Source organism: Brassica rapa, chromosome A04 (genome assembly GCF_000309985.2).
Source record: "Brassica rapa cultivar Chiifu-401-42 chromosome A04, CAAS_Brap_v3.01, whole genome shotgun sequence".
Classification (NCBI taxonomy): domain Eukaryota; kingdom Viridiplantae; phylum Streptophyta; class Magnoliopsida; order Brassicales; family Brassicaceae; genus Brassica; species Brassica rapa.
Genome location: NC_024798.2, coordinates 15,685,349 through 15,826,933, shown reverse-complemented (window position 1 = coordinate 15,826,933; position 141,585 = coordinate 15,685,349). Strand labels below are relative to the sequence as shown.

At 32.6% G+C, this 141,585-nt stretch overlaps 15 protein-coding genes, 2 long non-coding RNA genes and 2 pseudogenes across 29 annotated transcripts; 9 read left to right on the top strand and 10 right to left on the bottom strand.

Annotated features, from left to right (window-relative positions):
- Positions 1-252: 252 nt before the first annotated feature.
- LOC103864963 (3-hydroxyisobutyryl-CoA hydrolase 1) lies at positions 253-3,460 on the top strand. 2 transcript variants are annotated; one of them, XM_009142745.3, is made up of 12 exons: positions 290-562; positions 635-703; positions 792-935; positions 1,015-1,098; positions 1,201-1,285; positions 1,374-1,459; positions 2,021-2,145; positions 2,330-2,390; positions 2,561-2,659; positions 2,736-2,837; positions 2,900-2,941; positions 3,019-3,460. In XM_009142745.3, the coding sequence occupies exons 1-12, from the start codon at positions 458-460 to the stop codon at positions 3,157-3,159; spliced, it is 1,143 nt and encodes a 380-aa protein (XP_009140993.1). In that variant the 5' UTR covers positions 290-457; the 3' UTR covers positions 3,160-3,460. The 2 variants fall into 2 exon arrangements, with proteins under 2 accessions (XP_009140994.1, XP_009140993.1); XM_009142746.3 differs by lacking the exon at positions 2,900-2,941 and having other exon boundaries at positions 253-562.
- Positions 3,461-4,630: 1,170 nt separating this feature from the next.
- Positions 4,631-7,279, bottom strand: LOC103864962 (tropinone reductase homolog At2g30670). The gene is made up of 5 exons (XM_009142744.3): positions 6,326-7,279; positions 6,019-6,226; positions 5,706-5,922; positions 5,143-5,252; positions 4,631-5,051 (listed from the first exon to the last, which is right to left on the bottom strand). The coding sequence occupies exons 1-5, from the start codon at positions 6,439-6,441 to the stop codon at positions 4,860-4,862; spliced, it is 843 nt and encodes a 280-aa protein (XP_009140992.3). The 5' UTR covers positions 6,442-7,279; the 3' UTR covers positions 4,631-4,859.
- A 13,174-nt stretch (positions 7,280-20,453) lies between these two features.
- LOC103864961 (tropinone reductase homolog At2g29310) lies at positions 20,454-29,735 on the bottom strand. Of its 2 annotated transcripts, none has more exons than XM_009142742.3 (5): positions 25,740-29,735; positions 25,443-25,650; positions 25,137-25,353; positions 24,950-25,056; positions 20,454-24,853 (listed from the first exon to the last, which is right to left on the bottom strand). In XM_009142742.3, the coding sequence occupies exons 1-5, from the start codon at positions 25,802-25,804 to the stop codon at positions 24,662-24,664; spliced, it is 789 nt and encodes a 262-aa protein (XP_009140990.1). In that variant the 5' UTR covers positions 25,805-29,735; the 3' UTR covers positions 20,454-24,661. The 2 variants fall into 2 exon arrangements, with proteins under 2 accessions (XP_009140990.1, XP_009140991.1); XM_009142743.3 differs by having other exon boundaries at positions 25,711-25,793.
- A 5,025-nt stretch (positions 29,736-34,760) lies between these two features.
- Positions 34,761-36,158, bottom strand: LOC103864990 (annotated as a pseudogene).
- Positions 36,159-37,474: 1,316 nt separating this feature from the next.
- LOC117133368 lies at positions 37,475-40,929 on the top strand (annotated as a pseudogene).
- A 1,147-nt stretch (positions 40,930-42,076) lies between these two features.
- On the bottom strand, positions 42,077-44,515 carry LOC103864959 (tropinone reductase homolog At2g29310). 2 transcript variants are annotated; one of them, XM_009142740.2, is made up of 5 exons: positions 43,331-44,515; positions 43,032-43,239; positions 42,730-42,946; positions 42,548-42,654; positions 42,077-42,457 (listed from the first exon to the last, which is right to left on the bottom strand). In XM_009142740.2, exons 1-5 carry the CDS (start codon positions 43,393-43,395, stop codon positions 42,266-42,268), a joined length of 789 nt encoding a protein of 262 aa, XP_009140988.2. In that variant the 5' UTR covers positions 43,396-44,515; the 3' UTR covers positions 42,077-42,265. The 2 variants fall into 2 exon arrangements, with proteins under 2 accessions (XP_009140988.2, XP_009140989.2); XM_009142741.2 differs by having other exon boundaries at positions 43,032-43,243; positions 43,330-43,384.
- A 1,647-nt stretch (positions 44,516-46,162) lies between these two features.
- Positions 46,163-51,081, top strand: LOC103864958 (beta-glucosidase 15). Of its 3 annotated transcripts, XM_009142738.3 has the most exons (12): positions 46,163-46,437; positions 46,542-46,611; positions 47,742-47,800; positions 47,911-47,986; positions 48,069-48,146; positions 48,598-48,685; positions 49,090-49,345; positions 49,511-49,844; positions 49,926-49,957; positions 50,092-50,194; positions 50,436-50,532; positions 50,680-51,081. In XM_009142738.3, the coding sequence occupies exons 1-12, from the start codon at positions 46,291-46,293 to the stop codon at positions 50,858-50,860; spliced, it is 1,521 nt and encodes a 506-aa protein (XP_009140986.1). In that variant the 5' UTR covers positions 46,163-46,290; the 3' UTR covers positions 50,861-51,081. The 3 variants fall into 3 exon arrangements, with proteins under 3 accessions (XP_009140986.1, XP_033145142.1, XP_033145143.1); XM_033289251.1 differs by having other exon boundaries at positions 49,511-49,957; XM_033289252.1 differs by lacking the exon at positions 47,742-47,800 and having other exon boundaries at positions 46,391-46,437; positions 49,511-49,957.
- A 1,796-nt stretch (positions 51,082-52,877) lies between these two features.
- On the top strand, positions 52,878-58,611 carry LOC117133318. The gene is made up of 2 exons (XR_004457122.1): positions 52,878-56,426; positions 56,458-58,611. It is a non-coding gene; the product is annotated as an uncharacterized LOC117133318 (long non-coding RNA).
- A 1,939-nt stretch (positions 58,612-60,550) lies between these two features.
- Positions 60,551-62,534, top strand: LOC103864957 (tropinone reductase homolog At2g30670). Its single transcript, XM_009142737.3, has 5 exons — positions 60,551-60,834; positions 60,939-61,146; positions 61,241-61,457; positions 61,887-61,996; positions 62,095-62,534. The coding sequence occupies exons 1-5, from the start codon at positions 60,656-60,658 to the stop codon at positions 62,284-62,286; spliced, it is 906 nt and encodes a 301-aa protein (XP_009140985.1). The 5' UTR covers positions 60,551-60,655; the 3' UTR covers positions 62,287-62,534.
- Positions 62,535-63,965: 1,431 nt separating this feature from the next.
- Positions 63,966-68,304, bottom strand: LOC103864956 (3-hydroxyisobutyryl-CoA hydrolase 1). Of its 4 annotated transcripts, XR_004457115.1 has the most exons (14): positions 67,845-68,299; positions 67,689-67,769; positions 67,550-67,618; positions 67,322-67,465; positions 66,908-66,985; positions 66,720-66,804; positions 66,534-66,619; positions 66,289-66,413; positions 66,020-66,080; positions 65,723-65,821; positions 65,543-65,644; positions 65,412-65,453; positions 65,069-65,335; positions 63,966-64,531 (listed from the first exon to the last, which is right to left on the bottom strand). XR_004457115.1 is itself a non-coding variant. In XM_009142735.3 (13 exons), the coding sequence occupies exons 1-13, from the start codon at positions 67,866-67,868 to the stop codon at positions 65,195-65,197; spliced, it is 1,137 nt and encodes a 378-aa protein (XP_009140983.1). In that variant the 5' UTR covers positions 67,869-68,299; the 3' UTR covers positions 64,957-65,194. The 4 variants fall into 4 exon arrangements, 3 of the variants coding, with proteins under 3 accessions (XP_009140983.1, XP_033145159.1, XP_009140984.1); XM_009142735.3 differs by lacking the exon at positions 63,966-64,531 and having other exon boundaries at positions 64,957-65,335; XM_033289268.1 differs by lacking the exons at positions 63,966-64,531; positions 65,723-65,821 and having other exon boundaries at positions 64,957-65,335; positions 67,845-68,304.
- A 4,371-nt stretch (positions 68,305-72,675) lies between these two features.
- On the bottom strand, positions 72,676-74,160 carry LOC103864955 (tropinone reductase homolog At2g29310). 3 transcript variants are annotated; one of them, XM_009142732.3, is made up of 5 exons: positions 73,970-74,160; positions 73,663-73,870; positions 73,327-73,543; positions 73,141-73,247; positions 72,676-73,039 (listed from the first exon to the last, which is right to left on the bottom strand). In XM_009142732.3, the coding sequence occupies exons 1-5, from the start codon at positions 74,032-74,034 to the stop codon at positions 72,848-72,850; spliced, it is 789 nt and encodes a 262-aa protein (XP_009140980.1). In that variant the 5' UTR covers positions 74,035-74,160; the 3' UTR covers positions 72,676-72,847. The 3 variants fall into 3 exon arrangements, with proteins under 3 accessions (XP_009140980.1, XP_033145173.1, XP_009140982.1); XM_033289282.1 differs by having other exon boundaries at positions 73,663-73,886; positions 73,970-74,095; XM_009142734.3 differs by having other exon boundaries at positions 73,663-73,886; positions 73,966-74,023.
- Positions 74,161-74,203: 43 nt separating this feature from the next.
- LOC103864953 (tropinone reductase homolog At2g29330) lies at positions 74,204-76,007 on the bottom strand. Of its 2 annotated transcripts, none has more exons than XM_009142730.2 (5): positions 75,695-75,748; positions 75,401-75,613; positions 75,093-75,312; positions 74,732-74,838; positions 74,204-74,637 (listed from the first exon to the last, which is right to left on the bottom strand). In XM_009142730.2, the coding sequence occupies exons 1-5, from the start codon at positions 75,746-75,748 to the stop codon at positions 74,446-74,448; spliced, it is 786 nt and encodes a 261-aa protein (XP_009140978.1). In that variant the 3' UTR covers positions 74,204-74,445. The 2 variants fall into 2 exon arrangements, with proteins under 2 accessions (XP_009140978.1, XP_033145172.1); XM_033289281.1 differs by having other exon boundaries at positions 74,208-74,637; positions 75,401-75,608; positions 75,695-76,007.
- Positions 76,008-76,174: 167 nt separating this feature from the next.
- Positions 76,175-78,998, bottom strand: LOC103864954 (tropinone reductase homolog At2g29260, chloroplastic). Its single transcript, XM_009142731.3, has 5 exons — positions 77,358-78,998; positions 77,069-77,276; positions 76,770-76,986; positions 76,584-76,690; positions 76,175-76,507 (listed from the first exon to the last, which is right to left on the bottom strand). Exons 1-5 carry the CDS (start codon positions 77,537-77,539, stop codon positions 76,319-76,321), a joined length of 903 nt encoding a protein of 300 aa, XP_009140979.1. The 5' UTR covers positions 77,540-78,998; the 3' UTR covers positions 76,175-76,318.
- Positions 78,999-79,267: 269 nt separating this feature from the next.
- LOC103864952 (pumilio homolog 1) lies at positions 79,268-83,456 on the top strand. The gene is made up of 10 exons (XM_009142727.3): positions 79,268-79,502; positions 79,624-80,209; positions 80,279-81,486; positions 81,561-81,702; positions 81,780-81,887; positions 81,965-82,177; positions 82,261-82,371; positions 82,443-82,637; positions 82,719-82,893; positions 82,971-83,456. The coding sequence occupies exons 2-10, from the start codon at positions 79,631-79,633 to the stop codon at positions 83,015-83,017; spliced, it is 2,778 nt and encodes a 925-aa protein (XP_009140975.2). The 5' UTR covers positions 79,268-79,502; positions 79,624-79,630; the 3' UTR covers positions 83,018-83,456.
- Positions 83,457-86,901: 3,445 nt separating this feature from the next.
- On the bottom strand, positions 86,902-90,294 carry LOC103864951 (uncharacterized protein DDB_G0271670). The gene has a single exon (XM_033289293.1). The coding sequence runs from the start codon at positions 87,394-87,396 to the stop codon at positions 87,061-87,063; it is 336 nt and encodes a 111-aa protein (XP_033145184.1). The 5' UTR covers positions 87,397-90,294; the 3' UTR covers positions 86,902-87,060.
- A 9,557-nt stretch (positions 90,295-99,851) lies between these two features.
- Positions 99,852-114,051, top strand: LOC103864989 (glutamate receptor 2.7-like). Of its 2 annotated transcripts, none has more exons than XM_033289244.1 (5): positions 99,852-101,173; positions 110,852-112,143; positions 112,291-112,600; positions 112,716-113,164; positions 113,272-114,051. In XM_033289244.1, the coding sequence occupies exons 1-5, from the start codon at positions 100,903-100,905 to the stop codon at positions 113,827-113,829; spliced, it is 2,880 nt and encodes a 959-aa protein (XP_033145135.1). In that variant the 5' UTR covers positions 99,852-100,902; the 3' UTR covers positions 113,830-114,051. The 2 variants fall into 2 exon arrangements, with proteins under 2 accessions (XP_033145135.1, XP_033145136.1); XM_033289245.1 differs by having other exon boundaries at positions 100,903-101,173; positions 112,758-113,164; positions 113,272-113,829.
- Positions 114,052-116,336: 2,285 nt separating this feature from the next.
- On the bottom strand, positions 116,337-131,911 carry LOC117133317. Its single transcript, XR_004457121.1, has 2 exons — positions 131,752-131,911; positions 116,337-120,894 (listed from the first exon to the last, which is right to left on the bottom strand). It is a non-coding gene; the product is annotated as an uncharacterized LOC117133317 (long non-coding RNA).
- Positions 122,117-127,436, top strand: LOC103849375 (glutamate receptor 2.8). Its single transcript, XM_033289246.1, has 5 exons — positions 122,117-123,585; positions 124,283-125,529; positions 125,727-126,039; positions 126,190-126,623; positions 126,715-127,436. Exons 1-5 carry the CDS (start codon positions 123,282-123,284, stop codon positions 127,210-127,212), a joined length of 2,796 nt encoding a protein of 931 aa, XP_033145137.1. The 5' UTR covers positions 122,117-123,281; the 3' UTR covers positions 127,213-127,436.
- Positions 131,612-140,989, top strand: LOC103849376 (glutamate receptor 2.7). The gene is given in 5 exon segments (XM_018656039.2): positions 131,612-132,202; positions 134,090-135,384; positions 135,532-135,841; positions 135,954-136,360; positions 136,468-140,989. Coding segments are annotated over 5 exon segments (2,778 nt in total). The 5' UTR covers positions 131,612-131,994; the 3' UTR covers positions 137,026-140,989.
- The last annotated feature ends 596 nt before the right edge of the window (positions 140,990-141,585 follow it).

Here is a 141,585-nt window from a genome sequence, read left to right as displayed (position 1 = left end):
CTGAATCAAGAAATTCTTATGTTATTTTATATATTTTTTAATTATTATATATTTATATGTAAGTATAACATATTTTGCTAAGTATGCTAAATATTTTGTACATTAACTGTAACATTTAAATGTAAAATTTTAAACGAAAATTTTGAAACTATGTAAATCATAGGAGAAATTAAAAATATTTTGATATATGATTTTCTTATAGTAAAATGAAACAGTAAATTTATCAAGTTCATTCAAAAAACAAAAGAAGGCTTTAAAAACATAAACCACTCTCCAGAAACAACAGCAAGAAGTAGAACCTAAACCAACAGAATACTTTTTTTTAAAGATGAAATTAATACCTACAAAACAACAAAAGAAAAATACTAAAATATCCTCCTGGATCTGGATCCGGTCGCTGCTATGGTATATGTCCTGGAGGATAACGCAAGTTTGACCCGTATGAAAGAACAAGATAATGGCCTTAGAATCTCACTCTCAGATTTTAGTGGAAGAGAAACCTAGTGTTAGAATCTTGACACTAAACAGACCAAAGCAGCTGAATGCTCTGTCTTTGAACATGGTATTGAATCTTTCCCTTTGCTGTTTTTATCCTCCATACGTTACATATTTGTCTTAAATTTATCTTCTATAGGTCACTCGGTTGCTGCAACTGTTTCTTGCATTTGAGGTGGACTCTACTGTCAAACTTGTCATCCTAAAGGTAATTTCGTTATCCTTATCCATTTCCTGTTTGGCATACATATGAGGAGGACTCTTTGTGTCAAACAAGTGTATTAACTTTGGCACAGGGTCAGGGAAGAGCTTTTTGTGCCGGTGGTGATGTTTCAGCTGTTGTTCGTGACATCGTACTAGGCAAATGGAGACGCAGTGCTGATTTCATGTCACTTGAATATACTCTCAACTACGTTATGGCCACATATTGTAAAGCTCAGGTCTCACTTCTTCTCAGTATCTCTCTACTTTTAGAGAAGTGTACTATAAGCTCAGTAACTTGTTCTGAAAAAAATGTAGATTTCAATTTTAAATGGTATTGTCATGGGAGGTGGAGCTGGTGTCTGCGTCCACGGTCGATTTCGTATTGCAACAGAGAACACGGTATTCTTATTCTTAAAAAAACATGTCCATGTGGATGACAAATAGTTTGGTCTAAAACAGAACATAGTACGGTATTCCAATATCTTTTGAGTGTTCTGCAAGGTTTTTGCCATGCCTGAGACAGCTCTAGGGCTATTTCCAGATGTAGGCGCCTCCTACTTCTTGTCAAGGCTCTCTGGATTTTTTGGTAACAAAAGAAATATTCATTTGGTTTCTTATCTTCAAAAGTTTGAAGGCTATCTATCTATCTCATCATTCATGTTTTTCTTGCTCAGGAGAGTATGTTGGCCTCACAGGAGCTAGGTTAAATGGTGCTGAAATGCTTGCTTGTGGTCTTGCAACTCATTTTGTGCCTTCAACGGTATCAACTTCCTTTGCACTACAGTTACTATGTCTTTAGAACATTTTGGTTCTTTTTATTTAGAGAAACAACAAGAGATATGTTTATACTCTTTACTTCTTCATTGATGATATGGATCCCCTTTTGAAATGTCTTTTAGTAGATTTCTCTACTAAAACATACTTAAAATAGATTTCTCTAATAACACATACTTAAAGTAGATTTCTAAAACTACACACACACACTTGCAATCAAGGTTAAACAACTTGTTTTACATTCCAACAGCTATTGCCTACTCTTAACTATTCAAACTTAACTTAGCTTTTGACTAAATGTAACTAGTTACACTTATTTTTCTTGATGTGTAACTTCTTGTTACACAACTTTTAACTTCTCGTTTTCCTTCCTTGACTTGCATCTTCTTTTTTTAATCAAAGGATATAATTTCAACAACTTATAACTTATAAGTGTCGATAACCAGATGGTCAGTATATTTTCTTAATGTCTTTGTTTCCTCCTAGTCATTTCCATTTTTCTTATAGCTACTATTTACTTGGCTAAGCATTGTACTTATTGTCCCAGAGGTTGACTGCTTTACAAGCAGATCTTTGCAAAGTTGGCTCAAGTGATCCAGTTACCTTTGCCTCAACAATTCTCGATGCCTACACTCAACATACACATCCGGAACGTCAGAGTGCTTTCTGTAGGCAAGTGCTCTCTAGTTTTTTCTCGTTTACTCTTTCTACCAGTACTAATACATAACAAGTTTAATAAACTTCAACCTTGTATTGGTGTCACTTCACAAGCTAACACGATCCATATCTCAGTAGATATTCAAGGGAAATTTGTGTCACCAGTTTCTTATCTTGCCATTTACTTCTCTTTATGCAGGTTAGATGTTATTAATAGGTGCTTCTCCAGAAGAACAATCGAAGAAATTATGTCTGCACTTGTAAGTTTTTGCCCATCTTTGTTTCGGTAGATTTTTCCAGGGGCAGTCATTTTCCCTCATTACTTTAGAAAAAGTGAGCCATTATTTCCATAAATATATATAGGATATGTTGATGTTGTGATTATGAGTTACAATTTGACAATGCATTCTACCCTATATGTATTGGTTAGGAGATAGAGGCCACTCATAAACCAGATGACTGGATCTCAGCTACCATTGGAGCACTGAAGAAAGCTTCACCAGCAAGCCTTAAAATCACTCTTAGATCGGTTCGTTCCCAAGATGCATCACAAGCATGTAATGATGTGAAAGATAAGTTGACTTTGATTGTTGTATAAATTTCAGATAAGAGAAGGACGAGTGCAAGGTGTGGGGCAGTGTCTTATCCGTGAGAATAGAATGGTGTCTCATGTGATGAAGGGAGATATAAGCAAAGATTTTGTGGAGGTTTGTTTTTCAGTTTCCCCGGATTAAATTATTGTAGGTCATAATTACAATTCCTTGCGCAGGGGTGTAGAGCAATATTGATAGACAAAGATAGGAATCCAAAGGTTTAACAAATCTCTCTTTTTATGATTTGTGGTTATGTCATATTCTCTGTTTATGTAATGCCGTACTTTTATTTCAGTGGGAGCCAAGGAGACTAGAGGATATGAAGGATATCATGGTAGAGCAGTACTTCAAGAGAGTGGAAGAAGAGGATGGATGGGAGGATCTAAAGCTTCCTCCTAGGAAACACTTGCCTGCTTCAGCGATCGCAAAGCTGTAAAGTTGACAAGGTTATGGAGCTCATCTTGCATCGGATAGAGGGAAGCAACCCTCCAAATCCTTAATTACTTCTATGCTGCTAGCCATGCTTGACACCCAATATATAATAAATGCCTATTGACTCATCCAATTCCAAATGTCTTCGGTTTCATATTTTTGTTCGGTTCGGTGCTTTTCGGTTTGGCATAACCAGCGCATTAATTAGGAACGCTATGGATTAGGTCTGAAAAAGAGTAAAAATGTGACAAAGCTTGAACACGTAAGATAATTGAGAGATAGCACCAAAGCAGATATTAAGAGTTTGTTAATGGTGTTGGAGGCACGTCTTTTTTTTCATCATTGGTTCATGCCTGCGGTTTCCTCTTATATAGCAAACCTATTTGGTATGGGGCACATAAGTAGATAACCATTTGCTTATAACTCAAATTTTTTAGTGTAAATGTACTTGAATAAACTTAACACTAATTATTAATGAAAAGCAAAAATTAGGGTGGGGCACATGCCACACTCTCTCATGCTTTGGGTCTGCCCCTGGACATGCCTTTAAAATTCCATCTTCTCTGTTCTGTTATATAGCCATTGGTGTGAATGTTTAGAATTTTTCATTTATATATATCCACTGATTCAAATCAGAAATATAGTTTTCGTCTTGCATTTAACTCCTTAATATTTTTATACAGGTTTCTTCAAATTAAAAAGCTAAAAGCTAATATACGGGTATGACTAATGGTCATATAATTTGAGAAAATAACTAACAAAGTAACAAGTACAAGCAAATCAATCTTACCAAAAAAAAAGTACAAGCAAATCATACAGTTAAGAGCTAGAGATGAGTGGTACTATAGAATTATGGCTCTCGAGTTCATCCTAATTAGATTGATATGATTGTTTTATTTTTTATTACCATAGAAGTTCTCCCACTGTCCCGAAATCAGCTTTTGAAAATCCCAATTTAAAAATAGCATTTCATATCAAGGATGGTTTGAACCCTTGAACAACCAATAGGCTATGTCTTTAATTATGTTCCATGCATATATATCAGTTATTCAGTTGTATCCAATAATAGTAATACATAACAAAATTCATAAATATTTTTCATTATGAATATTCATAAGGTTAAAATGTCAGAAAACCGCACAAGAACATATCCAACATCTGTTCTATTTTATCTTCAATAGATCTTCCAATGTGTTCAATTCATCATCATAAATGCATTAGATTAGATCACGAATAATTATTCTGTATTTTTCTTATAGAATATTCAGTGGAAATATATTATAAAAATATTGACCTGCGTGGTAGCAACACCTAAATAACATGGAAAATACCCTTCCAAAAGAGTAAAAAGTCAGGTCGTAGGGATCTTGAGAGAAAAATACTTGAGAGGGATCTTGAAATGCTCATTCCGACCCAAGAAGGAAGGAATATGTATACGTTTTTGGGTCCAGAATTTCTTGATTAATAAACAAAACTTCAAAACACCAAATAATAGAGGGAAGATATTGATAACATTGATTTCAGAGGAGACGGTTAACCAACCATCACAAATCTATTGAATTCTCAAAGAGTGTCAACAGTAATGGAATTCTAGATTTTCTTATTTTTGGTTTTTATTAATGATAGAAAGGGAAGGCTTAAGCAAAACCCACCACCAATTTGAAATATACTTGTACTGCATCACCAACACACACAAGTCCCAGCTCATGCGTTTGGCTGATAGGAGAAACCATTGACAGTGAGACCTCCATCAACACAAATGGTCTGACCAGTAATATATGAAGCTGCAGGTAGACACAGGAAAGCCACAAGTGATGCAACCTCGTTTGGCTCTCCAGCCCGACCAAGTGGAGTTCTGTTTAACAAACTCTTCTCGTAACCGGTGTCTTTGAAAAACTGTTTATTCATAAGATTTTAAGACGCAAGAATGAGAAGTGCATGGCGTTAATTGAAAACGTAAAGTAAACTAAAGGGTGTCTTTGATTACAGGTTTAGCCATAGTAGTTTTGTTGACAAAATTAGGAGCAACAGAGTTGGTTCTTATGCCATCTCTTGCCCATTCACACGCCAAATTTTTTGCTAGTTGATTCAAAGCTCCTGCACATACACACACAAAGAAATGGATGATCACATCAACTAGTCGTTGGAAGTAATTTTTGGAGAAATTAAGTAGCTTTAAACGAATTCTGATCGTGTATCTATTACATATATGAATGTTATTGAATATATATGAATGAAAACCCTGAGATCAAATATATTTTGATAATAATATAATATAAATTATAAGAGCTGTTAAATTATAAGATCTATAATAATATAAAATACATGCGCCAATCTTAATTATTCCAACTATAAATTCTGACATACCACTTTAAAACAATTTATTAACGTTAACTCAAAATAAAACTCATTTTTACCAAACATCATTTGGGAATTATATACGTAAGAATCAAGTTCGTATTTTCGTAACGAAACATATATAAAGTCACAATAATACTGCGTCTAGTATAACTGAAAATTTCTCAACTGATTAGCAGTTAATATGTGTACCTTTCGCTAGACTATAGATAGATCCACAGCACATTGATACAACCCCTCCAACAGAGGAAATCATGACAATGCTTCCAATTCCAGAAGCCTTCAGGAGAGGATGTGAAAGCTGGCTAAGATGATAAGCAGATTCTAAGTTTGTTGATATATGGAACGAGAAATCATCTGCCTCATATTCAGTTGTTGGCTTAGTGTGAACCACGCCAACGTTGTTCACCTATATTGAACAAAAAGAGTTAACATAAATCTTACTGTATATTTCACAACTTAGTTAGAATTTTTCCTATGAGAATATACTTAATTAGTTTCTTACAAGTATATTCAGCTTGCCATCAAATATCCCTGAGATGGTTTGCATAAGTATTTCTCTCTCAGGACGAGAGGATACATCACATGTTGAACCACTCACTTGAAACCCTTTCTTTTCCCATTCGCTTAAACTCTGATTGAGCAGTGTTTCAGATATGTCGCACACATGGATTCTAGCTCTAAAACTGGCTAGCTCCTCTACTATGGCATGCCTATAACATTTCACAAAATAAAATAAAATTATATATCTTGATTAAAAGTCAGAACAATGGGTAAGAAATATGATGTAGCAATAGAATAGAAAGGCAAACCCGATTCCGCTGGCTCCACCGGTTACAAGAGCAGTCATACCTTCAAGACTCCATCTTTTATCCATCTTTTGTTTGGCTATGAGTAGGAATGACCATTGATGCTTCATAATATACATATATATAGGGGAAGTATATCTAACTTATGTAGCTAATGACGTTTCGGAGAGTGGAAACAATACGTATCGTTTAAAATAAAAATCTGTTAAATACATGTAAGAAAGTTGGAGAATAATGGAAATGGCAACTGGATTTCTAAGTAAATAAAAATGAAAAATATATTTTAATATTTTTGTTTTTATATTTCATTCAAATGTTACTGGACATGCGATTTTTTTTCATAACATATATTTTAATGAAGGTTGAATTTTGGAAGTCGGCTTAACAAACCATAAAGCCTATGTCATAACATGCCTTATAAAAGATAAGCATATTACAACATTTGAGGCATGACACATGTTATAACAAGAATAATTTTTTTTTTACAATCTTTAGAAAAAATAAGTTGGCACATCTAAATATAAACTATAGTTTTCATTAATCTAACCATAAAATTAATTATTAATTTAAAAAGTTATTCTTCATCCTTTCCTTAAATAAAATGTACAAAATTAACTAATGTGATTAAAATATATATGGAAATTAATGATTTTGAATAATAAAGTTTTGCTAACAATTTGTATATCCTATATCATTTTTATTTAATTCTTCATTAATAAAATAAATTACACAGTTACATTAACCATATAATAAAATTTAGATCGTTTCGTATATGTTGTATTTTGAATTTGTTAAAACGAGTATAAATTACTAAAACAGTTAAAAGTCTCACATAAACATTTGTGATCAATGGTTTAATTTTTTTTGTTATAATAAGATACAAATGATTATAAAACTATATGAGTAAGAAATCTTATTTAGGAGAATTTTCATGTTTACCACATTATTGGTACCATTATTCATGTTTACCAAATTATTGGTACCATTATTCATGTTTACCACATTATTGATACCAAAAATATTTTTTCATTAAAAAAAAACTCTTATACTCTTGCTCTATATATATAATAAATAATTATTTAAATAAATAAAAATTTGAAAAATAATTTTTTTAGGTTTTCATATTATACTTTTCAAATTCAATTTTTTTTTATAATTTGGTTTTTCGGAAAAAAATTTCCGAATTTTTCATTTTGAAATTCAAAAATTATTTTTGAAACCATTTTTTAAAATATATTTTTGTATTTTTTAAGTATTAATTTTTTAAGTATTTATTTATATAGATGACAAAAATAATATTTATTTCTATATTTATTAGAATCCTAAATTTCACATACCTAAAAACCTAACTCACCCTTCAATTCTAAAACCTAAATCTAGATTAGTTAACCTTAATGTTATAATTGTTGTTTTCCTCTTTAAAAATAAGGGTAAACGTGGTTAAGCTAAACATGAAAAGTGGTATTATATATTTAGTATTTTTGGCAATTTTTCTCTTATTTAATAGGTGTTTAATATATATAGTTTATATCATTTAAATCAAACTACATACCATATAAAAATAATACTCATATTTTATATTTGCATTGAAAATATATTGAGAACTTAATATAGTTTATCAGTGGTTACAATTTTGTTATAAAAAAAATGCAAATAATCATAAAACCATATGCGTAGGACTTCATTTAATAAATAGCCATATTGAAAATATACTATATATCTATGTTAATATCATTTAAATTTAATTATGTATTATATAAAATAGAAAAATTGATTCTTGTTATTTAATAATTATATAATGATCGTAACTAAATAAGAATGATTGTTTGATTTATAAGTGCGCGCCAATTTAATCATGTACTTAATAGTTACTGATTTTTCAATTATTCAATATATATTATTATTTTATTATTTTATACTATTCAGAAAAAATAAAATAAGTAATAATACATAAATATAATTTATATATAAAATGTTTATCGTGCCCTAGTAAATTATTTGTTTAAAGAGCATGAAGAAATATATCAAGCTGTCATGTGATTCTTAAATACATAGAATGTAAAATCATCCCAAAATAACCAAAAAACGTTTTGCTTACTTCCATGGCAAATGCAAAGCAAATATTTCAATCTTTTGGTTTTTACCGTTCAACCAAATCATAGACCTATGATTTTCATTCTGTAGTAAGTTACTTCTCTTATGTAAATATTAATTTTTCAAAATTATTGAAAGTTACTTCTCTTATGTAAATATTAATTTTTCAAAATTATTGATTTCATCATCACTTTTAACCAAGTTTATAAAAACCGGTCTGGGAAGCGCCAACTCAGTCTCATCCAAAACGATTTTCTTAAAATCTAATTTATACTGATTTATATGATTTTAATCGGTTAAAATTGGTTTGAATCGATCTAAATATGTTAAATTAAAAAATAATGTTAATATAAATCCACAAAAAATTAATTTTCTTTGTTTTGTTTATCTAATTTTGATAATTCATCACAATAATTTTATAACTAAACTCAAAACTAAAATATCTCATATAAATGTAATATATATATATATATATATATATATAATAAATCAATAATTTCTTAACGTTTAGGTTTTGTCTAGGTCCGAATAATCCGCCTAGTCGGTATGACTCTTCTAGCTACAGCTTAATAATTTCTTGAACATTGTTTTAACCAATGATATATTTAAACTTACATATTAACTGTCTCACTCTCACATATTCATCTTGTTTTACGCAAAGTTTTACTGGTAAACTTAGTTCATTTATAAAATTCTTCATGGTTTTCATATGTGATGCTAAATGTTGAATGTTTTTTTTCTCTGATATGGGTGTGAGCAAGTGTTGAGTCTCTTCTATTAATTTGGTTGGTTTGGGTGTGAACAGCCGTGGAGTATTTTCTATTAATTTGATTGTAGATCGAGTCTTTTCCTACTCTGATTGATGTCTACTATTGGAAATTTCTTACATTATTAAATGGGGGCACATGCGCATTGAAATCGTTGACTTTGATTTCTATAGCTATATTTTATTTCCAATAGTTTATTTTTCGTGTATTATACTCTCTTCATTTCTATTTACTATATCTTTTTTTGATCAAAAAGATCTTTTATTTTCTTAAATATGTTTATTATAGAAAGAGGTTCTTGATCGATGTTTGTATACCTCCAAACGAAAAAAACCACGACATGTAATATTAGTTTTGTCTCAGCGATCAATCAAACTGAAGCTCTTTGATACAATTGTCAAGATCATTTCTCGTTGAGTTAATGACCTCTAGTAACAACTTCTGATAATTTTGCATATTCACGTATATCAAGAATCTATTTGCTACTAGTTTTTTTTAAAAAGGAATCTATTTGCTACTGCATTTATATTTTCAAATAATTAATATGGTAAATGTAAATTAAGAAAACTTAATAAATGTACTTAAGACATAGAAAGCATTTACCTTTTACAATAATACTTAATTATATTTATATAAAGGCAGCATTCAATTTGTACGTAGATAATTAGTTTTGTGGTTATATATTGAATACACAAGTTTTCGTATCTAACAAATTACGTGTTAGATTCCACCAGTTGCAAGAGCTTTTTCCATTTTTGTTTGCATGAGAGTAGCAATAGAGAGGCCACACAACATTTGTAGAAGCAAAGTATATCAAACATGTTCCTAATGACGTTTCGGAAAGTCGAAACATTAAGCATCATTTAAGTAGTTATAAAAAAAATCATAAGTAAATGATAGAAGAATCGGAGATAAATTAGCTAATTGGCAACTGTGTATATATTAAGTAAATGGAAAATGCATCACATATGTTTTTTTTTTGTCTGAACGCATCACAAATGTTTTAATATCTGACTTTGGTCTTTTAATTAAATGTTTTTTTAGAAAGTCTTTTATTCAAATGTTACGGAACAATTTTTTTTTCCATGAGAAAAAATATTTTTATGAATGTTGAATTATCTAATAGATATCCTAAAATCATAAATTGAAAATCTTAAAAATATATTTTTCTCATGGAAAAAAAATCACCTGTTGAATTATCTAATAAATATCCTAAATTTAAATAATCCATTCAGTAAATTAAATAATAAATTTAATAGTTATATATCTAACAAAATAATATTGCCAGTTGTGACATAATACTTCATATTGATTATTGAGTTTCATCACCACAATGATTGTTAAACTGTTTTTTTTTAAATGATTAATTAAAATATGGACGTTTCAAAATGATTAATGAAAATTTTGGTTGAACAAAATAAAAAGAAATGTTTTCTACTAATAAAATATTTATTATTTATATATTTAATAAAATAATTTGAACTATTATTGATATAATACTTCACATTTAGGGTATCTCATCAATTCTTGTTACAATATTTTTTTTCCATCAAATAACATTTAATTACTGTATATTACTCATTATTTAGGAGATCCCAAAATTATTACAAAAATGTCTAGTTGGCGCCACATCACGTATCCCCTATATATTAAAAGAGAAACATTACAACATTTGAGATAGCCATGTGTCATCACCACAATGATTCTTAGAATCTCTAGAAAAATAGGTAGGTCCATCTAAATATATATATAAAAAATTTATTAAACAAACCATAAATTAATTATTAATGTTCTTCATTCTTTCTATAAATAAAAATTACTGAATTGTCTAATATAGCTAAAATATATATGACAATTAATGATTTTGAATAATAAAAATTTGATAAAACTGATGTATTCTCTATCACTTTTCAATTTGAACTTATTAAAATAAATTAACAACCATATTAACCATATAATATAAATTTAGATTTTTCAGTATATTTTCTAAAATAACTATAAATTTCTAAAACTGTTAAAAGTCTTACATCAAAAATTTTGTGAACCATGGCTTAAAATTTTTATTATGACAAGATACAAATGATTACAAAATCATATAAGTAAGAAGACTCTTTTAATAAATATTAAGATTAAATAGTTATATATATGTATGTATATATTAATATCATTTAAATTAACTATATACCATATAAAATACATAAAATATTTTGATTTTGAAATTTTCTTTGAACATTTTTTGATAAAATATTTGAACAAATATTGACAACTTAATAGTTAAATTTTAAACTTTGCAGTGATTTTTTTTTAAATTATAAATTACAAAAACTATTAAACATATCACACAATGAAATTTTTTGTTATCAGTTATTCAAAGTCTTTGATATAAAGAGATACAAATGATCAAAAAAACAATATGAGTAGAAAAATATTTAATAAATATCAATATTAAAAATATATATATCTATGTTAATATCATTTAAATTTAATTATAAACCATATAAAATAAAAAGTGTATGTTTAGATGAATAAAATTTATTTATGTGTTCACATCAATTTGATAATATACGTAATAGTTACAAAATTTTTATTATTTCATAATATGTAAAAGAATATATAGTATACAAAAATAATTTATATATAATGTTCATTCCGTGCAAGACGCGGATCTTAACGTAGTATTGAATTAAAATTGATTAAACTTTAAGTAGCTAATGACGTTTCGGGGATGAAGTCACTAAGAAGCAATTAAAATATGGTGTTTCAGAGAGCAGAGACGTAAAGCATCACATGCTGGAATCAAAATATCAAGTAAAGACTTTCTCTTTTCACACTAGCTTCTCTATTTTCCCTTATGTTTTGGTCAAATTTAATTTAGTTTCTCCTTGGCAGCCAGTGTCCTTCGCGTCGCTGCTTGACACTATGTATCTTTGTGTCATGAACAAACGCGAATCAAAACTTAAAAAAAACAAAGCAAGCAAAATGTATTGAGATAAATATCTGTTTAAAATTTATATATTATTACGTTAATCAATTATTTTACAATTTTTAGACCCATATTTATAATAATTTTAAAATCTGATATTTCTTTCTTTTTGGAATACATATTTATCTAATTTTGCTAATTCTAAGGGACGTACCATACCGTTGGAGTCGTCGGCCCTCACACCTCCATATATCAATTTTGATAGTGAGTTTATCTTCTTTGAACATACAACATCCACATTAAGCCCAACGAATGATGTGTTTTTATTAGTGTACTAAGATATAAGACACATACCATATGTAACACTCTGTATTTGCCATCGTCCAATAATTCAACGATAACTATTTTCAGTTAAAGCATTACTTTGATTTACCGAAGAAAAAAGAAGAAGAGATGAAGCTATTTATATAGAATAGAAAACTTTTAAACGAAAAAAATACATAGAATAGAAAATGGAGAGGAAATTGAGTTTTAGAAATTACCATTGTAAAATTTTGGTAATTTTTTTATATAATTTTCTTTGTTATTAGTTTAAATTAGACCAAATATAATTAAAAATAGTCTGGTTTATTGGATTAGACATGTTACAGAGCATTTTATCAAAAATGAAGACGGCATATGCTTTGTCAAAAATCAAGGCGTAAGAAACCATGAAGATAGACGTTGTTATATTGGATTGGTGTTGGTGGAAGATGTCATCGATTTTGACAATATCACTCTAATAAAATACGTAAAGAGATAGTTTCAAAAAAAAATACGTAAAGAGATTAGAATAACATGGCATAACTAGAGCTCCCTGCTAAAGAAGAAGACGTGCACTCGGGATCAGTTTGAATAATCATGTTGCCAATTGGGCTTTGAGAAGAGAAAGATATCTTTAGAGAAAAAAGAGAAGAGAGAGATACCAAAAAACTAAGGCTCTCAAAATATATCCCAGATCAACATACTTCTTCTAAAAAGATTTTCTTAGGAATACAATTTATGATCTAAAAAAAAACAATTTATGATCTCACTGCATTAAAAATCATGAAGTCAATTGAGACTCAACCACTTTGAACGGGCTCGAAATAGTAAAAAGAAAATCATGAACTCGAGAATGCCATCGTTGTCATGAGATAAAACGGATAAAACTTGACAATGTGATTTAGACAGATGTAAACAGTATAGTTGACAAGAGAAACAGTATATGAGACGTTAAACTGTATAGGCTTTGACAATTTCTACAGCCATGCATGCAGATGCAGTTAATATTCAATCATACTTTTTAAAATTAAATTAATTTCAAAGTTTCTTTGTTTATGTCTCCCTACGGCAACTTTTTATGTGAACTGCATTTTACATAATAGTTTGGTTTAAGCCTAGAAAAAAAATTGTAATCATACTTGTAGTTTAATTTTCAGTGTTTTTTTGAATCTTTGGTAGAATAAATTTGGGTGAGGATAATAATAGTGGAAGAAAAATTAAAAATAGTTATGCATTAATAAATATGATAATTTGGCATGAAAATAAACCAATATGTTTTTCTCCGTGCATGACTATTTGTGAATGCATTGTGTAATATTATGTTATGGGAGTAATTGGTTAGGCTATAACTGTAGAAATTTTATTTTAGAAATTAGTCAGTAGAATTTTTAGATTTAGCTTTAAGGGATGTAACTTTAAAGTTTCCTACAGCTAAAAAAATGGAGCTTTAGAAAATAAGATTTTTACAACTATTTTTTGTATGTTTTTGCTGTAGTTTTAATTTTTTGGTTGTAGCTTTAAAAACTAAGATAAAGCATGATTGGTAATATTTAAGGTTGTAGATAAAAATTAAAGCTAAAGTTACTTCTTACAATTCAACCAATCATCCCTAATATATTTTGCAAATAGATAGTACAGAACAATCAAATCACAACAATAACACATCAGAGGAAAAGAAAAGGAGAAGAAAGGGGGAGAAGGCGAAGAAGAAAAGAAGGAGGACATAAAAAAAATTGTTATCTTCCATGTAAAAAGGAGAAAAATGGAAAGAGAAAGAAATAAAGAAAAATAGATCATATTGTATATTATTGTTCTATTCTATGTTTTCTAAATAGAATATAACACAACAAAACTGTGTCGTTTTAGAAATAAAATCTGATAATTATAGATATAAAGTTGTGTTTATAGAATACTAGGGTCGGCCCGCCCTACTGGCGGGAAGTTAGAAAAAAACTATTTTACATGAATTTACATTCATTTTATAAAGCATTTTTTAAAAAAAATTGTAGATTGAAAGCGATATTATAAACAAAAATAAATAAATAAATAAAATTCAGAGATCATATTGTTATTTTTAATAAAAAAAAATTAGACTGAATTAAAATGACAGTAACTATCATTATTCTATGAAGAACAATCTAATATAGTAAGATTAATGATATCCGCATATAATTATGCAATGATCATGCCAGCGAAATATGTTAAGGAAAAACTTACATTATCTAAGCCAAAACAACTTTTTGTTAGTATGAGTAGCTTGGTCTGTGTATGTTTTAGTTAACATGTGATAGTTTTCTCCTAATGAAAGTCATACTTCAACTTCCCTACCACTTTTTAATTATTCCTTAAAAAATTATAGGAGCACTATTTATCGTGAAATCATGGACCTTAAAAAATAAACTGATGTAAATGGGTAAAACAAATAATTATTCCTATGTTTATTTTTGTTAAAAAATTATTCATATGTTGAATGCTCAGTATATATATATATATATCAAATTAGTAAATTCAATTTTGCATTCACTATATAATATCATACATTTTATATGTACGTTCACTAATATACTATAAACCTATTGGTTCATCTAGTTTTTTGGTTTTTACGGGCTATTTTACACATTAAAATCAATAAAAATATTTTATTGTATTTTCGACACATGTAAATCCAATTAAAATCATCATATTCGGTTCTGTTGATTTACATTAATTTATCATACCGGTATGATCGGATTGAATATCAACAATATCATAAGAGATGTTTTTATGACGTATTCATAAGACGAAGAACACGGCATTATTTGTTTATTAAAATATAAAATTACATTGTTAAAAGTATTATTTTTAATTTGATCTAAAGCCCACACAACAATATTCCCGCATGTTTATGAGTTACACCAAAAGTCAACACGATCTCTAACTCCAAGTTAATGAAACGCCGTGTTCTGGACGCGAACAGGTGTCGGCTTCTCAATAATCAAATTAGTGATGTGTCCGCCTACGTGGACATCATAGGAGGGAAGCAACTTTAAATTATATTATGTACTTTTACCAAATTGTTTTAATATATATTTCATATTTTATTTCTAACTGATTGTCTAAATCTTTGTTTTGATTATGTAACAATCATTGAGTGTGGTTCCACTATTTTGTTTATTAATTTCTCCGAGTTTCAGCTTTGTTACTAAAATAGAAGAAAATATATGAGATTCTTATTTCTGTTTTTTTTTTGTTAGAATAAGTTCAATAAAGCATAGAAAATATCGATGGTTTTTGTTTTTCTGAATGTTCTTTATCTATCTTTGAAATTTCTGTTTTTATATTATATTAATTTATATTAAAAAGCTATTGCTTATTTCTTGTTATTTTTCATTTTAACTTTTTTAAAATTTTTATGTTTTAATATGATTGAATCCTTGATTGTGGTTTGCGACTTTTGTTTTTTTATTAATTTTTAAACTTGATTTTGGAAACTAAAAAGTAATGTGGAAATCAATTTTTGGTTAAAGTTGGTTTAATGAAATGTAGAAATCAATATAATAAATGAATTATCTATTATTTTCAAAAAAATGAATTATATTATGTAAATTCACCAAACTATCATTTGTTGAAAGCAAATGATTTTAATTTTTTGGAAGGAAAATGGAATATTGATTAGAAAAACGGATTGCTAGTGTTTTTGTATTCGTTTGTTTTTTTCTGAATTATAGGATGAGCTTTGGAAGAACTCAGAAACTCTCTATACAATGAGCATTAAATCAAAGGGAACTACACAGAAACAACAGAGAATTTTTGGCTATGCCATTCAACTCTCTGGCCCACTATTTATGTTCTTCGATGAAGATGTCTATGCACTGGAGGATCTGAAATTTATTCTCAGACTAATTCATTTATGTAAATCAGTTAAACATTCCTCAGAGCTTAAAACACCATCGCTTTGTATAAGAAAACCACCACTGTTCACTGTAGTAACAAATCAACTCTCACCAAAACAGACAAAACGATCTTTAGTCAATGGTTCCAAAAACATGTCTAAAAAATCATCCCAGATACCAATATTCTGAAGAAAAATCAGCAAGTAATCCTTCTTAGTCCTTACTTTTCCGTCAACCAATAGAGGATCAACTCTCATCAGCTCTCCATCTTTCTTCACCTTCCCAGTTCTCCACCAACCAGCCTTGAACTAAGAGAAATAAAGCTGTTTATTTGCCATTTTTGGAACTTTCACAAAAAGACTTTAACGATTTTGAGATTGGACTCTTTTCCAATCAGACTCGTGTTTCCTCTTCTTCCTTTTACTCTTTTCATCTTATTCTTTTTGTTCTTTTTCTTCCTCTTTGAGATTGGAGCAGAGTATCTCAGAAAATGTAGGTGGCTAGATAATTCTCTAACTCTCTGAGTTTACAAAACACAGTGTATCATCAATCATGGAGGAATGAAAGATCCTGATTTCAGATCATAGATTACTCGAAAGCAGAGACAAAGTATGAGAAATAGAGTCAAACTCTTTAAGCAAAAGCATCAAATCATTGATGGTGAAGACTCTAAAGAATTATTAGTAACCACGATCAAGCTTCAAATGTTCTATTAAAACAGAGATGACTTAATAAACCAATTTTCATGACAGAGAAAAAAAGCCATGCTTTCTCTTGATCAAGCTTCCACTTATCAATCTTAAAAGAGAAAAACCCATTTTTTAAAGATGGGAACACTCACCAGATCAAAAGCAGGGTATATGTAATCTGCGATATAAATTTCTACATTTTCTCGATTTCCCTGTTAAAATCAAACACCAATAGATCTGAATTTCTAAAGCATCCAAGAACACAACATTGCTGCTAGACCAGTACCATTCAATGATGCCCTGAATCCAATAAGACAACCCATTTTTCAAAAGCTTATATGAATGGATAATCAAGAACAATAAGTCTAACCCAAAACACATGTAGGTTAAACAGGTGAAGGATTCAAAAAATTAGATACTTGTTCATTGAGAAGAGTGTTAAAGACACACCTTGGCTGTGTTTGAGTTTGAGCAACGTCCTGCTTTCACGTTAGTGAAAATAACATACGAAGCCAACATATCTAAAGGTGATGCGTAAGTAGTTTATGCTTGTAGCTTGTAAGTCTGAATGGTGTAAGCAGGAGCCGAGCCTCGACGACGGACTCTTACCGGACTTCAAATCGGGGAAAAAAACCCCTTTGAATTAGCCATATCGAAGTCTATGTGTGGAAATAAAAGAATTGCGAAGAGATGATGAGTTCAAGCGAGAAATCTCACACATATTTATATTGAACACACACCGTCTCTGAGATATAATCAGCGCTTCAAAGACACATCGTGGATGAGAGAATTAATGCGATTGAAGACGAAGCCATAAATGGACAGTTTCAGGCATGAGATGGAGCTCAAACGTCATTGTCTCCGGCCGCACAAAGAGAAAGTCGATCTGCGTGTTTTCTCCAAAGCTGTATTAGGATTAGAAAGACGTCATCAAGTTATTGATACATGCGTGTTGAGGGTCTTGGACACGTGGCGGGACGTCATGAACCGAATTGATGATGTGGACGCTGATGTGGATAGGCTGGGAGAGAAGCAAAGCCTTCTTTATATATAAAGATTGTATAAAATTTATAAAATATTTTTTTTGAAAGTTTCAAAACATATTATATTTAGCAAAAATCTATGTTTTTATTATGTGAAATACAAATTTCAATAGTTGTTTTACCAGAAATTAAAAACGATTAAAAGTAGAAAGGAAAAACATATTTGTAAAAAAAAAGAAGGTAAAATATGTATGACAAAAGTAATGTGGCAATTATTACACAAATATCATAGCCTAAGTTCTCTTATAATATGCTTAACTAGGATCGGCCCGCCCTACGGGCGGGATATTAGTTAATTTGATATTCACTAAATGGTCGAGTTGAAATTTGTTTTAAGATTCAAGAATTTGGTTATCTGTTATGTGTTAATTATTAGTATGCGGTGGTATAGTTGTTTTTTGATTATTCTTGCTTTGGTATTGTATCAAATTAACTAATTGTCCAACTCATAATTATAGATGTACAAATGTGAATTTGTGATAAAGTTTAATGACAATACTATTTTTTTTTAATTCTTATTCATAGTGGGGTGTGCATATGTCAGAAAGAGGTCTATATCAACTTTTATGTTTTTGCGTATAGATTTTAAATATATATTATTTTGTATAATGCATACTTGCTCTACAACATTTGCTTGTAGACTAAAAAAAACAGTTTTCTATATTTTTAAAAGAGAAAATATTTAGTCTAGAATATAACATGGACATATGTATTTGACTATATATAGAAGTTGAGTGTTATTTTAAAATGACATATGTATAGAGGTTTTTCAACCATTACTTCACTGGCACAAAACATTTATAACTGCAAATACCTTCTTTTAAAAGCAAAACTAATAAAAGCGTGTACAACAAATGTATTTTGATATATATTATATGCATCAAGTTATAAAGGTTGGAGACATTGCAAAACTGTTTGGAGCAAAGTTTTTAACTTCATGATCTTCATCTTGACGTCAGTTCAGTGCCGGCCCTGGCCACAAGCAGAAGAAGCATGGGCTTCCAGCCGACACGATAATAAGTATTTTCGCGGCCACATATTTATAAAAAGTGACTTTAGCCTAGTGATTCTAAGAAAAATTACCAGTGCTGGAGGTGCTGGATTCAATTACCCTGACAGCCTTTTGTTTTATTTTGGCCCCAAATATAAAATGGAACACGTGTCACTCCATAACGCACGACTTGATGACGTAGCATCACAAGAGGGAGACGAACATATTTTTATATATATAGATTTGATGGTTTGTTATAGACATGAACCCATAATCCTCAATATATTTTCATTCCGTTTAGACATTGTATTTTTTCCAAGTTTATTTCAAAGAGAGTTTTTCTTATCTCCAATCCGAGGATGACGAAGTTTGTTGTAACCCACATGGTAACATACAGGAGAACCTCCTTATGATGATCATTTGGATGTGATCGAGATTAATCTAGTCTTATAAAGTTATAATAGTTAGTCGGCTTCACTCTTGATCCCGCCATCTATTTTGTCCCAAGAACCATTTGAACCTTTCAATTTTGTTATGTGATTCCGAGTTCTTGTAACAGAAATCAACATAACATGAATAGGAAAAAAAAAAGTAAACGGCCAATTCCACCGTGAACTCAGCTCTTCCATTATTTTCAACACAAACGTTTGAATCAAGCCTAAGACATCACAAACTAATCAAAATTTTAAATTTCCTACATAAAATATTTCAATGTGGTTAATTCCTACATAACCGGAAATAATTTCGGTTTAGTTGTTGACCATTGCTGATGTGGCTTGACTATTACTGACAAGGCTTGCCACGTATGAATTCAGTTTAGTTTGGTTTAACTTAAATTATTTTAAAATCAACTAGATTTTGATCTGCGCTTTCAAAGTGCGGGATTATTTTATTGACAAAATATTAAACTAAAATAATACAAATTTTGGAAATTTCTTTTTTTTTTCTATATATTTATTATTAAATTTGTTGATATGATTTATTTTAATTCTTTTAGATGATATTATTTCTGAGTTACAAAAAAAAATCTAACCTATGGAAGATTTTTAATTAAATATCTTATTATATAAAGCTTGGTTCTTCAAAGTTGCTAATTAACATGATCGAGACACATAGCAATTATATTTTTAAGATTATGACATGGGTTAATCTATCTCATAATTAAAAGTATATATACTAAGATATTAACAAAAGCGTATTTTATTAAAAATCTTATTATATATATTATTTAATAGTAATTTTCTTTTTTTAATCCTAATCAAAAGATTATTACAAAAGATTATTTAATATTATTTTTTCTTCTAATATTATGTGTTTAAATATATAATTATTAAAATATATATAATAAGATAATAAAAATTAATTTAAAAAATACTTTTAAAAAGAATTTAATAGTAAAAACGATTTTAAAAAGATATTTAGTAGTATTTGTTTTAGAAATTTTCCCTTTTCAAAATCCTAAATAATAGATTTGAAAACAATTTATTTAATATAAATTTTCCTTTCTAAACTTTTAATGGAAATATAATTACAAAAGATTATATTGAGCTTGGTCTTTGAAAATTGTTAATTAACATGATTGTGACATATAATAGTTCCATATTTAAAAATGTGATATGTATTAAACTATATCATAATCAAAAATATATATACTAAAATAATAAAAACGATTTTTCTTAAAAATTAATTATAAATATTATTTAATAGTCTTATTATTATTACTATTATTATTGTTATTATTATTTTTCATTATACTGTTGGTTTTAAAAGATACTAAAGATAGAAAATTATAAAAGATAAACATTAATTTTTAAGAAACAAATGTTAAACAAAAACGAATTGTAAAATCTTACAAGTACAATTAATTATTTAATAAAAATATGAAGAAAAACTAACTTTAAAATAAATAATATTACTTTTTTAAGGCAGAATTAAAATAAAATTGTAAAAGTACTCTTAATATTTTCTTATAAATAAATAACTTTCCTTTTTAATAGATAATTGTATGTTAAAAAATATGACAAAAAATAGCTACAAATATTTCACATCTATATTTAGGTTTAAGCTTCCACATATTATTTTTACAAAACACAATAGCTTTTACATGAAAAGTATTACCTGAGTATTTTCTTTTAATTTCTTGATACAACTCAACTTTTTATTATTCTTATTACATCTTATGATGCTAGAATAATTTTAAATTTTGATGTTATTGTCATACATGAGTATGTGTGAATATGATAAATATGTGTTTATATGTATAACAAAAAATATATAAATAATTAAAAAGAAATTTTCTGTTTAAAATAAAATAGTTGTAAAAAATCTAAAAGAAATAAAATAATTAATTTTCTTATTAAAAATCTAAATAAAATAATAACGTAAAAGTAATCTTATTTTTCTTTTGATTAACTAACTTTACTTTTTAATAATTTTGTGTTAAAAATATAAACCAAAAGTAACTTCAAATATTTCACCTGATATAATTGTGATATGTGTCAATTAAAAATTTAGATTGTGAATGAGTCAGTAAAATCTTCCATTATGTGAAAATAACTTCTTATTTTCCTAAAATCTTAAATAAAAGAAATTTCTAAAAGAATTTTTTTTTTCTAAACAATTAAAAAAATTTCTTTTTTTTTTAAATCATGACCAGATAGAATTTTAAATTTTATTTAATAGTAAGTTTTACTTCAAAAATTCAATGATAAACATGATAGCAACAATTATTCAATTAACAAAAAAATTGTAAAAATATTAATAATATTGAAAAAAATAATGTAGTTTCACCGATACGAAATCAATGCTTACGACAAGTTGCTTACGACAAGTGTCGTAAGAATTGTTTGAAGCTCACTGGTTGAGGTCATTATTTTCGTTTACTTGGCCGGGGGGTTAGAGCCAGCCCAAACGCAACTTGTTGTTTACGACACATCATAAAAATTAACCAGTGAGCCACATACGAAATCAATGCTTACGACACATCATAATAATACTTAACTCAAATTAAAAATCAGCCCATTTCTCTCATCTTCCTTTTGCCTCTGCAACCCAAGACAGATGTTAACACAGTTTCATAATAAATTCCATGGTTGCTTAATAAATTCCATGGTTGCTTCAAACAATTCTTTCTTAGAGAGTGCACCAGTTATGTGATTATAACATAGCTTTTCCTCAACTTGTTAAACCTCTCAAGTGCTTCTTCGATCTTACCCGTTTTGCAGTGGCATTTAATCATGTTTGAATACGTGACTGTGTCAGGAGCAATGTAACTATGGACTCGCGCAATTGGAACATCTGTCTAAAAATTTCAAGAGACGAAGAAGATAGAGTAATGGGTTCACCTCGGTATAGTTAAGTACTAAGATGCGTATTCATAAAAGATGCAAGTGGCTCAGTTAGGCCTGGGCATTCGGGTCCTCGGGTGGATTGGGTCGTTGCGGGTCCGCATCCTTTGGGTCTAAGAGTTTAGGACCCGATAGGGTAATTTGAAATTTTCGGTTCGGTGTCGGTTTGGGTCTTCTTGGGTCCGGGTCGGGTCTTAGATAGCTGGATCCAATAGGACAATTAGAGGTTGTCAATTCGGATTCGGTTCGGTTACGGATCGGGTTCGGTTCGGGTTATGTCGGGTCCAACCCAAAAAAATACCTAAAACACATAGAAAATACCTAAAAATATTTTAAAACTCAAAAAATATGAAATTTTTTATCTAAAATATGATCCAAGAACATGAAAAATATCTAAAATTTTATCTAATTATCCTAAGTATACTTTTGAAAATCTAAATTTTTATCTGAAATCCAAAACCATACCCAAAAACTAAGATTTGAAACTTAAATAAATACGCATTATACCAAAAATAAACTGAAACACCCATATATACCTGATATATACTAGAAGTTTTGAGTTTTCGGGTATCCCACTCGGGTCTCGGGTTCGGTTCGGATCAGGTCTAAGACCCTCGGATCCTTCATAACAAGACCTGATAGGATAAAAAGATCGGTTGGCTTCGGATCGTATCAGGATTTTCGGATCGGTTTCGAGTCGGATCATCGAGTTCGGGTAAAATGCCCAGGCCTAGGCTCAATGATTGAGTTGAATTATATCATCAACTTGGTAGATGGTTCGAACCAGCCCAAACACAAATTTGTTGTGTTTTAATAAAAATAAAACGACGTAGTTTCACTGATACTGACATAGACTTTAAATCAAAATTAACCAGTTATATGTGGCAACCCATGTCAATAATAATCAAAACACGTCAGCAATGGTCAACAATTAAACCGAAATTAGTTCCGGTTATGTAGGAACTAACCACATTGAAATATTTTGTGTTGGAAATTTAAAATTTTCATTAGTTGGGGATGTTTTAGGCTTGACTCAAAAGTTCGTGTATGAAAACAATGGAAGAACTAAGTTTATGGTGGAATTTGCCGTTTTCCCCTGCATCTACTAGTACATTGGTTACAATATCCTGAAGTCAACTGACACGCCACATAGGAAATGAAGATAATGCTTCCATATCATGAAGCCTTTAGGAGAGGATTTGAAGTGGTGAAAATGGAAAGCAGCTTCCAAGTTTGTTGACATATGAAAAGCAATTTTTTTTTCTTTTATGGAAAGCAAAATTGCTGCCACATATTCTGTTGTTTACTTATTTTGAACAAAAGGAGTTTTTCAGTAAGGAACAATGAACAAAGATTTGAAGTACAATCTTATTTACACTCTCATGGCGAGCGAGATGGTACGACTTCTAAGGGCATCGTCTTTAACAAAGAACATCAAAGCATAAAATTAACAAATGAAATCAACTTGCTTATTTCACAACTTGCAAATGACATCAACTTGCTTATTTAACAAGTGAAATCAACTTGCTCTATTTTTCACTCTATTTTTCACTCTATAGTAGAGTAAAAAATGGGTTTACTATATAGAGCAAGTTTTATTTTTTGAACACTTATATACAGAGCAAGTTGTTTTTGTTTTTTTCATCATTCTATTTTTCACTCTAAAATAGATTATCATTAGAATATATCACAATTCTATTATAGAATAAACCATTGGAGATGGTCTAAGGGCTCCCTCCATCAGTTTCAAGAGCAATCACACCTTCAAGACTCCATCTGTCACCATTTTTTCCCTGTGAGTAGCAGACATAACATATATAGACACTACTTGATAGGGAACATTTAAGATAACAAAAACAAAATGTGCGAACTTATACCCAACTAAATATCGTATGATATTTAGAGCTTCGTATGGAGATCAGATGTTACTAGGATTGAATGTTCAGTATAAAGAAGCTTATCTACATAAAGGCAAATTGGAATCTTGTGAATTATGCCTCTCTGTTTCAAAGCAAAAACACTGAAAGGACCAAGTGTTTCCAAAGAATCAGCGTGATCATTCCAAAATTTTGTTTCCCCTGATTATATGTTCAGTTAAGAATCTATTTTGTTTTAGTAGAAACAGATGATTCAATATAGCATTTTGATATCTGAGAGAGACATTGCTGCAATGTATTGGTGTAATCAAATCTGATTAGAATCTCCAGAATGGAATTGTGAATTCGCTTATGTGTTCGTGCACACCCTCATATCGTGAGTTTTTTTATTCAAAAGAAAATATTACAGTCACAAAACATGACAAGACAATTTTCAAGCCTGTGGTTGATACGAGAAACCGTTAACCGTGAGGCCTCCATCGGCGCAAATGGTTTGACCTGTTATATATGAAGCTGCAGGTAGACACAAGAAAACCACTAGTGCTGCAACCTCATTAGGCTCTCCAGCTCGACCAAGTGGAGTTCTACCGAACAGTCCTTCCCTGAAGCTGACGTCCTCAAGATACTTCCAGAAACAAAAATGGAGAGATGATTAGAGGAATGGAAGTTGTTTTCACAAATACGAAAAAATAATGTAAAATTTCTTCTTCTTTTTCATTACAGGTTGAGCCTGAGGAGTCTTGATGATATTAGGTGCAACAGCGTTGGCTCGTATGCCGTCTTTTGCCCATTCACATGCTAAATTCCTAGCTAGCTGATTCAGAGCTCCTGTAATAAGATTTTGTATTAGGACTCAGGAGTCAACAAAACAAAGAAACATAAAATCCTTGTTGGTTAGTCAGTATTACCTTTCGTTAGACTATAAATGGATGCACCGTTAATCGACACAGCCCCTGAAACAGAGGAGATGAAAACGATGCTTCCATAGCCTGAAGCCTTTAGGAGAAGGTGCGAAAGCTGGCAAAAATGGTAAGCAGATTCCAAATTTGTTGAGATATGGAAAGCAAAGTCATCTGCCCCATATTCTGTTGTTGGCTTTCCTCGAAGTACACCCACATTGTTCACCTATGTTACACAGCAAATGATTTTTTGTCACAATTTCTTTTAAACGAATTATGCTTAGTTCTTTCTATATTAATGATTAATATGCTTACAAGAATGTTGAGTTTTCCATCAAATAACGAGGAGACTTTTTGTATCAAAGTTTCTCTCTCGGGACGTGAGGTTACATCACAGACTGAGCCACTCACTTTAAAACCTTTCTTTCCCCATTCGCTTAAACTTTGATTGAGCAAAGTTTCAGATATGTCGCATACATGGACTTTGGCCCCAAAGCTAGCTAACTCCTCTACTATGGCATACCTAAACATTCCACAAATTCAAGTTCTTTAAAATTTTGACAGAAGAAGAACCTTCGGTTACAAACATGATAAAGAGAAAGTAAGACAAACCCTATTCCTGCGGCTCCACCGGTTACAAGAGCAGTCATACCTTGAAGACTCCATCTTTTATCCATCTTTTTTGTTTCCGTGATTAGCAGTGACAAGAAATGCCGCAAAAGAGAGATATATATAGTAACCACTAGTCTAGAGATAATGTCATCAGAAGACTGATTAGTTTGGTATTAGATGTTTAATGGGCCAAGTGATAATGTCGTAACTGATGACGCGTCTTCCATCAAGGTTAATAACAAGTCTTGTTTCATCACTTGGATTACAAGTCCAATGATACGATACATAAGAATATTACTAAATTTACTAGCTAATGATGTTTCTCTAAGTGGTGGAGAGTGGAGACACTAAGAAGCAATTAGGAAACGTGTGGATTAGGTAATGAAAGTGTTTAAATAAAAATTAATTATATAAGTGAATGAGAATTATGTAAACATAAAATCTGTAAATTTTACAAAATAGAGCTTTCAATTTTTTTATTTTTTCTTTATTTAAACTTGATTTCTGCTGATAACATGTTATTATTTTATATGAATATCAATATTTTAAATTGGCGTTTTAACAATTTTTAAATGGATGGGGAGCTACCAGTTTGGTTTACAGAGCCTATATAAATTTGTTATGTTGCTGACTAAAAAAAAATAATTTCTAAATCCAAATTTTAAAACCATAAATTCTATTTTAATATATTAGATTAGATGACTATATAATAATTGTACATAGACAACAATCACATGCTACATGATACTTCACTTAAAGCTAAAGGCGAAGTTGTCCAAAACTGGCAAATGATTTTGGTTTGCTTTCATTGCTATTTTTAGTATACCACTCTATTATTTTGCTTTTGGGTGCAAATGTACTTTTAAAAAGCATGACAGTGAAGTATCTCTTACTAATATATTTTTTGAGCGTCAAATGCATTACGATGGCTCATTATTGGGGGAATCCAAACCAGTGAGTTCACATGGAAAATCAAGGAACATGTGTAGCAATTGCGAAAGAGGGAACAAATCACAAGATTCGAGATAAAATGCGACGAGGGCATTCTTGTCGTGAGAGTTTAAGACAAAATACGACATTGCTGGAATTTTACAAAAAGAAAAAACATGACATAGATGGAGATGGACCAAAGAAAAGTTAGTAACATAGACCGTAAAGTATATCATACCAATGTTATAATTTTTTTTAAAAATTCACTAAACACTTTATACAATATAACTTTTATAATTTATTATACAATTAGTAATAAAAATGATAGAATATTTTATTCAACTAGTATATTACTCCACAACAAAATCTGGATATTTTTGGATACTTTTAGATAGTTCGGATATTTTATAATAATTTAGTTTTTAAAATATTTTTAGATAATTTAATAGACTAATAAATTTAAAATATATATATTTAGTTATGTTTTATATGTATAATTAATATTTTATATATTTGTATACCCGTTCAATTTTTCGGTTCGGTTTTAGTTTATCGGTTCTAGTTCGGTTATTTCAAATATTGAAATATATAAGCAATTTAGGTATTTAAGGGTTTCACTCCGATTTCAATTTCAGGTATTTTGGTTTGTTTCCGGTTTAGATCTTTGGATACAGTTTTTTATCTAGGTTTAGCTGACCTCGGTCGTCCGACACTATAGTTAAATAAAAAAGAAATAGTGTTGACCACAGTTATTATATTTAGAAGGAAGCCACCAATAGATCACATCAACCATTGTCACTGTTCCACAATTCTCCTTGACAGCCAGCTACTCTTTTCTGGAAAGGCGTATCCAACTTTATCTCCACCAAAATATTTGCTTTTTCCATCTGAGTAGGGTCAAGCGATGACCTACTAGACTTATTATATTATATTCTTTAATAACTATTAGAGATTGATCCGTGGATCTCTGTTAGTATTGATTTTTACATTTTTATAATTGTTACTAGGGTCGGTCCGCCCTACGGGCGGGTTAGTATATGAAAGAATTGCATAAATTTATCATCAGTTCTAGTAAATATTTCAAAATATTTTATTTATTTTAATTTAAATTAATCTTAAATTTCACAACGTATATTTTGTTATTTTTATTACAGTATATTTATCTTAATACTAAAAGAAATGAATTACAATTTCATTGATATATAAATAGAATTTTCAATTATTTTAATAGTTAGTTTTATTTATTATATTTAAAATATTTGGTTTCTAAATTACTTTTTAAAATTATTTTAAAATTAATTTATTTTCTGTTTTATAATATTTTGTTAGTTTATCATAATTTTTGTAGTTTGCACCGAATATTTGTTTTGTACAATACATTGTTATTTTAAAATTATTTTTTATATTGTTGAAAATTATTTTAAGGTTTTTACAATTTTTTTGTATTGTTTACAATTAGGTTATTCATTATTTTAGAATCGTATTTTTGTTAGAAATATTTTCACGACCGTGACTAAGAAATTGTATGTCGTTAATTTTTAATTGTAAGAGTAATTAACCAATATGGTGTTTTGGTATGTTTTAAATTTGGTGTATATTTTAATTGAATTTGTTTTCTGTTAGCTTATTCTTTTTTTTGAATAAAGCTTATTCTTTTATTGTGTAGAATTATTATTTTTTTCATCTTAAAACAAAAATGCATTGGTCCTAAAATATTTTTTTATTTTAGTATATATTTCATTATTACATTTTCACTATTTTGTGTATAAAAGCATAATGAAACACATTTGTAATTTGATATATTAAAATTAAGTGTTATATATAATTATATAACGGTTTGAAGATACATTATGTGTTATACTATTAATTCATTAAAAGATGTTAGTAACCATTTCTGAGACTGGAAAATATGTATCACAGATCTGCAATATACACATCCTTAAGGTTTTATTCAATATATTTAACTTTTTTTTTTGGGTGAATTGGGCCAATATCCTGTAAGAAGTAACAAATTAGGAAAATGCCTATGAAACAAAAACTGTGGGCTTTCGAAATGATCCAACATAGAGGAAATGACAAAATTGTCCTTCTCTTCACAAAAGGATATTCACGATACAACCGGTTATAATAGGTCAGAAGCTAAAAGGAAAATATAAAAAATCATAAAAATCTAAAAATTTCTCTCTCCTCTTTTAGAAAGAGAAAATTATCTCATGTTCTCTCATCCTTATTTTTTGCAGGAGTGGAATTTTCTAGAGGAGAAGAGATTTTTTTTGTTTTGTAAATATTCGGTCATATATATGATCGATTTTGTTGTGTTTTCAACTCAAATCGAATCGTTTTTTTTTGCTGAACTCATATTGAGTTGATTAAATAAAGTTTCCGATTAGGTTTAATCGGATTGTCATTTTTCTGATTAGAAATCGGAGTTATGATGAGTAGCTCTCTGGTGTTCCATTCATTCCAACTGATCCAACTCCTATCGAAATCACCATTCTAGTTGGGTAATATCGTGCTCGCTTTTCCGTAATCCTTAGTGAATGGAGACAAGTTCTTCGGGTTAGAGCTACGCCGAGGACGTGGGTGCGTTCCATCTGAGTGTTGAGGGAGACTGAAGCTTGTGAGAGGTTGGCGATCGAGAAGAGTCTGCTTGAATTGGTACATGAAGCTTCAAGTTTGAAGATCAATGGAGATTGAAGAACCGCGTATGAGAGTGAGTTTGTAAGCAAATAAGTGTTTTTTTTTGTTTTTTTAAGTTTGCGGTGGACTTTGGTGACCTTGAACAAAGTTTGAAATTGATAGTACAGATCTTGTTATTGGTGATCGTGCAGCCCAATCTGAACGGGTTATGAATGCCATCTTTCCAGAGGAAGGGATGCTCCTTTTCCACCGAGTTTCATTAGAGATGGCTTACGCGGACAACTTTCTGGCAAACCGAAATCGTAGCAATCCACCAGTTAGAGAGATAATGGAGCTGGATGACGATGATGATGAGATGGTGGATGGAAATCAAGCAAATTTAGCGACAGGTTAGCTTGTTCTTTTTTTTTTAATGATTTGGGTTAATGTTAGCGAGGAAAAAATTATAAAGTATCGGCTAAAAAAAATAATGAGTTGCTAAATGTAGTTGCTATATATACTCAAGAGTTTTTATCAAGTATAACAAAAGATTGTTTAAAACGCTAAACCGGTTATTGACAAGCCAAAAATAAATTTGCACTCGTACAAAACATAAGTGTGTTACATAATAAATAAGTTAGCAAATAATAAGTCATGTTTTAAAACGTAATAAGTAGATGTCTTGAAACTGATGGCTAATAATAGTTTATTTATAATAAGTGACTGTTTTGCAGAGATGGGGTTGCTAAGGGACTAGGATTAGCAGCTACGGTAGACGTTGTGAGGGGTAAAGCAGTTGGAAATGAGGCAAACGCCTGTGATAATACTCTGCAACAAATGATGAAGTTAGCTATTTGCTGCGCAGTGAAGGGAGTTGGGACTAGCAAGGCTGGCAAGAGGGCAACGGAGACTTCCTCTAAAGGAAGTAGCACGGACGGTGGGTGTTGAAAGTTTGTGACAGAGTGGGGCTTGGGTAGTTAATGAAATGGATTGTTTTTCTTTTCTTCAAGTTCTTCAGTTTGCGGGTTGTGCTAGTGACATGATCGGTTAGGGTAAAGTTTAGCAACTGTTTTATGTTTTAGTGGGCTACACTCTATCGTAGCTTGTAAGGATGCAGTAATGGTAAGAATTTTCAAAAGGTTGTACGGATATGAAGTATTTTAACGGGTATCTGATCCTCTTTGTTTGATAAGAATTATTGTCGTAAATGATGTTCTTGTTATGTGAAGTAAGATAAAAAAAATTATTGTAAAAATTATTGTCATAAATGATATATATATATACGAACTTAGATGAATAACAAACAAAATAATGTTGTCTGTTGGTAAATGGGCTTGGATTTGCTCATCCTACGCCGAGTTCGAAACCAAAGTGGCGTGTTTTAAATTATGTTTGTATGTTTCTTAAATGAGTGGCATAATTATGGTTCTATCATCTTCTTCTACACCTTTTATTAAGGGTTTTTGCAACTTGTTTTCTGCAACGCATATCTTTATCAAAATCCACAAATTTTATAAGCTTTTCTTGTTGTTTATGCATCAAATTCATGGATCTATCATCCAACATGAGATTTAAAACATTTGAAACTTCAAAAGGATGAACTTTTTGATGAGCTCGCAACCCACGTCGAGTTCGAATATAACTCGCAAACTCTATGATATAACCCTTTATATCCGACAATGGTATTCAAGAAAATTTAGCGACTCGTTAGATTGGCCTTATAAAGAGTTTGGTGGTTTGTATTTAGCTAGGGAACAAAAACACAGGTTGGGTTAAAATAAAGTTTATGTTGCTAAAGATAGTTATGGAAATTGATTTAGGATTTTAGCATGTTTTATGATGTAAATATACACTAAACAGATTATTAACCGGGTGACTCTGTGTGTGTAGGGTTAACAACAGCTGCTAAAAGCCAAAAAATATATTTGCACTAATCCAAAATATATGTGTGTTAAATAGTAAATAGGTTGGCAGAGTGGCGAAAGTTTTTTTTTATAAATTTATGTTAGCATGTTAACTAATTCAATAAGAGGCTAAACATTCTAGTTACCGTTTAACACGTTTACTGTGCAGGTTTCTGTCTTAGTTTAAGAATCGAGGTGACTGACTAAGACATTTTATACAACGATACACGCAAGACTTGGTAGTTAAAAAAGTTTTTATTATACATTAAAACGAAGGAACACATAAGACATAAAAGGGTGATACCCACCCAAAACAACACCAAAAGTAACGTAGATATAACAGTAGGCAGAGGTTGGGTGGCTAGAACCATAGGACTTGAACCATTATCTTCATGACTGCAGTTCTTCCGACCTCAAGGTCAAGGACATCGAGAGTGATGCATTTGCAGACATCACTACCAGAAACCGCATGGTCTTGAATTAGTAGAATATAGGTGATACCAGAATCAAAATGGTTGTGGTTCTGGGGGGGACGATACATGGTCTTTCAATGGCTAGGGCCTTCAAATCTTTAGGACATGGTTGTTTCCCGGCTTGTCTCAGTAGGTAGGGAAACATTTCTGAAATGGATGCAGTTTTTTGGTGATCATCCCGTCCGTCCTGAGAGATGTGTTCCTAGGACTAGGAGACGGGTTGGATTCTTCAGCATCCAAAGCATCCGACAACGGGACCTAAGACAGCTATATGTATTGCAAAAATGTGAAAACAAAAAGAGGAGAATTGTGTTGAAAATGGTCAGATTAGTCTTCCTGGTTACGTTTACTCTAACGAAAGACTAATAACTAGAGCAAATAATCCAGTAGCTGTCCAACCGAAAACATTGTTTTGTTAACTTAGATGAAAACTAGGCTAAGTTTATTGGTGGCCTGCAATTTACAACTATATATTGCTAACGTGCGAACAAAAAACCATAAATTTGGCTAAAATGGTATGTTTGCTAACCACCTAAGACAATTATATGAGTTAGGAAATGTAACAGCAAAAAGAGCAGGATTTTGATGAAGTGTTTAGGTTATACTTACATTTCCAGCTTGTGCAACATCTTGATTAGCAAAACGCAAGGCGTGCTGGATATTGTTTAACGCATCTGCCGTAGTGGTACCTGTAGTTGAGTAGACAACAATGCAAGTAAGGACATAGTTGATATGTTATGCCCTTGATAAATATATGCTAAACAAATTATTAACAGATTATTAACCAGGAAACAAAAGATTTCAAGAATGCAGGGACCAATGCGGCAAATTCAGAACTTTTGCCTGGGCTAAATTGTCACAATCGAGAAGTTAAAGGGCTGAATTGAGGATGTGTCTGCAATTTACAAAGTCGTGGGCCAATATGAAAATAACTAGAAGCCCAGGGACCTGTTTTGCAATAATCTGTGAAATCACCATTGGAAGAGATCCGAGCTTGGCTTAAACGTGGACAACGGTGAGTCCGTTACAGTGCGACAATAATTGGAGCCCGGGATTGGTCTTGCCATAACTGATTCGTGAAGGAGGATAGCTCGATAATTGGAGATGGCTTCGACGGTGAACAGAGCCAGTAGCGGCAGAGAACGTTGTAATGTCACAGAGGAGATGAGAACCCTGTGGTGGCTTGGAGCGAAATCGCTTCAACATTCTGATAATGTTGTGCCTCAGTATAATGTTATGCTGTGCCTCAGTATATTTTTTCGATAACTAAAAAAATTCCACTTGCCTGACACATGAGATTGTTGGGTTATCAAAAATAAATAAATAAAGTAAATTACAAGAACAAAAGGTAACCGGTTGATGTGGATATGAAGTGAGCAAGGTTAAAAATGTAAAACTAACACCTTCTGACATCCTCGATAATGTAAATAGTGCATTAGCCTAATTATCCTATAAGTCTTGTGTGTACGATGCAATTTCTCTTTTTTTTTCTTTTGTGCAACAGTAAATATATTTAACTTTGTTTGATAATATTTTGACTGCAAATTTTTATATACAGTGTAATTCTAACTTAAATGATTTAATATATATATATTTGTCATTTGGGCATCATGTGTGTTGTTCTGTTGTGTCAATTACCACTTGATGAGTCTTTCTCTGCAAATTTTTTAGATTCGTTGTATTCAATATACGCAATGCGTTTCTGAAGTCAAAACAATCCAGTTTTTTTTTGGATCATGCATGGTTGAAGTTTACAATCTTCGTTGAAGTTAAATACCGATTAGTATTTTTCTTGTTGCAATAAGAAATAACTTTGTTTTGTGTTGAAATACTGGACAATGTTGAGTCTCTACTGGGTCAATGTTTTGGTAAAGTTACTGCAAAAAGTGTTGCTATGCTGGTTAGTTTCGGCGAGGTTATTTCTAATAGAAAGAGATCGCCAGAGATATTTTTTGTTGAGTGAGAGGATCAACCTGACCAAATGTTTTCTATCTGTCAGAATGTTTGTTCTATTAGACATTAACGTGTGACATCCAGATGTATCATATTCAAAGACTAACAATAACATTAACTGAAAATATAAATTGAATCCCAGTGAAAATTTACCATAGCAAATCATCCCAAATCCTCATTACTCATAACTCATAAGCACATGATACATATGGATATGGTTTTTCATCTATTAGTGACATTCCTATTGTGTTGGGTCTGACTGGTTCAAACGCAGCGGTTGCGGTTGCGGTTGCGGGAGTTTGTGGATGCGGGCGGTTGCGGTTTCTAATGGTTTTAAGAGATTTGTACGACTGGTACTGCGGTTAAAAATTAGTGCGTTTGCGGGTGACTTATGACTGGTTAACTACCAAATGCGGTAACTGTCAAATAATAAATTAACAATATTTACATTTAATATACTTATAAAAATATCAAAAATCATAAAATTATAATAAATATAAAATTTATATTTAGAAAGTTATAATTTTAATTTTTGAAAATTTATTGAAAATGTTTTTATTATAAAATTTTATAATATTAATTAAAATATAATAGATATATTTTAATATTTTCATAATTTCAGTTATTTTTTATTAAATATTTTTACTTTTGTATATATATTATTTTTAAAAAACGAAAAAAAAATTTACCCTCCCGCAACCGCCCGCAAGCGCAAACGCTAGCTGGAGCCAGCTTTTGAATTTATGAGATTCGGAGCGGTTTGAAGCGGTTTAGAGCGATTTGAGTGATTGTTGCAAACGCCGACAACCGCTACCAACCGCAAAAGCTGCGTTTGCGGGTGGTAGCGGGAAAACCAGTCACCCCCTTAGTGTCCGAACCTAAATGCCATTTTTTGGAAAAAAAAATCTCCTTCAAATTTAACCCTGGCTTCTTCTCCTCTTTCCTCACTTTCTTCAGAATATTTGATTTGGATTTGTTGTTAATGGCGTCGACTGATACACCACCGTTGATTATAAAGCAGAGCCATGTGCCTTTCGATGTACTCCAGCTTCCCCTTCTGTCTCATGCCATCGAATTTGAGCAACTGCCTCATGAGAAGCTTATCAGTCATGTCAGACTCCACCACAACTTTCATCCCGACATTCACAGAAACTTTGAACCAACAACTTATTTTTTGCAAAACAAAATCCAGTACAAAGAGACTGTCGACCTCTAATGTGACAATTTGAACTGCAGAAATAGTTTTTCCCATCTCTCTCACACTCTCCAATGCAAAACATGTTCCAGTGATACTGTTGCTTTAACAGTTTCTCATCTGAGCGCACCTCAACAATGGAAGAGCACTGTCAAACCACAATTTCTTAACACACACAAACGCATAACAGTTCCTAAGATAAGAGATTTAACCATTTTCAAATAAGTCAGTCACTCGCTTCATTAGTTTAAATTCAAAGCTATCTTCTTTTTCTTGTTCTTCTTGCTCTTTGTTCAACATCACAGATAGCCAATCCGAACCTCTTCCTCTTCCCATTGACCCTCTTCTCCTTTTCCTTCCCTTTACCATTTCTTTCTTTCACATTAGTCTTTCAAAGAATCTGACCCAAGGACACTCTTCCGTTTATCATCATCGCTGATTCATTCGCAAGAAGTAGCTTCCTGCCCAGTATCTGCCCAATAGACATCGCTGGTTTCAAGACAGCAACTGAAGACGCTGTCCCGTCTCCATTCATCATCATATCCAGACCGTTTACATCCATCAGAACCGTCTCTCTCCTGTTCGTGTACTTGCCCTTGTAAGATGATGATGATCTCCTCCTACGTTCTGACCACTGCCATTGCGTCTCCTCTTCTTCTTCTGCTTCCATTTTTGCGGAGTTCACTCTCTCTAGACCTTCCTCAATAGTCCTCCTGCTACTTCTAATCTCTTGAGCCGTTTTTTTCTATCTTCTCAAGAATCTCCTCCTGCAACGTCTCTCTTGTTCTTCTTCTCCTAGTGACATCTTGGATTTCAGTTATTGCAACTGTTTCAGCCGCTCTAGCAGCTTCCTTCATCTTCCTAGCAGCGACCAAACACATCTCAGCAGCTTTGATCTTGCTCCCCGTCCGTTCGATCTCACACACAGCTTTAGCAACCGCAAAACGCGCTTCCTCCTCTGTTTTACTAAACTCCAACGCATCATCACTTAGTCTCTGAATCTCCTTTGAGATCTCTGCCGCGTTTTCAGAGTATAACCTCTCTCGTTTCTTCTCGAGCGCGGCTCGCTCCTCTTCAATTCTCTTGTTTAGTAACTCGACGGACTCGCGTATAGCAGCGAGATCTTCGGTCGTCTTGCAAAGATTCGTTCTCTCACTGACTCGAATGGAGCCGAAGTGTCGATATCACCAACGAAGGAGAAGCCTACAACAATATGCGTAATTATATTAATAAAAATGTTCCAACGTGGACTGAAAGAGTCCAAGAAGTTCATTAGAGCACCTGCTCTCTCAGGGAAGGTGAATTGGCAGAGAACCTCTTCTTCAACACTTGTTCTTCCACCCATCTGAACATATACAAATTGTGGTTCACATATCACTTGCATCAATCAATGGGAGTTATTGCTTAAAGAGACTTACCAAGTAACGCAGGTGATCTTTTACTAAGTCACTGGTTGTGAGGTTCCTAGCAAGGAGAAATAGAGTAAAGCCTCAGCTTCCGGTTAAAAAGCCTCAGCTGTTTTAGTCTTGTGAAAAAAATCCTCCAAATAATATCATACCAACTTTGTGAGACTGTGGAGCTTCTGCAATTAGAATCACTCTATTTAGAAAAAAAAAATAACGAATTGCAGAATTAAAAGAAAAGATTGTTACTTGTGACTACCTTGAAACCTTCTAAAACACTGGTATATGGAATTAAGAATGCGATAACGACGTTGGATCTGTAACTCCGACGGCTTCGGTTAAGTAGATTAGAAGACTAAAGGACGCGAGTGGAGATAAACAAAGAGATTCTTCATCTCGATTTCGTCATCCAAATCCCTCGAAACACTATCTAAGGTGTGGGAGAACGCTGAAGAAATTTTTTTGGGTTATCGAAGAAGAATACGGCGTGAAGGAGATGAAAACTAAAGGGCCGCTCAATTTTGGGCTCTGATTTTGAAGATTAACACAAAACCCAAAATATTTCAGTCTATTTTTAAATGAAACGGCACGTTTCAGAAAAAGCGGACACGTGTCAGTCCTTCAGAGAGCTAGTTTCCAGCTGGATGGCCTAGGAGAGAGACAGACAATTTTTTATATATATAGATTTGTTTTTTATAATTAATGTTAAATATTTTAGATACATTTGTTATTTAGATATATTTAGGTTCTTTAGTACAAATATTCGAACATGTTTCAGATACATTTGTTATTTAGATATATTTAAGTTCTTATGCATCAAAACCGTACTCATCCAGATCCAGAAGGACGCAACTCAAAATCCATACATAAATTTATAATATTCAAGCAGTGCCCAATTTCAAAAAAAAAAAAAGATACCCGAAAGGAACAGCCCTTACCTAAATGGATAGTCAATGTTTTGCCTATAACTGATTTTATAAACTAATAAAAATGGTTCTTTCTATGTGTTTGGCTAAATTAAGTGAAATATAAAAAGTTTTTTATTTAATAAAATAATTATACTTAGTAAAAAATTAAGTGACAATAAATGTAATATATTTTTATTATTTGATTTAAGATATTATTTTATTCACAAAATATGTTTTTGAATTATGTTTTTGGCTATGTAATTTTCCATCGATTGAAACTAAAATAAATAAAAAAATTAGTAAAGCAAACTAAACCGAACGTTTAACCATATGCAAAATCCAGTTATTTTACATTTTTGATTTTATAATTGGCACAATGTTAATGTTGAAAACTAATAAATAAAAATATGCACTATTATTATTATTATGGTAAAATAATTAATGATGTGATCATGTATTGTTAAGGTAAAATAATTAATGAAATGGTTAAACTGAATGAAATATGAAAATACAATTAATGTAATTATATTAATGAAATTACTAAATAAACACTATACTTATTTCTTATACTTCCAAACAATTCTAATTTATACTGATGTCCATGTTTCTAAACAATTTCAAAAGGTAATATATATGACTATTTTATCTAATCAGTTTTTTTTTTAAATAAATTATTTATAATATTTCTTCTATGCTTTTATATCATTTTGAGTAAACGTCAACCTTCAAAATATCAAAACAAATTGAAGAAAATAATAATACAATTAATTTATCATAATAATATCAAAAGTATTTGTAACAGTATACATTTTTATTCTTACAACTTAGATTTATTATTATTTGTAAATTAGGTGTTTTGCCTGCACATACATGCTTAATTATTTTATATACATTTATTAGTATATGGATCATAATATTAAAGACCAGCATAATAATTTTTTAATGTTTTTACTCATTTTTTAATAATTTTTTTTCCATTTTAACATCACTAGAATCAATAAAACTATGAGAACGAAACCAAATATCAAATATGCAATCAAATAAAGGGAAAAAGTAAATATTCATCTTTTAACATTTATTATATCTATAAATTACCTCTTTAAAACGTAAAACTAAAAAAATTTCTAAAACACAAAACTAAAAAGAAAAGAAAAGTCAATAAAAATAAATAAGAAACTAAAATTAAAATGTTATGATTATCTATAAAAAAAATTTAAAAGAGAATTGAGATAGTTGACAAAAAAAAAAGAATTGAGATAAGGACAATCTTTTTGGTTTACTCTATAAATATATAAAAATACTTATTTTATTATTTATATATTTTATTTTTCTATGAAAGATATCAAACAAAACATTATATAACAAAAAATTAGTCATTACGTATGTCCCCTTTTATCGTATGTCCCTTTTTTGTTTTGACAAATTTTTATAATCAATTAATTGATTTATGTATAACCAATTATATAATTACTAAACAAAATTATTTATCAAGGATAACAATGATTTTAACCCCTAACTTTTAACGTGAGAATTCGAATGTGAAAAATAATTTTTTAGATAATAGTATAGATTATGGGTCTCGGTCATTTAATCTTAGGCCCAAATCAGAATAGACCACATCCTATCTATTGTCGAAGCCGACATCACTTACGTATAAAAGAAGTCACAAGACGTTCAAGGAAGAACTAACCTAATTGAGGTTCACCGCAGGGGTGCCTCTATGGCACAAGAGCTACAAAACTTTCAGAGAGTAGAGACAGGACCGGCTCAACATTGCTAGGGGTCCTAGGGCAAAAAAAAATTTTTTTACTCTATAAAATTTATATATAGATAATGTTTAAAATATTTTTAAAATTTAATCAATAATATTTTGTATATTTTGTAATGAAAATAAAACTATATACATATCAAATAATTTTGGGCCCTTTTCAATTTTATTTATTGTATTTATAATTTTTTTTATATATAAAAATATAGATTTATAAAAAATTGGGCCCCTTATTTATCGTGATTACACGGGGGGACACGGACTCGGACCCGGGGCGGTCGCACCGCTTGTCCCCCCTTGTAAGCCGGCCCTGAGTAGAGAGAGCAAGAAAATATTAGAGAGAGAAGAAGATGATCTCCATAGAAAGTGGGAGTTAGAATCTCCACCTTTAGTGTTCTTCTCGTTGTCTTTGTTATTGTTTCTCTTTAAGCCTTGTACCTGAAACACAAAGAAAGCGCCAGAGCGTTGTGTAAACCTTTGATAAGATAGTGGATGTTTGTGGGAGGAGGTTCCCACACGAGATGTACCCTTGCGGAGGGGAACTCGTTAAATCTTGGTGTCTAAGTTACTTAAAGTTTGTGTTTAAACTTAAACTGTGAAGAATCAACATGGCTATGTGTGATTCGAAGTCACTATCCTAATTATTATAAATATAACAAATATAAAATGTTACATTGCTGTTGTTGACCTCCAAAAATCAAAATATTTTGGTGGAAAATCCTACAAGAAGGGCTACCAGTGGCTGAGAAGTCACGAAGAAGGAATATGAAAGTAGACAACACTTGCCAAGTATGTGGAAAATGTCTTGATACGCAAAACCATCTACTATTTGAATACAGAGTAGAAAAGGAGATTTGGTCATTGGCAAAGAAGAAGGGGTGTGCAGTCTGATACGCATCAAAACATAAAAGATATGACATCTTTGATCAAAAAAGATAAGAGAGAGCTTCTAAACTTCTTTATAGGATGGATAGTATGGAAGAGGCGAAACAACCTTGGATATTTTGAAGGTGATTCATGATGCATTGAGGGACTCAAGCCAATGGCACGAAGAGAAGCAGAAACAGTATAGTACTGCAGCAACCATCACCAAAGTCCGTAACACAGAGAGTGCCTCCATGATACATGACATCATAGAAGCTTCCAAATCAAATGAGTTTACTTTTTATTAGGGAAAATCCCACGAAAAACCTTCAAAGTGTCAAGCACTTCCACTTTAAACCTCCAAATACTATGTTTCCATAATAAACCATAAAATTGACAACATTCTTAACAAAAACTGTAAAAGTGGTTTACGTGTTTTGTCTTATATTAGGATGGACAAAATTATAAACTCTGTTAACGTCGTAACTGACTCCATCTCCTTTGATAAAACATGTGCCTTATTTTAATTACTTATATTTTAATAGAACCATCGTATATGTTTTGAAAATAATAAAATATTTTAAAGAGAAAACAATAGGACGACGACGACGAAGGAGATGGCTTCTCTGAAATCTCCATTTTATATGATCATCCTCTTCGCCTACGGTGTTGCAATTTCATCATCGTTTCTTGCCAGAGCACATGAACAGAAACGAAGAGACGAGAAGCGTTGCGTAGGTTCCTTCTAGGTTTCAAAGAAACTTCGAAGGGAAGCAACGTCACCTTCGAATGCTCTCCTTCAGGTCCTTGTGTTTCTTGCAATTCCTCTGAAAGGAGAAAAGAGGAGAAGAAGCTTCACACAAGAAAGATGCAAAAGAGACTCAACAAAGGGATCAATCTAATGTCAATGATGATTTTGACGAAGATGTTGTTGATGCATTTGTGAAACAGAGGAATCTGCGTGATGACTCTTCACCGTAAGCCTAGAAGTCTCAGTCTTAAAAAACTTATAGAAGCTGTTTTCCTCCTGCGAATGAGGAGAGAGTATCAGTTCTTGGTTTTGAGGCGTTTATGCTAGGACTGTTACTTGTAAGCGGATCAGCTGTATACTACAGAAAGAAACAGACAGTACGGATGGCTGGAGTATCCACTGGAAGAACACAGAGCTTTTGAGAGCACTCCTTTTTCGATATGTAAAAGCTTTCAAGTGCTCACTAAGTAACAGATTCAACGTTTTTCATCGAAACAGAGATATTGCTCGAGTGTATAGAACATGCTTTTAGGAGATTTCATATAATTGGAGACTACTTGTTTCATATAAATGACAAATTGCTGAAAAATAGAAAACCATAAAGTAATAAAAATCTACCCAGAGACAAAATAGAGTAAGAATAGTTTAATATTTTGATCTTGTGATTCAAAATTTACGAGGCCTTCGTATGTTAAAAAGAAAAGAAAAAATTAAATTCAACTACTCCATTGTATTTCTTACGATAGCAATCGAAATAAAGTAAGAGTCACCAAAAAAGGAGAAACAACATCGCAGCTATTCAAAGTTTTTTATTCTGGAGGTTGTGAATCAGTGATAGACCTAACAAAGTTTTCTTCTCAATTTGTAATCAGTTTTTTATTCAAAGCATCACATGTTTGGCTGGTTGGTTGGAGGGGACAGATTGCTGAGGAGCACTAGAAGCAGCAGGAAATGCATAACTTGATTGAGCTGTTTGTAACGGCTGAGAGCTTGATCCAACTGATGGACTGCTTTTATTTTTTCTTGGTTTTGGTTGACGTTTTGGGTGAATCTGAATCATGAAAATCAAGTCAAAAATCTGTTACACACCAACCAGTTGAGCTGCATATCGAAACAGAGGAATAAAATAGATATATGATTTGTTAAAAATATAAGTAATTACAATAAAGCACATGTTTTATCAAAAAGAAACGGAGTTAGTTACGACGTTAACAGAGTTTATAATTCTGTCTATCCAAATATAAGACAAAACACGTAAGCCACTTTTACAGTTTTTGTTAAGAATGCTGTCAGTTTTAGGGTTTATTATGGAAACATAGTATTTAGAGGTTTAAAGTGGAAGTACTTGACACTTTGAAGGTTTTTTGTGGAATTTTCCCTTTTTTATTATGTTTCTAAACATAGGTTTAGTTTGGTTGATAAACGAAACTATGTAATAGCTGGTTTTATATTCAATAAGAAAATAAGTTAACAAAAAATGTATTTTAACCAAAAGTTTCCAAAGAATGAATTGATCATCCAAAAGTTTGTTTCCCCTGATGATATGCTTATGTATTAGCAGAAAACAGATGATTGGATTGGATATATCATTTTGATATCTGAGAGAGACATTGCTGCAATGTATTGGTGTAATCAAATCTGATTAGAATCTCCAGAATGGAATTGTGAATTCGCTTATGTGTCCGTGCACACCCTCAAATGGTGAGTTTTTTTATTCAAAAGAAAATATTACAGTCACAAAACAGGACAAGACCATTCTCAAGCCTGTGGTTGATAGGAGAAGCCGTTAACCGTGAGGCCTCCATCAACACAAATGGTTTGACCTGTGATATAGGAAGCTGCAGGTAGACACAAGAAAACCACTAGTGATGCAACTTCATTAGGCTCTCCAGCTCGACCAAGTGGAGTTCTACCGAGCAACCCCTCCTTGAAACTGACGTGATCAAGAAACTTTAAGAAACCAAAAAAAAAAAGAGAGATGATTAGAGGAATGAAAGTTTTTTTTTCACAAATAAAAACAAAAGTTCTATTTTTCTTTACCGGTTGAGCCTGAGGAGTCTTGATGATATTAGGTGCAACGGCGTTGGCTCTTATGCCGTCTTTTGCCCATTCACAAGCCAAATTTTTAGCTAGCTGATTCACAGCTCCTGTAAATGATTTTGTAATAGGACAAAGGAGTCAACAAAAAAAAAACAAATTACTTGTTGTTTAGTAACTCTTACCTTTGGTTAGACCGTAAATGGATCCGCCGCTCATGGATACAACCCCTGCAATAGAGGACATGAAGACGATACTTCCATAACCTGAAGCCTTTAGGAGAGGATGTGAGAGCTGGGAAAAATGGTAAGCAGGTTCCAAGTTTGTTGAGATGTGGAAAGCAAAATCATCTGCCCCATATTCTGTTGTTGGCTTTCCGCGAAGTACTCCCACATTGTTCACCTTTGTTGCATAAAAAAGAAGATATTCTCAAAATTTTCTTTGAAAAGTATGCTTAGTTGCTTCTATATTAAAGCCATTTACTCACGAAAATGTTGAGTTTGCCATCAAACTGCGAGGAGACAGTTTGCATGAGTGTCTCTCTCTCGGGACGAGAGGATACATCACAGACTGAGCCACTCACTTGAAACCCTTTCTTTTCCCATTCACTTAAACTTTGATTGAGCAAAGTTTCAGATATGTCGCATACATGGACTTTGCCCCCAAAGCTAGCTAACTCCTCTACTATGGCATACCTAAACGTTCCACAGATTCAACTTCTTTAAAATCTTGACAGAAAGGAGAACCTTGGGTTACAAACATGATTAAGAGAATAGAAAGACAAACCCTATTCCTGCGGCTCCACCGGTTACAAGAGCAGTCATACCTTGAAGACTCCATCTTTTGTCCATCTTTTTTTTTTTTTTTTTTTTTGCGTGATTAGCAATGACAAGAAATGCTGGCAAAGAGAGTTATTTAGTAACCACTAAAGTGGATGCGATCGATTAGAGATAACGTTATAAGAAGACTGATTAGTTTAGTATTAAATGTTTTAATGGGGCAAGTGATGATGACGTAACTGATGACGCGTCTTCCATTAAGGCTAATAAACAAGTCTTGTTTCATTACTTGGGTTACAAGTCCAATGATACGATACATAAGAATATACTAGCTAATGATGTTTCTCTATGGTGGAGGGTGGAGACGCTAAGAAGCAATTAGGGAACGTGTTGATTAGGTAAATGAAAAAGTTTACAGAGATATTAGGTATATGAAAACTAGAATATCAAAATTTTAGTAGATAATTCTAAATCCGATAAGTTTTAACCATAAATAATGTTCAGTTAGATGCCTATAAAATAAAGTAACGTACAGACAACAATCACATGCTACATAATAGCTCGCTGGTAAAATCGGCTAAAACCAGCAAAGATATATTTTGATTTTTGTTTGGTTCCATTGCTGCTTTTAATATGTCACTCAATTTTTTTCCTATTGAGTGCAACTGTATTTTAAAAAGCATGGCCAAGTGGAGTTTTTTTTTTTACATGCCAAGTGGAGTGTTTCTTGCTAATTTGTTTGTTCTTTCTTTTTGGGCGTCAATGCATTTATATTGCTCTTTATTTTGGATAAATCTAAACCGGTGCAGAGTTCACATGAAAAATAAAGGAACATGAAAAGCTCCAATATCGAAACAATCAACAAATCACAAGGTTCGAGATAAAACGCCACAAGGCCATTCTTGTCGTGAGAGTTTAAGACAAAACATGACATAGACGGACTAAAGAACATTTGTTACATAGACGGTAACTATATCATACAAATGTTGTTGTAGTTTATAAGTTTTTCATTAAATATTTTAGAAATTTACCCTTAAATAATGTTAAAATATTTTTATAACAGTATTTATAAAACTCTAAAACAACACTTATTAGAATAATACAAAAGTTTTACCATTATTCATAGGGTAACTTTTAAAAATATATAGCATAAATTTGTTATCACAATAATGTACATAAAATTGATAAAAGCATATTCAAATGATAAAATAACATATTCAAATGCAAAAGATACATGTACCCTAGGATTAAAATGTTTTTGGATTAGATTTGGACTTTATGGATTGATTTTATGAATTTTGGGTTGAGATTTAGTGATTAGGATTTTAAGGGTTAGAGCCTAGATTATATAATTTTAAACAGTAATATTTATTTTAAATTTTAAATAAATATTTATACATATTTACTATATTAAATATATCGTTAATTAAAGATAGTTTAATTGTTTGTACAATAATGATTGTTTATTTTGTTATTTATTTTTGTGAATTATTTGTGATAAAATTATTTTTGTGTTATTTGAGAAAATTGTTCTTTAAAAATCAGGTAATTCACCAGTCCCAAAACCCTGAACAACCAACTAGTTATATTTTAGAAGAATTTGTCAAAAATAATTCAAAATTAAAATTTGAATGCAAATTATATATTCTTTCTATTCACTCAAGTGCAAGATTAACTTAAAAGATATTGAAATTACAACAATCTTTTTATAACTAAACAAAAACTTGGAAATACTTTTATTATTATCGTTGAAAGGTTTCCTGAATTAATGAAAGACTAATGAAATAATGAAGTCTTGTGAGATGAATTTTTGAAAAAAATATATTAAAAATTAAATTTAATAATTAAATTATGTAACTATAAAAAGTCATTTTTTCTCGTCTGTGATATTTTTCATAGTTATGATAACATAGCTAAGAAAACTATTTTCCTCTCTCTCAAAAGCCTTCCCCCCCCCCTCCGCCCCCGCCCTTAGCATGGGGACGTCTATTTAGGTGTCGTACCGGTACCGGAAATGTTTCGGGGACGGGTACTTAACGGGGACAGCACTGGTACTGCTTGGGGACGGTTAGAGAACTTAGACGAATGAGGGGTTATACCTATTGGAGTTCTAAATATTTATATATGTGTATGTATATATTATATAAGTGTATGTAAATGTGGGGACCATTTTTTGGGGAAGAACCTCATGCAAAGGTTCTAAAAATCAGATTTATAGAACCTTTGCATAAGGTTCTTCCCCAAAAAATGGTCCCCACATTTACATACACTTATATAATATATATATACATACATATAAATGTTTAGAACTCCAATGGGTAGAACCCTTATTAGAGATGCTCTTAGTTATGAATAAGACTAATTTTCACGGGACCTAATGCTTGTGTAATTGTTTTTTAACTGTCACTGTTATCTTGCTTCTAATTTTAGTTGGCACAATAGACATATTATAGTAAATTATATCTAATTATGTTAGATTCGCTATTTAAATTTGTTTTTTATAAATATTTTATATTTTTACTAGTATATATTTGCCGTACCCGTACCTATAATTTTTAAATTTTTCCGTTTCCGTCCCCTTTCTGTCCTCGTATCCGTTCTGATGCATCATAGCCCCCCCCCCCCCCCCCCCCCCAATAGACATATTATAGGAAATATAATTATTTTATATTTTTACTAGTATATATTTGCCGTACCCGTACCTACAATTTTTAAATTTTTCCGTTTCCTGTCCCCGTTTCCGTCTTCATTTCTGTCCTCGTATCCGTTCTGATGCATCATAGTCCCCCCCCCCCCCGTTCTGATGCATCATAGCCCGCCCGCCCCCCCTCCCCCCCCCCCCCCCCCCCCATTCACTCTCTCGGATTATCTTAATAAAATTTATTTACTTATAGAATCACAAAACTAGTGCAAACCCAACTTCATCATTTTCGGAATGAAAGCATAACTGAAAACAAAAGAAAATTAATGAGAGGAGAATATCTTTCTTTACTAGTGCTCATTGTCTTGGCCTCCAGTGAAGTACTTGCCAAGAACAACTCTTCAACACCTAAATTAAGAAGAAGTGATTTTCCAGAAGATTTCGTTTTTGGGTCTGCAACATCTGCTTACCAGGTATTTATTTTTGGTTTCTTCTAATCAAATGTTATTATTCATTTCTTAAATAAATCTGATAACTGATTAGATAATTTATGGGTATTTTTTTTAACAATTCTCAGATTGAAGGAGCTGCCCATGAAGATGGTAGAGGACCCAGTATATGGGATACATTCTCTGAAAAATACCCAGGTTTTACTTTACTTCAAATCTCAGGTTTATCGGATCTAAAGAATAGTTTAGATTGAAGATCCATGCATGATGCATTAAGTATACATATATGTGTGTGTGTCAATATGCTCTTATTAATGATTTCTTCGTCTTTCATGACAACTGAAAAAGGACCAAGACTTGAAATATCATTGAAAAGAAAAAAGAAAAGATATTAAAGTATGGTAGCAATGGGAATATACTTGATAAACTCAATCAATGATTAATGGGAGTATCGTTAGTAAGAAAATCTTCAAAAAGACTTTCTATTTTGAAGTTTCCAAAAGAGATATTTGAAGTTTTAAGATGTTTTTCTTCAAAAGCAAAAATTCAAATTTATTTGTATTTTACACTATAATCCTTATATTTGTCATATTTAATCGAATCCATATAACTTTTATAACTAACTAGCACATATACAAAAATATTACATCAATATTAATTAATAAAATCTTACACTAAAATTATAATTACTAATACATAGTTAAATATTAAACTACAAGAAAAATATCACATTATTTCATAAAATTATTTCCGTAAATTTATTTCCATAATGCTCCATCTTCAGTTACACAAAATTTGTTTAAAAAATATTTTGGAGGTTCCGAAGAAAATTTAACAGATTATTAGTTTTGTTTTAATATTTAAATTTTTGTAATAATAATGTCTTCATGTACCTTTTTTAAAAAAATTATTAAGTTTCTTTTGTAATATTTTTGTTGTCTAATACTAGTTTTAAAATATTATAAATCTAATTTTAATTTTTTTTATTTTAATTGTATGTGTAAAACTTGAATTCATTAAAAAAAATTGAAATATTTATGAGATATTAAAAATCTAAGGATTAAAACGATAAACGAAAAAAAATTAAAAATCATAAATTTGATGTGTAATTAATTGTAAGGATCAAAATACAAATAAAAAGATAAAACTTCAAATTTAAAATTTGGAGTAGTAAAACTTTAAATATGAAGTTTTACTTTTCAAAACTTTAAATTTGATGTTTTAAAATTCTTTTTAGGAGAGTAAAAAATTCTATATTTAAAATTATAAAGTTTCTTTTAAAATGCTCTAAACTCAACCAATGATTTTATTGTATTTTAATCCGCCAGAGAGGATAAATGATGGTAGCAATGGGTCTGTTGCAGATGACTCTTACCATCTTTACAAGGTAGTTGTCTTTTTTGGCTTTGAGTATGTAAATTTTGTTGGCGTTGGCCACAAAATCTGCCATAATCTTCCATTATATCAAATTTTTTTTTTAAAAACATTGGATTACAGGAAGATGTGGCTTTATTGCATCAAATTGGCTTCAATGCTTACAGATTCTCTATCTCATGGTCGAGAATATTGCCTCGTAAGTTCTCTTCTCTTTGGAGGTTGTTATGATATTCGATTAATTTCCAGAACCAAAAATATTAATGCGGTTTCTAATTTAGGAGGGAATCTAAAAGGAGGAATTAACCAGGCTGGTATTGACTATTACAACAACTTGATCAATGAGCTTTTGTCCAAAGGTAAAAATACCCTCTCTGTTTCACATTACTTTGAATTAAGGTTTCGGTATAAACAATGTTATTCAAAGTTGGACATAAGTATGTGTACATTTTCTAACTGTGACGTATTAGGTCACAATTTTGATTCACAGTATTATGCTTATCCTAAGAGTTTCTTCTAATGATTTCTAATTGATCAATGAACTTTTCTTAAGTTAATATCTTCAAATACAAAAACATAATGCCAACCAAATAAACTAAATCTGACTGACTTCCAATTAAGTTGTGTGGTTTGATTTCAAAAGTTGGCCACTGAATTATCTATAACTTTTTGAAACGAATCCCCTGACACTAAGAAAATAATCTTGGACAGATATCTACTAATCAGATTTCTTCCACCCTTCAAATATAAGATATGTTTTTTAGTGATAAAGGCTACACAAACAGTATTATAAATATTGTGTCACTATAGGAATTAAGCCCTTTGTCACCATTTTCCATTGGGACACACCACAAAGCCTTGAAGATGCTTACGGTGGATTCCTTGGCGCAAAAGTTGTGTAAGTCCTCTAAACCTATAGTATTTCTTAGCATTTGTAATATCACAGAAAACAAGAAAAAAAATATACTCCCTCTGTACCATTTTAAGTGGTATTTAAGGTTTTTACACAAAGATTAAAAAAATACAAATTTCTATGCAATTTATCTTGGTTACATAAAATTGCATTAAATAAAATCAGTCTAACCAATAAGAAAAACATGTAGTATTTTGTAATTGGTTGCAAATTTCAATTGACATTAAATTTTATCTAGAAATGTGAGAACATCACTTATTATGACACAAAATAAAAATGCTTAAACACCACTTAAATGGTACAGAGGGAATATATTGACAGTTAACATGATATATCATATACTTTTACAACAAAATCCGCTGATTTTTTTTTTTTGGTGGACGAAACAGAAACGATTTCCGCGATTATGCGGATATTTGCTTTAAGAATTTTGGAGATAGAGTGAAGCACTGGATGACATTGAACGAACCACTGGCTGTGGTGCAACAAGGGTATGTTGCAGGTGGATTGGCTCCAGGAAGATGTTCCAAATTCACAAACCCTAATTGCACAGGCGGAGATGGAGCCACCGAGCCTTATATAGTGGGTCACAATCTCATCCTTGCTCATGGAGCCGCCGTAAAAGTCTACAGAGAAAAATACAAGGTGAGTAAAAGAAAACAAGTTCCACTCTATTTCTTGAACGTCAAGTTGCCAAAACTAATCATGTTCATAACCATCATACGCCGGAAATAACCCGTACCATGGATTCTTTCTTTGTTTATATCTTTGCGATGTATGAGAAATCTGCTCTTGAACGTCGTTCAACAGGCATCTCAAAAAGGTCAAGTTGGTATCGCTCTGAACGCGGGTTGGTACTTGCCGTATACAGAATCAGCCGAAGATAGGTTAGCTGTGGCACGAGTCATGGCATTCACAATTGACTACTTTCTGGAGCCACTTGTGACTGGTAAATACCCAGTGGACATGGTCAACAACGTAAAAGGCGGTCGTTTGCCTACGTTCACAGCAAAACAATCTAAGATGCTAAAGGGCTCATATGATTTCATTGGAATTAATTATTACTCTTCTGCTTATGCAAAAGATGTCCCCTGCTCTAACGAAAATGTTACACTCTTCTCTGATCCTTGTGCCAGCGTCACAGGTCAGTTTTCGCATCATCCAAGTTACTTTTATCATTTTAAAATAAATAAATCGAAATTTTACAAGCAAAGTATGTTAACAGGTGAAAGAGAAGGAGTTCCCATCGGTCCAAAGGTACTTGTCTAGACTAATGTCATAAAACCTTGCATTTTTTCGGTGAAAATTACACTGTCTAAATGGACCAGCCAAGGTATAGAGATCATACACTAGGCTCATAAATCCCTGTATCTGTGTTTTTATATTTATAGGCTGCATCAGATTGGATTTTGATATATCCAAAGGGAATTCGTGATCTTCTCCTCTATGCAAAATACAAGTTCAAAGATCCAGTCATGTACATAACCGAAAATGGTAATTCACAAAGCCATGAGCTAAATATATTTATATATTTGACAATGAGTTTTAGTTACCAGAACGAGTCAGCTCTTGTGGTAAAGGGGTTGCGGCTGTAACTTCCGCCACCCGGGTTCGATTCGCGCTGGGAGGGACTATTTACATTGCTTGGGTTCCCGGCAAAGAGGTGAAAACACCTTTTTTTACACCAAAAAAAAAAAAAATGAGTTTTAGTTTCTGGATAATATATAACTTGTAGGTAGAGATGAATTTAATACCGGTAAAATATTTCTTAACGACGGCGACAGAATCGATTACTATGCTCGACATCTTGAGATGGTTCGAGACGCGATCTCGTAAGCATTCTTACCTCTAATATTAAGAATTCCACTTACCCATGTTATAAAGAAAAAAGATAACTAAGTTTATGTATAAGTGGACTTAAACAAACGTATAGACTTGTGCAATGGTGCAGCAAATGCTTTTGTTAAATTTTGAAATAGGATTGGAGCTAATGTGAAGGGATTTTTTGCGTGGTCGTTGTTGGACAACTTCGAATGGGTAAATGGATATACCGTTCGTTTCGGGCTGGTTTACGTCGATTTCAAAGATGGATGTAAGAGATACCCCAAAAAATCAGCTGATTGGTTCAAAAAGTTTTTGAATCAAAAGAAAAACAGTTGATGGAAATTGCACCATTCCGTTTTAATAATATCTCCGTATTATTGTTATCTTTATCGGTTGGATATAATAAAATACTTTTGTTTAACTTTTTAGCTGGAAGTAATAAGATGAGCATTGTAAATACAAACTAGATCTTGATCCGCACAACCGCGCGGGTGTTTGTTTTCAGTTTTATATACATATTTGTTAAATCATTAATAGTATATAAATTTTATCGTTAATCATGTTTATATAACTATTCTAAACACAATAATTTTATAATCTACATGTTATAATTAATCAATTATTTAAAACCGTTACATGTATTTGAAAATTTTCACTATATAGTTATCTTTTTTTTTCATTTAGTTATTAAACAAATTAATATATGCATGAAAAAAATATATTTGAAAATTATTTTGTATTTAATTTATGTTAAATTCTGACCAACCATTCAAAGGTAGATTTCCTTTTACCAATATTTTTTACACTTATTTATTTAAGATAATATATTATTGTATATACAAATGTCTAAGATATGTTAATATTTAGACATAAATGCATATATGATATAGTTTGCTAATGTTAAGCCGTTCTTTCATCGTAGTATATTTTACTATAAATATTTATATTTATGAAAATAAAATTTATAAATTTATAAATCTAATATACTTATCATACTTAGTTTCTGAATTGTAATTTAATGATGATTATGATTATAAAGTAGATAAAAATCTTTCAAATCTAATTAAATTAGTGAAAGTGTTTAAATATAATTTTTGAAAATTAAGATCTTGTCAAAATATTTTAAAAAGATTTGTTAGAATTTTTTAAATTAATATATTTACATTTAAATTTAAAATATATCAAAAGATATTAGGATTATAATAATTCAAAGATTTTATATATCACTAGTCTTAATAAAATACATGCAATAAAATTTATATATGATGGTCCAAATTAAAAAAAATCTCACATTAAAGAAATCATACTTCTATTTTAATAGATAAGACTAAACTTATATTTTTAGATTAACATTATCAAGTAAATAGCTAAATATTTAGTATTAGTTTTTGCTATTTTGAAAAATGAGCTATCAAATTTTTAAACATATAACATTGACATACATTTAAATATATTACATATGAAGGTATATTATTAAAAAAATAAATTTATATGTAGTTTAATTTAAACATTACAAATTAAAGTTACTTTACATAAATTTACAAATCCTATGTTTTTGTCGACTTTTACAAATCATATCTAGTAAATATAATTTTTTTTTTAAATAATATTTATACATTTATAAATTGGGAAAATGTACTACAATATAGTAATGTACTATCTATCTATAAATTCAATGGGCCGTTAACATTTAAATTCAATGATCCTAAACCCAATATTGACTGTAATGTGATCTTATACTAATAGCTTTGATTGATATATACCCTTAGAATATCCAATTAGAAAACCCTCACGCAATATTAATTATTTGTGAATATACCTTTGAAAATATATACGATTACGGAATATTTTTAAAATAAATATTGCTTGGATTAGTTATGGTCGATGAGACCTTTATGGAAATACATAATAAATTATATGAACATTATGGAATATAGGTAATAGTTTCAGGCCTGAATATTGTTGAGATTTATATTGTAACTGAATGGTGGTTTTGAATATCTATGGTAAGTATTGTTGATCACTTGATGTCGGGTTAAGTACGATGTGTGATGTTGTTTATCAACTGTGTAAAACGAACAGGTTGAATAGTCAATCAAATCATATATTAGTATTGTTTGACAAAACCGGTTGAATCCGATTTTTTTTGTTTATTTATTGTATAACGCGAACCGGTAAAAAATTGAATTTTATTAAGAAAAATTTAGATATAGGAATATTTTTGAAAGTAGATATACCAAGGTCGTATGTAATTAATTAATGATGCCCAAATATGTTGGTTACACAAACCGATATTATAGGCGTATATATGAGCTGATATAGTAAGTCACAAAGCATTAATAAAAATGGAGGATCTATTTAAAAAAAAAAAATCACACATGAAAAGAAGTCATGACTTCTGTTTTAATATAATAGATGATTTTTTGTATTATTATTTATTTTGAGGTATTTACATATTATAATATAATAAATATATATTAAATCTTTGAGGAATTAATAATTATCACGTATATAATTAAATTAGCAATCACATGAATCAAAACAATCACTATTGTTAACCAAGCGGGGACGGCTCAGTAGTCTTAATGGAGCTTTGGCCTCAATACAGATCCGGGTTCGAGTTATGCTAGCCACCGTCGATTAAAATGAGGTGAAAAAGACGGCCCTCCAGAATACCTTCTGCGGAGGTGTACTTAGGCGCTAGTCGGATTCCCTATGGGGTTTCCGGATTACCTGAATTATCAAAAAAAAGACACAATTACTATTATTTATTTACAATCACTCTATATAAGCAAATCCAAACCATCTTTTTGTATATTTTATGTGATATATAATTAAAGTTTAAATGATATAAACATAGATATATATTCTATTTTTTGGCTATCTATTAAATGAGGTTTCATACTCATATGGTTTCATAATTGTTTGTGTATTTTTATAATAAAATTTTTAAATCAGTGATTACATAATTTTCAGTGTGGTATGTTTAATACTTATAGTAATTCATAATCATTTTTAAAATTTTAATGCAAAATTGAAAATTAAAATATTAAGTTTCCAATATTTTTTCTCAGATTTTGAAATTAAAATATTTATGCATTTTTAGATGGTATATAGTTTAAGTTAAACTTATTAAGAATATATATATATATAATCTGAATATCTATTAAACTAAACTTCGAACTTATATGATTTTATAATTTTTTATATCTTGTTATAACAAAAAAATTTAAACTATTAATCACAAAATATTCTATGTAGAATTTTTAACGTTTCATTAATTTATAGTAGTCTTTAAAAATTCAAAATATAGCATACATGAAAGAGAGGTTAAACAAATTTTACGAAAAAATCTATTTTTTATTATATAGTTAACATGATTGATTAATTTATTTTACAATATAAAACTAAACAAAAAAAGAGAGGTTAAACAAATTTTTATCAAATCTTTCTTATTCAAAATCATTAGTTTTCATATATGTTTTAATCACATTAGTTAATTGGCAGTTTTCTCAAGTAATCATTTTTAAGTTTTTATCACAAAAATAGTCTTCAATGAAAAACTGACCAAAATAGCTTTTTTATTTTAAAATTTTTATTATATATATTTTTAAAAAATTTGGAACCCTATCCTCAAAACTTTACCCCTTAACTCTAAACTCTAAATCTAGATTAGTTAACCCTAGGATATAAATGTATATTTATCCTTTAATAAAACTTATTTTGGTCATTTTCTTCCTCGTGAGTTATTTTTGTGAAAATAAACTAAAAGACATATCCTAGCGAATTTCTCTTAGTTGTTAATTCTGTAACTTTTATTTAATAAAGAAAAAAAAGAACATTAATATATAATAGTTTGTGGTTAGTTTAATAATATGTCTATATAGACCAACTTATTTCTCTAAAACTTCTAAAAATCATTCTATCGATAATACATGTCATAGTTCAAAAATTGTAATGTTCTCAAATAATATATATAAGGGATATTCGGTAAATTCTACCGGACATCACTTCAAGTTAAAGTCTGCTAACTAATTTTTTATTAAATGTTCAACATTTCTGTCAATTACATTAGAGATTATATTTCTTATGATACATTAGAGGTTATATGTGACATGGAGAGAGATTTCACAGTAGACTAAATCGGGAGGCGAAAGTTGGGCAAGTGCTGATCGGGTGTCGGTTGGACAGTAGACTTGGGTTGTTAAATGTTTATGGTGTTTATGGATTCTCACTTAATGTTAAATGATATTAGTTTATTCCTTGTGGTTGCTTTGTTTAGGCTCTGGATATTTTCACATGCACCATATTTAATAATAACAAAAAAATTTACATTTTTTTAAACAATTCTTTTACATATATTTATGTATTTATATATTCTATTTACAATTAAAACTGCAGGCAGTTGTCTCGCATCATGTTACCATTCTGAACCATAGTTTGAGATGAGTTTTTTTTTTTTTTAATTCTAGTCAAATCATAGATTACATGATCATATAATATATATTATATTACATATAATAATCAACTACCTGTAACAAATGTGAACATGATGAACAGTTTTACGAACATCGATTCCATGATGTAATTTTATAACACGTTGATCGTCAGACGGTTCTGCATGTACGACATTTTCGATAGACAAGTTTTTTTTGCAGCGCATGAGCATAATAAACGGTGATACAACATTTTGAAATTTTAAAAAAAAAATAGATTGTATAATCTGCAAGAAATTACGTTTTTTCTTTTTCTTAAAATTGAACTTCAAACTTTGATGTATTAACCTTTGAATCCTGATCACTAGACCACGACATTTTCACAGTAATCTAAAAAGAAAAAAAAAAAGACTTGTCCGAAGAGTGATAAGATTATAAGTCTGGATATAATGCAAAACGTTTGGGTACTGTGGATCCGGGGACATGTGTTTACATGTTGTTGTCCCATGTTATTCTTATCTCTTTACGTATTTTATAGATTGATATGGTCAACATCGATGACAGCTTCCACCGACACCAATCCAATGTAACGTCTATCTTCATGGTTTATTATGGCTTGATTTTCGAAAAAGCATTGCCATCTTCATTTTTGATTAAATGTTCTGTAACATGTCAAATCCAATAAATCAGATTATTTTTAATTATTTTCTTTTTTTCTTTTGAGAAAGTTTTAATTATTTCTTGGTCTAATTTTAACTAATAATAAAGAAATTATAAAAAAAAAATTTACAGAAATTTTATTTTGATAATTTTAAAAATTCAATTATTTTTCCATTGTTTTGTTCTATCTAAAAAGCTTCATCTCTTCTTTTTCTCCAATAAACCAAAATAATGTTTTCTTTACAACTATTTACGGTTGAATTAATAGACGATCAGACTTTTTTCCCGTAATGAAAAAGAAAAACTACAAAGAAACAAAGAGAGACAAAGACGGCATATACAAGGATAGACGTCCTGCAGCTATGCAAACCAAAATGTGACTACCGAAGAGAAGCTAAATCGAATTTGACCTAAAAAGAGAGAAAAGTATTTACTTGAGCTTTTAAATTCAGTTGTCTTATGTCTCCACTCTCCAAAAGACCATATTTTAATCGCTTTTATTTTTAATAAATTTAAAATTTATTCAACTTGTGACACATCAAGTGCATCTGTTCTTGATTCCTCTAAAGAATCAAATAAATGAATCTAAGAAATCAATGGAATAATCTGTTTAGTCTTCATGTCTGGGCATGCACGTGTCTCAAACCAAGTAATTAGAGCCTCGTCAAGGTATTTCTAGCCCTTTCCTTGTACTGATAGAAATTGTACGGAATGAAATCGACACTTTTCTATTATCCGACTAAACATGGTTTAACGGTTGACTAACGATAAGTTAGTCAAGGTAGAATTTCATGTTACGGAATCAAGTTTACGTCAAATTTTTTAAAAAAATCTTAGTTTAAAAATAATTTTGCACTTATATTTTGTTTGGATCTAAAAAGGCACAAGACAAATAGTTGGAATCTAAAAAGGCCACTTTCCCCTTTACCAACTTGTAACCGTTTCGATTCTCTCAAATAATAAGTGATATATAATTATATTTGATAGGAGCTGCTAAAAAAATGTTTTTTGATAGAAACAAACAATAGTACTGTAACTAAAATTGATGAGATGACCCTCAGTATGAAGTATTATATCAATAATACTTGTAATTATTTTCTTAAATATATAAAAATATAAATATGTTAATAATCGAATGCATTTCTATATTAAGTATTAGAGCATCTTCAATGTAAACTCTACTTTTTTTTCTTCAAAATAGAGTAAAATGGAATATAGAGTAAACATGCTCTAACACTATTTTATTTTTTACTATATAATAGAATAATAAATAAATAAAAAATTGATTACTCTATGGAGTAAATCCCATTATAAAATGAAAGTTCGAATAGGATTAGGATTGAAGTATTTCTTACTACATACTTCTTTTTACTCAATTTTGAAGAAAAAAATAGAATGAATTAAAAATGCTCTTATGGTTGGAGTTACAACATTCTCAGAAAATGATTCTTTAGAAATGACCTTTCTTTCAACCTAGTCAATCCAAGAAGTAAGTAACATGGAGAGTGATTTTCATGTTACTGAACAAATAGATGGATTTGGAAGCATGACAAGAAGGGGTTGGGTTGATAAAACCGACACAAAAATACTAAGATATGAGATGAATGACAATTTGTAGCAAAGGAAAACGAGGCCGTAGAGGTTGAAGTTCCTATCAAGCGCAATAATATCTTACCTAGTTTGGTTTAACGTGAAATCTCTATAAATTAATAATGTTGAGATTACACCCAAAATATAATTTTTTTATTAATTTATAGAGTTATTAATTTATCGATATAGTAATTGAACCAAAAATTTAATTTGGGACTATAAAATTATTTTATTTTATAGAGATTTTTAGTATATATTAATTTATAGATTATTAATTTAAAAAGGTTATACTGTACTAAGTTTTCTTACTTATATAGCTTTTTCTCTGTCTACTTCATATATCAAATTTTCTTAGACTATATGATCTAACAAGTCACATCTTGTACTGTTTTAAATTTAATGAAAGTATTTTTACAAAAAAAATCCAACACGTTTTAAACATGCATATTTTAATTATTTGTAGTTTTTTTTGCTGGAACATTTTATGATTTATAGCTGGTTAGTCATTTAAAAATAAACTTTGACAAAAAGAAAAGAAGTCATTTAAAATAAACATTTTACGATCATTGACGAAATTATCCTCAAGAATCAATATATATGACGTAATATATCATAAATGGGTAAAACTATTTTGTTAGACATGTAACTATAATGAATTGTTTATTTACTTTACTGAATGAATCTTACTATTTTTTTGGATAACCTAGTTATTTGGCAGATTTGAGACTCAACCGACTAATTTTTAGAGGCTTTTTCATCAGCGCTAAACATTTCTGGTTATTCCAATAGAAGTTTAATATTCATTTCGCTTAATCACATAAAAGAACATATCTAAGATGATAAATTTCATCCGAATTACTTTTTTCATCCAAAGTATTTAACACCTTTTCAAATCCACCGTATATATAACTCGACGACGCTGGTTAGGATCTTAGTCTTTTTTTTATTTTGAATTTATGGTTGTTAGGAATCTATCAGATAATTCAACATGCATAAAATGTTTTTTCGGTGGAAAAGTCACCTGTTCCGCATTCAAAGATCAAAGTCAAATATTAAAACAGTTGTGCTGCGTTCAGACAAAAAATATATGTGATGCATTTTTCCGTTTACTTTAATTTTATACCCAATTGCCAGTTACTAATTTATCTCGATTCTTCTATCATTTATTTAAAAGTTGAAACATTTTTCTTTACATTGATGCTCAATGTTTCCACTCTCCGAGACGTCATTTGCAACATGTTCGGTTTTGTATGACTGTATCTAAAGGTATAAAGGCAAGAACTTTCAAATAGTAGACATCAGTCGGAGTATTAGGAAAAGACTCGATCTGGTCATTAATATCTACAATCAAATTAACAGAAAATACCCTACACTTGTTCACACCCAAATCAACCAAAGTAATAGAAGAGACGCAACACTTGTTCACACCCAAATCAGAGAAAGAAAAAACATTCAACATTTATCATCAAATATGGAAAAAAAATGACGAAATTTATAAATGAATCGAGTTTACCAGGAAACTTTGCGTAAAACAAGATGAAAATGTGAGACAATGATATGTAAGTCAAAATCTATCGTTGGTTAAAACTTAAAAGAGATGGTGAAATCAATAATTTTGAAAATTCAATAATCACATAAGAAGTAACTTTTTACAGAAAAAAAATTGTACGTCCTATAATGATTTGATTGAATGGTAAAACCAAAAGATTTAAATATTTGCTTTGCATTTGCCATGGAAGCAAGCAAAACATTTTTTGGTTATTTTGGGATGATTTTACCTTCTATGCATTTAACAATCACATGACATGCTGGTTATATTTCGTCATACTATGTTATTTTGTTGTGTAAAATGCATAGAAGGTAAAATCATCCCATGACATCTATGCACTTAACAATCACATGACATCTATGCATTTAACAATCACATGACATCTATGCATTTAACAATCACATGACATCTGTGCATTTAACAATCACATGACATCTATGCATTTACCAATCACATGACATGCTGGTTATATTTCGTCATGATTTGTTATGAAAACTATTCCAAAATTCAACATTCATAAATATCCCCTAGACTATATTTGCGAAGTGATTTTGTCACATGTCCTTTCTACAATCAATTTCACAAAACAAATATGACATGGCTATTGAAATTGATGACATGTCTTGTAGCTTAATATGACATAGACAATTTTATTTAATGTTAATTTATATTTTTGGTAAACTTTTTAAAATATGGTAATAACTCATATATTAAATTTAATGTCAATTTATATTTTTAGATTTTTTTAGAATATGAAAATAACTCATAAATCATCATTAAAATAAATTATGGCATTATAAATTTCGAAATATAATATAATTATATATTTTTAAATTATACAATTTTATTACTAAATTTTTTAAAAATGTATACAATTTGCTTAGAAATTTATAAAAATTTCATCGTAAAATCACTATATTCTTATATATCTATAAATTTTATAATTATTGTTTAATTTTAATTTTTGGTAATTATGCAATTTTTACAAATTTATTTAATATATTTAATTAAAATAAATAGATAGAAAAATCTATCTAAGATTATAATTTTAAATATATACATGCATATTCTTTAATATAATTTTTATGTTTAATTAAATCAAATTTATATTAAATATTGATACGAAAAAGAAAATTTACAATATTAATAAAATTTTATTTTAAAATATAATATATATTTATCTGTTAAAAATATTTTAGTTTTTTTTACTGCACATGGTGCAGAAAGACACCTAGTATATATATATATATATATATATATATTTGAATGAAAATGTGAGGCAATAGTAGGTAAGTTAAAATCTATCCTTGGTTAAAATAGATGATGATATGAATAATTTTGAAAATTCAATATTCACATAAGTAACTTATTAGAGAAAGAAAGTTCATACGTCCTATTATGATTTGATTGAATGGTAAAACCAAAAAGTTTGAAATATTTGCTTTGCATTTGCCATGGAAGCAAGCAAACCATTTTTGGTTATTTTATGTTACAAAAACATTTTTTTTTTTGACAACGTTACAAAAACAATTTTTTGGTTATTTTGGGATGATTTTACCTTCTATATATTTTGGTTATATTTCTTCATACTAAGTTTACTTTGTTGTTTAAGCACCTAGTTTACTAATTAATGGATGTTATACCTTCTTTTTTTTTGATCAACAATGGATGTTATACTTTAAGATTAATGGTTTGTTAAGAAGACTATTCCAATAATCAACATCATAAATAAATAAATAAATATATATATATATATATATATATATATATATATATGTTATGGAAAAAATCACATGTCCTATAACATTTAATGAAATATCAAAACCAGAATATTAACACTTTCGCAAAATTTTCTCCAACTTCTTACATGTATTTAACACATTTTTGTTTTAAACAATGCTTAATGTTTCCATTCTCCGAAACGTCACTAGCTACGTACGTATATTTGATAGTCTTCGCCTATATATGCTATGTGATCTCTGGTCATTCCTACTCACAACCAAACAAAACATGGATAATAGATGGAGTCTTGAAGGTATGACTGCTCTTGTAACTGGTGGAGCCAGCGGGATCGGGTTTGCCTTACTACTCTATTGCTACATCATATTTCTTACCAATTGTTTTGATTTTATTCAAGATTCTCTAAATTAATTTTATTTGATTTTGTGAAATTTTATAGGCATGCCATAGTAGAGGAGCTAGCCAGTTTTGGAGCTAGAATCCATGTGTTCGACATATCTGAAACACTGCTCAATCAGAGTTTAAGCGAATGGGAAAAGAAAGGGTTTCAAGTGAGTGGTTCCATATGTGATGTATCCTCTCGTCCCGAGAGAGAAACACTTATGCAAACCGTCTCAGCGATATTTGATGGCAAGCTGAGTATACTTGTAAGAAACTAAGCATATTCCCACAGGAAAAATTCTATTAAGTTGCAAAATATATAGTACGTAAGGTTTATGTTACTCTTTTTGTTCAACATAGGTGAACAACGTTGCCGTGGTTCACACTAAGCCAACAACCGAATATGACGCAAACGATTTCTCGTTCCAAATTTCAACAAACTTGGAATCTGCTTATCATCTTAGCCAGCTTTCACATCCTCTCCTCAAGGCTTCTGGATTTGGAAGCATTGTCATGATTTCCTCTGTTGGAGGGGTTGTATCAATGTGCTGTGGATCCATCTATAGTCTGGCGAAAGGTACGCAGACTTCACTTACGTATATAATTCCCAAATGATGTTTGGTAAAAATGAATTATATTTTGAGTTAACGTTAATAAGTTGTTTTAAAGTGGTACGTCATGTTTCAAAAAAAGAAAAAAAAAAAAGGTGGTACGTCAAAATTTATAGTTGGAACGGTTAATATTTTCACTTGTATATTATATATTATTTTAGATCCTATAATTTATATATGAGATTCCCATTATAGTAAGTGCAGCACTTTTTATCAAATATATATGATCCCAGTGTCAGAATTAGTTTAACTCTAATTAATTAGCTCGATGGATAATCCTTAATTTCACCAAAAATTACTTCCAACGGCTAGTTGATGTGATCATTCATATCTGTAAAACCTTGTTGTGTAACGTTCAGTCTAATTTTTCATTTTCTTTGTGTGTGTATGCGCAGGAGCTTTGAATCAACTAGCCAAAAATTTGGCGTGTGAATGGGCAAGAGATGGCATAAGGATCAACTCTGTTGCTCCTAATTTTGTCAACAAAACTACTATGGCTAAACCTGTAACTAAAGACACCCTCCAGATTCTTTGTTTTTTTTTCTAAGTTTTCAATTAACGCTATGCACTTCTCATTCTTATGTCTATCTTGTGAATAACCAGTTTTTCAAAGACGCTGATTACGAGAAGAGTTTGTTAAACAGAACTCCACTTGGTCGGGCTGGAGAGCCAAACGAGGTAGCATCACTTGTGGCTTTCCTGTGTTTACCTGCAGCTTCATATATTACTGGTCAGACCATTTGTGTTGATGGAGGTCTCACTGTCAATGGTTTCTCCTATCAGCCAAAGGCTTGAGCTGTGACTTGTGTGTGTTGGTGATGCAGCGTACAAGTATATTTTAAATTGTTTGTTGGGTTTTGTTTTAACCTTTGCTTCTATCACTAATAAAAACAAAAATAAGAAACTCTAGTTTTCTGTTACTATTGCACTTTGAGAATTCAATAGATTTGTGATGGTTTGGTTAACAGTTGTCTCTGAAACCAATGTTTATCCATATCTTGCATGTATTATTTTGTGTTCAAGTTAGTTGTTTTTTTTATTTACCATGTGGTTTAGAAGTTTTTTTTTATTAATCAAGAGTTCTGGACCCTTAAGCGTATACTTCTTCCTTCTTGGGTCGGAATGAGCATTTCAAGATTACTCTCAAGTACTGAACTTTTTTTTTTTTTGTAAAACAGATACTTTATAAAATAAAAAGTTATGGGCCGGCCCAAACATTAAGGGTTCAATACAGTTGAACCTAAGACCTGACTTTTCACTCTTTTGGAAGGGTCATATATATTTGATCTCTAGCTCTTAAATCTTAATTATATGGTTTTGTTTTACTTGTTAACTATGATAAGACCTGCGCAAAAAATTTATATAATTAAAGTATAAAATAAATAGAATTGAGAAATTTAAGATTTAAATCTGTTGAATATTTTATATATATACTATTTTGGATTATTTATATAATCATCTATATATTGGACTGGGGTCGATTGTAATTGGAATTTTGGACTAAAGCTTAGAAGTTATGATGGGTTCGATATATTTGTGCTTTCAAATTTACACTAATTTTCAGAATTACATACTTTTACATAAAATGAAAAATAAAAATATAAAAAATGACAACTACAAATTGGTTAGACTTTTAATTTGTAAGTATGGTTAATTATGGCTATAATAAGACATACAAAATTGGGCATGCTGACTATTACCATACTTATGGACCAGAAGAAACTAAAGCCTGGTTATTAGTATACTTATGGAGAAGATAAACTAAAGCGTGATTGTTAGTATACTTATAGGCCAAATAAAATAAATACTTATAAAATATATTTATACAAAAATAAATAAAATCTGTATCTTTTTTTTTCTACATGGATTTGACTCATCCTCTCTCATTTTTGTTGGTTTAGATATTTTTTTTTCTCTTATTGAAAGAACTTTGTTCTTCACCGATGAATATTTTTTCCGAATTATATTAAATCGAAAGTATTGAAGGTTCCATATTCTCTATAGAGTTCTGTATTTGCTTGGTCGGTGACTGAGCTATAAGAGTCACATGACCCATCTTTGAACAATCAATTCTTCTTCTTTCTTTCTTTTTACTTTCTGACATTTCCTTCCTTCTTTCTCTCTTCACCATGAAACTTCCTTACTCTTCCTTCTCCTCCTCTTCTCAGCCCACTATCCTCGCTCCTTCCCTACTCCTTCTCCAACCATCTCTCGGGTTACACAAACCTCTCCCACATGAAGAGAGAAAGTAAGTAAGGGAAACTCAACTCTGTCATTTTTGTCACTCATATTACATTAATTAGTTCATATATGTCATGGCAATAAGAAGACTATTATGTGAAATATTCAAAGAATGCTGCAATTACCTTAACATAGTTCTGCACATTGCACATCCTTTCTTCAATGAGTTGTATCATCTCAGCAAACTATACAAACAAAAAAAGTTAAATGAGAAGAAATAAGATATGTACAAAGCCTAAAAGTTTCAGCTTTATAAACACAGTACACAATATATAAGACAGTCAAAGAGTTTTCCTTTGGCCTTGAGATCACAAGAACACATCTTTGCAACTCATGATATGAACTCTAAGACCACTGGATTTAGACTCCAATCTCACATAAGTAGTGGATTGAACTCTTAAAGTCTTCGAGACCTTGAAACTTTTGAGCTCATCAACAAAGTGTAACAGTTTCAAGCTTTAAATCATACAAACATTCAGTACAAAGATAAGAACTCCAAATACAATCAACTTTAGCCATAAGAAAGACTTCAATCTCACATAAGCTGATGTCCATCATGCAATCGATCAAAGATACCACCCAAAAACGACAACACCGAACAAAACCACCGTAGAAATCTTCGAAGCTCCCACTCCTCGCACCTCTTCTTCCCCATGACCTCGCCTCCCTGACTCACTGCACTTCTTCTCTGTCGTCTCTTCCTTCATCCGTTGCCGCATCGGCTCTTAGGGCTCCACCTCTTCTACCCTTCGGAGTTCGGAGACGGTTGCATCAAACAGGAAGGAGGTGAGAAATATACCTGGTGCAGAGAGGGAACATGATGCAATTATCTAGGGTTCATGTTGTTGGAGGTGGTGGTGATAAAGGAAATAAAGGAGTCGCCGTTGGAAGCGTCTGCTCTGCCGTATGTGGCGCGATTTGGTTAACTCCAAGTTTTATATACGACATGTTTAATATGAGTAATGATCATATGATTTAACCATTGTATCCGTAACAAAAATATTAAATTTTCCTAGGATATTTAATTTTAGACTAAGCTCAACATATTGTGCTCTATTAAACTGCCACATAGGATTTTTAAGAGTACAAAAACTGCCACGTAGAAAGGAATTATTTTCAATTAGTACAAACTTGAGGTTATAACTATTTAAAAAATTCTCAATTAATATATAGGGGATTATTTTCTCAAACTCTCTCAAACAATATGGCCCTTAGTCAAAATTATATTTGAAGAAACCTTTATAAAAACGATTAAGGAGCTGAATGCGAGACAAAAATATATTTCTGATTTGAATCAATGAAAATATATATATGGAAGATCTAAAACATTTCTCACCAATGGCGCTATAACACAACAGAGAAGATTGAATTTAAAGGGATGACTGCTCTTGTCACTTCCAGCCCTTCTTTTATTATTGGTTTAAATACGTGAAGGTGGATGAGCTCCATCACCTTGTCAACTTTACAGCTTTGCGATCGCTGAAGCAGGCAAGTGTTTCCTTGGTGGAAGCTTAAGATCCTCCCATCCATCCTCTTCTTCCACTCTCTTGAAGTACTTATCTACCATGTTATCTTTCATATCCTCCAGTCTCCTTGGATCCCACTGAAATATACGTAAGGCATTACATAAAACAGAATGTGACATAACCACAATTCTTAAAAGGGGAGATTTGTTAAACCTTTGGGTTCCTATCTTTGTCTATCAATATGGCTCTACACCCCTGTATAAGTAAAATCATAATAATGTCCTACAACAAGAACAATTTATGGAGGAAGATACATTAGAATCAAGGGAATCTGAAAAACAAACCTCCACAAAATCTTTGCTTATATCTCCCTTCATCATATGTGCCACCATTCTATTCTCACGGATAAGACACTGCCCCAACCCTTGCAATCGTCCTTCTCTTATCTGAAATTTAAACAACACACTCACAGTCAACTTATCTTTCCCATCATTGCATGCTTGTGATGCATCTTCGAAACGAACCGATCTAAGAGAGATTTTAAGGCTTGCTGGTGAAGCTTTCTTCAATGCGCCAATGGTAGCTGAGATCCAATCATCTGGTTTATGAGTTGCCTCTCTCTCCTAATCAACACATATTATGTTACTAGGATGCATGTCAAATTGTAATTCATAATCACGAGATTAACATATCCTATATATTAATGGGAACAGTGGTTCACTTTTTCTAAATTAATGGGGGGGGGGGGGGGGGGGGGGGGGAAAGACTGTAACATGCCACTTAAAAAATATACTGAAACAAAGATGGGCAAAAAATCTTACAAGTGCAGATATAATTTCTTCGACTGTTCTTCTCGAGAAGCACTTATCAATAACATCTAACCTGCATAAAGAGAAGTTAATGGAGATAAGAAACTGGTGACACAAATTTCCATTGAAGATCTACTGAGATATAGATCATGTAAGTTTGAAAGCTGACACCAATACAAGGTTGAAGTTTAAAAAATTGTAATGTAACAATGATGAATAATAAATAAATTGTTTTAGACATATAGAAAGAGTAAACCGAGATAAAATTATATAGCACTTGCCTGTGGCAAGCACTCTTTTGTTTCGGATGTGGATGTTGAGTGTATGCATCGAGAATTGTTGAGGCATAGGTAACTGGATCACTTGAACCAACTCTGCAAAGATCTGCTTCTAAGGCCGTTAACCTCTGTAACAAAGAATAACCTTACTAAGTAACGTTCCTTAGTCAAATAAAGTCATCATAAACCATTAATCCAGAGAATGTTCTCAATACATTTAACAACTATAGTATAGAGGAAGTTGATACCGTTGAAGGCACAAAATGAGTTGCAAGACCACAAGCAAGCATTTCAGCGCCATCTAACCTAGCTCCAGTGAGGCCAACATACTCTCCTGAGCAAGAAAAACATGAAAGATGAGATAGCTAGATAGAATACCCCTTAAAACTTTTGAAGGAGATGCAAATAAACAAACGAATATTTTATATTGTTACCAAAAAATCCAGGGAGCCTTGACAAGAAGTAGGAGGCGCCTACATCTGGAAATATCCCTAGAGATGTCTCAGGCATGGCAAAAACCTTGCATAACACTCAAAATATATCGGAATACCGTACTATGTTCTGTTTTAGACCAAACTATTTGTCATCCACATGGACATGTTTTTTTTAAGAAGAAGAATACCGTGTTCTCTGTTGCAATTCGAAATCGACCATGGACGCAGACACCAACTCCCATGACAATACCATTCAAAATTGAAACCTACAATTTTTCAAAACTAATTAGTGAGAGCTAACACACTTCTTAAGTCTTGGGCATTCTATCCAAACCGAACAGAAACTGATCTGAAACTTTATAGGGATATTCATGGGTCCAAATTTTCTTTTATCCAAAAGACTACAGATCCGTATAAAGTCCGATAAGAAACGATCTGAATCCACCTGAATGCATTATGATTTCAAGCATTTTTTTTTCTATGCTTTTTAAAAAATATTTAGTTATATTGAATTTCTATTAGTAGAATTCATCTATTTATATGACATTTTCGAGAAGTAAAACTTCTCTAAAAGTAGAGAGTATACTGAGAAGAAGTGAGACCTGAGCTTTACAATAAGTGGCCATAACGTAGTGGAGATTATATCCAAGTGACATGAAATCAGCACTGCGTCTCCATTTGCCTAGTCTGATGTCACGAACAATAGCAGGAACATCACCACCGGCACAAAACGCTCTTCCCTGACCCTGTGCCGAAGTTTTATACTTGTTTGATACAAAGGGTCCTCATATATATGCATTACCTGAAAGAGATGAGGATAGCGAATTTACCTTTAGGATGACAAGTTTGACACTAGGGTCCTCCTCATACGCAAGGAACAGTTGCAGCAACCGAGTGATCTAGAAAAGACTAATTCAAGTCAAAATGTACGATATGGAGCAAGAAACAACAAGGGGAAAGATTCAATACCATGTTCAATGACAAAGCATTCAGATGCTTTGGTCTGTTTAGTGTCAAGATTCTTACACTTGATGTCTCTTCCACTAAAACCTGTAGTCAAACTGATTCAGAGAGAAAGAAGAACTGATCCTCGTCAGCTTTGCAATAAAAAAAGTGAAAAAAGACCTGAGAGTGAGGTTCAGAGCCCATTATCTTCTTCTTTCTTACGGGTCGAACTCGGTTCAGACTGAAAAGCTTTTATTCTGCTTAGTTTGATTCTACTTCTTCAGATTGTTTCTGCCGTGTAGAGCTTTTATACAAGTGTTATGCTCTTTAACATCCAGTCAATTATTTTAAAAATATACATTTATAGAAACACTTAGAAGATGCAAATGTTCCCCAAATGTTATTTATTTAAAGGAAATTGTCACAAATACCATATTTATAGTACCACTTTTCATGTTTACACTAACCACTTTTACCCTCATTTTTAATGAAGGGTAAAATACAATTATACCTTTAAGGGGTGAGATAGGGTTTTTGGAATGTGAAATTTATGATTCTAATAAATATATAAATAAATACTTAAAAAATATATAAAAAATTTTACAAAATAGTTTCAAACATAATTTTCGTTTTTCAAAAAAAAATTAAAAAAAATTAAAAAAATTCCAAAAAAAAAATTCAAAAAAAAAATTTATAAAAAAGTTCGAATTTGAAAAAGTATAATTCGAAAACATAAAAAAAATATTTACATTTTTCTTTTATTTTTTATTTTTTTTTATTTTTTTATTTTTTTTTTATTTTTTTAATTTAAATAATGATTTATTATATATATAAATAACAAGAGCAGAAAAGTCTTTTGCCACTTAATGAAGAAGGTATTTTTGAAAATGTCTCATTAGTGGTGGTAAAAATAAAAAGTGGTACCATGAAAGTGGTAAACATGTAATTTCCCCTTTATTTAATGTTTTTATATAAAGGTTTTGATAATTAAATCATCCATTATATATTAATTAATAAATATTATAATATATAGTTATGTCATGTGTCATTAATAAAATGATTATTAGAATCCTAAAAAGTAGGTCTAAATTACTTGAATATATACAATACATACCATTCATTATTTGGTTCATGTTTGAACATATGTTATACTTATCATTAAACTAAAACGAAATTATTTGGACACCATATCCCTATTATCATTACTTATATACCTGAATCTCTATAATATTATTTGAGAAGTCAGTTTCATATGTGTTGCTCTTACGTTAATTCTTATAGTGGTTAATTACAAACATAACATTAATGAATTATAAATTATACATAATTGACATTATTAAGATTACTCTATTTTTTTATTGATAAATTTCTAATTGAGCTTTTCACTTTATTTCCTTTTCTTTTAACTTTCTTCAAAAAACTCATATAAATAATAAAAAAGAAATATCTATAATAATTATAACATTTTTATATATAACAACGAATTTTAATTTATTTATTTTCATATTTTCAAAAACAACATAAGTAAAAAAGTAAATATCTATAAGTTTTAAAATATATAGATTTTTACACACAAAACATAGGTTCACAAAAATAGTATAGACCATTGTATTTGAAAAGAAAACAATAGATTTTCATACCTCAAACTTAAAAGGGGAAATTACATGTTTACCACTTTCATGGTACTACTTTTCATTTTTACTACCAATAAGGAGACATTTTCAAAAATACATTCTTCATTAAGTGGCAAAAAACTCATGTGCCCTTGTTATTTATATATATAATAATTTATTATTTAAATAAAAAAAATAAAAAAATTTCGAATTATATTTTTTCAAATTCGAACCTTTTTATAAATTTTTTTCGAGTTTTTTTTATTCTTTTCAGATTTCTTTTTGGAAAACGAAAATTATATAAATAAATACTTAAAAATATATATAAAAAATTTTAAAAATAGTTTCAAACATAATTTTCGTTTTTCAAAAAGAAATTTGAAAAAAAAAATTAAACAAAAATTTGAAAAAAAAATTCAGAAAAAACATTTTATAAAAAAGTTTGAACTTTATTTTTTTATTTTATTTTGATTTTTTTTATTTTTATTTTTTAATTTTTTTTTATTTTAATTTTTTTATTTAAATAATAATTTATTATATATATAAATAACAAGGGCATAAGAGCCTTTTGTCACTTAATGAAGAAAATATTTTTGAAAATGTCTCAGTTGTGGTAAAAATGAAAAGTGATATCATGAAAGTGGTAAACATGTAATTTCCCTTTTTTTCTCTTAGAATGATCACATTAAATTATTTTTAAAGGAAAATATATATATATTGCTAGAGAAGAGAAAATATCTCGAAATCAAATGGGAAAAAGATAAGGATATGTTGAAAGTAGTGGAATTTTGGTCTAACCATTCACCAAATAGTCACCCTCTGTTGAAAGTAGTGGGATTTGTTTTCTAATTTGTTTCTCTCGCGACATTAGGGGCTGGGACGTACACCGGTCCTTTTCAATAAGATAAGATCCCTTGGTGTGTTATTACCACGAATTACACATGATTGTATCTTGATGCTCGGTCATAGAAACATATCTCCGGTTGTAATCGTTGTATCGCTTTAGATTTAAATTAATAAAATTTGTGACAAAAAAATATCTTGATGCTACGGCCATATTGATTTTGATGTAATCCGTTTTAATTGACACTAGATAATTATTTTGTGATCATGCCCGTATTTAAATGTTTATAAAATAATTAACTAGTTAATATTTTAATTTGCACTCATTTATATAAAAATATATTTTATAATACATATCAAAAAATGCTGACAAAAAAAATACATATCAGGTTGTGGATGCGGGCGGTTTCTAGCGGCTTTAAGAGATTTGTACGACTGGTACTGCGGTTAAAAATTGGTGCGTTTGCGGGTGACTTATGACTCGTTAACTACCAAATGCGGTAACAGTCAAATAATAAATTAATAATATTTACATTTAATATAATTATAAAAATTATCAAAAATCATAAAATTATAATAAATATAAAATTTATATTTAGAAATTTTTAATTTTAATTTTTGAAAATTTATTGAAATTTTTTTTCTTATAAAATTTTATAATATTAATTAAAATATAATAGATATATTTTAATATTTTCATAATTTCAATTTTAATTTTTTTATTAAATATTTTTACTTTTGTATATATATTGTTTTAAAAAAAAAGAAAAAAAATTTACCCTCCCGCAACCGTCCGCAACTGCAAACGCTAGCTGGAGCCAGCTTTTGAATTTATGAGATTCAGAGCCGTTTGAAGCGGTTTAGAGCGATTTGAAGCGGTTTAGAGCGATTTGAGTGATTGCTGCAAACCGCCGACAAACGCTACCAACCGCAAAAGCTGTGTTTGCGGGTAGTAGCGGAAAAACCAGTCGCCCCATTAGTCTAACGCTTTTATACTATCCAACGAAACTTCCAACATTTTACGCTACCCATGGGCTTGTAAAATGTGATTAACATTCTCCATATAAAATCTAATATTTACTTCATATTCGGTAATAATCTACGCCTTACGCAAAATAAATTTTTAAAAATAATAATAATAAATATGATATGTAAAATATATTTTAGTGATTTGACTAAATTAAAAAATAATTAAAAATAATTAATTTTATCAATTAAAATATATAAATATTTATAAAATCAGAAATTAAATATATGGTATAAAATTTAATTTAAACATTACTTATATATATATATATATTAAATGAAACTTTTTACTTGTAAATTTTTATGGTCACTTGTATCTTGCTATAACAAAAAAAAAGTTTAAACCACTGATCACAAAAAATTTTGATGTGAGATTTTTAACAGTTTTAGTAACTTTTATTCATTTAAAAAATTTAACATATAAGTTATACGAAAAAATAAATTTTACTATATTGTTATGTGATTGTTTAATTTATTTTAATAATATAAAATTAAACAAAAATGAAAGAGCATACACAAATTCTTATCAAATCTTATTTTTAAAAATTATTAATTTTCATATAAATTTTAATCACATTAGCTAATTTCGTATCATTTTATTTAAGGAAAAAATAAAAGTATTTTTGTAGAATACTAACTAATTTTATAGTTAGTTTAATATGAAATATATTATATTTTTAGATAGTCCAATCTATTTTCTAAGTATTTTAGGACTTATTATAATGATGACATGTGTACATTTCACAATTGTAATGTTTATCAATTAATATATTATATAAGGAATTATATTATATTTTTACTTTGTCCTTTAATTTTGTAAAAATTATATTTACACATACCTACTTTTAAATATAAAAAGAGATATTTCCTCCTTTATATATATAGATATATATATATATAAAGGTTTCGATTGGTGATCATTATAATGAATCATCAAAATAGGAGATTAATTTTTTCCTTTTTATAAATCCGTTCCTCCATCAATAATGGGATCCATCTGATAATAATCTTTTTGAATAAAAATTCAATATAAAGCTGGTTTATCAAGACAAGAAAAGCACTTCGAATTGGTATAAATTTTTGGAACAAAAAATTCACCATAATTCTTTTCATAAAATATGGTTACTAGTTGGAGTCAAAGATTTTAAAAAGGGTGGAGATCAGCTGTTGTTGAGTGTGACTGGATGTACTTGTTAGAGTAAATATTTACTCTAATTTTAATTTTTACTCTGAATTCAACTTTTTCTATCCAATCAGGTGAAATAATGTTTTCAGCCCATTTACTCCAACAGTGGAGAAAAACTAATAAAAATAGAGTAACTTTTTACTTCATGTTATACAAGTGAAAAGTTTTACTCCACTTTACTCTAATTTATTTCTGCTCTTTTCCACTTCTTTTTTTCTCACCAATTTACTCTATGAATAACCACCAATCACACTCGTTACGTTGGACACTATCCTGCCACTAGCCCAAATAAATCATGGGCGAATTAAAAGCTGAAGAAAGATGTTCAAGAGAAAAGAAGAAATGTCTAGAAATATCAAGGCTAAGAGTTTTATTATCGAAGCAAGAGTAGAATCTCCACAATGGATTTGTAAAGTCGTTTATGTTTTGTGCATACACTTATACACATGACATAGCGTGCAATTTTTATTGGAAAGAGAACATTACAGTTACAAAACGTGACAGTAGTACCATTCTCAAGCTTGTGGTTGGTATGAGAAACCGTTAATCGTTAGGCCTCCATCAACACAAATGGTCTGACCAGTAATATAAGAAGCTGCAGGAAGACACAAGAAGACCACAAGTGATGCAACTTCATGCGGCTCTCCAGCTCGACCAAGTGGAGTTCTACCGAACAGTCCTTCCCTGAACCCGACGTCCTCAAGATACTTCCACAAAAACAAAAATGGACAGATGATTAGAGGAATTCAGGTAGCTAAATTCACACAAAAATAAATAAATAAATGAAACTCATTCTTATTATTATTACAGGTAGGGCCAGCGGAGTCTTGATGATATTAGGTGCAACAGCGTTGGCTCGTATGCTGTCTTTTGCCCATTCGCATGCCAAATTTCTAGCTAGCTGATTTAGAGCTCCTTCAAAATAAATCAACATAACATAATTAAGTAAAAGAAAAAAAAAACTGCTTTTAGCTAGTAATAGAAGTGTGGTTACCTTTGGTTAGACTGTAAATGGATCCGCCGCTAGTGAATACAACCCCTGCAACAGAGGACAAGAAGACAATGCTCCCATAGCCTGAAGCCTTTAGGAGAGGATGTGAAAGCTGGCAAATATGGTAAGCAGATTCCAAGTTTGTTGAGATATGGAAAGCGAAATCGTCTGCTCCATATTCTGTTGTTGGCTTTCCGCGAAGCACTCCCACATTGTTCACCTATGTTACAAAACAAAGAAGATATTCTCTCAGTTTAGACCCAAAAAAAAAAATATATTCTCTCAGTTTTCTTTAAAAAGTATGCTTAGTTGTTTCTATTTTAAGGCCATTTTACTCACAAAAATGTTGAGCTTCCCATCAAACAGCGAGGAGACTTTTTGTATCAAAGTTTCTCTCTCAGGACGAGAGGTTACATCACAGACTGAGCCACTCGCTTGAAACCCTTTCTTTTCCCATTCGCTTAAACTTTGATTGAGCAAATTTTTAGATATGTCGCATACATGTATTCTAGCTCCAAAACTAGCTAACTCTTCTACTATGGCATACCTACACATTCCACAAACTTACAAATTCATTGAAATCTTTGACCATTCAGGGTGTTCAGTAGAAGAGCTGATATAGATCTGACAAAGAAGAAAGACAAACCCGATTCCGCTGGCTCCACCCGTTACAAGAGCAGTCATACCTTGAAGACTCCATCTCTTATCCATCTTCTTTTTTTCTTCTTGTGATTAGTAATGACCAGAACCACCACAGATTATATACAGAAAATGAATGATTCTGCATGTTTGTGTGGTGGAAATAGCAAGCACTCGTAAGAGACTAATAAAATATCTAAAATTGTGGTCCAAGACACAGAAAATTTGACTTTATAATCAATAAATCGACGAAAAGGACTTTAATTTGTTTCTTTGAGTAGTAACTTCACTCGCAAGAGACAACCGAAACCAGGTGTCGAAATGGTCAACAAAACTTGAACATGCAAAGGCTTCCAAGTTTTCTAAATCAGTTAAACCAACAACACCTTAACATTTATAAAAGCTAAATCATTTATTACACAGCAGACTTTGAGAGTTTAAAGACAGCTGCAGAAGAAGAAAAACATCGCGACAACACCATTATCAAGCCTGTGGTTGATAAAAGAAACCGTTAACAGTGAGGCCTCCATCAACACAAATGGTTTGACCTGTTATATATGAAGCTGCTGGTAGACACAAGAAAACCACTAGTGATGCAACTTCTCTAGGTTCTCCAGCTCGACCAAGTGGAGTTCTACTGAACAAGCTCTCCTTCAAACCGAGGTCATCAAGAAACTGAAACGATTAACAAACAAAACCCAAGAGATGACTAGAAGTGGCTTTTGAAGCTGTTAGTCCAAATGTAAAAAAATAAAATTATTTTGATTACAGGTTGAGACAGAGGAGTATTGATAACATTAGGCGCAACCGCGTTGGCCCTTATCCCATCTCTTGCCCATTCGCATGCCAAGTTTCTAGCCAGTTGATTCAGAGCTCCTGGTACACAAACATCTAGAGTTACAATAAGATTCTGGAGTTACAAACTATATAACACTAAAATCTAAATCATATATATTTTATAAAATCTAGGATAATATCAAAGTTATATATTTATAAGAAGAAAAAAATATCCGCACGGATGTGCGGATCCAGTATATATAGGTGGTACCATGGTTAGAGATGTAAATCAGAATACTAGACCCGTTTAGGCCCGTGGGCTTCAGGCCCATTTTAACATACTCTATATGTACCTTTGGTTGCACTATAGATGGATACATAGTTTGCTGCTGATACAACCCCTGCAATAGAAGAAATGAAGACAATGCTTCCGGATCCTGAAGCTTTTAGGAGAGGATGTGAAAGCTGGCTAAGATGATAAGCCGACTCCAAGTTTGTTGTTATATGAAACGAGAAATCCTCAGCTGTGTATTCTAGTGTTGGCTTTGCGCGTACTCCCCCTACATTGTTTACCTAGGTTCAACAAGTTCGAGTCTTTAAAAGTTTTGCTCTCGAGAATAAGCTTTAACTTGATTGGTTTCTTGAAGATCAAGTTACTTACTAGAACGTTGAGCTTGCCACCAAACAACGAGGAGACAGTTTGCATAAGTGTTTCTCTCTCGGGACGAGAGGATACATCACATACTGAACCACTCACTTGAAACCCTTTCTTTTGCCATTCGTTTAAACTTTGATTGAGAAGTGTTTCAGATATGTCGCATACATGGACTTTAGCTCCAAAAGCAGCCAACTCTTCTACAATGGCAAACCTAAACTTTGAACAGTCAAGATGTTGAAAAGAAGCAGAACAGTGGGTAAGATAGTGATGTAAAGCGAACGGAGAAGAAAGACGAACCCGATTCCTCTGGCTCCACCGGTCACAAGAGCAGTCATACCTTGAAGACTCCATCTGCTGTTATCCATCAAATGTCTATTGACTTTTCAATCAAAAAGAGACTATGCTGGATGAAGGTAGATCACTTACTACTAGCTACAGCCTCTCTTTATGTAGATGAGATTACATCATTAAGAAACAAAACAAAAGGTGATAAAGATTATGCAGCTCCTCATAGTGACATCTGCAGAGATTGATTGACACGAAAGCTAAGGAGGGACCTACCTTTTGACACCAATACCAACTCTGGCAATACCATCCATTTATATCCTCCAGATTTTGCGGGGAAACATTTGTGAAATGTATGAGTCACCTAGCAAAGGTTACAAAGAAGAAGCAATCTACAAGCGCATAACTTGGATAGTAACAGCAACCTCTGGATCCATCTATAGATAATAGACTGAACAAAACAGTGAAGACTTTTGCTATCATAAAAGTCAATAACATGAAAATAAACTTCAATTCTTATGAAACACCGAACGCAGAAAGCTGTTAAAGTCTCATATGACGAATTGTCTTTCACAGGTCGAAAAAGATATACTAAAAAAAAAGCATAAGGAAACTAATAAATGTAATAAGAGTGGACTAATCATGTCGTGGGGAGAAACCGTTTATAGACATTCCTCCATCAACACGCACAATCTGCCCTGTGATATAAGATGATGCAGGTAGGCATAAAAATGCCACTGCAGAAGACACTTCTCTCGGTTCTCCAAGCCGACCAAGAGGAGTTACAGAGTAAACTTCATCCAAGTAGTCTTTGTTGCTAAGAACCTGAGGACCAAAAAGACATGAAAACATTAAACGAGCCAATGTTTAAAAACAAGTTAAGCTAATGAGAGAACATTACTTGCTCCACCATAGATGTTTTGATATACCAGGGAGCAACAGCATTGACCCTTATATTGTCCTTAGCCCACTCGCAAGCTAAGTTTCTCGTAAGTTGATTGATTGCTCCTAAACACACACATAAGGGAAATCAAATCCTTATCGGTTTAATTGATTGCTCCTTTAAAGAAAGTGTGTGAACAAACACCTTTGGTTGCAGATTGGACAGACATATTCTTGAGTGAGACAAAACCAGAAACAGAGGATATGGACACAACACATCCAGCCTCAGTTGCTCTAAGAATCGGATAAGCAAGTTGGCATAGATGAAAAACCGATTCGAAATTCGTGGAAAGGAGAGTTGAAAACTCTTCAGGAGTGAAATCTACCATTGGTTTCCTGATGTTCGTCCCAACATTGTTTACCTTTAAAGCAGGAATAAATTATTATGTTTTTAGAATTGTTCTCAGAGGCATAACAACGAACACTTTATGTGCACTACTTTACAAGGATATGAAGCTTCCCGTGGAAGAGAGAGGAGACAGTTTCCATCAAGCTCTCTCGCTGAGCTCGATCAGAGACATCGCAGACCGACCCATCAACTTGGAAACCCGAACGGTTCCAGTCTCTCAAACAATCTTTGAGTTCTGTCTCATTGCGAGCGCAAGTGTGAACCTTTGCTCCAAGACCGACCAGCTCTTCAACAATCGCACGCCTGTATTAACAGTTAACACTCGTCTGAGGATTCGTTGTTTAATATGCTCGCAGAGGTATGGAGAGGGAGAGAGAGAGAAACCCGATGCCTCGAGTGCCGCCAGTGACAAGAGCAGACATTCCATGGAGAGACCACCTGTTGTTGGGTGATGTGGCAATGGATGCGCAACGGACGGTGACGGAGGTTTTGTAAGAGTGAGGTTTAGTGGAAGAAGCAACAAAGTGAAGGTTTTGAGGTGAGTTTGTGTACAAGCGAGAAGCCATTGGTGCAGACAGAGAGAGAGAGAGAGAAGCTCAGTTTATGTTTCAATAACCTAAACCGAACAAGTTTGGAAGGTCCGGTTCGGTTCGGTTTGGTTTAATTTCCTCAAGTCCTTCAAAGCAGCATTCTCGCAGTTGTGTCCGTTGTGATGATCGATATTAATGATAAGCACGTTGGTTGAGTCATATTTTGATAACCGAGAGGCTAGAAATGTTACTCTGAGCTGGGTAGTAGGAGACAAGTGGAAAGCCTATAGGATTCTTCTGGATCGAATACAACGCTACAAGGATGATGCTCACTTGTCACAGTGCCTCCCCTAGATGGTTGGAAACATAATCAATTTTCTTAAATAAGAAAAAATATATATACCGAGATCAGAGCCGGCTCTTGCCAAAAACGAATGAAGCATTGGCTTACAGCCGCCAATTTATTAACTACATAATTAGCCGCATATTTTCGAATATTTCCAAATAGTCTAGTAGTTTGAATTTCACTATCTGCATAATTTTTTTCAGCTATTTTTTTTTTATTTTGGACTTGTGGTCTTGAAAAGTTTAAGACCGGCTCTGACCAAAATTTAAGTCACCACTACTAGAAAAAAAATTCAATTTAACAAAAAAAAATTCCAAAACATTTATCTCATCTATTTGGAAGTACATTTGCTTCTAGAAATATCCAACATGAAGCAAATCCAAACAATGTTTGAACTTCTCCACTGTAATGGAATTAGTTAACATGTTAACTGCATCACAATGACATTTTATCATGAAGCTCCATGATCTTATAAAATCTCACAGCTATGTGCTTCGTCAAAGTATGATACATTTGATTTTGGCCAATACGCAATGCAATTGGGCTATCACAATGTAAATGAACACAACATTTATCAACTCCCAACCTTGCTACAAGTCTCTAAACATAATATGATTCCTTGTTTGCCTCTCTTGTAAAGTTGTAATATATATTACAGTATTAAATGCATATATTTTGTGATATTTTTTTGTAATTTTAAACTAATAACTTTTCAGTAATTTTTTTTCGATGATTTTTTTTCAACAGTTTTAAACTAATAATATTTCAGAAAATACAATTAGTTTTTTGAAGTTTACAAAATTAATCATTACTAGTTGATAAAAATGTAACGGAAACAAAAAAATAATAATGTTGAAACAATTTTTGTAGTTATATTACATGCATCTCGAAACGAAAGGGGTATTAGAGAGTATTATTAATAGTGTTTACTTTTTCCCATCAAAAAGTTGATTGTTTATGGTTTTCATAACGTACTGAACAATCTAAAGAAAATAGTACATTTTGTTACCGTTGAACATAATTCCGGATGTACCCGCTTAAATCATTAGTTTTAATAGAAACGTTTGGTGACAAAAAAAAGGAAAATAATCCATTTGAAATGTTGAGATATCATCTTCTTTTTCCTCCAAAACACGAAATCAAATTTTCCATTTTAAATGCTGATTTTAAAGAAGTTTAATAAAAAAGTCATAAAATGACTCCTATTCAAATATAAGAACATTTCCAAACTTCTTGAAACCTTTCCTGAATCTAAACTTGGTGGTATTTTTAGAAAGTTTCCAAGCTTATGGAACTTATTGAAAGGAAGAAAGGGAACTCACTGCACAACCTTAAGTGTACTTATACGTGAGCTCTAAAACCCAAACAGAACATAAGACACAAAGCAAAGAGTCTTAAAACGAGGAACATAACACAAAGTTCGTAGTTATCTTCTTTTTCTTTCTTTTTTATTTTCTTTTAATAATTTTTTTAATTTCGTTAGGCAATAAATATAAATATTTCCATTAAAATTTTCTTTTTAGTTATAAATAAATGGCATAAAAACCCTAAAGGTTCTTCCATCGCCGTCTCCATAATTCCGTCAACACTATAAAAGCTCAGTTTTTGCTATCTCTTTCATCTTTGTCGTTGTTAAGGTTTCTGAGAAAATTGGTAAAGTTTTGATCTTTCGTAGAGAATTGATTTAAAGTTTTGATCTTTGGTGTTTAGAGAACTGTAATAAAGGTTTGATCTTTACGCTTCGTTAATTGATTTTGTGGGTTTTGTTTGTTAGGGTTGTAATGATTCCAGAGCTGGGAAGAAGGACGATGCAACAAGATCCATCTTTTGGGGACGAGTACGAGAAGGAGATTGGCGCTTTACTCGGCGAGCAGCAGCGGCGGCAGGAGGAAGCTGATGAGCTCGAGAGAGAGCTTAACCTGTACAGAAGCGGCTCCGCGCCGCCGACCGTGGACGGTTCTTTCACCGCCGCCGGGGGGCTTTTCAGCGGCGGGGGTCCTTTTATTGACTTTGGGAATAAGGGGAATGGGTTTGTGGGTGGGGACGATGATGAGATTAGGAAGGATCCGGAGTACTTGTCTTACTACTATGCTAACATGAAGCTGAACCCGAGGCTGCCTCCTCCGTTGATGTCTAGGGAGGATCTGAGGATTGCTCAGAGGGTTAAAGGGAGCAGCGCTGTGATTGGGGATAGGAGGAAGGGGGATGATGGTAGTAGTAGATCTTTGTTCTCTATGCCTCCTGGCTTCGAGCAGATGAAGCAGCAGCAGCATGAGTCTTCTTCTTCTGAGTGGGATGCTAATGGTCTTATTGGTTTGGATCTTGGTGGCAAGCAGAAGAGCTTTGCTGATATCTTTCAGGTTTGTAATAATAATAATATATATTCTCTGTTGATTAAAAGCTAATTGGATTGCTTTCTCTCTGTGCAGGCTGACCATCCTGTTCCCTCACGTCCTGCGAGCCGCAACGCCGCCTTTGATGAGAAGGTCAGTCCTACAAACAACCAGTCTCCATCTGCATCACAAGGCGGCGTTGGGGCCGCGTCTCCTTTCAGCTACGCAGCTGTTCTAGGCTCTTCGTTGTCTAGAAACGGAACTCCTGATCCTCAGGCTATTGGTAGGGTGCCTAGTCCCTGCCTCACTCCCATTGGGAGCGGGAGAGTGAGCGTAAACGATAAGAGGAACACAAGTAACCAAAGCCCCTTCAACGGTGTCACGTCTGGTCTCACCGAGGCTTCTGATCTCGCAGCTGCTTTATCTGGGATGAACCTGACAGGCAGTGGTCAGGCTGAGCAGGATGTGGAAAAGGTCAGGAACTACATGTTTGGTGGTGGACATGGCGACCTTAATCAACAAGGCCATAAGGCAACTGATTCCTGGAGGAGAGGATCTGCTGCTGGTGGAGGACTACCTGGTCCCTACCATCCTCAGCATCTTGAGAGGCCAAACTATTATCCCAACAACTACGCGTTAAACCCTGGAGTGTCTTCTCTGATGGCGAGCCAGCTTGGGAGTAACAACTTCTCTCCAATGTATGAAGATGTGGGATACTCCGGAGTGGACTCCAGGCTCCATGGGAGAGGTTTGGGTCAAAACCTCTCTGAATCACATAACCTCGGCGGCAGGATCAGTAACCGGATGATGGCAGGAGGAGGTGCTGGTCTTCTCCAGTCACACATCGCCGACCCAATGTACCATCAGTACGCTGACTCGCTAGACCTTCTCACCGATCATCAGTACGGTAACTCGTACATGAACATGCTGGAGCTCCAGAGAGCTTACCTCGGAGCTCAGAAATCACAGTACGGCGTCCCGTACAAATCCGGCAGCCCTAACAGCCGTAGCAGCTACTACGGCAGCCCAACGTTTGGATCTGCTAACATGTCGTTCCCTGGAAGCCCATTGGCTCACCACGCTATGCAAAGCTCTCTCATGGCGCCTTGTAGCCCCATGAGGCGAGGAGGCGAAGTTGACATGAGGTATCCATCTGCAGCAGGGAGAAACTATCATCCAGGAGGGGTGATGGACTCTTGGCACATGGATGGAGGCTTTGGCTCTTCACTGCTTGAAGAGTTCAAGAGTAACAAAACTAGAGGGTTTGAGCTGTCTGAAATAGCTACCCATGTTGTTGAGTTCAGGTATATTTATTATTCTTTTGTATTAAAGTCTTTTACCCTTTGGTCCCAAGCTGACGTGTGTTGTTTTGAACCAGTGCGGATCAATATGGGAGCCGGTTTATTCAGCAGAAGCTGGAGACAGCAACAACTGATGAGAAGAACATGGTCTATGAGGAGATCATGCCACATGCTCTTGCCCTGATGACTGATGTTTTCGGAAACTATGTAATCCAAAAGGTATTTGTTTATTTAATCTCTTTTATTTTTAGTTTTGTACAAGAAAGATTACTGAGTATGTTTTGATGTTCCTACAGTTCTTTGAGCATGGACTCCCGGCACAGAGGAGAGAATTGGCGGAGAAGCTCTTTGACAACGTTTTGGCACTTAGCTTACAGATGTATGGCTGTCGTGTTATCCAGAAGGTAAAGCCTTTTGTTCTCTCACCCTTTGTCTCTATTAGTCTGTCTCTCTCCAGTTCTTAATATGTTCTGCTGTGTAGGCAATAGAGGTGGTTGATCTAGACCAGAAGATCAAGATGGTGAAAGAGCTCGATGGACACGTGATGCGGTGCGTGCGTGATCAGAACGGGAACCACGTGGTTCAGAAGTGCATCGAATGCGTGCCTGAAGAAAACATTGGATTCATCATCTCAACTTTCTTTGGTCAAGTTGTGACACTCTCCACTCACCCCTACGGTTGCCGCGTCATTCAGGTTCTTAACGTGATAAAAAAAAACATTGATTTGACTGTTTTTCTTCATCTCATTTGCTTTCTCTGTGTCTTCATCATCTGCAGAGGGTATTGGAACACTGCCATGATCCGGATACACAGAGCAAGGTGATGGAAGAGATCCTCTCCACAGTTAGCATGTTGGCGCAAGATCAGTATGGAAACTATGTCATTCAGGTTTGTCAAAAAAAAAGAAAAAAGACTTTCATACTGTTTTGTTCAAAAACTGATTTTGTGGGGACACACAGCACGTGCTGGAGCATGGGAAGCCTGATGAGCGCACGGTGATAATCAAGGAGCTAGCGGGGAAGATTGTGCAGATGAGCCAGCAGAAGTTTGCTTCTAACGTTGTTGAGAAGTGCTTGACTTTTGGAGGTCCTGAGGAGCGGGAGCTGCTCGTGAACGAGATGCTGGGGACTACTGACGAGAACGAGCCTCTTCAGGTCTCTGTTGTTACGTGTGTGTTTCTGAAGGAAAGTGCAAAAGAAACTTTAACTCACTCTTTGTGTGTATTATGTAAATAGGCGATGATGAAGGATCAGTTTGCGAACTATGTAGTGCAGAAGGTTCTGGAGACGTGCGATGACCAGCGCCGTGAGCTGATTCTGACTAGGATTAAAGTGCACCTTAACGCGTTGAAGAAGTACACTTATGGAAAGCATATTGTTGCCCGTGTTGAAAAGCTCGTTGCTGCTGGAGGTATTGTATTTATCTACATGTTTGGCCTTTTGAGACAATATATATAAGTGTGTTTCTAAAAGTGGTGTGTTGTGCAGAGAGGAGAATGGGTTTGCAGTCTGTGAACCAGCCTCAGATGGTGTAAGGAGTGTTGTACAGCTTAACTAGGGTGCAAGGGTCTTGAGAATTTAGGTAAGATCTAAACTTGGAAATAAGAGAGAGAGAAGAGAGAGAGGACTTGTTTTCTCTGCAAAAAAATCTTTGTAAAATCGTGTAGTTTCTTACGGCTTTTAATACAATAGAACCAAGGCATCCCTCCTTAGGCTGATGAGTGAGAGAGAGAGAGAGAGAGAGAATGGTGTAAAGATGGGTTTGTGAAATGGTGCGAGGACTTTAGGGTTTCTCCTTCACACAAAGGGAGAATGGCTTTTGTTATATTTGCCAAAAAGATGTGTAGAAGTGAGAATGTTGATGCTTTTTAGGACCAATCCCCCAGTGTTTTTTTTTTAGAGATTTTCTTGCTCCATCTATGTAATTTGTTTTCATCACAACTCTTTTTATTTCGTATTTTTCTCAAGGCAAAACTCTTTTCGTTTTATTTGGAAATTTGCATGTCTTGTTCTTGTTTAATACATTGTTGGTCCTTGCTCGCTTGTTACGCAAGTATTGATAGAGAGCTGCTCAGCGTTACAAATGTATAATTGATCTCGTCTCTCGAACAACCTCCTTGTCTTAGCTTTGGCTCTCAGTTGCTTTCTTCTTCCCACTTTTCTTAGACCTCTTTGCTGCCTCTTCCTTCTTAAACTGCTCTCTCCCTCTTCCCCAGAGACTCGGTCACTCCTATGGAAACATCCTGTCATAATATGTCTAGACTTGTATTCAGGTTAGGAAAAAGATTTTGGTTTGTAGTTGAAACACCTATGGTGAAAACAGGGAGAGCAAAAAAAAGCGACAATGAGTAATAACACTTGTATAATCAAAGCAAAACCATCTTGACCACCACCGGACACAATAGCTTCTGAAGAAGATCAAGAATCAGAAGAGACAATCTCCTGTTAGAGCCGGTCTTGATTATTTGCAAGACTAGAAGCAGCCAAGAAATTTTAGCCTTGCAAACAAAAAAAATATTTTAAAAAGCAGTGCCGATACTTAACTTGGGACAACACTCGAAACTGGAACTGATCATGCTGGTGAAGAAACCGGATCGTCACCATTCTTATCAACGCAGCTTCCTGGTCCGAATTATCATTGTCGAGAGCTGTCTCAGAGCGTTTTAGCCTATGGAATTTTACTCGTAACTTTTGTGCTATGTACTGATTTCTCTCCGCCATAACGAATGTTTTCTTGTAAGGTCAACGTTTTTTTCTAACACCAGGAGGTTTACCCGAAACTATAACATATAATATAGTTTCGTCTTACTGATCACTCCAACTAGGATCTGTGGCACAATAGCCAGCGTTTTTTCTAGTTGAGCTAATGACTTTTGATCGATTTTTGTTTTGCTTAAAGTTTGTTTTCAAATACTTAGAAAGTTGGAATAGATATATGATCATCATAGTCAAAGTTCTTTTTTGTTTTCTTAAAGTTTGTTTTCAAATTCTTAGAAAGTTGGAATAGATATATGATTATCATAGTCATGGTTCTTTGCTTGAAGTTCTTTTTTTGGGGGTCAAAGTATTATTGATTAATGTTTAAGAAGCTAGAAATAAGCTTAAACAATGGTTTCATGGCAAACTCTACCATTGCTTCACGTCAGAAAGAAGCTGAATCTGTTTTGAAAACATATGAACGTGGACTTGTTTTAGTCCCCGCTTATTATTATACAACATTGAAGAAGTACTTTATTTGGAGATGCATTTATGGTCTGGTTGTTAAGGGTTTATAGTTCTGTTTCTGTCCTTGCTATTATCTACTTATGAGACTAGTTTTCATCATGTTCTTGATCCTTAATTACACAAAAAAAAATATTTTCCCTAACTTAACCCGCCTTCCTTTTGGAAACTTGACACCACCTTGACGTCTACTGCTTTTTCTTCTATGACACTGCCCACCTTTGTTCTTAGGTGTAGTCATCAAACTTGCTCTTCATCTTCCTAGCTTTGTTCCAGTCTTCCAGACCGTGTGTTTCCACTCTCTTCATCCCATGTCTCGGTTCCTTGATCCAACAAAGTTGGTTCATACTCTCCATCTTCGGTGGCGCTCTCTTTCACTGTTTTGGCTTCTCGAAACCAACTGATCTCACAGGACGAGACGGTAATGGTGGACGTGACCTGACCAAAGCAATCTGATCATCAGGAGAACTGATTCCTTGTGAGTCTGTGACTCAAGAATCAAGATTCAAGGTTCTGGCTACAGTATTATTCACACTTCGCAAGCGATGTGCTATATTAGAGGTTCTTGTAGTCTGACTCGTTGGCTTCTAACTGCTCCTTAAACCAGACATAGAAGCTTGGTAGCTTTGTCTTCGTTCCATCAACGCTTTCTCGCATATGTAATATTTGGTATTTAAATTGTACAAAATGTAAAAGAAAATAATATTGTCTTTTTAGTTGACGTAATTCGAATTTTCCTAGGATTAAAATTGTATTATTAATCTAAGCTCTAATGACTAAGTCTTATTGGGAGAAACTCAACATGAATCTGTTTTATTTAAACAATTTTTCCTAATTTTAGTGGTTAACGTAAAGTTCAAATTATATGTGTTTTTAATCGTTGTTTGATGGGGTCAGGTGTGTGGTTCATGTGTTGCCACATTGAGATTCATTTGAGTTGGGGTCTGACCATGTTCCAAATCAGAAGCTCCCTCCACCCTCAGATTTTCCTAAATGTTGACTCTGACCAATCCAACGCCCCTGCCAATTCCACATCAGCACTTTTACTTTCTTGGAATGCCTTTTCCTTAAATTGTACAATATGTGTTTTCTTGTTTTCCTTTTTACACTTCTTGTTTACTGATGTTTTTGAATTCTGAGTTTTTTAATATTCTTTCTCCTTTCTTGTAAAAAATAGTTTTGGCGCAAAATACGTAATTTTGGTAATCAACGAAAAAAGCAATAAGAAAAATCTGCAACGCTCGTGATCGTTTTTCATTATCTGTTTAAACAAAACATATTTATGATAAATGACAAAACATAGAGTCATTGACAACTTTTCATTGGATTCTCTATATAATAATCACAACTTTTTCCTCTAATAAAGTGAAAAGATAGATTTTATCTCATTTCAATAATGCCGGCTAGTAATTTTCCAAGTAACTAACTGTTTATACACAATATAGCAATTTCATCCTAAGTTTTTATAAAATAAAGGTGAAAATATGTTGGTACTAAATATTTTTCATTTGCCAACAGGGAATCTTTCTTCAATCAAAGAGACAAAAACCCAGAAAGCAAACAGAAAATACTGCCACCAAAATACTGCCATAAAATGCAAAAAGGAATAAATTAATATTTAATAAAGCTAAGAAAAAAACAAAATATGAGTAGAGTTCCAGACATTATTGGTGTTTGCAAGATCTACAGCATCATAGCATTTTATTGATATATTCTTATCATCATCACATTGACATTAAGTGGACTCCATTATCGTTTCATAATAATAGATTCAAAGAAAAAAGCTTCAGATCTTTGATCAGATGAATATGTATCTTGAACCAATTAAAGTAACCAACAAATAAATATATTATATATATATATATATTTTTTCTTATCATCGACTTTTACAGACTCATACTGACTCTGTAAGTATAAATATATTATATAAAATGAAAGATTGTGTGTTATATCATTTCTATTTTGTTTTTCCAGAGACAATGAAATTAACTATTTATTGCAAATCTTAACAAAAACACTGTGCTTCTTGATACATCAATGACCAGTTAACTAATATTCCAGATATTGTAGTTTTAATATATTTTTTTAGTTGAAACTAATATTTTCTTAGTTATCAAAAAACATTAACTAATCCCGATCTGAATAGAAATACTTGCATTGATGAACATGTATATACACAGGTCCATGATTGTGTATGTGTAGCATACGAAAGATAGGTAATTAAGGAAAATGTTATGTTACGGAACAATGGGCATTGAAACCCTATTTTTTTAAAACAAAAATTTCTTCTTACAATGAACTTGTATGGAATAATCATACTGATCTAATTACAAGTAACAATGAAAGGAAGATCTAATTAAGAATCTCCATGTTTATGCCAACAAACAAGCATAGCCACACACCTTCTCATGATGTAAAACCTTGCCTTTTGTTCCTTAGCCAAGCTGCTGTATTTTCGAGTGATAGAAGAAGATGGAGAGGAAGACGATTTTCTCTCTTTTCTTGAGAAGCTTCTAGAGATTGAAGATGAAGAAGATGAGGATAAGGGAACAGAGCATTTAGTAGAGGAACTCCTTGCGAATAGTGGAGATTTAGCAGATGAAGCACTTGTTGAGAAGCTTCTTGAGAACTTTGACTTAGAGGAAGAAGAAGTTGTTGTCTCTTTCTTCGACAGCTTCCACTTCTCCTCCATGAATATTGTGTGCTTCTGCAGGGAGTTTTGGACTCAGATTCAGATGAACTGGTCGAATTTTTTTGTGTGTTTCTTGTGTATTTGATTATGAGTTTGTGGTGATTCAAATCAAAAAGAGAGTGATTCAGAGAGAGAGAGAGAGAAGTAGAGAGAGTGATAGTGTCACTTTGCTTATATATGATGCTTCTTCTTATACTTGTAATAAATCAATGGAGATAACAAATGGCATACAAATTAATGGGAAAAATGAAAATTATTTTATACCAATGATTATTTTTTCCATCGACTTAGGAACTATTTTTCTTTTGGCGACGAGTTAGGAACACTATTTAACATCCACTTGTTTTTTATTTATCTAAACTTCTTAGTTCTTATGCTATTTTTATTTATCTAAACTTAATGTTATATTTTGAATCAGTGCCCTTATAATTTCTGATAGATAGTATTTTGGGTTATTTTTTCGTCAAAAAAAAAATTTCTGATAGATCAGTAGAATTACTTTGACTAGCTTGTAAGTATACCAATTACCAACATGCCACGTCCATATTAGGATGCCGTACAAAATTAGTGGTTTCCAAAAAGTTATTCATCCTACAAAATTAAATCTCAAAAGGTGGTGTTAGCTTTCTGCTTAACAAATTGCGAGAACATATGTTACACATACTTTTTACATTTTTTTTATCAAAGGACTAAGAAACTCAAAATTACATAATCTATATAGAAAAGAAAGATCTTCACGATTTTATTACCCCGCCGCTCAAGATTAACTTTGATCTCATTAATATTTCTAATCATAAATTTTGCTTTAAGCTGATACTCACTTAACTATTTTCACTTGTTTCTTGCAATGCTATCAAATCACCATACAAAAGGTCATAAATAATAATTATTTAAAGAAAAACTAAACTACATAGGAATTTATGTAGAAAAGCAATTCTACTGTTACCATATTCTGGTTTTACTATGAACACATACATTATAAATTTTATAAATGAATATTAGATAAATTAATAAATACTATAAATTAATAAATATTTTAATCACAAATTGAATCAGTTCAAATATGACTCAAATCGATAAAATAATAAAATAATAATATTATAGAAAATCCTATATAAATATATTGTTCCGTTAAAATCACAATTTAATAATTTTTGAATATATAATTTTATATAAATACAAAAAAATTGTATTATTATTTTTATTTCATAATAGAATAACCTTTATATTTTCTTAACACTTCAATATATTTTGCTAATATTTAGTAAAGTTATATCTAAACCACATTTAAATTTTATATAACATAATTTATATACACCAAACAATACAGTAAAAATAACCTGAAAGTCAAATTTCAAAAATTTAATTAATGTACATACGATTAAATCAATTATTTTGTTTATTTTATAAAAACAAAATATTCCAAAATAAAAAATCCAAAAAAACTTTTTGCAAATTAATAAAATATCATAGTCCTAACATTATTAATTTATAGAGTTTTTACTGTACTTTTTAATAAACTTTAAATCTTACAGAAGAAACAGTTTTTTTTTTTTTAAAACAACGAGAAAAGTGGAAAACAACGATACAACCCTTGCTTATATTTGTCAAGTAGGTTTTTCTTAAACGTTCAGGCAATTGAATTTTTTTTTTTTTTTGGGCAACTCAGGCAATTGAATATATGTATCAAGTATTGGATGGTTTCTGGACAGCACCATATCTGTTTGAACAAAAAAAAAGGACAGACCAAATCTAAAACAGTAGAAATTTTATTTTTTCTCCTTGCTAGCAGAAAATGTAGACACTTTTATATAAGTGACCTGAGGAATAGTTGATGGGGCTTTTGGGAGTTCATAGCCTTGCTTGGAAAAATTATGAATATTTTTATGAGATTATCTTTGTATTTTCTTTTTCTTTTTATATATAAAAATTTCTGAAGATCCAAACTACACCACATCAGTTAAAGTTAATAGTACAAAATATATATATATATATACAAATGTATTTATACATTTTGATATTATTAAAATCACACTACAGTTATTTTGCATGTTATTATTCTAACCCTTAACTATTTTAATTGGTGTCAGTTATACAGAATCCACAAGGTTTGGGGATGAGGGTTTTTTACTTAGCGTTGACGATTTAGTTATGCTTTGAATAATGAAAGTTGTATTAATTAGATAAGGTATGCTTGCAAAGCGAATTATTACATAGCAAACGTGGCAAATTCCGATTGGGTGGAGCTTCTAGAACTCGAGGTCTTATTCTTACCATCACAAGATCTACACATTGTCGAAAGTGTCGAAATCGTCTTCTTGAGATCTGCCATTAATGTTGGCGGAACCAATGTCGTACGTTTATATGCATAATACATATATAGTTACATATATCTATCTATACGTATAGCACAATTATAATCTCCATTTAAGCACGTCACATGAGAGAGATCTCAACATGGAGCACGATAAAATTTATCGGTATTGCTTTCATATCAGTGTAATGTACGCATATTTTTATATATTAAAATAATGTAGTGATTAAAATAAAATTTTTAATTTATACGGATCGCTATATATAATTGCCATAGTGGGACAGGAATCTCAAGAAATAACGTGGGGGAGATACAAAATAACTAAAAAACTGGTTAACAGCAGAGCTAAATTTCCTCGAAATGAATAAGTGTTATACAAATGAATTAAATTTAGAGATGATCAGAAGGCGACTAGAGAACTCAGAATAGAGCTTGGCTACTCGGCTTGCCATGTTAATCATGCTTGCCCTTTTAGTAAACTATTACATTTGAAATATATAGCTTCTGGAATTAATTTACTAACCAATATAAACGATAGTAAGGATTATCCTCAAATAATTGTCTACAAGTGTAAAATTATTATTTTCAAAGTGTTGAAACTAATTTATTCATTCGATGTAAGATTATTAGTTTCAAAATGTTGGAAATTATTTTTTTTATTGAAATAAAGAAGGTATGCTATTGTGTGTGTGTGTGTGTGTGTGGGGGGGGGGGGGGGGGGGGGGGGTTGGAGAGGAGGGGCAAAGAGGGATGGAGGGATAGGTGTTTTCGTATGATCATGATTTTTAAAAGAGAGAAAGAGTAGACATGTTTGGTCTAATAATATTCTACATGTTTTTCACTTATGTCTTGAAACCAGCCTGGATTTACGAAAAAAGGAACCCACATTACATTGTCCCCATTTTTCGTTTTGTATTCTATCCTCCACATATTTCAAATCTGTTTTTGCCACAGCCCTAAACCCCTTCAGAAGCAACTGCTGTTTGATCTATATATCATTCAACTAGTTGTTCAATTCTTTTTTTTTTTGAACTTACAGTTTCTGTGAATATATTTAGTTCAAGTATGTAATGTCCCCATTTTTCGTTTTGTATTTATATCCTCCACATATTTCAAATCTGTTTTTGCCACAGCCCTAAACCCCTTCAAAAGCAACTGCTGTGTGATCTATATATCATTCAACTAGTTGTTCATTTTTTTTGAACTTACAGTTTCTGTGAATATATTCTGTTCAAGTATTTTAAATTTGTGGATTCATTCAAAAATTGCATTACATACAACAAAAGAAACAATAGAGGTATTATCAATTTCCCTCAAATATAAAATTATCTAATTGTTCTTGTTGTACCAGTCAAAAACAATAACATGTTTTAGATCTATTATAAAATCCAATGAATAAATTAGCAACAAATATAATCATCTGAAATTTAGTTGGATAGTAAACATTAGAATAATCTTAATTATAACAAGCCATTAATATTATTGAGAGACTATTATTCGTGTATTAATTTATTATGCATCAATTTTCAATTGCTAATAAGAATATCTTAGCAAACAGTTTGTTGAAATATAATGTTTGATTTTAATTTACTCAAAAATATTTTACATTGTTTAATATCTGTAGAGATAAATGAGGAACATAATAATTATCAATTTCGAGGCTAGTGTATTTTAGGAAGATTTATCCTCTCGTTAGACTTTATAGCCTTATATCACATGAAGTAATAATAACCTCGTTTTTCTTGTAGTTCTGATAGATCTATGAATTTAAGATTCCAAATGAAAAAGTGGATTAAATGTTGCGAATCAAATGGAATGAGCGGAAGAAATAAGTATGGATTTATTAGACTTAATGATATAAATGTAGACCAAGAAGATCATACAGTCTAAAATATATATATATATATATATTTTTTTCGACAACATTACAGACTCATACAGTCTAAAATATATATTGAATTGTGAAAACAGAGAAAACGTTATAAGATTAATTTAAAATAATTTAAAACGTTTTTTTATTTTTCATAATTGAATTTAATTTTCTTTTTGAAATTAGCCATTTTAGATTTGTTGAATATATCTATAAATAAATAAAATAAATTTTCATAATTAATTTAACAATATATAAAATATGATTAGATCAGATTTATTTCAGTTTAAAATTTATACAGTTTGTTTTTGTTCTAGGTATAACAATAATTAAATTAATTAAAGATAAAAATAATTAGAATAAATTTATATAGATCAATTAAAGTTGAGATTGAAAATAAATTGATGTATATTAGAGATTAATTGAATTAGCTAGTAAAGCTGACTTTCACAAAATTTTGAACATTTTGAATTTAAAATTACCAAAATTCCTTTTTTATTATTTGAGGAGCATTGATAAAAATTAACATTGGCTTCATGTGTTTATTACATGTGTGCCATTTCTTAGGTGTCATCACCACAAGTTCTCTCACCTCATTTTTTTAAAAGCCCTTTTTCAACTAAAGTAATTACAAACAAATGCCACTGATCATTACATTATAGTATAAGATTTTCGAGCAAAATTATCTTCACAACGTTACATTCGGATCTTTAAAAAAATCGGATATTTAAATAAGGAAACATTTTATTACCATTCAAAGAGAGTCTTTATTGTTATAATTATGTTCCTCGGTGAAGAAACTTGACAATACATCCAAGTATACATGTGGTGATAATTCTTTAAGCTTGAGTAAACGATTGGTTCTTTAATCTATTAAAATTCTTTATATTATGTTCTTTGCACTTGGAATTGGTTCTTTAAGCTTGATACGCCGATTTGTAAGAAAATATCATAACCATGATTGCAGTTCATAACTCATCCTGCAACAAATTAACCATGTTTATCATAATGTTTTGAAAAACTAATATGAGCTAATTAGTCATGGTACGAAGAGGTAATATGCCATGACCATATGAAAGTACCATGACCATTTCTTAGATTTAATTTAGTCAATGTATAATATGCCAAATCGTTTTATGATTTTTTAAATTCAAGGCAACACAATTAATGGATTATTCCCAAAAATTAATGCTTCAAATTTTAAAGAAAACACAATTGACTTGATCACGGGATCAAATATATTATACAAAAAAGAGTTGACAATGTTAGCGTATTCAAGGAAACAAAATTGGCTTGAAAAGAAATAATTTATATATCACGGATTTAACTTAAGTACCATTGATGTTATTTGAATCAAATTATACCATTTCAAAGTTATTACGAATTTCAAATTGTCCAGTTTTAATTTACACTTACCTTAATTGACCGGAGAATATTTGTGAAATTAAATTTGCATGACCAGAACTTCATTTTGTTACCTATTTGACGTCCAAACATTTCGCAATTTTGTACAACAAGGCAAGTAGTATATACATTATTAATTTCAAGACTGAAATATCGGCTTCCTCATTAACTTTGGCGTGGTGACGAAAGACATAGGCTCCGTTCATATATAAATAGTAGATGTATTCGTTTACATCTCCTCACCATTGCCTCCTTCTCTAAACCCCTTTTGTTTTCTGATACATTGTTTCGTTTATATTTTATTAAACTATTGCTTATGTTTCATTTAATCTTATATTTATAATTTACCTTTATGCAAACAAATATACAATTTAATTTTAAAGTCGATCGCATATAAATTTATATTGACATACTAAAATTCTTAACTGTAACCCGTACTTTTTTACATATATTTTTCTTATTATGACTTTAACCTTTATTATATCTACAAATTAAAAGTTATAATATTTTTAAATTTACTTGCTCCGCGCAGGGTGCGGATTATCACCTAGTCACTATATATATTTATGGTAACACTTCAATTATCTAATAATAGTACTACACAAAATCAGTCTAATACTTTACCACTTATAATTAATATCGACATGTGCTTTGTCCTAGTGGTCAACGTAGGAGGCTAAGGAAGTGCTTGCCCTGTGTTTGATTACCACAAGCAGTATAATTTTTTATCTAATTAACATGATCTCGTTTTTGTCATCGATTGACATCTTCTTAAACTACTGGGAAGCTGGCACATATGTATTTAACATTTGACTAATATTTGGTTAGTCAAAATTGGTTTTCGTATTGTGCTGAGAAATTCGAATAAATATACATTTGAGATATAATTTTGCATTTATCCTTTGTTTGGATACAAAAAAAATTGTAAAGTATGGCCGTTAATAATGCACATACTGGTAAAGTATGTCTACAACTCTCCATTATTTTAAGACTGTTTGGCTTAATCTTCATTTGACTGGTCAAATATATCAAAATTTTCGATTAATTTATTTTAATATGTTTTGTCAGTAACTTAATTTTGGTTTGAACATTACCATTACATAAAACAGGTCATGTGCATAATTTTATTTTTGTTAACCATGTCTATACTTATATGATACTAATAAATAATAAACTTCTTTTCAAAAACAACAAGAACCATTTTACAAGGTCACGAGGTATACTCGAAGTAGCAATATATTTTTTTTGAGAGAGAAATGAACATTAATCCAAACAGTCTTAAGATAATGGAGAGTTGTCGACATACTTTACCAGTATGTGCGTTATTAACGGCCGTTCCTTTTTTCATATCCAAACAAAGGCTAAAATTTGCATCAAGCTATTTAATATTGAGGTTCAACATATGGCACAACACGCAAAAATAACAATTTAATTCAGTCTTTTGAAGATAAAATTCTTTCTCTTGTTCTTCTTAGTGAGACGATGCTCTATATTCGTCATGGATTATTAGTGAGACAAAGCTCAATAGTCATCATGGATCGTAGATTCCATTTTGGATCTACATAATGATCACTACACTTTATTATTTTTAAAGAATTAAACAAAGGTGGTACTATATATGAAAACCGAACCATAAAATTATGCGTTTAATTATTTTGTTAGCATGATTAACAGAAAAGCGTAAACGAACCCGTAGATAGGTGTAGCTTTTATAATTGGTTTGATTACACACGTCGCGAAAATAAATAAGTTCAAATGATTAAACAAGAGTGTTTATAGGGAAAAATGGTAAGGTGGTCGGGTCCTTAAATTACCAAAACCGAAGGGTGCACTAAAAAAATATACTTCAGGAATTTTCCGTTAAACATTTACTGGTTGAGAGTCGAGAGCTAAGAGATTCCTGACCAATGTGGGAATTTTTTTGTGGGTTAAATACTCAAATGTTGTGAACAGGTAAGTCGAAAAATCAACCCACATGGTATGCTCTGATCGATACCCTGTAATCCTTGTTACATATATTGTAATATAATTGATTCATGTTATTAGTTTTCCAATGTTATGTTATCGTCTCTTTCAGGCCGGCTCAATGATAAATAAAGATTAATTTGCAAGTATTATCATGTTTTGATATTTGGATTTATAATTTATATTTTCGGTTTAGGGTTTAGTAAATGGGATTTAGGATTTAATATTTATAGAGTGGGTGAGGTTGAGGGTCAGGCTTATGATTTAAGACAAATTAAAATACTATACATACTTGTTTGATAATTTCATTAAACTGTACTATACTATATATTATGTTTTAATTCATTTGTAAATAGAATAAGCTATTTACTATGTAGTTTTATTTCTATTCTATTGTTTTGTACATAGAAAACAATTTCGTCAGCATCGCTCCATTGTTTGTCATCTTCCTCTGTAAACTCTGTTTGCAATTTATCTAACAAAATCCCCCCCCCCACCCCCCCCCCCCCCCCCCCCCCCCCAAAAAAAAATAATAATTGAGCTTTGCATATTTATTGATTCACCACTTTCATCCTTAATTTCTTCTGGCCACATGTGTTTTCATCAATGTCATGCTTTAATCACTCTGTCACCAGTAACTTAGAAATGGTAAAGACATAACCAGATAAAACGTGTATGAAATGTTATTAGTTCAATATAACGTCAAAATCAACTATTTTCTTAATTTTGACTTAGTTGGGAACTTTTTCCTAATATTATTAATGATCAAAAATTATAATTATTAGATTTTTCTTCATCGTTTTGGATTTGCCCATAGGATACATCCTCATGTCCTAGTCTCAGAGACCCGCGTGAAATTTTGTGGTTTCTGTGTTAGTATACTTTTTTTTTTAGAAATTGAAATTTTCTTTTCTCTAATCAAAAATGTTGTGACCCTAACAAGTTATTTTTCTTTACGATGTTATTATCTCACAAATGTTTTCAGTTGATCCCATAAAAATAAAAAGATAAAATAAGTTTCATTTAATTGGGTGGTAAGCATCTCCAACCACACTCTATTTTTCACTTTAAAAAGATAAAATAAGTTTTATTTCAGGTAAGTTTCATTTACCTGTAACAAACGGCCTAGCCCCTTTGCTCATTAACTCATTTAATGAGGGCTGGCGATTGGCATTGAAGGTCACCACACTCCCACCTACTGGACTTAATGACTGCCCCTTGATCCCTTGGGTAATTTCTGCACTTTGGACAGCAAGAAACCTTAAGATCTTTCAACAGCGCCACTTCACAGCTCAAGAGGTAATATCAAAAGCTATCATCGATGCTAAAGAGTGGAAGTTGGCTCAAGTAGTACCTATACCCCCAAAGCGAGGCGTAACCCCGAGGAAGATCGACGCCGACTCAGTGGCCCTCTGTCGATCGGATGCAGCGTGGAGCATTGAACACAATACCGCGGGATTGGGGTGGAGCTTCTCGGTTAACCAAAATGAGAGATTCCTCTCTCACAATGACTCTTTATCTTTCGTTCGATCATCCCTTGTGGCGGAGGGATTGGCAGTACGAATGGCGATGGAACATGCGATCGCACTTCAGCTCAAACAGGTGATCTTTGAATCGGATTCAGCACAATTGGTGGCAGCAATTGTCGAGCAATCTGGCATCTCTGATCTCCATGGAATCCTGGCTGACATCTATCTTCTCTCTTTGCAATTTGATTCAGTCTCCTTTAGATATGTTAGTCGTTCCTCTCTCTGTTTTGAGGATAACTTGGCTAAGCAGGCCCTCAGAGGCCCTGTAAGAAACCCACTTTAATTTTGAAGCAATGAAGTATTTGTGAACAAAAAAAAAATAGAATTTAGAGTAAAAATACTCAAATGGTACACTATTTTTATAATATAATGAAAAGTAGGTTTACTTTATATATAGTGTAAGTTGTTTATTTTTTGTTCATGACTTTATTTTTCACTTTAAAATAAAGTACTATTAGAGTATACCTTAACTCTATTATAGAATTATTTTATTTTTTTTGAAAAATTTGAAAAAAGAATTATTCTATTTCAGAGTGAAAAATGTAGTAAGCCATCGAAGATGATCTTAGGTATTTGAACTCACGTTATTATTTATTTATTCAGATTCACTTTTAGTTTAAACCTACTTGAAATGAATACTATACATTTTAGGGAAAAATGCCAAAGTAGAATGAAAAAACAACCTCTTTGTCCCATTAGTATAAATGATGTATAGTATTTTTACATGATTTTAGTTTTTTTTTTTGTACAACAGATGCTTGTATTAAATTAAAAGCCCAATGGGCCAAATCCGTTACAACCGGAGTGATCCTCGACGGTAAGCTGATAAACGAAAATAACTAAAACAAGATGAAAGATAGATGTGGCTAAGGAGAGAAGATACCTGAAGAGAAGCTTCACTTGTAATCCTAAAGCTTGCATTCGAAGGAACGCGCCTACGTCGAAATCGACTTTGAAGAACCCAACCATAGGGTTTTGAGAACAGTTGAACCATGTCTCTGAAAATGCTTGGATCGCTGGGGGAAGAGGTGTTGGTTGACCTTCCATGGACACTCCTTGTAAGAGACTAGGTGAGTCGGAGGCCATTGGAGTCAGGGAGCATACCCAAAAGAAAGCGGTGCAGTTGGATGATGCATAACAAAGAACGGGGACCTGGGGCAGTCGCGGACTGGACTCTAAGAGTTTGCCGGAGAAGGTGGAAAACCTCTCCAGTCGGGAAGTGAAGTTCGTCACGACAGCTTGAGGGGCGAGGGTGGTGGCTTGCAATGATGGGGATCGGGCCATGTAGAGAGGAGACGACAGAGACACGAGTCTGACTCGAAAAAGGGGAGCAACGGAGTCATGTGTAGTAGTCGATAACTCGTCGTTAAGGCCTCTGCAGACAATAAGATCCTGGCTCTGATGAACAAGGGTCTCAACGTGCCAATGAAGACTCGATGAGTAGGGGTACGACTTGAGCAAGACATCCGAGAACCTCCGTTAAAGATAGCAGCTACGGTATGAAGGTCGTATGGTTGACTCTGTGAAGAACCGTCGATGCTTGAGACGGCGTAATATGAAGGAGACGCAATGGTAACATGATAACGAACAGATCTGGCGAAACCACAATCTTGCACAGTAGTTCTGGTGACGAGGAAAGGGATCGGAGAGCCGCAGAGCCGACTATGTGAAGAACCATCGATGCTTGAGATGGCGTAATGTGATGGAGACAACACAGCCATGGACATCTTCTGCATATTTTCACATTTGGTCCCTGAGATTTGCTTCTTTATGTATTTGGCCCCAGAACTTCTATTTGTGCAGTTTGGTCCTTGATTTCATCCCAAAACTTTTCATTGTGCATTCCAGCCCCTGGGTATGCAAAATATACAAATGCAACACCTAATAATACCTAAATGCAACTCTTAAATACTAAAATGGCTAAAATCAATAGCTAAAATCATGTAAAAACACTATACATCATTTATACTAAGGAGACTAAGAGCGTGTTTTTGTTCTTTTTTTTTGTAACACAAACATATTATAAAAGGCTCAAAGAGCAACGTTTACAACTGAAGTAGAAAGTCCCGGAGCCCTGCTCGACGGTAGAATGAAGCTAGAAAACAATACAGAAAAACTAGAGATAGAACCATATAGGGACGAGTCACGCTCAGCGAAATGAAGAAACCCAAAGAGAAGCTTCACTTTTGTTCCCATGGCGATTGTTCGAAAGAACAATTGATAATCGAAAATGACGTTGAAACACCTATACGAAGAGGTTGGAATGTTGATTGGCAAGAACTTTAGGTGAGAAGCTCCAGATCCGTAGACAACATTGAAAGAACTAAGTCCTGTTTGTCTCTTGATTTGGTGCTGAAACAAGTACGATCAGATTTAACTCCAACATGGCTTACCGAATAGACTAGGTGAATCTCAAGCTCTAACTTCACCTCCAAGGAGGCGCTTGGGGAAATGAGGTTTGATGACAGAGCTGAAGGTTTAATTGGGTCCAAGACTCGGAACTCAACATTACCGTGTCGAGCCCAAGAAGTTGTAACCGAAAACCTAAGCAGATAGTCAACACTCTCGTTCAACCAGAGTGTGTGTGAACAAACATTGGATAAGAGGTAAAAAGCTTCGGGATGGATGGTCTCCGTGTAACAACTCCGGTGTGAAGATCGCATAGTTGACTTTGTGAAGATCAGATGCCGTGTTTTTGTTCTATTTGACAAATTTCCCTACATTTTATAGGTCTCAGTTACTTGGTAGCTAATTTTAATAAAATGTAAATAAAAGAAAGTCAAACTCAAAAAAAGATCCTTCGCCTAAAACATAAAACATTTATTTTTCAAGAAAAACATTAAAACCTAATTAAAGCTTCAAACCTCATAATATCATTAGAAGTTTTTTTCTGATAAAATAATGCAAAATGGGGGAAATAAAAGGGTAGTATATAGTAAAAGAAAATTTTCCAAAATAGAAAAAAATAAACATATTCTTTGTCCCCTTAGTATAAAGCCAACCAAAATTAGTCATTTTAATATAATATTTGCTAAAAACCCAATCTAACTCTTACCTTATCAGTTAACAATTTAAAAAGTCACTTTTAAATATCAATTAAATACATAAAAGAATTTTGATAAAAAAAAAAAGAAAACAAAAATAAATTAAACCAAAATCTAATTAAAGAAAAATCTTAATGGAAACAGGAAAAAAAAAGAAAAAAAGAACCCCAAATCACTTTAATATATGAATTATCCTTAGTTTTACTTTTTGATAATTATATAATTTTTATAAAACATTTTATTTTTCTAATTTTTTTAATATATCTGAACCAAAAGAAATAAATGAAAATATATGTATTATAATTTTTAAAATGTGCATATATATTCTTACGTATAATTTAAAAGAAATATTTTTTTATTATTTTTTTTATTTTTTTTAAAATAAATCAAATGAAAAAAATGAAACTCGATTGTTTTTTGACAACAAAATCATTGAAATACGTTTTAGGAAAGTAAAAAGATTTCCAAATATTTTTAAGAATATTTTGTAACTGAACTTATCATATTTTTGAAAATATGGTTATTTTTATCCGTAGAATGTAGTTTCTACACTATGTAGAGAACATACAACTAATTCATAAGTAGATTCTACCATATGTAGCATTTTGAGTCGTGTCTTGATTTTGTATTCCTAGATTTTTAGAATTGTTCATACAAGTAGAATTTGCATTCAGAATAAATGTAGCTATATTTGCAATGCGTAGACATCGCATTACTCATATTTAGAATTTTATTTAAAAGTAGATTATTGGTTCGAGAGAAAGTAGAATAAATTATTTAATGTGGAATTCAATTTCTACCATGCCATTTTTCGTAGAAGATGAAATTTCTTTCTGTAGAACATAATGAAAGTTTTCAATTTAACAAGTTTTACAATCCAAGAAAATATCACGGATATCTCATCAATTTTTTTCTATTTTCTATAATTTTTTTTATTCCAAAAACTATTTATTGTATTAAGTTTGAAAAGTATTAAGGATAGTTTTGTCAAAAAGGCGACAAAAATGTTTTTTTACTAGAGGAACAAAAAAAAGCTGGTTTTTTCATTCTATTTCAGAAATTTCCTCTTTATTAAATTGAAAAAACTAAATTAATCTAAACCTTAAACAGTAAACACTAAAGCCTAGATCCTCATTTTATGTTTTTAAAAATAAATACAGTTTGGGTTTAAAATCTATTTATTTATTTATTGATTTATAATATTTATTTATTTTAATATATTTAAATGATTATATATATATATATATATATATATATATTTATCTTCGTACCTTTTAATGTATTATTCTTGGAATAAAACTTGTTTTCTGTCCTACATATATCCTACAGAAGAAGGGAAAGTTAAGGGGTGACATAAAGTTCCAGAATCTTTGGACGAAAATGATGAACCCTACAAAAGCTAATAATATCTTTTTGGGAGTCCCGTTCATTTGGGGTTTTATGTTGATGAACGTTGGTTTAGGAAAAAACCCAACAAGTGAAATCAAAATAGGAATAGTTCTTGATCTCCAAACTCCTTTTTCCAAGATCTGCCTCACTTCCATTAATATGTCGTTGTCTGATTTCTACGAAAATCATTCAAATTACACCACAAGAATTGCGATTCATGTAAGAGATTCCTTGGAAGATGCTGTTCAGGCTTCAGCTGCAGGTTTGGTTCTTTTCTGTCTCTCTTGTTTTGCTTCTCCGCTGTTGCTGTTGAATGAAACCTTAGTACTACCACCTACTTACGAACTAAGGCCAGGTTTTTTTACCAAAAAAAAAAAACTAAGGCCAGGTTTACGGCCAGAGTTCATTAAACCAATTTCTTAAATGAATTTCAAACTTTATGTTATACGTATTTAGCCATATATGAACGGCTATTCTCAACCTTTTTATCTTCTCACAACCAACTACAAGAATATTCAACAAAAAAGGTTAATATTAGAATTTTATTAGTTTAATTTTTATTAGTTTTTTTGTTAATTTTAGAGTTTTTTGTATTTAAGATTTTTTTCCATATTAAGCTGATATTTCTTTCACATAATATATATATATATATATATATATATATATATATGTCATAAAAATTACCATCAAATCAGTTTTACTTATTTATTATTTTGTTTTTAATGAAAATACACTTTTTAAATAATTTAATTTAAAATAAAATTATATATTAATTTGTTTTATTTTAACAATTTGATTGATTTAATTAATTTATTTTGGTCGATAACTTAAAAAGTTTTCATATGAATCGGGGAAAGCAAGCTTATGTTGTTATATTATATTTATTTGTGTATATGGAATCTATATATAATGCTAGTGTAATAAAGAAAGAGCACTATTTTTTGTAACTTCAAAAAGATACATTATTAAAATTTGAAATTAATCAAAATTGAATAAAATGGTAATTAAATAAATCTAATTGTTTTTTTTATCTTGTTTAGTTGGATTCTCATGAAAAAAAAATCGATAGGTTAAACAAACGTTTCAAAATTTGTTGTGTTATTGTTTTGTCTATAAATTACAAAATTTATTGAATTGATATATTTAATTATTGCACCGTTAAATAATATTTTATTAAGATATTAGAGAACTATGTTTTGAGTTGTTTTGTCAAAATTGTACAAAAATCTATACTTTTTCATATTTGTCACGAAAATTTATATGTTAAACTTACTTTAACAAAATTCTCAATTTTGTCACGAAAACAAATCTATTCTTTTTCACGCTTGTCAATGTTCTCACACTTTAAAAGAATATATTAGCTTAGTCACTTACTTATTTTTTTTTACAAAACAAAATATCGAAGTCTTGAAAATTGAATCCATATTATTGTAAATATACGTAAGAATTTGTGATTACATATTTAGTGATTCTTGTATATGTGTCCATGAAAGTTTCAATGGCTTAGTGGTATATGTCTTATATTTATGTCATACTAACCCGGGTTCGATCCTTTCCTTTGTATTGTTTTTTCATTTTTTACGAAAAAATAATAAGATGACAGTGGCAATTTCGGGCTTTTTGATTGGATGATTTTTTGTGCCTACGTAGACACTCTAAGAGGAGCTTGTATCCTCCTTTTAGTATAGTATAGATGTGATAAGATAATATCTGTATGAACTTGTTTCTTTGGAAGAGAGATGAAACATTTTGTTGACTATTCAGAAAACGGAACAAATATTATCTCCTGCGGTCTGTATTTAAAGAAAATTGTTGAGGGACAATTAATATCTCCATTTTCATTTTATCTTTCAAGTGTTTGGAGTTAGATGGTCCTTCTTCCCCTACCAAAACATCCAAGTAACGGATGGTAGCGATTAGATTATTGGCGTTTAGTAACAATTATTGAAAATGCTTTTTTTTATCATTTATAAAATTCTAGATTTTCAAAATCATAAGAAAATTCCTTGAATGTGTTTGGTTACATATGGTTATTAAAAAAATCTCTTTGAAATAGACAAAATTCATTTAAAATCATAATACATATAATAAGTAAATTTAAACAATTTAAAAAAATATATATAACCTAAAGTTTCATGATCTAATTAATATTCACTAATTAATTTTCATAATTTACATTTACAAAATATTAAAATTAAAGATTTCTTGATAATTTATTTCTCGATTGCTTTTTTTTTTGTCACAACTTCCATTCATTCATTAAATTTAGATTGGTGGGGGCAATAACTCAGCCACACCCACCTCTTGATCCAACAACAAAAGGGCGTTCTTTGCTAACAAATCAGCTTCACAATTTTTCTCTCTCGAAATCCAATCAAAAGCAACACAATCAAACTCTTGTGAGAGAATCAGGATGTCTTCCACAATCCCATATAGCTCCAGCGGTGGTGACTTCTCTCTGATTGCACGAATTAATTGGCTTGAGTCTGATTCAAATCGAGCTACCTTGAAGTCTCGCGATATGCAAGCAGTCACCGCTTCCTTGAGGGCTAGGCCTTCCGCGATCAGAGCTGATGGTATGAGCCGCCTGCCTCGTTGATGCAAGGTCTTATGGTCTTGATTCAACACGACCCATCCTAGGCCTGCGAGCTGCGAAGAGGATGACCAAGCTGCATCAGAACGCGCCACATTGGCTGTCTCGAGTGATGGCGGTTTCATGGGAATTGGTGGTCTCTCTCCTTTCGGTGTTTGAGCCAGCTCCCAATCCCTTGCGGCCACTATTGCTTGTGATAGAGTATCGGCTGGAGCCCCAGCATGATTCTCGAAGACGAATTTGTTGCGAGCTTTCCACAGGGACCACATAATCCATGGAATAAGGGGAGTGGAGATTATTCCCGTTGGGGGAAGGCATTTCTGGGAATGCAAATCGGACCAGTCGGCTCTCAAATCTGTCAATCCGCTAATTCCAAAGCTTCCGGCGAGAGGGGCAAGTTTCCAGACTTCTCTTGCATAAGGGCAGTGGAAAATCAGATGATTGATAGATTCAAGGCTCCCACATCTCTTACAGTTGTGGTCGATATTGATATGCCGGGCTAACAGTCTCTCTCCTATTGGGAGGATGCCTCTCAAACATTTCCAGACAAACATTTTGGTTTTGGGGCCAATCTTTAAGTTCCAGACTGTTTTCTTCCAATCGAATTCCGGAGCAGCTTCATCTTCCAGAATCGCCTCTGTAACTTCCTCCATGGCCGTGAAGTAGCCTGATTTTACCGAGTAGTTACCTGAGAGAGTACCTAGCCATTTCAGAACATCAGGGGCTCCTTTAGTACTAGGTTGGATAGCTAGAATTCGATCTTCTTCAAAGGGAAGGATTGCTTGGATCCTTTCTCTATTCCATTCACCGGTATCAGCGTGAAGAAGGTCTGAGACCCTCCAGTGGGCAGAGGCTTCCGTAGCTGGTCCCATAGGTCTGCACGGTGAGTCCAGCCTCAACCACGGGTCATCCCAGACATTGATATCGGCACCATCTCCTAAAACCCACCCGAGGTTTTTTAGCAGTAGATCTCTTCCCGTTAAAATGCTCTGCCAGCCATGAGAAGCCGCCTTTGGAGCTGAGCAGTTCAATAGGTTCTCATTCAGGCAGTATTTGCCCAGCAAGATTCGACCAAGGAGGCAATCAGGATTCTCAATTAGTCTCCAACTAATTTTAGCTAGATAAGCATCATTGAAGGCCTGCACATCTCTAATACCCAGCCCGCCACTGCATTTCGGTAGAGTCATTTTATCCCAAGCCAGCCAAGCCATTTTCCTTTTCTCTGTATTATCATCCCACCAGAAGCGCGTTAAGGCAGATTGAATGCGCTTACAGAGAGAGACGGGAAGTTTGAAGCAAGTCATAGAGTAGGAAGGGATCGGAGAGAGGACACTCTGCAGCATCACCATCTTTCCAGCCGCTGATAGATGCCCGTTAGACCAACTACTGGCTTTCTGTTTTATACGGTCTACTATAGAAGAGAACAGATCTCGCTTTCGACGACCGAAGTGCTCCGGAAGCCCAAGGTATTTTCCTACACCTCCTTCCTTTTGGATTTGCAGTTCACTATGAACAATGCGCTTTAACTCAGCAGGCGTTCTACGAGAGAAGGTGATTGAGGACTTATCAGTGTTTATAGATTGCCCTGATGCTTCTTTATATCTCTGCAGGATATCCCGGAGAGCGGTGGTTGCTTCCCTGCTCACTTTTAAGAAGAACATTGTGTCGTCGGCGAACAGGAGATGATTGATCCGGGGACACCCCCGTGCTACCCTAATGCCCTGGATACGGCCTTCGGCTTGTGCTTTGTTACAAAGGCCCGAGAGTACTTCGCTACATAGGATAAATATGTAGGGTGAGAGGGGATCGCCTTGGCGAATTCCTCTACTCGGTAAAACCATCCCTCTAGGCGAACCGTTGATGAGGAAGGAGTATGTAACTGATGAGATACACTGCATGATTAAACCAATCCAATGCTGGTGAAATCCGAGTCTCTCAAGCACTGCCGCGATGAAGTTCCATTCTAGACGATCAAAGGCTTTACTCATGTCGGTCTTGACAGCCATTGCAATTCTTTTTTCAGCCCGAGATGTCTTGAGAGTGTGAAGGACTTCGTGGGTTATGAGGACATTGTCTCCTATTATTCGCCCCGGTACAAAAGCCGCCTGGTTTTCAGATATGATTTTGACGAGCAGAGGCTGTAAGCGCTTTTGGAGGATTTTGGAGTAGACCTTATAGTAGACGTTGCATAGCGCTATAGGTCTGTAATCAGATACACGCTGAGGGGTTGTGATCTTCGGGATCAGGCGGACATGCGTGTGATTGATACCTCGGGGGAGGTTTCCTGTCCTGAATGTTCTCTGGATTTCCTCAACCAAGGCTGGCCCAATCTCTACCCAATGGGCATGGTAGAAGCTAGAGGAGAAGCCATCCGGACCCGGCGCTTTCTCAGCGTTTATAGCGAAGATGGCGTCTTTTATTTCCAAAGCCGATGGGATGGAGATCAGTATCTCATTTTCTTCAGGCGTTACCATTGGCGTGAGAGCATACGCCACTGTCTCGCTCCTTTCACCCGCAACGGAAGTGTAGAGCTTCGTGAAGTAATCCGACACTGTCCTCACTACTCTTCTTCCTTATATACCATGGTACCGTCTTGATCCTCCAGGACCATGAAAGCATTTACTCTTCGTCTGTTTTTTGTAGTGGCGTGGAAGAAGCCTGAATTTCGGTCTCCGAGGCTTAACCATAACAAGCGACTCCGCTGTTTCCAGAACGCTTCTTCCGCCAGGTAAGCATTGTTAAGCTTATCAGAGATCTCTCGGATTAGGACAGTGTCGTTATAGGGACTGGTGAGAGCTGCTTCTAGCTCTCATTTTGACTCCTCTATTAGGATTTTGCTATTTTTCTGCTGGAGTCTATTCCACTCAGATAAAGCTCTTCGGGTACTAGCTAACCTTTCAGCCATGTTAGAATTTGCAGAGTTAAACCAAGTGTCTAGGATCACCTTCTTTGCCTCCTCATTAGAGTTTAATCGCCGATCGTATCGGAAGAGTCCCTTTCTTTTTAGAGCTGACAGGTCTAGGCAGATGACCAGCGGCTTGTGATCGGAGCCCTCGTATTCCAAGTATTGGCAGCGGGCAGTTGGGTAGTTTTCCGCCCAAGAACTATTTGCAACAGCCCTGTCAAATCTGCAACGCACTAGATGATTTCCTCTTTGGCCTCTCCAAGAGAGGGGGTCGCCTGAATGGTGAAGGTCATAGAGGTCTCCCTCCGAGAAGAAGGTTCTGAGGTCGGAGAAGGAACCTTCTGGTCTATCAGGACCTCCTAATTTTTCGTCACTTCCAAGTAGATCATTGAGGTCTCCGGTTAGGAACCATGGGGCATCTCTAGCCTCGGCGGAAAGTAGTAAATCATTCCAAAGTAGGTTTCTCTGAGTCCTATCGGTACTGCCATACACGAAGGTAGCATAGAATAACTTTCCTTCATATTCAATACTTGTGTCTATTACATCAGCCTTTGAGTTGAGTACAGTGAGTTTTATTTCTTGTTTCCACAGCAGGGCGAGACCCCCAGCACCATGGCCAGTCGGGGGAACCAGATGAGATTCTTCATATCCTAGCTGATTACACTTTCGAAGGACGACGTCATTGGGATTTTTTGTCTCAATAAGGAAGCAAATATCAGATTGGAAAGTCTTGGTGATTTCCTTGAGACGACGAACTGTCTTGGGATTCCCTAACCCTTGACAGTTCCAGCTCATAATCTTTAAGGAGCGGGATCGGATGGGATCCGAAAATCCATCCGCCTCCTGGAGCTAGCTGGGATCATGTTACAAATGGGTCTATTCTCTGAGCTGGTTGCAGAGGCCCCAATTTGTTTTTTCCCACGGGAAGTTCCTTCTCCAGCTTTGGTTCTCATTGTCTTTGTTGATCTTCTCACTGGTGAAGGTTTGGCTCCTGCCACTTTCCTTACTCTGTTTCCAGAGGCTACCAATGGTTTAGAAGTTGCCAGAGTTTTTTCGGTTACGGTCTTCCGCCCTGGTGGTCGGCCAGGCTTCCTTTTGCTAATGGCTTTGGTGGCATTTAGGTCCCCGCTATTCTGGAGAGCAGGGGGAGACCCCAATCTAAGCGTCGCTGGGATGCGATTAGCAGTAGGTGATCCTTCAACCCCTGCAATTATAGGACCTGGTGGGGAGGGGCCCAGGCGCAAAGGGGCCGGGATACGATCTTGTTGCTCAGGTAACGCCAGTCTCCGAAGCGCAGAGACTCTCTCCGGAGTTGGGGAAGAGGGCTCCGTGATCATTCTTTCAGCACTCTCATTTAGGGACGCTTGGACCATGTGAGCAGCCGTTTTTTCAATATCACCCTGCTCTTCTGCTTGTCGCATTCGTTCAGTGCGAGCTTCACGTTCCGTCGGGTCTGCAGTTTTAGTGTACTGTAACATCGCATCTCTCACTTCCTCTCTTGCTAGTTGCAGAGCTTCTTTCGGAAGTGAAGGCAATTTTTCTTGTAAGGGAATCCCCTTTTCTAAAATTCCAGGGTGGGCTCTTGTTGAACTGGATTCATTAGTGTCTACAGGGGTTTGTGGATTGGCGACCTCTCTGTAGAAGCTGTGGCCTTGTGAGTCAAGGCGTGAATGGTGAGATGTTCTGTCTCTTTGTGATCCATTGTATCTAGCTGCTGGATAATGGGATCGTTCTCTCGCCTGACTAGATCGTCTGTGAGCTTCCTTTTCCTGCCAGACTCTAGGCTGGAGTCTGTTTTCACGTCGGGACTGGGACGCATTGAAGCTGCGGGCTGGTCGCCGTTCAAATTGGTATGCTCTCTGGGAAGCAGAGAAATGGAATGAGGCGTTGTCTCTTGGAACTCTTCCGACCAAGTGGCTTGTTTCTTTGACTGAAGATACAGAGACAAGTTTACTAGAATCTTTCTCCTGCAAACCGCTTAGAGCTCTCTTCCTCGCCTTTTCCTCTAAGCAGTCTTTTAAGCTATGATCAAGCCGAAAGCAAGTGGAACAATGATTATCAATTCTACGACCTATTATTTTGGAATCAAACATTAATTTCTACAAAAAGTACTTTTTCTAAATTGAAACTAGAACATTCATACAAACTAAAAGTTAAAAAAAATATATAAATTGGTATTATACACATTATTTTAATTTCTAACTATACTGAGATAAATATTTAATATTGTACTATAATAATATAGTTTTTGACGTGCTTATCATTGTAGAATAAAATTATACTAATAGTTTTTTGTTTAACTGCTATTTCATTCAATATTCAACTAATCATAAGTATTTCAACGTTATACTGATCATATGAGTGGCATAATAATACTTGAAACTGAAACCACCAGTTTCGGGAAATTATCACACCCGCATCCGCGTCTTCTACATCTAACCAACCAAAGTTCACTCTCCTTTGATACATATTATATACTAGTATCATGGCCCCATGTTATGCATGAGCATAGTTTGTTTAATGCTTCAATCTGGCATTGGAGCTGAACAAAAATATTTAGATGATTCTGAATCAACTTTTAGTTGTAATATAAACTATAAAATATAGATAAATGTGAATTTTTATGAATACAAATGTAGAGGTAGTGAATGTTGGATGCATTTATGTTCCAACCTGCAGTAGACCACCAATAATAAATCCATAAAAATTCTGAAATTTTATGTAATCTATTTAAATGATGACAAACGATTATACATTAAAAAACGTAAATGTCTATTTTTAGTATCATCTATATTATTAAAACAGAAATATTGCGTTGGACCTGACTTTTATTTTGTAAGTTTTTAAATAAATGCATCTTCCTACTTTATAGTTAAACCGACATTAAATTCACTAATAATACTTTCTTTATACTACTATCAATGTTTCCAAACAATATACTCATTTTTTTATACTACTATCCATGTTTCCAAACAATATTATAATTAATCTTGTGTCCAAACAATATAAAATATCAGAATTCATATTTTTAATATTTCTAACAATTTTCTTTCAAATGGTTTAGATAGATTATATAATTAAAAAAATCAAATAATTAATAAAACAACGAAAATAAATAGAACTTATTTTTACAAGTTTAAATACTAGAAAATATTTCAATCAATAATAAATTAATTAAATTAACATATTATTTTATTTATAATTACTAAATAATGGTTATATCATTGATTTAAGTAACATAACAATTCAATAATAGCAATTACATAATATATATATAAAAACATTATACATTGTACAATAAATATAATAACAAAAACGATTATGAAAAATGTTCAAAATATATATGTTATCTAAAAAAAATGCTTAACACTAATTGTGAACAACAAATTTAAACCGATTATAATATAAATTATTAACAAGATAAATTACACAAAACAATTATTAAAAAAATACTTAAGCTATATAAAAAGGAGCAATATGATCAAGACATATTTATAGTTGTTAATTATTTTATATCTTTCATTTTTCTCTATCAAAATTTTGTAAAAACGTCATAATTTCATAAAATTACAAAATAAGGAACTTTAAAATTTGGATTAAACGGTGAAAAATTATGAAAGTATAACAATTTAAATCAAATTGAATTATATATTGGTCATCCATCAGTTCAATCGGTTAGTCTCAGATTTTAGTGATTTTTTAAATATGAATATTTTTACAAATCTAAATCGAATTGTCGGATCACCGGATTAACCGGTTAGACCGCGGGTTTGGGTCGAATTCAAAAGCATTGATTTAAATTCAAAAATATTATAAATACACAAAATTCTTACAAATTAACAAAATATTTGTTAAGTTATTAGTGAAATTTTCCGTCATAAAATAATCCGCGCTTCGTAAGCACGGGTCAAAATCTAGTGTAAGTTTAAAATGGCTTAGCTATTGACCAATTTTTTTTTTTTTGAATGAAGTATAACCAACTGAGCTACAAAAAATTAATAGCTTAGCGATTGACCAATTTCAAATCACACACATTTGCCTACTCTTGATTTTTTTTTAATATGGAATGAAATATAACTAAATACACATACTTCATTGTAGTTACTCTCTTTATACCTATTATTGAACTTCTTTTCTAAAACATAATTGAACTTGTTAACCTCTTTATCTATACATTGATAAACTCTACTCATAATCACAAAATAGTTTTGATTTTTTTTTCTATTAACATGTTGATCCTTTTCAACAAAGAAAAATTAAAGAATGAAATGAAGTAAATATACAAAGAAACTCAGATACCAAAAACTATTTAAAATGGATCAAAGATAAAAGATAAAGCACATAAGAAACCTAGTTTGAGAACAATGTCTAGACTCAGAAAGTTAATGATGGATAACTTACTCATAATATTTTCATTTGTGTGTTTCTTGTGTTGCAAGCAGCTTTGGACCTAATCAAGAACGAGAAAGTGAGCGCCATCATCGGACCACGAAGCTCTCTGCAAGCCGAGTTCATGATTAGACTGGCCAACAAATCTCAAGTACCTGTCATCACATTCTCGGCAACAAGCCCTCTTTTGACATCTACCAAGACCCCTTACTTCGTCCGAGCCACTCTTAATGACTTATTACAGGTCAGAGCCATTGCGGCCATTGTCAAATCCTTTGAATGGAGAAGTGTTGTCGCAATTTATGTGGACAACGAATTCGGAGAAGGAATCATGCCATACTTGGCTGACGCTTTACAAGATGTGCATACTTGTGTAACAATTAGAAGTGTGATCTCACTGGAGGCTAGCAATGATCAGATTACAAACCAGCTTTACAAGCTCATGACCATGCAGACAAGGGTGTTTGTTGCCCACATGCCACCAAATCTTGGGTTTCGGGTTATTCAGAAAGCTAGAGATATTGGGATGATGGGGGAAGGGTATGTATGGATATTTACAGATGGAATGACGAATTGGATTGGATCTACCGAGCACGGTAGCAACCTGGAGAATATGCAAGGGGTGTTGGGTTTGAGAAGCCGTATCCCCAACTCAAAAGAGCTTGGAAACTTCAGTTTGAGATGGGAGAAAATATTTGGGCAGGCTAATGCAAAACCAAATGTTTTTGCGTTACGGGCGTATGATTCGATAACTGCATTGGCCGTGGCCGTGGAGAAAACGAACACAAAGAACTTACGGTATGATAACCTTATTAGCGCATTCTTAAATAACACGACGGATTTGGGGACACTAGGGGTCTCTCGCTACGGTCCAAGTCTTCTAAAGTCTCTGTCGGATGTAGACTTCAACGGTTTAGCAGGAAAATTTAAACTAGTTAACATGGAGCTCGAGCCATCAACTTTTGATATCATCAATTTTATTGGAAAAGAAGAGAGGATTGTCGGATCCTGGACACAAAGCAATGGACTTGTGAATGAAAATCCAACAAGTGAGAGGTTGGGTCCTGTGATATGGCCCGGGAAGTCGACAGTCATTCCGAGAGGATGGGAGATTCCAACGGACGGGAAGAAAGTATTTAAAGTAGGTGTTCCACTGAAGAGAGGATTTTTAGGCTTTGTGGATGTAAAGCAGGATCCGAGGAAGGCAACAATACCAACAGGTTACTCCATAGAAGTCTTTGAAGCTGCTCTTAAAAGGTTGCCTTACTCAGTCATCCACCGCTACGTCACTTTCGATACTCCAAATCATAGCTACGACACTCTGGTAGAGCAAGTCCATAATGGGGTTAGTTCTCTTTTTCTTACAAATCCAAAATATAAATGTTGTTTGTTCATCCACTTCCATATTAAAAAAAGTGATTTCTATAATAAGATTATATAGCTCTATCTTTGGATGTGTGTTTTCTAAAAAAATCATTAATAAATGAGACAGATGTTCGACGCAGCTGTGGGAGATATAACCATCAGAGCAAATAGGTTTGTGTCTGTTGATTTCACGTTACCATACACAGAGTCTGGTGTATTTATGTTGGTACCAATGAAGGACAATGAGAACAATACATGGTTTTTCCTCCTACCATGGAGCTTAGAACTATGGGTCACTACCGCTTGCTTCTTCATATTCATTGGGTTTATTGTGTGGATTTTAGAACACAGAGTCAACACCGACTTTCGTGGACCGCCTCACCACCAGATCGGCACTAGTTTCTGGTTCTCCTTCTCCACTATTAATTTTGCCCACCGTAAGTTTTACTAAAAGCATTCACTGATGATAAATGTTAAAAGTTTATAGACTTGCATGCATATTCGTAGTGAGTGAATATAATATAATAGATCCCAATTTACTGTCAATTCTAGGTTTGCGTGATACATATTCAAGCGTGTGCTGTGTGTATATAGGTGAGAAGGTAGTGAGCAATTTAGCAAGGTTTGTGGTGATCGTCTGGTGCTTTGTGGTGCTTGTGCTCACTCAGAGTTACACAGCAAACCTCACATCTTTCCTTACAGTACAACGGCTTAAACCAGAAGTCACTACTGTGAATGAACTTATAGAAAACAAGGAGATTGTAGGATACCAAAACGGTTCTTTCGTGCTTAAATTTTTGATAAATAAAGGATTTCAAGGTTATCAACTCAAGCCTTATAATTCTGCTGAAGAATGCCACAATCTTTTGATTAATGGGACATCGAAAGGAGGTATTGCAGCAGCTTTCGATGAGGTGGCTTACCTTAAAGTTATCATTTCTCAGTATTGCAACAAATATGCAATTGTTGAACCTTCTTTTAAGAGTTCTGGTTTTGGCTTTGTAAGTTCCTTTCTTTTCCTTTCACTTTACCTTTTGCAAAATTACACAATAAGTTTCACTTTAGGTATTTTCATTGCTCGCATAATTTAATTTCATGCTCGGTGTAGGTATTCCCCAAGAATTCACCATTGACGGATGATGTCTCGAGGGCTATCTTGGAAGTGATTGAAAACGATGAAATGCAACAAATCGAGAATAAATGGTTCTCCAAAAAGAGTAATTGTTCTGATCCAACCTTCATTCCTTCACACAACCGGCTTAGCGTCAATAGCTTTTGGGGTCTATTTCTAATAGTAGGTGTTACTTCGCTCTTGGCTCTTCTCGTCTTTGTGGCTTTTTTCTTTTATGAACATAGGCACACGCTGTATGAGGACTCCGAAATTTCTTTCTGGAGAAAGCTAACGATTTTGGTTAGAAGCTTTGACGAAAAAGACATAAAATCCCACATGTTCAAGGATAGTGCGGTTCATAATGTGAGTTCACCTAGTACTCAATGCACCCCAAGATCTTCAACAATGCAGAACATACCATGGCCACAAAATCCGTCACAGAACATGGAGTTTGAGCTAAGAAGAGTGTCTCCCGTTCCGAGTGAAGAATTTTCCACTCCACAACTAGAACAAGATGAAGATGAGGAAGCTAATACTTTACGGGAAGTAGAATGAGAAAGAAAGTTTGTTGAAGCAAGAGATTCAGGAAGAAAGTTTGAACTGACGATCCAACAGATGCATTTAGAAACATACTATTTTCAATGTATATATAAACAGCTTGACTTAGCTACGGAACCAAGAAGAGACAAATGCACAGTACCAAAAATCAGTTCAAAAGCCAATATATTACTGCAAGAAACATACTACTTCAATGTATATTAGGTAATTCTTCCGTTATCTATATGCAAATAAGCGTATATTGAGAAACACAAAAATATTTTCCTCTGCGGAAATTAGCAGATTTAATGATGGTATTCTTCCTTGCCTTTTTAACACTAAAGATTTCATTCAAAGTAGAGTGAACGGAGAATACCATCAGTATATCTGCTAATCTACTAATAATAGCAATCTCAATTAATTCCAAAGGTTATGAATCCACTTATGTTGAAAGGTTGTATCTTTTGTAAAAGATATTTAAAAAGTTGTGTCTTTTCTAAAAGTTTAATGTTGGAAGGTTGTATCTTTTCTAAAAATTGTTTAATGGTTGTGACTTTTCATATAAGTATCTTTTAAAAAGTGAAAAGTTGTGACTATTCTTATAAGTATTTTTTCAAAATAACTATCTTTAAATTGGAAGAATGCGACTATTCAAATTTAAGAGTTGTGACTATTCAAATAGATTTTTAAAATCTATAAATAGTCTCTACCATGCATTTTCAAAATAAAAATTTCACTAATCGAACTAATAAAAAATGGTGGAAAAAAGTTCTAAGCAATTACATGGATACAAATTTTTAGAAAACATATTCAAATGATCGAACGATGCATCAACATTACAGTTAACATAACCAGCAGGAGGTCTTGTCCAAACTGCAATCTTTTTATTCCGAGCTTGAATAAATCGCTTGCCATTATGATCTAGAGTCAAGTTCTCCTATCATGTTTTCTCCTTCAACATAACTTCTAATTCATTTTCCCGAACCATCACGTGTATCCTTCTCACATCTTTTTAACGAACATATTACATCCATTAGTGAGTGTTCGTGATAGAAGCTAGGGTCGGCATAATTAAACATTTTTTTTGGTAAAAATAATTAAACATTTTATGCATGAATTAATGCTTTGCATGCATTTATGAATTCTGATGTTGGATTAGAAACGTAAAGAATCATGTCCAGCTTAAACGTAAAACATGTATTTAAGTGTACATTCATAAACAATTTATATACACACGGCACCTGGAAATGTTGCATTGTGGCATTTAAGTTTCTGGAAATATTTTTTGGTTATAACGTTTAAGGTTCTGTAAGTTTTGATTCTTTTGAAACATAAACGAACATGTGCAATGGTTGAACAAGTGCTTGAAATTTGTTCTTCTTTTGTTATGGATTTTTGTCGATATATAGTAGTCATACGTGAACGAATTCTTTGCTTTACATTATATATAGAATTCATAACAAAAAGTTTACAAGGAATGCATGCATGCGATTTACTCTGGAACTTTGTTTTGTCCACATCTACATGCATATTAAGATTCTCAGGAATGAAAAATATTTTGCATGCATGCGGTTTAATTAACCTAATACTTTTTGTGACGGTTATAATTTTGTTCGTGAAAGGTCACAATTAATACTGTGAAAAGTTACTAGCTATATTTCCTTTTATGAAAAGACACCATTTGAATTGTTCAAAGGTGACAAATAAAAAAATGGTCATTAATACTTGATAAAAAAATGGTCACTGATTTGTATATGATAAGTTGTCATAAACATATAAGTATCTATTTAAAACTGAAAAGTGGTAACTATTTATATAAATATCTTTTCAAATAATTACTTTTAAGTTAAAAGAGTGCGTCCATTTAAATTGAAAAGATGTAACTATTCAAATAAAATCCATAAATAGTCTATGATCATACATTTGTCAAAGTAAAATTGTCGCTAATCTCACTTATTTTAGTTCAAGAGTTGTGTTTTTACACATATATATTAATGTCAAAGGTTGTGTTGCTCTATCCTAAAATTACATTAATTGAAAAGAAGTTGTCAAATTATATATGTGTCTTTTCAGTAATTAATGTTAAAAATTGTATAATTTCATCTTAAAAATTACATTAATTGAAAAGAAGTTGTCAAATTACATTAAGTATAAAATAATGTTAGGGAGGATATTTTGTCCTGATGTCGCAATTCTGTAAAACTATTTAACATGTTAACGTCCAAATCATGACATATAAAATAATCTATGATATTTTTTTCGTCAAAAATAATGTATAACTTTTTATTCGTCAAAAATAATGTATAACTTTAAAAGTCAAAAGCAGCAAGGAAAACAACAAAAGTCATATTTTCAAACGAGATAACTTTCCTAACCGTTAACTAAAATTTTGATATTCTTAATTATTACCCTTTTACTCAATATATAACTATTACTTTTTTTTGTCATCAATATATTAACTGTTACTATTAACTACTATTACATCTTCATCTTTACTTCTTTAAAACGATCTTAATTATTATTAATTTTTTTTTATCTTAATTATTTTTTGATCTTTCTTTTAAGAGATTTGCAATCATCTTCTACTTTGGATTGTGTGGCAACACATGGTATGCAATTAATCATTATCTTTATAATTGTGAAGTGAACTCAGAAAATTCTTCCTATTTATGTTCATCTGTTTTTCTATCATATTTATAAACAACAGGTTTGGTAATAATATTTTATTTCTTAAAAAAAACAGTTTAATTTAAGAAAAGTGTCTACTTTGATAACCCAGACCACATTCAAAGAATTTCAATAAATTACCGCCAGTAAATAAAGGTTTTCAGTTTATTGTTTCACTGATTTATAAACTTAGCTTTCGTTTTTATTTTGCAGAGTCACTCCTCAGTCCAAAATATGAATCATAGAGTTACAAAATTTGATATAAGTTATGGCCTATTAACGGATGAAAGTTGCGGCCTGATTTATAATACAATCTAAGATCTTCAAAAACTTCACCACAACACCATTGATGAACTCATTTCATTTTAATCTTGGTGACTTCTTATATGACGATGAATCTGAAGATAAGGCTTTTTTATGTGTCATTAATAAATGAGAGTGTTGAAATCAATGATTTTAGTACAAATAGTTTGAATAATTTTGATACATTTATAATTAAAGTCTTTCTTCAAATATTTAATGGAAATAAATATATTGACATATTTCAATAAATCATTAAACTGAAAATTTTGTAGTTATGTTTGAGCCATTATAAAGTTTTTGTCACACCTTTTGGAAAAACATGATAGAGCTTACAAATGATTTTATTTGATTTCAAAATTTCCAGACTATTAAATTTAAATAAGAACTACCAAAAGATATTATGTGCGGTAATTTAGTAAATGTTTTCAACAGTTCAAGTAACGAATTTGGAACTGTATATTAATCTTTTTTTTGTCAGCAAATTAGTCAACAAAGAGATATAAAGATTTTATAAATTTTTAATTATTAAGAATCGATTTTAATTTATTTTTAAGTCGTTACAATATTTTTTTAATATTTCTTATAATATATAATCTTATAAAATAAATATTTTTTATGTATCAGTATACACATTGTAATTATACCAAAATCTGCTTCTTAATTTGTAAACATGCATTTTTTTGGGAATTTTTCTTTATAGAATATACATATAATGAATAAGTTTAACTGAGAACTCAAAATTATGTTGAAGGTTTAAAATCTATTTTCATTTTAAAATGAATTTTAATTAGTTAAGAATTTGGAACTGTATATTAGTCTTTTTTTTGTCAGCAGATTAGTCAACAAAGAGATATAAAGATTTTAAAATTTGTGAATAATTAAGAATCGTTTTTTATTTATTTTTAAGTTGTTACAATTTTTTTAATATTTCTTATAATACATAATCTTATAAAATAAATATTTTTTGTGTTTCAGTATACACATTGTAATTATACCAAAATCTGCTTCTTAATTTGTAAGCATGCATTTTTTTGGGAATTTTTCTTTATAGAATATACATATAATGAATAAGTTTGACTGAGAACTCGAAATTATATTGAAGGTTTAAAATCTATTTTCATTTTAAATTGAATTTTAATTAGTTTTTTAATGCCAGTTTGATTTTTTAAGAACGTCTAATAAAACAGAAAATATGGATGATATACTAAGAAGAATATGTTAAGGGATAATATATTTTAAAATTGTCATATAGTAATGTTTTCGACTGCACACGTCTGACATGGTTTCGAAAAAAAAATCATGAATATTTTACTTTTCATTGTAAGTTACCTTACTAATTTAGTAAAAAATTAGACTGGAATGTGTTTGCTTTTTAATTAGATTCAAATAGAGATTTTTAAATAAATGAACTAAAAGACATATATCTTATTTGGTATTTACATGTTTATAAATTTATTACAACCAAACCTATAAATAAAACATAGTTTTTAGTATTACCAATAAAGAAATATAGTTTTTAGTATTTTCAATAAAGAAACATAGTTGCATGCGAGAAATTTTGTAACATATGTATTTCCTCAAAAGTAATTGTAAAAAATGTTTATAAAAGTTATTTTATAAAAATGAATTTTATATAATATTATTTTTATAAAATGAGTGTCCGTGCGATATCGCACGGGTTCTTTGCCTAGTGTACATAAAACAATTTTGACAACTTATCATGTTTTTGCAAGTTGTTTGATAAGTTTGTAAATCGAGATATACCCATGTTTGACCATACTTTCAGATACATGAAGAGTTAGGGAAGACTAAGAGGATGAAATGGTATGGTAGAATGGAAAGCAGGGGAAGAGTGCTGAGTCTCGAAGCTCTGACAGAGGCCAAGAGGCATTGGTGCCTTGGTTAAAACAAAAAAAAAAGTAAAGAAATGTGCAGCCAGAGGACACAAGACAATTTTTCTTCTCTCGATAACTTAATTTTTATTACAAACATTAGAAACTTTGTGGTTTACCAAGAGGTTTCTATTCTTCTTTGTTGAATTTTTCAAGATATTTTATTTTCGCAAGTATCTGGAATTTCTTCTTGTACTTACTAGCGGACATAACTGCCTCACGTTTCCTATGTATAAACCCTATTTTCCTAGAAGATGAAGCAAAATCTGCGGTCGAACAAAGAACACTGAAGGACAACTTGAAAGAAGAATGAAGTTGGAGACTTTTAAAATCGGTTATGAACTCATCGTTCCTAAAAGAATCGAGATCTCGCCAGTCTTTCGTCTCTTTCAAACTTTGCATTTTCTTGTTCAGTCTTTTTAATACCTCGACGTTATTGTAATTTTAATTTTATTCCATTCTAACGTTCTCGAAAGAAGAATAAAATTTGACTCATTAGGACTGAGATTAAGCACTTAAGTGAAATGTTTATGAAAATTTTGTTCTTTGTTCTTCGAAGGATATCCTTCAAGAATCGAATGATGTTCTTTGTATTATTAGAAAATGTATGATACGTTTGGCGGATTGATAGCTAAATTACATTATGATGTTTATGTGAAAATAGTTGTTTAATCCTAACTCCTAAGTATATGAGACATGAAAGAAAACATTATCATAGTATACATGAGTTATTTAATGAAATGTTTAGTTAATGTTTTTAAGCCGTATGTTGGCTTCGGTCATAATGAATTTTCGGATTGCTGGTTGACTTTGGCAGTGATGGACCTTTGGGTCATATGTTGGCTATGGTCTGCAATGGACTTTTGGGTTGTATGTTGGCTACGGGATATGACGAACTTTCGAGTCAAAGGTTAGCTATGGACCAACAAGCAGTGATGGACCGATATGTCTTGATGGACCTTTCGATCACATGCTTGCTTTGGCCATGACAGACCTTTTATCGCAGGTTGACTTCGGCCGTGATGAATCTTTGGGCTGTAGGTGACCTTCAGGCTGAAAATGTAAATGAAAGACTAAGTAGTAAGAAAATAGTTAAGTACAGGAGATGATAAAACGAACTAACAAGTTTATAATATTGGATATGTAGAAATGAATGATAATGATTATTGGGCTGTATATGGACGGTTCCTAACTGTTTATTTTATAGGTCTATGCCTTCTTTTGTAATACCGGTGAAAATTAATTGTATGAACATGAGCTCGAGGTTATTGAAACCATCGGGACTTGGGTGCATGAACTTGGAGTATTACTTTTTGGGAGTTTTTAAACATTATTATTACAGTACAGGGTATACACCATTGCCACGAAGTCCCCAGTCCGTCACCAATTAGGGAGTTTGTGTCAATAAGAGTGTCTTGCAACGCGAGTAGAGAGCTTTTGAACCTGCAACCGGCACAAGATGAAGATGAGAGATTTTCTATTCAATGTAAAATAGAGAGAGGTTGCAAAAGTGCATGACAGGTTTGCCACTCTGTTTTCGATTGTAGGTAATAGTATTGCTTTTATCCAATCCAACCTATATGTTGAGTTTAAACTTATCATTGATAATCTTGTATTCATATTCATATGTTTATTTACAAACTTACGTCAATAAGAGTTTTATATTTGCAATCAAATTTTTTTTGAATAATCTGGAGCATCCCGGATCTATGGAAGGTTTAGAATATTCTATAGTGCCAAGTGCAAAAGAATTTTTTTTTCGAAAGTTTAATTTGAAATATCATGTTTTAAAAATAAGATCACAAACTTGTTTATTTATTTTTTGGGAAGAACTAGGAAGTGTTGAGTCTGAAGTCTCCTACATCTCTATAATACGAGACCCAGACCATGTTAAAAATTAGTTATCTTCAGAACATATAAAGTGTTTCAGTGGTACCTAAAGCTTCAAGAGACTATTGTTCAAGCCTCAACAAGGACGTGGTTGGTTTAAATAGCTTTCTTTTAACAAATTTAATGTAGTCCAGTGGTAAGATCAAAAGCTTGAGAGAACAGAGAAAATTAATAAAGGCAGGTTATGTGCGCATAAGTTTGTAACCAAATTATCTCTTAGAATTGGAGTCTTCTCCTTCAGCCTCTGTCCCCAATGTAAACCACTCGACGTCCTTCACTTATCCTTGATGAATTAAAAACCGGACCAAATGCATTTGTATACTACAAAGACCTAATAAGTGACTTGGTCAAGTCTATACAATAGCGAAAGCCTTGACCTACGTAACGTACATGTGCGGTGATCTTTTGGTATTGATGTCCTTTTCAGTGTTTGAAAAAAAAAATGTTGACATTATTAATATTAGTTTTGGATTACCGAACGTCTTTATTTTCTCATTGACGAACAAGATGTGGTGGTCCTCCAACGGCCACCGCATTGTGTTTGATTTAATTTATAAAACATACCCAAACACACGTTGCAAAACGAAACTTTGTTCTAGTGCATTGAAATTGGTAATAAATTCTTTTATCACAAAAATATTAAAATAGTATATATATATATATATATATATATATATATATATTATTTTTTTTTGTGCACAAAATAGTATATATATATATGCTCAAAATAAAGCATGTAGCCCAGTCCATATTAAAATTGTTCAAATTTATTTTCTTTTACACAATTCCATTTCACTCTTTTATCAATTCTAGTAATCATTTTTACAAAAAAAAAAAAAAATCTAGTAATCATCTTCTACTTTTTGTGGCTCCAGTCTGCTAGTATTACAAAATGATTGAATCTCATAGTAATATCACAAAAATATTTTATATATCATATCTTAAAATAAAAGCCAGATAACTAACTACTCGAAAAAACGAATATGAAATATTAAAGAATATAAACATGTGATTATATAAAAACACATTAAAAATTAGCATTCCATTATATATATTTGTAAATTAACAAAATAATCTAAATAAATATATAATCCACACTAATACACTATGTTCCTAAGAACTAAAATCTAAGGTTAACTCCAATGAGATTCCAAAACAGGGATTCCAAAAATTATACAATACCACCAAATTTGGTATTTTGTGAATAATGTTACACTTACTCTCCAACAAATACTAAAAAATATATATTTACTGTGTTATATTTAATAAAGGAGTTAAAATATTATTTCTAATTAGTTTAAACTTATAAGTAAACATATATAAATTAGTTATGATAAAAAAATAGTTATAACAAAGGAAATATATTAGTTAAAACAAAAAGTTATATAAATCTAAGTAAACACTGAAATAATAAAACTATAGTGTTATAAAAAAAACATAAAATCTAAATATAATAAAATATAATTACTCATTACATATAATTAAAATATCAATTTTTTAAATATAATATTTTTTTTTGTCATCACCATAAACAGACTCATACAGACTATGTGAACCAAATTGGGAGATGTCGATCCATGTGAACGACGAAAGACGGCTGCTTCCTGACACTGCGTGCTAGACTATCCGTCTTTGTATTTTGCGTTCTTGGCACATGGATAATCTCTGATCGGGAAAAACTTTCTTTTAAGACTTTAACATCATCTAAATAACTTGTAAAAGCTGGCCATTCTTTTGGTTCCGAAACCATCTTCACCAATTGTGAATAATCCGTCGCAAATGTAACCTGAAATTATCGTAAGTTCCTCATACACTCCATTGCCCAAAGTAATCCATTTCCGCATGTAGAGGAGATAGACTAGCCCGAACATTTCTTGCCCCCATCAATCCCTCAAAACTTTAAATATAATATTGTTTTTAATGTAAAATTTTGTATTGTGGTTAGAGATGAAAATTAAAATAGACACTAAAACACCATATTTGGATGAATATTTTGAAACATAAATAAACCTTTTTTTTTGAAAGCCCACACAATAAGCAATTGAGTTATGGTTACATAAAAACCAATGAAACATGTAGCGAGAAAATAGATCAATTTTAATATTTGATTTAATCTAATAATTAAAATTAAATTACAAAACTAGTATTAAAATCAAAATTTGTTGATATATATTTATATTAGTTGGCATAAGGTGCTGACTGTCACCTGATAAAACTAATTATAACCTGATGAAGACATAAATACCCAAAAACTCGAATTTTGAAACTAAAATAAAAATCACAAGATAGTGTTTTATATACTATGTATAGTTTATATTAGTGGTGGAGGCAGTCATGTTTTTATTAGGGTCGATTTAATTCCATCTATATATTACATAGGTCAACAGATTAATTTTCTACATACAAAACTATGCCACTGGAAATTTCAAAAGAAAAAACTATGCCACTGGAATTACTACATACAAAAATATGATTTATGTAATCATAGACTTGGAAATTTTGTAGCTTTGCTTTGCAAAGAAATTCTGCCTGCCTAAATTTCAACTGACTTTTTCCAACCCATTTTTATTTGTCCTTTAGTTAACACTAATGTTTTTAATAATAATTTTTTAAGACTTCTTTTTTTAGAACCAATTTTGGGTTCAAGACTCTTTCAGACCAGTTCATTCCTCTATATATATAACAGAAAAGGAAAGTTAAAGAATCACATAAGTATCCATGTCCTCAAATCTTGTGATCATGACAAACAATACTACAAAAACTCGCAACACCTTTCTTAGTTACTTTTTCCCGTTCCTTTGGGGATTTGTGGTGATGGATGCTGGTTTAGGACAAAACACAACAAGTGATGAAATAAAAGTAGGCGTAGTTATTGATCTCAAAACAAACTTTTCCAAGATCTGCCTCACATCAATTAACATGTCGTTGTCTGATTTCTACCAAACTCATCCTCATTACCGCACAAGACTTGCTCTTCACATCAGGGATTCCATGGAAGATATTGTTGAGGCATCAGTTGCAGGTTCTTTACACTTTCTGTCTCTTGCTATTTTTTTATGTAAGGGGTAATTCGATATGGTTATATTTAGTTTTAGTTAAATGAATGCTATCTATGAAGTTAGGTAACGTCCATACATGATTAGGTACTATTTTCGTTGAATCTATAAACAATCTTATAGATGCCTACTGAAAATCCCAAGTCTGTTCTCGTGTGGTATGTGCAATGAGTCTGTTAGATTACTGTTAACAATCTACTTGTGGTATAGGCTTAGAATCTTGCTTAAGATTAGTCTACTCTTACAGAAATCTTTTGATAAACAATCTCCAGTCTTTCAATTCTAGAAAGTCGTGGTGACTATCGTATGGTCAAAGAAATCCCTATCACTTATAAATTAAATTATTAAGAATTAATATCCTAATAACATTAGATTATAATAAAATTACAGAACTGATTTATAAAAATATTGTTTTTCAACATCTGAATAACTCTAGATGTTGAATAGAATAAAAGAATCATAAAACTAATAACATTAGACTTTTAAAATGTTAGATGCATGAACCAATGACAGCTAATTCTATTAAAAATATTAAAATCTATAAGCGAACAACTATATAATTCCAAACTTACGTTCAATACTGTCGTTCTATCTTCTCAGTGGTCCAAACAAAGGATTAACCATTCTTTTTCTTTCTTTTTTGTTCGCTTGTGGTGTATACAGCCTATGACCTAATCAATAACGAGCAAGTGAGGGCCATCATCGGACCAAGAAGCTCTATGCAAGCCGAGTTTATGATTAAACTGGCCACCAAATCTCAAGTACCAACCATCACTTTCTCAGCAACGAGCCCTCTACTTAGAACTATCAACAACCCTTACTTCGTCCGAGCCACTATCGACGACTCATTCCAGGCTGAAGCCATTGCGTCCATTGTCAAATCATTTGGGTGGAGAAGCGTCGTCGCCATTTATGTGGACAACGAGTTAGGTCAAGGAATCATGCGCTCCTTGTCAGAGGCTTTAGAAGACGTGGAAGTCCATAGAAGTGTGATCTCTCCAGAGGCTAGAGATGATCAGATTCTAAAGGAACTTTATAAACTCAAGACAGAGCAGACAAGGGTATTCGTTATCAACATGGACTCAAGTCTCGGATTCCGGTTTTTGAAGAAAGCTAGAGAAATAGGGATGATGGAGGAAGGGTATGTCTGGTTACTATCAAATGGAATGACCCATATGATGAGAGACAACGGTCGTAGCTTAGAGACTATGGAGGGCTTGCTAGGTGTGAGGAGCCATGTCCCTCAATCTAAAGAGCTTCAAGATTTCAGTTTGAGATGGAAAAGAAAACTAGAGAAGGAGAACCAGGCGAGGGATAGTACAGAGCCTAATGTTTTCGCATTATGGGCGTATGATTCGGTCACTGCATTGGCCATGGCGGTGGAGAAAACAAACACAAAGACATATAGGAGGACCTACGGTCCACATCTTCTAGAGGCTCTCTCGGATGTAGAATTCAAGGGGTTAGCAGGAGATTTCAAACTCATTAACCGGCAGCTCGAGTCATCAACTTTTGAGATAATCAATGTTATTGGAGATGAAGAGAGGATTATCGGATTCTGGACACCAAGCAGTGGACTGGTGAATGCAAAATCAAACAAAACGACATCATTTTTAGGCAAGAGGTTTGGGCCAGTAATATGGCCGGGGAACTCGAACGTTGTTCCAAAAGGTTGGGAGATTCCAACAAGCGGGAAGAAGATTAAAGTGGGCGTTCCAGTAAACAAAGGATTCCTCAATTTTGTGGAGATAAAGACGGATCCAATCAGTAATGTAACCACTGCAACGGGTTATGCCATAGACATCTTTGAAGCTGCTCTTAAAGAGTTGCCATATTCAGTCATTCCTCAATACGGTTTCGAGGCTCCAGGTGATAACTACAATAATTTGGTCTATCAAGTCTATGAGGGGGTAAGTTCTTTTTATATATTCTAAATGGTTAATTATATAAATAATATAATAATTTTAAATTGAAATTAAACGATTAATCAATTATTATAATATATTTACTTTATAAATGTATATCAGTTGACAGAAGAATCATATAGTATAATATATTAGGTATTTTTCTTTGATGTCTGATTTCCAATAATTGATAAATAAAACAGAAGTGGGATGCAGTTGTTGGAGATATAACAATCACATCGAACAGGTCACGGTATGTTGATTTCACGTTACCGTACACAGAGTCTGGGGTGTCTATGATTGTGCCGGTGAGGGACAACAAGAACAAAAACGCATGGGTGTTCCTAAAACCTTGGAGCTTAGACCTATGGATCACCACCGGTTGCTTCTTCGTGCTCATTGGATTTGTTGTGTGGTTGTTCGAACACAGAGTCAACACAGACTTCCGTGGACCTCCTCACCACCAGATCGGCACTAGTGTCTGCTTCTCCTTCTCCACCATGGTTTTTGCCCACCGTAAGTTAAATTATAACGTTAAATTATATTATGATTATCATTAAATACAAAAATATACAGTTATTACAACTATAACTGGTTTACATATTTTTTTATAATAACAAGAAACAAGATTCTAGTGATATGGTGAAATTGTGTGTGTCTATATAGGTGAGAAGGTCGTAAGCAATTTAGCAAGGTTTGTGGTGGTGGTCTGGTGCTTTGTGGTGCTTGTGCTCACTCAGAGTTACACAGCGAATCTCACCTCTTTTCTGACTGTACAAAGTTTACAACCAACAGTCACAAATGTGAAAGATCTCATCAGTAAAGGGGAGTCTGTAGGGTACCAAGAAGGCACATTCGTCTACGATCTTTTAAGAGATCTGAACTTCCCTGAATCACAGCTCAAGCCTTTTGGTTCTGCCGAAGAATGCGACGACCTTCTGTCCAAAGGGACATCAAAAGGTGGTATTGCAGCAGCTTTTGACGAAGTGCCCTACCTTAAGGATATCGTTTCTGAATACTGCTCCAAATATGCAATGGTTGAACCTTCTTTCAAGACTGCTGGTTTTAAACCTTCCTTTAAGACTGCTGGTTTTGGCTTTGTAAGTTCCTTAATTAATATTTATTTTAGTGCTTTTTGAAAATGGCAACAAAAACACAAGTATTTTATTTTTACTGCTCGCTTATGTGTAGGCATTCCCCAAGAACTCGCCTATGACAGGAGATATCTCAAGGGCTATCTTGAAAGTGACTCAAAGCAAAGAAATGTCACTCATAGAGAACAAGTGGTTCAACCGTCTTAACCTCGCTAGTGATTGTCCTGATCAAGATACCGCTGATCTTTCATCTAACCGCCTCAGTGTCAGTAGCTTCTGGGGACTGTTTCTGATAGCAGGCGTTGCTTCCTTTTTGGCACTTTTCGTCTTTGTAGCCCTCTTCTTGTACGAACATAGGCACACACTATGTAGTAACTCCGAAGGTTCCATATGGAGAAAGCTAAAGTCTTTGTTCAGAATCTTTGACGAGAAAGACATAAGGTCGCACACTTTCAAGAGCAATGCGGTTCATAATGTGAGTTCACCTATTACGCCGTGCACTCCGAGCCCTTCGAATGTGCAGATCAGACCATTGCCACGAAGCATGTCATTAAACAGGGAGTTTGAGCTAAGAAGAGAGCATGTTTATCCATGAGTGAAGAATGTTTCAGAGCGCACCCAAAACATGATAAACAGGGAGAATCTGATATTGAGTTTGGAGCTGGAAGACAGAGAGAAGTTAAACAAACTCCCTAGCAAGTTACACTGTAAAGTATCAACTTAAGTTGTTAATAACTTAACGTATGTAAGCTGTATTCATTGTACTTGAGTTGATATTAATATAACTCAGTGGTGTACACTTGATGCATTCAGTAGCAATTGACTAGTTTGAGACCATAACGCTTTCTGCTTTTTGTTATAATGTTCCATGTTTTGGAGAATTAGTAGCGTATACATAAATGGACCAAAATAGTGAAGTACATGTTGGGTCGGAAAAAACCAATGGTGATATTGACAGATTCGAGTCTGTTTCTGATAGCGGGCATTGCTTCAATCTTGGCACTTCTCATCTTCGTAGCCAAATTTTTGTAAGAAAGTAAATGTCTTGACATAGAATCTTTGATGAGAAAGACATAAAGTCGCATACTTTCAAGAACAGTGTCGTTCATTTAACCCAAGGAATTCGAAGTTCTTCAACCGTGCAGGTCACACCATTGTCACCAAATAGGGAGTTTGAACTAATAAAAGTGGCCACACCATTGTCACCAAATAGGGAGTTTGAACTAATAAAAGTGGCTTTCAACCAGAGTGGAGAACTAATATCACTCATGATTTCATTTTTGTGGTTTTGATACCAAATATAATCAAGTCACTCGATATTAAGGTCTCACGAACACAAGATTATGAACTCAAACTCAAATAAGAAACTCTTCTTATTAATCTCTTAAGGAAAACTATCTCAAAAATCTTAAGCTCTCAAATTCTCACGACTCATAAGTTATGCTACATCACATCATATCCTTATACATGAATCTAAAACTCCTAAACTCATCAGGTATAATACATTTATATATTTCATAATCCTTTTTGATAACCATAACTCGGTAGGATCAGAAAGTTTGGTTCTCAAGCTAACTTTAAGTTTAATCCAACATTTTCCTTTTAAGCTTAAAGTTTCACAGCTCCACGTCCTTCATGCCAATGTAGTCTCTCATTTCGTCCTAGAGCTTTAGTTAATATGTCTGCCTTTTGTTTATCTCCCTGCACATATTCAACATCTACTTCCCCGTTTTTCACACATTCTCAAAGGAAGTGATACTTCTTGTGTATATGCTTATTCCTCCCATGAAACACCGAATTTTTTGTCACAACGATTGTATATTGGTTATCAATACGTATCACCACCTTTTCACACGCCTGGCCGATTACTTCACTCAAAAGATCTTGGAGCCATATTGCTTGTCTTGCAGCTTCCGTACCAGCCATGAATTCATCTTCACATGACGAGAAAGCAACTATATCATGTTTTTGAGAGCACTAAGTAATGAGACTTTCTCCAAGATAAAATATGTGTCCAGTCGTACTCTTCTCATCATCCAGATCAACATTATAGCTGCTATCGCTATAACCTACAAGCGTAGGTATCTTTGCCATCCAGTGCTCGAATATTAACCCATACGCAATGCTCCCTTGTAGATATCATAGCACTTGTTACATGGCAACTCCAAGTGACTTTCTTAGACTCTGCATATAACGACTCAGTTCCAATACTAAAGGATAGGTTGGGTCTCGTATGTAGCAAGTATCGCAAGCACCCATCATTCTTTCTATACATCGTCGCATCAATCTCTTCCTCGTTCTCTTGCCTTTGACATCTTAAATCCAATTTCCATCAGTGAATGAACTGGATTACAATTGCTCATCACGGCGATCCAAAATCTTAGACGCATAGCGCTTCTGGTTCAGACGAATTCCTCCTTCATATTGACATACTTGTATACCAAGATGGTATGTTAGTTTCTGAAGGTCACTCATGTTGAACTTGCTCGACATGTGTTGCTTAAAAATCGTCAATGATCTTCTTGTTAGTACTGGTGACAAACAAGTCATCTACATACAAAGCAACTATGAGGAGCTCTCCATTTATTGCCTTGTGATACACTGAAGGTTATTTGGCGCACTTTCTGATGGTAAACGGCTTCCTTGATCTTGTTGGGAGCGGTTTGATATGATTGATTTACTTGTCTCTCAGTATTTGCATACATTTGCTTTCTTTGATCTTCTTCAGTCTCTTCTTCTTCATATGCTTTCAGCCGTCCTAGAATATCTTCAAAACTTGTAGTGTTAAGATTAAGCACTTGCTCGAGACATACAACGATGTGTATGTATTTGTCTCAAGGCAAACTCATAAGAAATTTCTTTACAAGTTTTGTTTCTTCAATGGCGACTCCTAGAGCAGCTAATTTTGATGCTAACTCGGGCTGTTTACCACCGAACTCATCGATACTCTTAGACTCTTTCATCTTTAGACGACCAAACTTAGTCATCAAAGTTTGAAGTGTGGCTTGCTTCACACGTTCTGCACCTACATGTCTTGTCCTTATGGCCTCCCAATGTTGCTTGGTTTTGTCAAGCTCTCCGACCTGCAAGATGAGACTCTCGGGTATCGATTGAAACAACAAGGCTAACGCCATGTCGTTCTTCTCCGTGTTTGTTGTCACAGCTTCAATAGCCTCCCAAACTTTAAAAGTGATCTTCATTATCGTAGATCAGACAGTGTAATTGATTGAGCTAAGCATGGGACATTGTATCGATGAGGGTTCTCCTCCTTCTTTTATTTTTCCGGTTGCAGGCACAATATCACTCATGGTTTCGTTTTTGTGGCTCTGATACCAAATATAGAAATCAAGTCTCAATATTAAGGTCTCACGAATACAATATTATGAACTCAAACTCAAATAAGAAACTCTTCTTATTAATCTCTTAAGAAAAACTCTCTCAAAAACTTCAAGCTCTCAAACGATCACAACTCATAAGTTGTGCTACATCACATCATCTCCTTATATATAAATCTAAAATTTCTAAACTCATTAGGTATATAACACAATTAGATATTTCCTAATCTTTTTAGACAACCATAACTCGCTAGGATTAAGAAGCTTGGTTCTCAAGCTAATTTAAGCTTAATCTGACATTCACTACATCACACGTTGTAGCTGTTCAAGATCACAACTTTGAGAAAAAAAGAAGCACAACAGATGAAATTAATAAGGCAGGTTTTATGCACATGGGTTTGTAATCAAACCCTCCCCTCGAGATAGTGTTTCTCGTTCAGGAAACTTTTGGAGTGAATGTTATAAAAAATATTATCAAACTTTTGTAATCAAACTTTTAATTATTTAGAATAAAAAATATTATAGTTAAATTCATATAAATAGATGCAATCTAATATACCCAAATAATAACTAAATCGACTGTAAAAACAATAAAACCGACTAGATATAACATATCTAAAATCACATATCTAATTAAAATAAGATAATATTATTAATATAAATTATGCAAATGCTTCCACTGCTTCTGCCCATGGCCGCTATTGGCTCGAGGTTATTGAAACCACCGGGACTTGGGTGCATGAATTTGGAGTATTACTTTTTGGGAGTTTTCAAACATTATTTTTACAGTGCATGGTACCACCATCGCCCTGAAGTCCGTCACCAATTAGGGAGTTTTTGTCAATAAGAGTTCTTGCAACGCGAGCAGATAGCTTTTAAACGTGCAACCGGCACAAGATGAAACATAGGATTAAAGAATGTATAGTTTAAGGTTAAGATTAGCTAGGATTTTAAATGGAGCTTAAAGATTTGAGATAAAAGAAATGCTTAATGATTTGAGATAAAAAAAATTAAAATGATTAAAATTTGAGGTTTAATTTAATACTGAAGTTTTATTATAAAAATATTGGAGTCTTAGTGTTTATATTTAGGATTTAGAATTTAAAAATATGTTTAGGGATTAAGGTTTCAAATAGCCATGGAAAGTTCATGGCAACATTGTGGCTATTTTATAAAAGCCACGTTGAAACAGTGGCTATACCGTGGCTATGTACATAGACACATAAATATTAGTGGCAATACCGTGGTTTCTTACCTAGCCACGAAAATCTTAGTGGCTGCTGCCGTTACTACTTGGTTTTACCATGGCTAATTTAAAATTGTGGCTAGTCCGTAACAAAACCGTGGCATTTTTTATATAGTCACGGTTTTGCAGTGGGAATACAGTGGCTATGCGGTAGATTTTTACTAGTAAACGAGGACATGGGTGGTTTGAATAGTTTTCTTTTAACCAATTTAACGTGGTCCAGTGGTAAGATCAAAAGATTGAGAGAACCAAGAAAATTAATTAAGACAGGTTATATGCACATCAGTTTGTAACCAAATTATCTCTTAGAATCGGAGTCTTTTCCTCCAGCCTCTGACCCCAATGTAAACCACTCGACGTCCTTCACTTATCTTGATGAATTAAAAACCGGACCAAATGCATTTGTATACTACAAAGACCTAAGTGACTTGAGTCAAGTCTATACAATTGTGAAAGCCTTGACGTACGTAACGTATATGTAGATCGACATGTCCAGATAAATCAAATGTGCGGTGATCTTTTTGGATTGATGTCTTTTGTATACTACAAAGACCTAAGTGACTTGAGTCAAGTCTATACAATTGCGACAGCCTTGACCTACGTAACGTATATGTAGATCGACATGTCCAGACAAAATCAAATCTGCGGTGATCTTTTGGGATTGATGTCTTTTTCAGTGTTTGGAAAAAAAAAATGTTGATAATATTACATATATTAGTTGATGACAAATAACACTACAAAAACTCATAACAGTTTTCTTAGTTACTTTGTTCCGTTCCTTTGAGAATTTGTGGTGATGGATGGTGGTTTAGGACAAAACCCAACACGTCATGAAATAAAAGTAGGAGTAGTTCTTGATCTTAAAACAAACTTTTCCAAGATCTGCCTCACTTCAATTAACATGTCATTGTCCGAATTCTACCAAGCTCATCCTAATTACCGCACAAGACTTGCGCTTCACGTCAGAGATTTCATGGAAGATATTGTCGAGGCAACAGTAGCAGGTTCTTTACATTTTTTACTTCTCTTGCTTCTCCTTTACTATTTTCACGTAAGAGGTAATTCCGTATTATTATTTTTGGTTTTAGTTGAATGAATACTATGTAGGAAGTTAGGGTAACATCCAGACATGATTGGGTACTAGCCTCTCTTTTTTTTCCACAAAGTCGTGGTGTCTATCGGTATGGTCGAGTAAATCTCTACCACTAATAATTTTCATAGTCAAAATGTTTTTTTTTTTTTTAACTCTGAGGCTCAGTTAGAGCATGATTATCGCCCAAAACGTTTCTGGGATTCTTAAAATCTTTTCTTTTTTTGTTTTCTAGTTTTTTTTTTTAAAAAAAAAATTAAAAATGAACCAATCGCGGGCCGTCACGTGTTGTGGAGTCCGTAAACAGTGCAAAGGATGCAGTGCAAACGTTCCTTATTTTGGAACATTTTGGCACGGTAATTGAGAAAAGGTGGTGGGATCTACGCGTAAGAACCCTCCCTCCACCACCGATAATGTTGCTCTTACATTCTCAGAAAAGTCAACTGAGAATCTCATAAAACTAGGCCCAGGCAAAAAAAAAACAGAACTGAAGAACCGAAATATCTGAAATATGAACTGAACCGAAACCTTCAAATACTCAAATGGTTCCTATATTTCTATATCCAAAATAATTGAGATGAACCGAAACCGAAGCAAGAACCGAACGACTACGTACTTGAATATATAAAAATATTAATTATATATACATATAACATAATTAAATATATATATATTTATAATTTAGAATCTATTAAAAGTATCCAAAACTATTTAAAGAAAACTAAATTATTATAAAGTATCCGAACTACTCGAAAGTATCCAAAAATATGTGGATAGTTTTACCCGAAATATCCAAAGTAATCCAAAATATTAGATATTTGTATCCGAATCATCCTAATTATTTGATATTTTACTCTAAATACCCGATATTTTACCCGAATGATCTGAACTACCCGAAATAACCAAACCGGAACCAAATGAGAACCAATTTTTTACGGATATTTTATGGTTCCTTGTTTTGCTTGCTTATTGTGTAGATTTTCTTTTTCCTATTGTTTATGCATGATTCTTCATTTTGAAAATATAAATTTTCACTTCATTGAATACACAGATTGACTTCGCAAAGTTTCACGAAGTTTCTTTCAAAATTACAAGTGGTGATGTTAGTCTAATTTTGATTGGTCTGGCTCTAAATAAGAAGTTTTAGAGTTTTTTTTATGTCAAATTCATATTTTTAAATTAAATTTACATAATCATAATACAAATAATTCAAAACTTATTATTATTAAATTTTATAAATACTATAAAAATTATTTATTAAAATTATTAGGATTATCGATTATTCCTATAATCATGGAGAAGATGACAAGTAAGAAAAATCATTTTTTAAATAATAATATAGATTTGACCACTTTTTATTAGAAATAAATTTAACAAACATAATACTCCATTTGTTTCGAAAAGATATATGTTTTTGAATTTTTACACATTAAGAAATCATATGAAATTTTGATTACCAATACATAACTTTTTTGTAATTAACTATTCATCATAACTTTAACCAATAGAATTTCAATAACCACAATTATGGTTTTTGAAGTTTATAATTTACCATTAATTAATATATTTAAAATGTAAATAACGTATTGTTGAAATAATTTTGATTTTTTTTCGAAACAGATGGAGTATTAGATTTCATGAGTTTCCAATTCAAAGCTATTGACCTATGTCTCATATAGTATTCTTCCGGTGGGATTCCTAAAACAATATTGGTTACATGGGAAATAGTACACATTTAATGTTGTCTCGGTAATGATTTAAAAGTATTTTAAAATTTGTGTGTTTCTTGTGATGCACGCAGCCTTGGACCTAATCAACAACGAGAAAGTGAGCGCCATAATCGGACCACGAAGCTCTTTGCAAGCCGAGTTTATGATTAGACTGGCCAACAAATCTCAAGTACCGATCATCACATTCTCTGGAACAAGCCCTCTTTTGACGCCCATCAGGAGCCCTTACTTCGTCCGAGCCACTCTTAACGACTCATTCCAGGTCAGAGCCATTGCGGCCATTGTCAAATCCTTCGAATGGAGACGTGTTGTCATAATCTATGTGGACAACGAATTTGGAGAAGGAATGATGCCAAATCTGTCTGACGCTTTACGCGATGTGCATGTTTTTGTATCAACTAGAAGTGTGATCTCACTGGAGGCTAGCAATGACCAGATTACAAACCAGCTTTACAAGCTCATGACAATGCAGACAAGGGTGTTTGTTGCCCACATGCCACCAAATCTTGGGTTTCGGGTTATTCAGAAAGCTAGAGATATTGGGATGATGGGGGAAGGGTATGTATGGATATTTACAGATGGAATGACGAATTGGATTGGATCTACCGAGCACGGTAGCAACCTGGAGAATATGCAAGGGGTGTTGGGTTTGAGAAGCCGTATCCCCAACTCAAAAGAGCTTGGAAACTTCAGCTTGAGATGGGAGAAAATATTTGGGCAGGCTAATGCAAAACCAAATGTTTTTGCGTTACGGGCGTATGATTCGATAACTGCATTGGCCACGGCCGTGGAGAAAACGAACACAAAGAACTTACGGTATGATAACCTTATTAGCGCATTCTTAAATAACACGACGGATTTGGGGACACTAGGGGTCTCTCGGTACGGTCCAAGTCTTCTAAAGTCTCTGTCGGATGTAGACTTCAACGGTTTAGCAGGAAAATTTAAACTCGTTAACATGGAGCTCGAGCCATCAACTTTTGATATCATCAATTTTATTGGAAAAGAAGAGAGGATTATCGGATCCTGGACACAAACCAATGGACTTGTGAATGAAAATCCAACAAGTGAGAGGTTGGGTCCTGTGATATGGCCCGGGAAGTCGACAGTCATTCCGAGAGGATGGGAGATTCCAACGGACGGCAAGAAAAGATTTAAAGTAGGTGTTCCACTGAAGAGAGGATTTTTAGGCTTTGTGGATGTAAAGCAAGCTGATCCGAGGAAGGCAACAATACCAACAGGTTACTCCATAGAAGTCTTTGAAGCTGCTCTTAAAAGGTTGCCTTACTCAGTCATCCACCGCTACGTCACTTTCGATACTCCAAATCATAGCTACGACACTCTGGTAGAGCAAGTCCATAATGGGGTTAGTTCTCTTTTTCTTACAAATCCAAAATATAAATGTTGTTTGTTCATCCACTTCCATATTAAAAAAAATGATCTCTATAATAAAATTACATAGCTCTATCTTTGGATGTGTGTTTTCTAAAAAAATTATTAATAAATGAGACAGATGTTCGACGCAGCTGTGGGAGATATAACCATCAGAGCAAATAGGTTTGTGTCTGTTGATTTCACGTTACCATACACAGAGTCTGGTGTATTTATGTTGGTACCAATGAAGGACAATGAGAACAATACATGGTTTTTCCTCCTACCACGGAGCTTAGAACTATGGGTCACTACCGCTTGCTTCTTCATATTCATTGGGTTTATTGTGTGGATTTTAGAACACAGAGTCAACACCGACTTTCGTGGACCGCCTCACCACCAGATCGGCACTAGTTTCTGGTTCTCCTTCTCCACTATTAATTTTGCCCACCGTAAGTTTACTAAAAGCATTCACTGATGATAAACGTTAAAAGTTTATAGACTTGCATGCAATTTAGCAAGGTTTGCGTGATACATATTAAAGCGTGTGCTGTGTGTATATAGGTGAGAAGGTAGTGAGCAATTTAGCAAGGTTTGTGGTGATCGTCTGGTGCTTTGTGGTGCTTGTGCTGACTCAGAGTTACACAGCGAATCTCACATCTTTCCTTACAGTACAACGGCTTAAACCAGAAGTCACCACTGTGAATGAACTTATAGAAAACAAGGAGATTGTAGGATACCAAAACGGTTCTTTCGTGCTTGAATTTTTGATAAAGAAAGGATTTCAAGGTTATCAACTCAAGCCTTATAATTCTGCTGAAGAATGCCACAATCTTTTGATTAATGGGACATCGAAAGGAGGTATTGCAGCAGCTTTCGATGAGGTGGCTTACCTTAAACTTATCATTTCTCAGTATTGCAACAAATATGCAATTGTTGAACCTTCTTTTAAGAGTTCTGGTTTTGGCTTTGTAAGTTCCTTTCGTTTCCTTTCACTTTACCTTTTGCAAAATTACACAATAAGTTTCACTTTAGGTATTTTCATTGCTCGCATAATTTAATTTCATGCTCGGTGTAGGTATTCCCCAAGAATTCACCATTGACGGATGATGTCTCTAGGGCTATCTTGGAAGTGATTGAAAACGATGAAATGCAACAAATCGAGAATAAATGGTTCTTCAAAAAGAGTAATTGTTCTGATCCAACCTTCATTCCTTCACACAACCGGCTTAGCGTCAGTAGCTTTTGGGGTCTATTTCTAATAGTAGGTGTTACTTCGCTCTTGGCTCTTCTCGTCTTTGTGGCTTTTTTCTTTTAAGAACATAGGCACACGCTGTATGAGGACTCCGAAATTTCTTTCTGGAGAAAGCTAACGATTTTGGTTAGAAGCTTTGACGAAAAAGACATAAAATCCCACATGTTCAAGGATAGTGCGGTTCATAATGTGAGTTCACCTAGTACTCAATGCACCCCAAGATCTTCCACAATGCAGAACATACCATGGCCACAAAATCCGTCAGAGAACATGGAGTTTGAGCTAAGAAGAGTGTCTCCCGTTCCGAGTGAAGAATTTTCCACTCCACAACTAGAACAAGATGAAGATGAGGAAGCTAATACTTTACGGGAAGTAGAATGAGAAAGAAAGTTTGTTGAAGCAAGATTCAGGAAGAAAGTTTGAACTGACGATCCAACTGATGCATTTAGAAGCATACTTATTTCAATGTATATATAAAAAGCTTGACTTAGATACGGAACCAAGAAGAGACAAATGCACAGTACCAAAAATCAGTTCAAAAGCCAATATATTACTGCAAGAAACATACTACTTCAATGTATATTAGGTAATTCTTCCGTTATCTATATGCAAATAAGCGTATATTGAGAAACACAAAAATATTTTCCTCTGCGGAAATTAGCAGATTTAATGATGGTATTCTTCCTTGCCTTTTTAACACTAAAGATTTCATTCAAAGTAGAGTGAACGGAGAATACCATCAGTATATCTGCTAATGTACATAAAACAATTTTGACAACTTATCATGTTTTTGCAAGTTGTTTGATAAGTTTGTAAGTCGAGATATACCCATGTTTGACCATACTTTCAGATACATGAAGAGTTAGGGAAGACTAAGAGGATGAAATGGTATGGTAGAATGGAAAGCAGGGGAAGAGTGCTGAGTCTCGAAGCTCTGACAGAGGCCAAGAGGCATTAATGCCTTGGTTAAAACAAAAAAAAAAGTAAAGAAATGTGCAGCCAGAGGACACAAGACAATTTTTCTTCTCTCAATAACTTAATTTTTATTACAAACATTAGAAACTTTGTGGTTTTTTTTTTTTTTTTGAAACACTGATTAAATTAATAAGGAGAAAAGTTAGCTGAGCGCATTAACAACACCATCAACTACATACTGTCCTGGTGCATTCAAAGCACTTTTAGCTAGCAAATCTGCATCGATCGGTGTTCCTCTCACGAGGGATCCACACAAAGCAAGCAAAATCAAAAGCAGGGATACAAGATACAAGAAACTTTGTGGTTTACCAAGAGGTTTATATTCTTCTTTGTTGAATTTTTCAAGATATTTTATTTTCGCAAGTATCTGGAATTTCTTCTTGTACTTACTAGCGGACATAACTGCCTCACGTTTCCTATGTATAAACCTTATTTTGCTAGAAGATGTAGCAAAATCTGCGGTTGAACAACAAAGAACACTGAAGGACAACTTGAAAGAAGAATGAAGTTGGAGACTTTTAAAATCGGTTATGAACTCATCGTTCCTAAAAGAATCGAGATCTCGCCAGTCTTTCGTCTCTAATACCTCGACGTTATTGTAATTTTAATTTTATTCCATTCTAACGTTCTCGAAAGAAGAATGAAATTTGACTCATTAGGACTGAGATTAAGCACTTAAGTGAAATGTTTATGAAAATTTTGTTCTTTGTTCTTCGAAGGATATCCTTCAAGAATCGAATTAATGATGTTCTTTGTATTATTAGAAAATGTATGATACGTTTGGCGGATTGATAGCTAAATTACATTATGATGTTTATGTGAAAATAGTTGTTTAATCCTAACTCCTAAGTATATGAGACATGAAAGAAAACATTATCATAGTATACATGAGTTATTTAATGAAATGTTTAGTTAATGTTTTTAAGCCGTATGTTGGCTTTGGTCATAATGAATTTTCGGATTGCTGGTTGACTTTGGCAGTGATGGACCTTTGGGTCATATGTTGGCTATGGTCTGCAATGGACTTTTGGGTTGTATGTTGGCTACGGGATATGACGAACTTTCGAGTCAAAGGTTAGCTATGGACCAACAAGCAGTGATGGACCGATATGTCTTGATGGACCTTTCGATCACATGCTTGCTTTGGCCATGACAGACCTTTTTATCGCAGGTTGGCTTCGGCCGTGATGAATCTTTGGGCTGTAGGTGACCTTCAGGCTGAAAATGTAAATGAAAGACTAAGTAGTAAGAAAATAGTTAAGTACAGGAGATGATAAAACGATCTAACAAGTTTATAATATTGGATATGTAGAAATGAATGATAATGATTATTGGGCTGTATATGGACGGTTCCTAACTGTTTATTTTATAGGTCTATGCCTTCTTTTGTAATACCGGTGAAAATTAATTGTATGAACATGAGCTCGAGGTTATTGAAACCATCGGGACTTGGGTGCATGAACTTGGAGTATTACTTTTTGGGAGTTTTTAAACATTATTATTACAGTACAGGGTATACACCATTGCCACGAAGTCCCCAGTCCGTCACCAATTAGGGAGTTTGTGTCAATAAGAGTGTCTTGCAACGTGAGCAGAGAGCTTTTGAACCTGCAACCGGCACAAGATGAAGATGATAGATTTTCTATTCAATGTGAAATAGAGAGAGGTTGCAAAAGTGCATGACAGGTTTGCCACTCTGTTTTCGATTGTACGTAATAGTATTGCTTTTATCCAATCCAACCTATATGTTGAGTTTAAACTTATCATAGATAAAATCTTGTATTCATATTCGTATGTTTATTTACAAACTTACGTCAATAAGAGTTTTATATTTGCAATCAATTTTTTATTTTTTTTGAATAATCTGGAGCATCCCGGATCTATGAAAAGTTTAGACTATTCTATAGTGCCAAGTGCAAAAGAATTTTTTTTTCGAAAGTTTAATTTGAAATATCATGTTTTAAAAATAAGATCACAAACTTGTTTATTTATTTTTTGGGAAGAACTAGGAAGTGTTGAGTCTGAAGTCTCCTACATCTCTATAATACGAGACCCAGACCATGTTAAAAATTAGTTATCTTCAGAACATATAAAGTGTTTCAGTGGTACCTAAAGCTTCAAGAGACTATTGTTCAAGCCTCAACAAGGACGTGGTTGGTTTAAATAGCTTTCTTTTAACAAATTTAATGTAGTCCAGTGGTAAGATCAAAAGCTTGAGAGAACAGAGAAAATTAATAAAGGCAGGTTATGTGCGCATAAGTTTGTAACCAAATTATCTCTTAGAATTGGAGTCTTCTCCTTCAGCCTCTGTCCCCAATGTAAACCACTCGACGTCCTTCACTTATCCTTGATGAATTAAAAACCGGACCAAATGCATTTGTATACTACAAAGACCTAATAAGTGACTTGGTCAAGTCTATACAATAGCGAAAGCCTTGACCTACGTAACGTACATGTGCGGTGATCTTTTGGTATTGATGTCCTTTTCAGTGATACCACTGATACCACTAAGATATATGTCGCCTCCTTTCCGTCATACTCGGACAAGATTCTACAAAGCTTTGACCATCTTTTGGGCTTTGGGTTGTATGCAGAAGCTTCCATAGTGAAGTTTTCGTCTAAAGCTACGACCGCTCAAAAGATCCATAGCTCTTCAACCGACGGTATAACGCCTCTCTCCCTTGTCGCTGGATCTATTGTGCAAGAGTGTGGATTCGCCAGATTTTCTCGATACTATGTTACTGCTGCGTCTCCATTACATTATGCCGTCTCAAGCATCGACGGTTCTTCACATAGTCAGCTCTACGGTCCTGTGCAAGAGTGTGGACTCGCCAGTTCTTCATGTTGTTACGTTATCGCTGCGCCTCCATCACACTACGCCGTCTCAAACATCGACGGTTCTTCACAGAGTCAGCTCTATGGTGCCCCCATCCCTATCCTTGTCGCAGAAACTATTGTGCAAGAGTGTGGACACGCCAGATTTGCTCGTTTCTATGTCATTGTTGCGTTTCCATCACATTATGCCGTCTCAAGCATCGACGGTTCTTCACAGAGTCATCTCTGCGACTTTCCCATCGGAGCTGTTATCTTCTATGGAGTTTCCCGGAACTCTTGCTTTCAAAACCCATTAGTTGGGCTATTCAACGTCGATTTCGACCTATGTGCGTTTCTTCGAACGCGAGCTTTAGGACTACAAGTGAAGTGTCTCTATGGGTCTCTTCTCTCCTTAGCCACATCTATCTTTCGACATGTTTTAGTTATTTTCGTCTATCAGTTTATCGTCGAGAATCTCTCCAGTTGTAACCGACTTAGCCCATTGGGTCTTTAATTTTAATATAAGTATTTCGTGTTCAAAAAAAAAAAAAAAAAATGTTGACATTATTAATATTAGTTTTGGATTACCGAACGTCTTTATTTTCTCATTGACGAACAAGATGTGGTGGTCCTCCAACGGCCACCGCATTGTGTTTGATTTAATTTATAAAACATACCCAAACACACGTTGCAAAACGAAACTTTGTTCTAGTGCATTGAAATTGGTAATAAATTCTTTTATCACAAAAATATTAAAATAGTATATATATATATATATATATATTATTTTTTTTTGTGCACAAAATAGTATATATATATATGCTCAAAATAAAGCATGTAGCCCAGTCCATATTAAAATTGTTCAAATTTATTTTCTTTTACACAATTCCATTTCACTCTTTTATCAATTCTAGTAATCATTTTTACAAAAAAAAAAAAAAATCTAGTAATCATCTTCTACTTTTTGTGGCTCCAGTCTGCTAGTATTACAAAATGATTGAATCTCATAGTAATATCACAAAAATATTTTATATATCATATCTTAAAATAAAAGCCAGATAACTAACTACTCGAAAAAACGAATATGAAATATTAAAGAATATAAACATGTGATTATATAAAAACACATTAAAAATTAGCATTCCATTATAT

Excerpts from the sequence above, each read along its gene's own strand:
- LOC103864963 (XM_009142745.3), top strand. The coding sequence starts at position 458 with ATGGCCTTAGAATCTCACTCTCAGATTTTAGTGGAAGAGAAACCTAGT. Across the intron at positions 1,460-2,020 it reads CTCATTTTGTGCCTTCAACG|AGGTTGACTGCTTTACAAGC; the intron begins GTATCAACTTCC and ends TTATTGTCCCAG. Across the intron at positions 2,146-2,329 it reads CGTCAGAGTGCTTTCTGTAG|GTTAGATGTTATTAATAGGT; the intron begins GCAAGTGCTCTC and ends CTCTTTATGCAG.
- LOC103864962 (XM_009142744.3), bottom strand. The coding sequence starts at position 6,441 with ATGTATATTATGAAGCATCAATGGTCATTCCTACTCATAGCCAAACAA. Across the intron at positions 5,923-6,018 it reads ATGGCAAGCTGAATATACTT|GTGAACAACGTTGGCGTGGT; the intron begins GTAAGAAACTAA and ends TGTTCAATATAG. Across the intron at positions 5,253-5,705 it reads TATCTATAGTCTAGCGAAAG|GAGCTTTGAATCAACTAGCA; the intron begins GTACACATATTA and ends GTGTATGTGCAG.
- LOC103864961 (XM_009142743.3), bottom strand. The coding sequence starts at position 25,793 with ATGGAGTCTTCAAGGTATGACTGCTCTTGTAACCGGTGGAGCCGCAGG. Across the intron at positions 25,651-25,710 it reads ACTTTCTCTTTATCATGTTT|GTATGCCATAGTAGAGGAGT; the intron begins GTAACCGAAGGT and ends TGGAATGTTTAG. Across the intron at positions 24,854-24,949 it reads AGACTCCTCAGGCTCAACCT|TATCTTGAGGACGTCAGCTT; the intron begins GTAATGAAAAAG and ends TGTTTCTGGAAG.
- LOC103864959 (XM_009142740.2), bottom strand. The coding sequence starts at position 43,395 with ATGGACAAAAGATGGAGTCTTCAAGGTATGACTGCTCTTGTAACCGGT. Across the intron at positions 42,655-42,729 it reads CATTTACGGTCTAACCAAAG|GAGCTGTGAATCAGCTAGCT; the intron begins GTAAGAGTTACT and ends AATCATTTACAG. Across the intron at positions 42,458-42,547 it reads AGACTCCTCAGGCTCAACCG|TTTCTTGATCACGTCAGTTT; the intron begins GTAAAGAAAAAT and ends GGTTTCTTAAAG.
- LOC103864958 (XM_033289251.1), top strand. The coding sequence starts at position 46,291 with ATGAGAGGAGAATATCTTTCTTTACTAGTGCTCATTGTCTTGGCCTCC. Across the intron at positions 46,612-47,741 it reads ATTCTCTGAAAAATACCCAG|AGAGGATAAATGATGGTAGC; the intron begins GTTTTACTTTAC and ends TTAATCCGCCAG. Across the intron at positions 47,987-48,068 it reads ATGGTCGAGAATATTGCCTC|GAGGGAATCTAAAAGGAGGA; the intron begins GTAAGTTCTCTT and ends TTTCTAATTTAG.
- LOC103864957 (XM_009142737.3), top strand. The coding sequence starts at position 60,656 with ATGCTTAATGTTTCCATTCTCCGAAACGTCACTAGCTACGTACGTATA. Across the intron at positions 60,835-60,938 it reads GGTGGAGCCAGCGGGATCGG|GCATGCCATAGTAGAGGAGC; the intron begins GTTTGCCTTACT and ends GAAATTTTATAG. Across the intron at positions 61,997-62,094 it reads AAACTACTATGGCTAAACCT|TTTTTCAAAGACGCTGATTA; the intron begins GTAACTAAAGAC and ends GTGAATAACCAG.
- LOC103864956 (XM_009142735.3), bottom strand. The coding sequence starts at position 67,868 with ATGGGCTCTGAACCTCACTCTCAG. Across the intron at positions 67,466-67,549 it reads TCAAACTTGTCATCCTAAAG|GGTCAGGGAAGAGCGTTTTG; the intron begins GTAAATTCGCTA and ends ACTTCGGCACAG. Across the intron at positions 65,454-65,542 it reads TAAGCAAAGATTTTGTGGAG|GGGTGTAGAGCCATATTGAT; the intron begins GTTTGTTTTTCA and ends TTACTTATACAG.
- LOC103864955 (XM_009142734.3), bottom strand. The coding sequence starts at position 74,023 with ATGGAGTCTTCAAGGTATGACTGCTCTTGTAACGGGTGGAGCCAGCGG. Across the intron at positions 73,887-73,965 it reads GAGCCAGCGGAATCGGGTTT|TTTGTGGAATGTGTAGGTAT; the intron begins GTCTTTCTTCTT and ends TGAATTTGTAAG. Across the intron at positions 73,040-73,140 it reads AGACTCCGCTGGCCCTACCT|TATCTTGAGGACGTCGGGTT; the intron begins GTAATAATAATA and ends TTTTTGTGGAAG.
- LOC103864953 (XM_033289281.1), bottom strand. The coding sequence starts at position 75,762 with ATGGATAACAGCAGATGGAGTCTTCAAGGTATGACTGCTCTTGTGACC. Across the intron at positions 75,313-75,400 it reads GTGGCAAGCTCAACGTTCTA|GTAAACAATGTAGGGGGAGT; the intron begins GTAAGTAACTTG and ends TGTTGAACCTAG. Across the intron at positions 74,638-74,731 it reads ATACTCCTCTGTCTCAACCT|TTTCTTGATGACCTCGGTTT; the intron begins GTAATCAAAATA and ends TAATCGTTTCAG.
- LOC103864954 (XM_009142731.3), bottom strand. The coding sequence starts at position 77,539 with ATGGCTTCTCGCTTGTACACAAACTCACCTCAAAACCTTCACTTTGTT. Across the intron at positions 77,277-77,357 it reads GGCGGCACTCGAGGCATCGG|GCGTGCGATTGTTGAAGAGC; the intron begins GTTTCTCTCTCT and ends CTGTTAATACAG. Across the intron at positions 76,987-77,068 it reads ACGGGAAGCTTCATATCCTT|GTAAACAATGTTGGGACGAA; the intron begins GTAAAGTAGTGC and ends CCTGCTTTAAAG.
- LOC103864952 (XM_009142727.3), top strand. The coding sequence starts at position 79,631 with ATGATTCCAGAGCTGGGAAGAAGGACGATGCAACAAGATCCATCTTTT. Across the intron at positions 81,487-81,560 it reads ACCCATGTTGTTGAGTTCAG|TGCGGATCAATATGGGAGCC; the intron begins GTATATTTATTA and ends GTTTTGAACCAG. Across the intron at positions 82,178-82,260 it reads ACGGTTGCCGCGTCATTCAG|AGGGTATTGGAACACTGCCA; the intron begins GTTCTTAACGTG and ends CATCATCTGCAG.
- LOC103864951 (XM_033289293.1), bottom strand. The coding sequence starts at position 87,396 with ATGGAGGAGAAGTGGAAGCTGTCGAAGAAAGAGACAACAACTTCTTCT.
- LOC103864989 (XM_033289244.1), top strand. The coding sequence starts at position 100,903 with ATGATGAACCCTACAAAAGCTAATAATATCTTTTTGGGAGTCCCGTTC. Across the intron at positions 101,174-110,851 it reads TGTTCAGGCTTCAGCTGCAG|CTTTGGACCTAATCAAGAAC; the intron begins GTTTGGTTCTTT and ends TGTTGCAAGCAG. Across the intron at positions 113,165-113,271 it reads AGAGTTCTGGTTTTGGCTTT|GTATTCCCCAAGAATTCACC; the intron begins GTAAGTTCCTTT and ends TGCTCGGTGTAG.
- LOC103849375 (XM_033289246.1), top strand. The coding sequence starts at position 123,282 with ATGTCCTCAAATCTTGTGATCATGACAAACAATACTACAAAAACTCGC. Across the intron at positions 123,586-124,282 it reads TGTTGAGGCATCAGTTGCAG|CCTATGACCTAATCAATAAC; the intron begins GTTCTTTACACT and ends TGGTGTATACAG. Across the intron at positions 126,040-126,189 it reads CACCATGGTTTTTGCCCACC|GTGAGAAGGTCGTAAGCAAT; the intron begins GTAAGTTAAATT and ends GTGTCTATATAG.